General features: G+C 40.4%; 1 protein-coding gene and 1 long non-coding RNA gene across 2 annotated transcripts; both read right to left on the bottom strand.

The window, feature by feature from the left end:
* Positions 1-39,601: 39,601 nt before the first annotated feature.
* Positions 39,602-108,843, bottom strand: LOC125243593 (CUB domain-containing protein 1-like). The gene is made up of 9 exons (XM_048153364.1): positions 108,422-108,843; positions 82,592-82,804; positions 80,743-81,066; positions 80,303-80,668; positions 43,866-44,063; positions 42,511-42,885; positions 41,937-42,290; positions 41,748-41,829; positions 39,602-40,622 (listed from the first exon to the last, which is right to left on the bottom strand). The coding sequence occupies exons 1-9, from the start codon at positions 108,492-108,494 to the stop codon at positions 40,238-40,240; spliced, it is 2,370 nt and encodes a 789-aa protein (XP_048009321.1). The 5' UTR covers positions 108,495-108,843; the 3' UTR covers positions 39,602-40,237.
* A 4,752-nt stretch (positions 108,844-113,595) lies between these two features.
* Positions 113,596-115,710, bottom strand: LOC125244251. The gene is made up of 4 exons (XR_007179269.1): positions 115,325-115,710; positions 114,746-114,804; positions 114,523-114,618; positions 113,596-114,411 (listed from the first exon to the last, which is right to left on the bottom strand). It is a non-coding gene; the product is annotated as an uncharacterized LOC125244251 (long non-coding RNA).
* Between the last annotated feature and the right edge of the window lie 8,096 nt (positions 115,711-123,806).

Here is a 123,806-nt window from a genome sequence, read left to right as displayed (position 1 = left end):
TAAAAAACAAAAAAAAAAAAACTGTCCTGCTTTCATTCTTGCTTTTAAGGAAATGATGATATGGGTAAATCAAAGACGTTGTTAACCAATGTATTTTTATATAAGATAATATTCATTTCTGAAGTGGAAAAGCATCATAAAAATGAACAGAATACTGACCAAACCACACTGTAAAAACTAGACCACTTAAATGTGATCATCAGATCCTTTAAAACGGTGTAAACCTGTAGTCAGTGTGAGTTTATAAAAACAGTTTTATACATGAGATGAACACAAGTGTGAAGAGGTAAAGATTAACCCCAACTTAATGAGCATCACAATGGATAGACTACTGTGTGTCTGTAAGTGTTGAATGTTAGAGTGGGTTTGGCTGTAGATGTTACCTGTGAGCTCCGAGAATGACGACTGGAAAAACCCCAAAAGAAGCGAAAAGCATGTGAACCTCCAAATTGCCATGACTTTTTAATATCCAATAAACTCCTTACAGTGGACTAGAAATGTAAGAGAAATGTGCGCCACTGACTGGAGACATTAGTTTTCACTGTTCCTCAGAGACAATAAAGTGGCTTCCTGTTTTGCGACAGACTACCAGGTTAGTCATCCATGTGAATCCGCATCAACATGATGTAGAAACGACCGTGAGCCTCGGGGGCCACTTAAAAATAAAGGCTACTGTTAACTGTATGTGTGTGTGTGTGTGTTAGTCCCACCTGTTATCACCTCATTCATCAAAACAGGTAAGAACTGGTCCTCAAAAGACTCTTAATTTTCCAGAACAATGTGAATTTTTGTTATCTGCACTGGAAAAAGAGTGATGGGAACAGTTAAACTGACTTTTTTTTTAAATTATTTATTTATCTATTTTAGTATTATTTATATAGCCCTTTAAAACAGCATAAATGCTGACCAAAGTGCTGCACAACATACCAAACAAAACATCCTTGGCCATTTTAGAGTCATGTTTAATCTTCATTTGTTTAATCATTTTTAATATTAACCATTTTTATTACTGCGTTTCCAAAGATATAGACTCACATACACTCTTCAGTAATAAAGTCATTTGTACCCTATTGAAAAAAGGTTTTAAGAGGTTGTTTGAAAATGTTTTATTACAATTAAAAATGTTTTATTATTATATCCTGATGAATCCAGACAAAGTAGGGATTCAAAGTAAGTTCAGATCAATTCTGCGCATCGAAGCATATGTAACCAAGATTCTGTAAACCCTGTTGGTTACTATTTCACAGCTTCCAACTGTCAACCTCTCGGGCTGATAGAAGACTTTTAATTCTGATGTCTGGCTTTGGATACCAGGAAAACAGCTGAAAATGGATTTTTGACCCCTATTTGGGTGTGAGCAAAAACATGCCATTTTTGTATTTCTTTAAATGCAAATGAGCTGCTGCTCCTGGCCGCTTTCCAGAAGAGGGCGGAGCTTTAACAGCTCAACAACAACAAAGCTGGAGAATCTCACACAGCCAAAATGAGGATTGTCAGTAACGGTGTTCAGCCTTACATTGTTCAAACCGGAGTCGACACTGATGGAGAGACTCAGGAAGAAGTTACAACTTTCAAGCCTCGTACACACCAGGATGATTATCGTGCGTGGTTATCGCCAGCGTTTTTCATGGTCATACCCAAGAGATTTTCACTGGCGATGCGGCGAGTGATGTGCTTGTGGTTAGTGCAAATAAACATATTTATAAATTTGACATTAATAAAATTAAGCAAGATAAAACTACAGATATAAAATTACATATAGCATATGCGTGACATGAGGAGATGGTAATGTAGTCAGAAATGGTTGTAGCTGCCCCCTTGGCTTCCCAAACAAGACTCGGAGAGTTTCTGATAGGTGCATTCTCTTTATTCAGCTCATCATGAGTTTTGTCTCTTTAATTTAGTCATTTGAGCACCATGCACATTCGAGCATCTTCAAGCGCCATGAAACCATGTAAAGTGGACTGTAGTGTAAATGAACATATTTATGAAATAGACAGTCTCAATTATATTTCTTGAATGTAAAACAAAAGAAAAAAAACAATAAAAATACAGAAATGGCATATAATACACATCTATTGGTGTGGCCAAGAACTGGTAGTTTGTAGGGGTCTTCCTCTTTGTCGTCTTCTTCTTATCAATGTGTGCCGGGCAAGAACGTTTTGTGCTTGTGCGCCACCAAGTCGTATTTTACTGTAACTTCAGCATCTCCAAAAGTGGCAATCTCGTTGGTTGGCCAGTTTTTAACACGGCGCGTCAAACCAAAAAAAACGAACCTGAGGCGTTTTTAAAAAAAATTATGCTTTTACGCCTGCTGATTTACACGTCGGTGTGCACACTCACATTGGCAGCTTTTGTATAGTCACAAGGCGTTAAGCATCAGCAAAAAAACGCACACGATAATCGTCCCAGTGTGAACAAGCCTTTAGAAAGAAACTGGACATTTCTGAATGGTTAGTGGATAAATTTATGTAGTTGCTGTGGAGTTGATTCAACTCATCAACTAGCATGTCCCGTCATGTTAATCTTTTGTGCAAATCCATCGTGAAAGTCTGGAGTAAAATGACAGCATGACAACATCACTCTACTGCAACAACTCTTCAACATGGCCCTGCCTCCTTTCTTGTGTGTTCTTGGGGGCGTGGTTTAAGTAAATTTTAGGGTTTGTGATGTCACTAACCCAAGAAGAACTCGTGGTCCCGTTTGTTGTAGTCCTTAAAAAGTGACTTCTGTAAAAGAAAATATCTCCCTTTGCTTTAAAGTGCGTAAAGTGTCATAACTTTGCAGATGTTGTTCATGCTCAAACAGCAACATAACACACTAACTAAAGTTCAAAAAGTGAAATAATCAACCCCTTTTAATGTTAATACCAAATCAAAAGTTGTAAGTGAAAAGGTTTAATGACAATATCTGGTTATGGTTACACTTAAACTAGTTACAAAATAGATGAACGAGATGATAAAAACTTCTACCATTAATCATACCCAGCATATATGTAGAATGTTACCTAAAAGATAGAAAGAGAGAGAGAGAGAGAGAGAGAGAGAGAGAGAAAGAGGCTTTAGAAAAGAGAATAGAAAGAGCCAGTGTAGGAGGAGAGTCCCAAGATTAAAGCTAGAGAAAGAGAGCCCAGAAAAAAGAGCCAGAGCAATAGTTACAATCTTCTTTTACTATGTGACTGAAACACAAATGTGAGACATTCAAACTGACCAATCAACAGATTACAACTTCTCCCATCGTACTAAGGTGTGTCAATTAGCAGACCATTGATGTACACACCTTGGCCTACAGGTCTTGATCACTATCAGCACCTCTTTGTCTTTAAAAAACAAAAGTCTTTGTTGAATTTTATTCTTACAGTGGGGTTCAGTATTGAACCATAGGGTTCTTGACTCAGTTCTTAAGAACAACTTATGCTAAAAAGGTTATATATATTGAGAAATGTCCTAAATAGTGTGTGACAAATTTAATTCCCCTCCTGCCTCCATAAACTGCACTCCTCCTAAGCTGTTGGTCAGATTTGTGCAAAATTTGGGATGCATCATCTTGAGAAACTCATGACAAAAAAAACAAAATGTATGATTCGTGTATGATTCTGCCAATAGGGGGCGCAGGCCCGTTCACACCAAGAAGGATAACTATAAAGATAACTATAATGATAACTATATTAGCATCCACACCAACGCACAATATCATTCTGTTTATTCTGTTTAAGTGTGCACTGCAGTTTTGTCATCTGCCACTTTAAATGCTTGAGCTCTTTAAAGCAGGATGGATTCTGATTGGCTGTCAATCATTTTATTGTTCATCTGCTGAATGTGATTCCAACTATATAGATTCTAGAATTGTCTGAAGCTGTTTCTCTCTCGGAGCGTTGGATGAAGTGGACTAATTGCATCCTATTGTTCGCCAGCGATGAAGATCTTTATTGGTTGAACTGCGTATGCTGTTTGTGAACAATTCCACAGGTATCAATTTCATTTGATTTTAATTCATACAGCCAACCACTCCTTTTTGTTTAATCCCCATAAATCATAAGCAGTGTCTCAGAACAAGCCGTTTCCAGATCCCTGGCAGTGTGATGTCACGTTAGCCACAGGCCCCGCCCACAAATTTTGAAAGACACTGACGTTTGAAGATAGAACCACCCTGAGCGTGTTCACAGCGAGTTTATACAGTCCGCCATTGCTGCACTGATGAGAACGTCTCCTAAGCGTTTTAGGTGTCCTGTAGCTGGATGGATTAATCCACATAGCTCTCTCCATTTACTCCCAAAATCTGAGTCTCTGAAGACGAAGTGGATTAATTTTGTTTTCGAAGAAAATGCTCCCTCGACTCTACCGAAATTTGTTTATGTCTGCGCGAATCATTTCACACCGGACTGCTTTGTGAACGAATATCAATACAAAGGGACAATACAAAACAGAGACTGTGCTAAAAATGTGTTACTCAAGGATATACAAGTAAAAACTGTTCCTGATCCAGTTTACAGCCTCCAGAGTGATACTGGATACAGCAGTAATGAAGGTGAGAGCACTTTATTACAGTTCATCAGAGTTGATTTTTGTAATAAATAAAAATATCAGTTGTAGGAGCCATAGTTCCTAGTTAATTTTTTTTTTTTTTAATTTGTTCATTTAAATATAATTCTGTTGTTGTATTGTTAATTGTTTATTTCTTTGAGTGTGTGCCCTCTATAGGTGAGAGAAATGTTTAAAAGGATATGCCACCCCTGACAGGATGGGGTCCATTCCATTTCTGCTCTCGACAGGTAAGCAACAATAGAAACTGCATTATATTATGGATTTTTTTTTTAAGTTAATTTATGCAGCAAACATACTTTCATTCGATGATTGTGTTGTCATCACTTAATTCTGTACATTTAAGGTTTAGAGTTTTTTTAATGACGAGTTAGCTTTGTAAATCTTTTGCCATATAGTTTGAAACTTTACGTTTTACATATGCACTCATGAACAAAATCTTAAGACTGAATCAAACCCTTAAAAAAACCCACAATAGAACTAAAAGTGTCAAAAATTGACTTTTTGAGTAGTGAGTAGCCCCACCGTTCTTGTTGATCGCTTCAAACAATCGTTTCGGCATGCTTGATGCGACTGTTTCCAGGAGGCTGGTGGGAACTTTGTCTGTTTTTGTAAACTTCCCTGCAATCCATCCCCAAACATTCTCAATGGGATTTAGATCAGGGGAACAGGCAGGATGATCAAAAAGAGCGACGTTATTCCTTTGTGAGGATGCCGTTATGACCTGCAGAATTGTCCTGTTAAAAGACCCAGTCATTACCGCACAGACGAGGGCCATCAGTCAATAGGGATACCTGCTGCAACATATCCACATAGCCAGCCGCTATTTGACGCTCCTTCGCAACCTGAAGCTCCATTTTCCCATTGAAGGAAAAAGCACCCCAGATCATGATGGAGCCTCCTCCACTGTGCCACCTAGAAAACATCTCCAGTGGGATCTCCTTATGTCAGTAATGTTGGAAACCACCAGGACCGTCTAGGTTACCTTTTTTTTTTTCTTGTTCGAGAATAAAAATTTCCACCTTTCAGTGTCCCATGTTTGGTGCTCTTTTGCAAATTCCAAATGGGCAAGTCTGTGGCGTGGGAGGAGACGTGGCCTTTGAAGACGTTTTTTGTTCTTTAAGCCTTTCTGTCGCAGATGGCGTCTTATGGTTATTGGGCTGCAGTCAGCATCAGTAAGGGCCTTAATTTGGGTCGAGGATCGGCCTGTGTCTTCACGGACAGCCTGTAGGATCCTCCAGATCAGTGCAGGTGAACATATAGGGGTCTGCCACTTGACTGTTTTGTCCCATAACTCTCGGGATCTTTTAGGAAATGTAAAATGACTGTCTTGCATCCAACCTCAGCAGTGATGGCACATTGCGAGAGCCCTTGTTTGTGCAGCTCAACAATCCTGCCACATTCAATGACGGATGCCTTTGCCATCATAAGATCATGACAGTGTGACTGCCCGAAGGAGAATGACATGAAAGCCATATTTTTGTGCAGATTTTAACTTTTTAAGGCTATGGTCTTAAACTTTGATCAGCTGATGAACAGTCTGTTTAAGTTTAAATGCAATTTTCAATAAATTGCCTACTCTCTATTTTTTGTCTTGTGTTCCTGTTTGTTCTTTTGGCATTTTGAAGCAGTACTTACAACCTGGTTATGATCCAGCAGCGCAAAATGTGAATACTTGTAATGTTTCCCCCAGTCTTAAGATTTTGTTCAAGAGTGTATATAGCGTAAATGTAACGATGAGCAATTTGCAAAGTGATTTAATTTGTTAAATGTTTAATAATTTAATGGCCTTTAATACTTTACTAATTTATTCTTGTTGAATCCTCTGTTGAACTGTTATGATTAAATTTACAACACAATGAACTGTATTTTGAGTTTTACTTGAGTATAAAAATGCTACAGATAAAAGTTGATAAAAGAAAATGTTTTTGTTTCAAAAAAACAAAAAAATTATAATCATGAAGTGTAATTATGACCTTTACTTTTTCAATAATTTAACCACACTTTGAATATCAGGTATTGTTTAATTCAATTCAAATTTATTTCTATAGTGCTGCAAAGCAGCTTTACATATAGAAAGTAGTTACAAAAGTAAAGATATGTAATTATGACAAATAAAGAAAACAACATATAGTCATTGTGTTGTCAATTTAATCAATGACAAGCAAGACCTAGAAACCTTGCTTGCATGCTTAGCCGATGTTCGATCTTGGATGTCTCTGAATTTTTTGCATTTAAATGAGGTTAAGACTGAAGTGATTGTCTTTGGGCCCTCAGTGGGAAAAGGAAAACCAAATTTTAACTGTGGTCTTTTAAATTCCTATATCAAACCAACTGTGAAAAATTTGGGAGTTCTTTTTGATTCTTCCCTTAAGTTTGACCAACATATAAATTCAGTAGTTAAGTCATGTTTTTTTCATCTTAAACTTCTGTCAAAAGTTAAATCTTTTCTGTCTTATAAGGATCTTGAAAGAGTCACACATGCGTTTGTTTTATCTAGATTGGACTATTGTAACTCATTGTATGTTGGATTACCCCAATCCTCCATGTCACGACGACAGATGGTCCAAAATGCTGCAGCCAGGTTTTTAACTGGGGTTCGTAAATGAGAACACATTACTCCAATTTTAGTGTCTCTTAATTGGTTGCCAGCAGGGCTGGAGAGTAATGAAATACATGTAACGACGTTACGTATTTAAAATACAAAATTTGAGTAACTGTATTTCGTTACAGTTACATTTTAAATAGATGGTAATCAAATTACAGTTACAGTCAAAAAGTATTTTAGATTACCAAAGTGATTACTTTGAATTTTAATGTCATTTATTTCATTCAATAGGCTATTAACGTAAGCTGTTTGAGGATTTGTAACCAACGAGCCAATTGTTGATGATTCTCCGACTCTGTTTAAAAAAAAAAAAAAAAACGCGCGCAGCCTGTTAAGATATTAGTGCAGACATGAGATCGCACGCAAAAAAAATGGATGGGTAAACATGGCATAACGCATTTCTCTAGTGGAAATTCAAAGACAGGTTTTACTTACATAAACATGAAAAAGGACGTAACGTTACAGTAACATCATAGTGCAATGCAAGCTATGTCTACCTGCAACAAAACTTCTATCGGCTTCAAAGGATTCAACATCTGAAAAAGCATCTTGAGGTAGGCCTATAAGCTGTTCTTGGTCTTTGAAAATGTTATTTTCCTTATTTACTCCTTATTTTCCTATTTACTCACGCGTTGAGCTTTATATGGTTATCATTAGCCTGTGATTAATAACCTATTTATAAGAATTTATTAGGTCTTTGAAAAATAACACAAAATCCTCATAGAATTAACATCCACTTAATCATGCGTTAAATAATGTTTTATAAAGCCAATTTCTTGGTGTACTTTACAGACAAACTTTAAATCTTAATCATTCACTCCAAATGTTTAGGTATATGGCGCGTAACTTTACTTGAGTTCTTGATCAAAAATAGAGATGCAGTAGCCTAGTCCAAAAAGGTTAACATAAATTTTTAGTTTTTATTTTGGTCTGTCTTTATTCCGGGCTTGCAAACAAACTGCTTAATAATTTCCCAAAATTTCAGGAAATATTTACTAAGCCTGTCAACACTCAACAGGACGTTAACACAGGCACACGCTGAATACGGACACAAAGAGAACAGACGCGCCAGCAGAGGAAATACTGCACCATGCACAAGCTCACTGCTCGCGAAATATAGGAAGAATAATATAAATATTAAATTGGGGTTGATATGAATGTATCTCTGAAGGGAACTGTCTTCAGAAAAGTTTTTATGGCTCTTCCTCTTATCTCCAACGCAGCGCTGTTTTAGTGGTAACCATGGAAATGATATATCACTGCTGTTCCATAAGCACCACCTACTGTCAGAGAGTGAATTTGCATTTCATTCAGCCCGTCTGCTGATTTTGTTTAGTGCAGGTGTCTAATGTAGCATAATTTCACAAAGCTAAAGTCAGACCATGCTGTTTTTGCTGTTAATCTTGAACTTATACAATAATTTAAATGAAAAACAACTGATCATGCTCATGTTCATAACATCTTTGTTGGGACTGTGATAAAACTGCAGTGTTTGCCTATAATATTAAAGAGCTACACATATTTTTTGAACAAATAAACAACAAATAAATTTGCTTTAAAAAAAAATCTGCTACCAGTATCAGAATTGGCCAATTTACTTCTATTGGCCATGAAAAATCAAAATAGGTGGCATCACTTTTTTCCGCTGTTTGTTGTTTATATGGTTAATATTAATGCAGCTATCAGTGCACTAAGGTTAAATATTAGTATAAACATATTTATACTAGGGATAGTTCACACAAATCATGATCATATTTTTTTCCAAACCGATAAAATGTGGTGGTGGAGAGATGCAAAAAACTGTTGAGAAACCATAGGTGAGTCAGCTTTGAATATAGGCCTTCTCTTGAGATTATTGGGTAGATAATTTCATTTCATTTTCTTTATAAACATTCTAAATGTTACAAACAAACTTTGTTAATAAAACTGTAACGAATGGAGACTCAGGCGGGAGATCCAAGTGCAGCGTTTATTTACAAGTGAGAGTGGTCGTACAGGCAGGGTCAAAACAGGAACAAACAGGAACAGTGAGGAACAGGCAGAGTCGTAGTCAAGGGACAGGCAAAGATCAGGACAGGCAGCAACGGGTCAAAAACAAGAAACAGGCAGGAACGATAACAAGCTGGCAGACAGGATAGAAACGCTCAGAAATGACAATGGTAATCAGTGTGGTGTGCTAGGGTGGATGTGGCAACAGGTGATTGGTGGAGTGAGTGCATGTGATTGACAGGGGGGATGATGGGAAATGTAGTCCGGAGTGAACAGGAACATGACGGGAACAGATGGTGATCATGACAGAATGTCCCCCTCCCGGAAGGCGTGTCCTCGCGCCGTAGATGGCACAACTGGGGAGGGGGGGTGGGTGCCCTGGAGACCTACAGGCAGGAGATACTGGATGTGCAGGCGGGTATGGAGGTCTCCAGGGCAGGTCCAGGAACTCAAGCAGCCACGGTGGGTCAGGGGCCTCGGGAGGCCACGGCGGGTCAGGAGCCTCGGGCGGCCACGGCGGGTCAGGAGCCTCGGGCGGCCACGGCGGGTCAGGCGGCTCGGGCGGCCACGGCGGGTCAGGCGGCTCGGGCGGCCACGGCGGGTCAGGCGGCTCAGGCAGCCACGGCGGGTCAGGCGGCTCAGGCAGCCACGGCGGGTCAGGCGGCTCGGGCAGCCACGGCAGGTCAGGCGGCTCGGGCAGCCACGGCAGGTCAGGCGGCTCGGGCAGCCACGGCAGGTCAGGCGGCTCGGGCAGCCACGGCAGGTCAGGCGGCTTAGGCAGCCACGGCAGGGCAGAGTCCATGGGTGACCCCAGCGGGTCAGAGTCCATACATGGTCCTAGTGGCCTACAGTCCATGAATGGCCATGACCGCAGTGGCTGTGCAGGGTCCCCACCCCCAGCTCCCCACCCCTAGGTATACTGCCCCCCCCCAAAAAGTTCTTGGGGAACTCAGCGGGGCCCGTCGCAGGTTTGTGGGTAAGGAGTTCGGGTGGCGCCGGCAGGGCCAGGTGTATGGGTGAAGCCGGCAGGGCTGGAAGCGTGGGTGGCGCCGGCAGAGCTGGAAGCTTGGGTGGCGCCGGCAGGGCGAGGAGCTCAGGTGGCGCCGGCAGGGCGAGGAGCTCAGGTGGCGCCGGCAGGGCGAGGAGCTCAGGTGGAGCTGGCAGGGCAAGGAGCTCGGGCGGCGCTGGCAGGGCAAGACGCTTGGTGGGCGCTGGCAGGGCAAGGAATTCAGGTGGCGCCGGTAGGGCAAGGAGCCTGGGCGGCGCAAGCAGAGTCAGTAGTTTGGGCGGAGTAAGAGAGGCCTTTGGAGTGGTCTCCAGGTCCACAGCGCCCTCCTGAAGGACATCTGCGTCTTGAGGAGAGGAGGACGTCTTCTTCTTCCTCCTCCTCCTCCTCCTCTGAGAGTGAGGCGATGGTTCACCAGCTGGAGCGGTCTCTGGAGCGGATTCAGTGGCTGGAACGCCCCCTACAACCCTCAGCACCGCAGGGGCGGCCATCTTGCCCGTGGGCACTGGCAAAGCAGCCATTTTGTCCATCGCGTCCAGAGAGCTTGAGTCCATAGCAACCGGTGAACTTGAGAGCGTTGAAACAGACGAACTTGAGAGCGTTGAAACAGACGGACTTGAGAGCGTTGAAACTGACGGACTTGAGAGCGTTGAAACTGACGGACTTGAGAGCGTTGAAACTGACGGACTTGAGAGCGTTGAAACTGACGGACTTGAGAGCGTTGAAACAGACGACGTTGAGAGCGAAGCGTCCGACGGCCTTGAGTGCGAAGCGTCTGACGGGCTTGAGAGCGCAGCGGCCGGTTGGCTTGGGTGCGAAGCGTCCGGCTGGCTTGGGAGCGAAGCGTCCGGCTGGCTTGAGAGCGAAGCGTCCGGCGGGCTCGAGTGCGAAGCGGCCGGCTGGCTTGAGAGCGAAGCGGCCGGCTGATGCTTGGGAATACCAGCCGCTCGCGCTGAAATCAGCGGTGGATCAGCCACACTGGAACGCAATCCTAGCTGCTTTCTGACTGATCCAGAGACGTGACGTTGCTCTGGGCGATCAGCGGTGACGTGACATTGCTCTGGGCGATCAGCGGCGACGTGACGTTGCTCTGGGCGATCAGCGAAGGCGTGACGTTGCTCTGGGAGATCTGTGGTGACATGACTTGGTGTTGTTGTGACCGCCATCTTGTGAAAGTTCTTTGGCGTGGCGGCCATTACATGATTTGGCGAAGTGTCGCAATTCTCCGCGACCCCCACCGTAAACGAAGAGCCAACAGTCAGTAATGCATAATCCAAAAAACAAGTAAGTGAGGAACGTGGTCCCTCTTGTCTCAGTTTATTCTGGAGGGGTTGATTTATGCCATCGCAAAAAAAGTCTATAAGAGCACAGTCAGGCCAGTCTGCATAATGGGCAATATCCAGAAACCTCTGAATGTGGTCCTCCAGGGTACTATTACCTTGACGAAGGTGGATAAGACATATAGCTGGGTCCATGCTAATGCTGGATGTGACAGAAACACTCACGGTAGCTGCTGGATCTTGGTGTGGCGAAGTCTTCTGTAACGAATGGAGACTCAGGCGGGAGATCCAAGTGCAGCGTTTATTTACAAGTGAGAGTGGTCGTACAGGCAGGGTCAAAACAGGAACAAACAGGAACAGTGAGGAACAGGCAGAGTCGTAGTCAAGGGACAGGCAAAGATCAGGACAGGCAGCAACGGGTCAAAAACAAGAAACAGGCAGGAACGATAACAAGCTGGCAGACAGGATAGAAACGCTCAGAAATGACACAATGGTAATCAGTGTGGTGTGCTAGGGTGGATGTGGCAACAGGTGATTGGTGGAGTGAGTGCATGTGATTGACAGGGGGGATGATGGGAAATGTAGTCCGGAGTGAACAGGAACATGACGGGAACAGATGGTGATCATGACAAAAACAATATAAACCACTGTGTCAATTCGACACTATACACCTATAAAACAACCTATATTATTAACAATATTGTTATTTAATATTTTGTTATCCCTCTGATGCACATCTTTACAAATATAATTTAGGAAAGATATATCAATCGTAATTATATTTGGATGTGATGTTAAAAGAAACATATTTTCTTAATTTGTTTATCAAGATTTTGAAATTCTTTACCAACACATAGGTTATGTCTAATAAATTGCAGATATATATTTTGTAACTGATGTTAAAAATACAATTGAGTGGAAAACCAAATCATGATGGGTAGAGGTCATTTTTATTTACAGGTTATAAACTTAAAACAGAACACCAAGTTAATATGGTCCTTTGTGTTACGTATTTCAAAGTATTCCAAAGTATTTAGATTAAGTTACTAAACTTGAGTAATGTAACGAAATACGTTACTGATTACTTTTTAAAGCATGTATTTTGTAATCTGTAGTGAAATACATTCTAAAAGTAACCTTCCCAACCCTGGTTGCCAGTGCGTTATAGAGTTGAATTTAAGATTTTGCTGTTTGTTTTTAAGTCTTTAAATGGTCTGTCATCTTCTTATTTGTCAGACCTTTTAAACGTGAATTCGTCAGTTAGATGCTTGCGATCCTCAGACAGTATTACTCTGTCGTATCCAAGATCAAGATTGAAGCTGAGAGGTGACCGTGCATTTGCAGTGGCCGGTCCGAAGTTATGGAACAGTCTTCCTTTATCTGTAAGATCTGCTTCATCCTTATATGATTTTAAATCAAAGTTACAGTCTCATCTTCTTAGTCTTGCATTTTATTCATTCTAACTCTTGTTTTATTTTTAAATTTAGCAATGTCTTTTTACTACTACTGTCTTTTTTTTTTCTCTCTCTGTACAGCACAGTGGTCAACTTTTGTTGTTTATTTGTGCTTTATAAATAAATGAAATGAAATGAAATGAAATGAAATAGTCAGTTTGAAACGGTGAAAGAAATTTACATACTTGATAGGAATTTATTACTTTAGTGTATTCCTAATACACTCCAATGCACCTACAGTACTAATACACTTTTCTCATTAATGGTAGCCCAGCTAACAAAAATATTTTCTTAGAATGTTTTTCTAACATTCCCATTAAGTTATGAAAACATTATTTCTGGACATTCAAAACATCCATTTTTTTTTTTTGTTTATTATTATTAAATGTATTAATGTTTTGTTCTTGGTTTATGTGAATGTTAAAGAAAAATTCCATTCTATCATTTTAAAAATGTTATGAAAACATTATTTCTGAACATTCAAAACATCAATTTTTAATGTATTAAGGATGTTTTTTCTTGGTTTATTTGAATGTTAGAGGAACATAACATTCTATCAAATTGAAAATGTTATAAAAACATTTCTGAACATTCAAAACACCCTGAATGGATGGCCAAGTCCATCAGCAGGCTCACACACAGACACTTGAGTACCACTAATTTACTTCTGCTGCATGTTTTTGAATGGTGGTGGAAACTGGAGTACCTGGAGGAAACCCACACTGACACACGGAGAACCTGCTAACTCCTGGCTCAGCCGGAACTTCGAACCAGGGACCTTCTGGCTGTGAGGTGAAAGTGCTACCCACTGAGCCACTGTGCTGCGCTGTATATATTTATGTGTATATTCATTCAAGTGATACAAATAGATAATATGTAAGCAATTAATTTCTTACAGCCACATGTATGGATTTCAAAGTAACAGAATTTCTAAGATCCAAAAGTGTAAGACACATAAGGGAAAAAAAGAACACACTCAAACATACAACTAGACAGCACCAAGTCAAATCTAACAAGATGTGGGAAAACAACACTATAGAAAAAGAAAACACAAATTGTGTTCTGTGTATAAGAAGTGTTTCATATGGAGTTTCAAACTGATATTTTTAGTGTTTAAAAACTGGATATTTTTAATGTTTATCATATTGTCATATTGAAATAATGTTTTCATAACTTAACGGGAATGTTAGCAAAACATTCTGAAAACATATTTTTAGCTGAGATAAAGTCAGTGTATTATTCCTGCTTGCCTGTATATTTTATATACAGCTTGCATTCATTATTTGTTCCTTATGCATGTTTCTTGTGACTTCATGTTCTCTTCAATTCTCTTTAATGATCAAATGAGTAGTAACATTTAAAAAGATGAACTTCCAACTAAACCATTCCAAAAAACATTTAGCAATTAATAACATCATAAAGATGTTACGAGAATGTTGTTCTAAGAACGTTTTCTCTCAACATTACGAGAATGTATTTTAACTATGAATACATTATAATGAATACTGTTCCTGAAACATTATTTTCTACATGTATGTATTTCTACAATAGTACGTTTTTTTTGTAAGAAATTGCTCAAAAGACGGAAAATTCCTGTTTATTTTTACATGTCCGTCAGTCTGAGTCATTGTTGTGGGTTGCGTGCGTTTTGATTGGCAGGGCCTGCAACCTTTAGCCAAAACAGCGTAGCGGCTAATGCTAACTGGCGGTACGGGCGGTATGCTTTGCCGGTACGCATGGAGTTGTTTTGAACGGCAACACGATAGGCTGAGAGGTGCCGCACGTGATTAAGTTAGCCGTTAGGCTTTTTCCAGTGGTAAAAGATATAGACCCTCTCGTCTCCCTGTAATATTATGATCTCTGATAAGAGGGTCTGTATCTCTTACCATTAGAGAAAGCGTAACTGCTAATCCGAGTAGCACCTCTCAGCCTAAGTAATAGCAGTGACTGTTTGTTGCTGCCGCGCTGTTTAAGGTAGAGCTCCGTCGCGCTGATTCCTAATTGCTTGTTTTTGTCTCTTAAAATCAAACTTACATCACTCTTTCTTTTTCGGCGGGGGAACACATCCCCAACAATATTTTACACAAAAAACACTCGGATTACCTTGATATCACTAGTTTTATCCGACTTCCCGAACATTCGCTATTAGCTTTAGTCCGTTAGCAATAGCGGCGTGGTCACGCTAGCGTTTGTACTCTTCTCTCATTATATTATTGTTCATCTATTCTAATGGCGAGTGTATTGGATGTTTCTCTAACTTTGTGTGCAGGTGAGGACACGTTTGAGCTGCATGCGGTGCAGTTGGAACTGGAGGACGTGGAGCGACAGATTCGGACCCTTCTCGATAAGCAGGCCGAGCAGCAGACAGCGCTGGAAACTTCCCGTGCTGACGCTCACCGCTCCTTGGTAAGTTTGCAGTGTGATATTAACACTCCTGCTTCCTCTACGCCATGTGTTTCTCTGCACAGGGCCCGAGCACCCAGAACGCGTTCATCCCAGCCCTCGTTCACTCCGGCGCCGTCACACCAGGGACCTTGGGTTCTTCAGCAGCGGAAGGCGCGAGCCAGGACCCTCGGACCAGGACCTCTCCTCCTCCGCCGCCCCCGATCTTCGAGGTCTCGACGCGGAACCGCTTCTCCCCTCTTCGCAAGGCGGAACGCGGTTAATGTCTTGGTGTAATGAACAGAAGCTGCTCTTTATAAATAATTGGAATCTTTTCTGGGAGCGTCCTAGGCTCTTCCGTGCTGATGGCCTGCACCCCAGCAGCATCGGAGCTGATCTTCTGTCAGAGAACATCTCCAAGACGCTTCGCACCGTATGACTAGTAACTCAAACCTCAAATCACAGTCTGTGTTCTGCCCACTTAATTGATAGAAATGTGAGTGTAGTACAGTCTATAGAAACTGTCTATTCCCCGAATAGTGAGGTTTAACAATAAAAATAAAGGATCTAGAAATAATCTGATTGTGATCAAACCAGAAATTCGCAAAATTACTGAACAAAAACAATTTCTAAATCTAGGGCTACTAAACATTAGATCACTGACACCTAAGGCGGTTATTATAAATGAAATGATCACAGATAATAGTCTTGATGTAATTTGCCTTACTGAAACATGGCTTAAACCAAATGATTATTTCGGTCTTAATGAGTCTTGTCCACCTGGCTACTGTTATAAAAATAAATGCTGTCCGATTGGCTGTGGCGGTGGTGTAGCAACAATCTATAGAGATAATCTTAATGTTACTCAGAAAACAAACTATAGGTTTAATTCATTTGAAATTCTTATGCTAAATGTTACACTCTCAGATATAAGTAAAAAGTCGCTACTATCTCTTGCTTTAGCTATCGTTTATAGACCTCCAGGGCCTTATGCTGATTTCCTAAAAGAGTTTGCAGACTTTCTCTCAGATCTATAGGTCAATGTCAATAAAGCGCTGATTGTTGGAGATTTTAACATTCATGTAGACGATACAAATGATACGTTAGGGGCTGCGTTTACAGATTTACTAAACTCCTTTGGGGTCAAACAAAACGTCACTGGACCCACTCACCATTTTAATCATATACTAGATTTAATTATATCACATGGAATCAATCCAACCGATATAGAAATTCTACCGCAAAGTGATGACGTCTCTGATCACTACCTTGTAACATGCATGCTGATGATATTTGTCAAATTGAGCCGCGATATCGACTAGGCAGAACAATTCTCCCGACAACTATACATAAATTCACAAATAAACTGCCTGATCTGTCTCAACTGCTCATCGTACCTTAACACACACATGATCTCGAGAAAATGACTAGCAGTATGTGCACCATTTTCACTAGTACATTAGATACTGTTGCACCGATGAGATTTAAAAAGGTTAGAGAGAAAAATACTGTACCTTGGTACAACAGTATTACTCGCGCTATCAAAAGAGAAACTCGTAATCTGGAATGCAAATGGAGACAAACTCGTTTAGATGTCTTCAGAATCGCGTGGAAAGACAGCTTGTCCCGTTATAGAAAGACTCTAAAAGCAGCCAGGGCTGAGCATCTCTGCAAACTCATAGAAAATAACCAAACAATCCAAGGTTCTTGTTTAGTACAGCGGCTAGATTAACAAATAAACAGACATCACCAGAACAAAACATTTCATTACAGTTTAGTAGTGATGACTTTATGAATTTCTTTACTGAGAAGATCGAAAGTATCAGAAATACAATTGTAAATGTACAACCTTTAACAGAGTTTTATGATTCAGCCTCAATTATCACCCCTCAAGAACAGTTGCAGTGCTTTACAACTATAGGACAGGAAGAGCTAAATAAACTTATCATTGTGTCTAAACCAACAACATGTTTATTAGATCCAATACCCACTGAACTACTGAAAGAACTGTTACCTGTAGCAGAAGAGCTTCTTCTCAATATTATCAACTTGTCTTTGGCCATGTCCACACTAATACGTTTTCGTTTGAAAACGTATATTTTTCTTCCGTCCACACTGAGACAGCGTTTTAAGTCAACGAAAACATAGCTTTTGGAAAACGCTCTCCAAAGCGGATAAATTTGAAAACGCCGTCTTCGCGTCGTAGTGTGGACTGTGAAAACGGAGGCTTTTGAATACGATGACGCATTTTTAGTCATGTGATGCAGTCATATGACCAATTCAGCCAAGACAAGTCTCCCAGTCTACATTCTCGCTTGCTTTGCCCACTTTATACTCCTGTGTTACTCGCAGCAACAACTCCACCACACTGTCGGTCCATTTAAAAAACTCAGTGCCTTTCCTCGACATTGCCTCAAAGTTTCAAAGAGCCGGAAAGTAAATAAACGCCTAGCGGGAATGACGCAGGTCGAAGCTTTACTCATGCGCAGTAGGGGGATGTACGCGTTTTCATACGTTTCAGTGTGGATGAGCAACTTTTGGAAAACGTTTGAAAATGATAGTGTGGACGCAGAGCGTTTTTAGATGAAAACTCTGTTTTCAAATATATCCGGATTAGTGTAGACGTAGCCTTTATCTCTAGGTCACGTCCCAAGATCGTTCAAGCTAGCAGTTATTAAGCCTCTCATTAAGAAACCACAATTAGATCCAAACGTATTAGCAAATAACAGACCCATCTCAAATCTTCCATTTATGTCTAAAATACTAGAAAAAGTGGTGTCGGTCCAATTATGCTCCTTCTTGCAAAAAATTTCAGTCAGGATTCAGATCTCATCATAGCACAGAAACTGCGCTCGTTAAAATTACAAACGACTTACTTCTAGCTTCTGACCAAGGCTGTGTCTCAATACTAGTGTTACTTGATCTCAGTGCTGCGTTCGACACTATAGATCATAAAATACTCCTAGATCGACTACAAAATTACACTGGTATTCAGGGCCAGGCATTACGGTGGTTTAGGTCAGACCGTCACAATTTTGTTTAAATAAACGGGGAAAAATCTAAGATCACGATAGTAAACTATGGAGTGCCGCAAGGATCTGTGTTAGGCCCTCTGCTATTTTCAATATATATGCTGCCACTCTGCAATATTATAAGAAAACATGGAATTAGTTTCCACTGCTATGCCGATGATACTCAGTTATATATTTCAACACGACCAGATGAAATCTCTAAATTATCCATTCTGACAGAATGTATTAAAGAAGTAAAACATTGGATGACTAGTAATTTTCTTCTATTAAATTCAGATAAGACTGAAGTATTACTTATTGGGCCAAAAACCTGTACACAGAATCTCTCAGACTACAATCTGCATTTAGAAGGATGTACTGTTACTCCATCCTCAACAGTTAAAGACCTGGGTATTATATTAGACAGCAACTTATCCTTTGAAAATCATATTTCATATGTTACAAAAACAGCCTTCTTCCACCTCAGATACATTGCTAAGATACGGAATATGTTATCTATTTCTGATGCAGAAAAGTTAGTTCATGCTTTCATGACGTCTCGACTAGATTACTGTAATGCATTATTAGCTGGTTGTCCTGCTTCCTCAATAAACAAGCTACAATTAGTACAAAATGCAGCTGCTAGAGTTCTTACCAGGTCAAGAAAATATGATCATATATCACCAATTTTATCATCTCTACACTGGTTACCTATTAAGTTCCGTATCGATTATAAAGTATTGCTAATGACCTATAAGGCTCTAAATGGTTTAGCTCCCGTGTACTTAACTGATCTTCTATTGCCCTACAATCCTTCATGCTCTTTAAGATCACAAATCTCTGGACTTCTGGTTGTACCTAGGATATCTAAGTCCACTAAAGGAGGGAGAGCGTTTTCACATTTGGCTCCTAAACTCTGGAATAGCCTTCCTGATAATGCTCAGACTCACTCTCCCAGTTTAAATCTAGACTAAAGACGCATCTCTTTAGCCAAGCATTCACATAATGCATCTCATACCAGATCAATTGCACATGACTATCTTCGCTTAATGTTATGAACAGCAGCTACGCTAATTATTCTCCATTTGCTTTTCTGTTTTGCCTCGGGACACCTGTCCTGAGGTGACTAGAGAGGACATCAGCTTCAGTTTGGATCCAGCCTCTTAAGAAGACCTCAGATGACCAACACCTATGAAGAGACGGCGCCAACTCGTGCGAGGACTTCAGTAGACGCAATCATCTGGATCAACATGCACATTGCACAATTTCTATATCCTAATTATTGTTAATATGTAATTCATTTTTCCAGGAGCTCATTGCTTCTACGTTCAGTTAAACTGCTAACAGTGATTGTAAATTAATTGCAAAAATTATTACATTATTTGCTAACTGCATTCTTTAAATTGTGATGTTGACATGCATTCTCTGTAAAGCTGCTTTGAAATGGAATGAATTAGTCTGCCTTCTCTTAAAAAAATACAGTTTTATCAAGCTAAAATCTACATATTGTTCCCAACGAAAGTATTGTTTAATGTAAAACATGCTGAAGATTAGTGAACAGGCTGTCGATTAATTAAATGATTAGCTATTTTCCCACAAAAGCTGTTTAATCAGCATAGTGAAGCCTCTCATCCATTGACATCCATTCAAAAAACAGCCTCTGGTCCCCTTCCCAGCGTACCACCAGAGGTGGGGCACTAGCATTAGCCGTTACGCTTTTTTGTCTAAAGGTTGCAAGCTTGCCTTCCAGTGGCTTTGGTCTGTATGAAACCTAGGCTCTGGAGTGAGTGCCTTTATGGCCCAAATCAAAGCTAGTGTGTCCAAAATGGATGTTAACTGACTACGCCACACTGCACAAAACCATGCAGCACCAAAAGTCACATTAATGGTAAGTAGTGTTCAGTTCATTTAGTGTATATGTATATTAATACGTCGTTTACTATTTGATGAAACTATCAAAGTTAATGAAGCCCAAGTGCCACCTACAGGCCTATTATGTGAAGTGTAGGCTGAAAGGAATTTTATATTACCATATTACCATTTTTGATAATTATGCAGCATTATGAAAAAATCTCATCCTGCATTTATTTGATCAAAGACAGCAATAGTGTGAAATATTATTACAATTTAAAATAATGGTTTTCTATTTTAATATACATTAAAATATAATTTATTCCTATAATTTATGCTTTCTTTTTTTAATGTTTTATTCACCAAAGAATCCTGGAAAAAAAAATCATATATTGAGCAGCACAACTTGATAATAAATCAGCCTATTAGAATAATTTCTGAAGGATCATGTGACACTGAAGACTGGAGTAATGATGCTAAAGATTCAGTTTTGCTTCACAGAAATAAATTATATTTTTAAGTATATTAAAATAGAAAACCATTATTTTAACTGTAATAATATTTCACAATATTACTGTTTTTTTCTGTATTTTTTATCAAATAAACAAATAAATGCAGGCTTGATATGAGACTTCTTGCAAAAACATATAGCAATGAATCCAAATGTTTGACAGACATGCATATTATGTGTGTGTATATATATATATATATATATATATATATATATATATATATATATATATATATATATATATATATATATATACAGGTGCTGGTCATATAATTAGAATATCATCAAAAAAGTTGATTTATTTCACTAATTCCTTTCAAAAAGTGAAACTTGTATATTATATTCATTCATTACACACAGACTGATATATTTCAAATGTTTATTTCTTTTAATTTTGATGATTATAACTGACATCTAACGAAAATCCCAAATTCAGTATCTCAGAAAATTAGAATATTGTGAAAAGGTTCAATATTGAAGACACCTGGTGCCACACTCTAATCAGCTAATTAACTCAAAACACCTGCAAAGGCCTTTAACCCTCAGGGGTCTGAGGATTTTTGGGGCCCTGGAGAAGTTTTGACATGCCCTGACATTTGTGCTTTTTTCAGTTGTTCATAAACATATTAATGACAAAAGTGTCATTACACTGTATTCAGCACAAACTAGGCTACAATAATATGTGAGGAACATGTATGTACATGTTTGTGTTTTTGAAGGAATAACGTTTATGCGTGGTTATTGAAAAAACAAAAAACTTAAGTCACTGAAATAAGGCCAAAACAAAAATATTAAAACTGTTCACAAGGATTCTGGGTATTTGAGGTTGTAGACTAGAATTTTTGCTTCAGAATGAAGTAAAAATTATCCTTCCTACTCCTTCATATAAAACAATAGAGAGATTTAAATTTTCTAAGACACTTTTGGTCAAGAAACACAGTATGCATGGAGGCGTGAATCCTCATGTATAATGGGTGATTCTCACCTGAGAAGACAAAAGAATTGCATAATAATGACCTGAAATGACTTGTATATTAATGAGGCCTTTCAGTCAGGTAGGCTGTGAAAAAACCCTCTGTGATCATGCTGATAACAGGATTAAAGTCCACTCAGGACAAAAAAAAACATGATTTTTGTGATCTCATGCATGCACGTATTATTGCACATGATATGAAGAAAATTTTGTATAGGCCTATGTTAAATTACAGTACCAGTCAAAAGATTGAACACATTGCCATTATAATGTTTTTAAAAGAAGTCTCAAGTCTCTAACCAAATAATGGTTTTCTATTTTAATATACTTTAAAATATAATGTATTTCTGTGATGCAAAGTGTCTGAACATTCCTACCTCTAGGGCATTTCATATAGGCTACTATATTTGTTATATTATAGAGCCTAAATGTTGATGTGCAGTTGACAAACTATACATCATTAAAAAGATCTAAGACGCAAGCTTCACATTTTGACTCTTAAAATCTTATATTGACCATAATTTCTTAATATGCTTAAAAGCATACACATTTGGAGAAATATTGATGGATTCTCATATGTTTATATCAATTTTCTATACAGAGGAGTAATATTTATTATTCTATATTTATTGTCATCATTATGAGCGCTGGATGCTGTGTTTTTAATTCATACTTGAGCCGGAGGGCGCTCTGCCCCTTTTGTCCACAAATGCCTCAGTAAAAGAAGAGGCATATCATGTGACAATCAAGGAACTAACAGAGGCAAGAGATCGCTAAATATGGCTATTCAAAACACTTTTGAAGACAATAAATACACGATTGAGATGACAAATGCATGTATTGACTGAATTTGCGTCTGAATAGCGCTGACTCCGTGGGCGTGGCCGCATTAGCGGATAATGAGCTGAATCACAGACTTCTGACATGGCTCTCTTTTCATACAGATTACATAAACACAGAAGGTTTGTTTTCGATTTGACTTATATGTTTTAAAACCTGACATCTTAACGTTTTTTTAGACATAAGTGTAATTTTTTGTCATTAGTATTCACTAAGTTACAGTTCATTTTCTGAGAACTATCAGATTGGACTTCGTTCAGAGGGAGACGAGAGATCACGCATCATGTTAGTTTTCTTTATTTTACAAAAAGCACAACATTTTGTTTTTACTCTGAGTGTACACAAATGAAAGAAGATATTCCACAGATTAAAATGGTGTATAACTCTTAATTGTATGTGCAACATTGACGGAGTATTTTGAGTCTCTTTCACACTGATAAGAAAAAACCACGGTGGTATCGCCGGCGATACCCTCAGACCTCAGAGTGTTAAATGGTCTCTCAGTCTAGTTCTGTAGTCCACACAATCATGGGGAAGACTGCTGACTTGACATTTGTCCAAGAGACGACCATTGACACCTTGCACAAGGAGGGCAAGACACAAAAGGTCAATGCAAATGAGGCTGGCTGTTCACAGAGCTCTGTGTCCAAGCACATTAATAGAGAGGCGAAGGGAAGGAAAAGATGTGGTAGAAAAAAGTGTACAAGCAATAGGGATAACCGCACCCTGGAGAGGATTGTGAAACAAAACCCATTCAAAAATGTGGGGGAGATTCACAAAGAGTGGACTGCAGCTGGAGTCAGTGCTTCAAGAACCACTACGCACAGACGTATGCAGGACATGGGTTTCAGCTGTCGCATTCCTTGTGTCAAGCCACTCTTGAACAACAGACAGCGTCAGAAGCGTCTCACCTGGGCTAAAGACAAAAAGGACTGGACTGCTGCTGAGTGGTCCAAAGTTATGTTCTCTGATGAAAGTAAATTTCGCATTTCCTTTGGAAATCAGGGTCCCAGAGTCTGGAGGAAGAGAGGAGAGGCACACAATCCATGTTGCTTGAGGTCCAGTGTAAAGTTTCCACAGTCAGTGATGGTTTGGGGTGCCATGTCATCTGCTGCTGTTGTTCCACTGTGTTCTCTGAGGTCCAAGGTCAATGCAGCTGTATACCAGGAAGTTTTAGAGCACTTCATGCTTCCTGCTGCTGATCAACTTTATGGAGACGCAGATTTCATTTTCCAACAGGACTTGGCACCTGCACACAGTGCCAAAGCTACCAGTACCTGGTTTAAGGACCATGGTATCCCTGTTCTTAATTGGCCAGCAAACTTGCCTGACATAGAAAATCTATGCGGTATTGTGAAGAGCAAGATGCAATATGCCAGACCCAACAACGCAGAAGAGCTGAAGCAAACACCTGAGCAGTGCCACAGACTGATCGACCCCATGCCACGCCGCATTGCTGCAGTAATTCAGGCAAAAGGAGCCCCAACTAAGTATTGAGTGCTGTACATGCTCATACTTTTCATGTTCATACTTTTCAGTTGGCCAAGATTTCTAAAAATCCTTTCTTTGTATTGGTCTTAAGTAATATTCTAATTTTCTGAGATACTGAATTTGGGATTTTCCTTAATTGTCGGTTATAATCATCAAAATTAAAAGAAATAAACATTTGAAATATATCAGTCTGTGTGTAATGAATGAATATAATATACAAGTTTCACTTTTTTAATTGAATTATTGAAATAAATCAACTTTTTGATGATATTCTAATTATATGACCAGCACCTGTATATATATATATATATATATATATATATATATATATATATATATACACATACATGGACAAAATTGTTGGCACCCTTGATAAATATGATCATAGATGACTGTAAAAAATAAATCTGCATTGTTTATCCTTTTGATCTTTAATTTATAAAATTAGCAAAAATCTAACCTTCCATTGAAGGAAAATAATTGAAAGTGGGGGGGGGGGATAACATTATAAAATTAAAGCTGCAAGCAGCGATGAAAGGGCCCTCGCACCTGGGCTCACCGCCACCCGTTGGCCTCAGGAAAACAGCGAACAGTGGGCGACATGCATGTAAGCGAGTAAATATAGGAGAATTATGGCAAAATCATGTAAAAGTGCCACACTTCCTGCTGTCAACAGGTGGCGTTATAGCTAACTGAATATTGTCATATAGATGTCTTTAGGCCAGGACTCTTATCACACATGTGAAGTTTGGGGCAGATCAGACATAGTATGCCTGAGTTACAACAGCTTCCTCTTTCATGGCGAAACATCAGACTTTGTCAGTCCACCACGGACACGCCCTTCAACGAAAACTCAAGATCTTTGATATTTATCATCGCTAAGGTCTTAAGATTAGACTGACAACATATGATGTTGATCTGGTTAAATCTCTATGAGGAGTTAATCACAGTGTAAAACATGTAATTTCCTGTTGCCCCCAGGTGGCGCTATGTCTTTAACTGAATATTGTCATGAAGATGTCTTCAGGTCAGGACTCTAATAAAACATGTGAAGTTTGGGGCAGATCAGACATTGTTTGTCTGAGTTACAACAACTTCCTTTTTCATGGCAAAACATCAGACTTTGTCATGCCGCCACGGACACGCCCTTCAGTGAAAACTCTAGATCTTCGCAATTTAATGTCACAAAGGCCTTTAGATTAGGCTGACCAAAAATGACAGTGATCTGATTAAATCTCTAGGAGGAGTTAATCACAGTGTAAAACATGTCATTTCCTGTTGCCTACAGGTGGCGCTATGACTGTAACTGAGTATTGTTATGAAGATGTCTTCAGGCCAGGTCTCTAATAAAACATGTGAAGTTTGGGGCAGATCGGACATTGTTTGTCTGAATTACAACAACTTCCTGTTTCATGGCGAAAACATCAAACTTTGTCAGGGCGCCACGGACACACCCTTTGGTGAAAACTCTAGATCTTCGCAATTTAACATCACAAAAGCCTTTAGATTAGACTGACCAAATATGACATTGATCTGATAAAAGCTCTAGGAGGAGTTCGTTAAAGTACAACATCTGGAAAATGCAAAAAACGGTGAATTAATTAAAAATATCTGACTTCCTGTTCAGTTTCGGATTTCGCTCCAAGAGACTTTTTTGTAGGTATTGGGCTTATAAATGTGTGTACCGAATTTCAAAACCCTAGTGAAATGTAGCGAGAGGGGCTGTACGTTAGATGGCGCTATCGAGCCATTTTGCCACGCCCAATTCCGAAACCCATAACAGACGTAAATTTTCACCACTTCTGACGCGTGTGCAAAGTTTCGTGAGTTTTTGAGCACGTTTAGCCCCTCTAAAATGCGATTTACTTTGGAGAAGAAGAAGAAGAAGAAGAAGAAGAAGAAGAAGAAGAAGAAGAAGCGGAATAATAATAAGAAACGGAGCAATTCCAATAGGGTCCTCACACCATCGGTGCTCGGGCCCTAATAAATGTTTGTCTCCAAAACACGTTGGTCACAATTATTGGCACCCTTTTATTCAATTCTTTTTGCAACCTCCTTTTGCCAAGAGAACAGCTCTGAGTCTTCTTCTATAATGCCTGATGAGTTTGAAGAACACCTGACAAGAGATCAGAGACCATTCTTTCATGCAGAATCTCTCCAGATCCTTCAGATTCCCAGCTCCATGTTGGTGCTTCTTCTCTTCAGTCCACTCCAATCATTTTCTTTAGGGTTCAGGTCAGGGGACTGGGATGGTCATGGCAGAAGCTTCATTTTGTGCTCAGTGACACATTTTTGTGTTGGTTTTGATGTTTGTTTTGGATCATTGTCCCGATGGATGATCTAACCACAGCCCATTATAAGATTTCTAGCAGAAGCGGTCAGGTTTTGATTTTTTTCTGTTGGTATTCCAATACCAATACCATTTATTAGCTCAATTAATTGTAAAGAGGGGTAATTAAGTTACAGGGAATAAGAATCGAATCAGCTGTAACTGATTCACTGTAAATGATTCAGAATTAATATTTAACACTTCATCAATTATTCGTCCAGCAAAAAATTGAGGTTAAAGTATTTTACCAATTCTGGATAAAATATTATTCTGTGGCCACCAGTAATAATATTTTATTATGATTATTATTATATTAATATAAGCAAGAGGTAGCTTGATCTTTTAAGTTTAAGACAGTAATCTGATACACAGCACAAGAAACTCGTATATGTGAAAATCAAAACAAGCTTTATTGACTACTTCAAATGATTACAAGAAACTAAGGCTAAACACACACACACACACACATACATGCACACACATTTGCGGAGTTGATATGAGCTATGAAAAGTCCCAAGTTTAGTGCTAACTGAAATCGTAACCTGAGAAAAATCACAAAAGCAGAGCTTTGGCTTGATTCTTTAGGTTTAAAGGAGTTTCACCAGTTTCCAGCAAGAGAGAGAGAGAAGTTTTGCTTGTACCTGCGTTCACTCTGACAGCTGAGGTAGGTGGGTGTTTCGTGGCTCTGGTTGAGCGGAATCCCAACTTGGATTGGCTGTTTTGCGGTGACGTCTCTCAGGGAAGCCCGGCATTGGGTAGCGCGGAAGCTTTGAAGTTGTTGCCGGCTGGTGAAACGCGCTGTTCTGAGAGTCTGGCTTGAGCGGTTCTCTTCTTTGGAGACTTTGGTCAGATAGTTCACGGAGTGTTTCGGAGTTCTGGATGTGACGGCTGTTGGGTGAGAAGTATCAGCTGCGCGGCTCGTGGATGAAGATAGTCAGTGACTGTTAGATGGAAAATCAGCCATGGGACACAGCAGCTGTGGCGCTTTAGATGTAAAGTTCAGCCATGGTCAAAGTATCGGTTCTTCAACTACTTCTTTTCAGCATAACCCAAACAACTTTTCAGCTGTGGTCAAAGTTTCGGTGCTTCAACGACTAGCTTGTTTGAGACAGCATAGTTTTAAAGGAGAAAGTTCGCTCCGTCCTCAGATGCGATCCTCCAATGAGACGTTGCTAGGGAGCCCGTCTATTGTCCATTGATTACATCGCGTTATATCCGCGGAACATTCTCCTGTTTTATTAACAACTTTATAACGTTTCCTAATATCTTCCTGATGCAGAATTTCAATGTTTCATGCACACAGAATTAAAGATAATTATAAATCCTGTATTTAGAACTCAAACATGACACACTTCTTACACATATATTACTAGACTGACCTAATTAAAACAATGATTACAAGAGAAAGAAAATGCATACAGGAATACAAACATATAATGCATCGAATCCAACATGTTAGTAATCACATCATAGCATGTGTTATTCTGGATATAGTTAATACTTTAAATGATCGACAATTGTCCTTTTGAGATTAAAGATTGAGTCCTTAAGCAGAGTTTAAACAGTGACCGGAGTCACAAGTGACCGGGTCAAAAGGGATTCCTAATCAGGGGATGTCTGTGTGGATCCGTTGTGCTTTTAGGTCCGTTAATTAATGTTTCCTGTTCCATCCGATAATACAAGAGGGTTTTGTGAGAGAATCAATAGATTTAACATGATCAGACCCCACGTGATTTTGATTAGTTTACTTCTGATGAGCTCAAGACAGGGTTCTTTGTTAAAAGAAGTCACGTCATCATTCCTGTTAAGGCTGGGGGTCTTGAGGTCAGGAAATGGACCTGTTGGTCAAATGAAGCTTTGTTTGGTCACGTTCCTGGTTGATAGAGTCATTTGGCAAGTTCTGTTGACCATAGAAGCCGGTCCCGTTTGAAGTTCCAGTCTTGTCTGACAACTGAATATGCTGGAGATTGTTTCTGGATGTGTCACAGACATGCCAGGCTCTTCACTCACCCAATCACAACGCACTCCCTCTCCTGAGTACTAAGCAGCCACACCTGACACGCATCAACACTCATCACCACAGCAGTATAAAGACACCCAAGAACATTCAGTCACTGTCCGGTCTTGTTAACGCATAATTACTTGTTATGCTTACCTCAAGGACTCTGCTAACTTCTACTTACCTGTATCCAGCGTTCCATGTGACTCCTCATGTCTCCTCGTCTCTTGTGAGTGTCATCGTGTCTCATCGGCTCCACGCATGCCTGCTTCCACGATCTCTGGGAAAGACAAAGACAAGTATCAGTTCCAGTATCATCTTCACAAACTTAACCTGCTTCAACTCACCTGCACTCAATTCACGATCTCTGGTTGTTCAATAAACTGTATCTTAACCTTACCTGTGTCTCCGTCCCCTTCCGTACGTAACAGAAGACCGGACCAACACCGTCTGAACAACCATGAGTCATCCAGATCCATTTTAAGACCTCGTTGATGCGCTTCGCCGCACACTCACAAGCACTTCCACGCCAGCACTTCCACGCCAGCACCTCCAGCGACCACTTCCGCATCCACCGCTGCATCTCCTTAGCCATCGGCGATCGGCAGTCCCATGGCCAAACCGGCGCCCTTCACTGGCCTGGCGGAGGATTGCAACGGATTCATAATAATAATAATAATATAATAATAATAAGTTTTATTTATATAGCGCCTTTCCAGAGCTCAAGGACACTTTGCAGTGAACAATTAACAGGGAAGAGATAATACAAGTAGACAATGATGAGAAACAATAATGGAAGTATACAAAATTACAAAACAGGACTTAAGAGACATAACATTCAGAGAAATAATAGTAATAATGCAGAGTAATCAATTAATCAAATCAGGGGTATAACATTCAGAAAATAGGTGAGTTTTGAGTAATGATTTAAATTCAGAGATATTATTGACACAACAGAGTGAGCGTGGGAGAGAATTCCAGAGTTTGAGTGCAATAACACTGAATGATCTGCCCCCCATTAAAGAGAGGCGATGTCGAGGGACAACGAGAAGGCCAGAGTCAGAGGAACGTAGTGAGCGAGTTGGAGTGTAGGGGATGAGCATATTACAGAGATAAGGGGGAGCCAAACCATGCAAAGATTTAAAAGTGAGCAGAAGAATTTTGAATTTAATACGGTAGGCAACTGGAAGCCAGTGGAGATCATACAAAATTGGGGTGATGTGAGCAGAACGCTTGGTATGGGTGAGTATTCTAGCAGCAGAGTTTTGAATGTATTGTAATCTGGAAATGGAGCTGGCAGGTAGACCAATGAAGAGGGCATTACAGTAATCAAGGCGTGATGAGACAAATGCATGGATGACAGTTTCGGCGTCTTTGGTACTGATGAAGGGACGGAGTTGGGCAATGCGACGTAGGTGATAGAATGCAGATTTGGTTATAGAGGAAATATGAGACTGAAAGGAAAGGGTGGAGTCAATGATTACACCTTTACACTGACGTTGTAAAATCTGACCAAGTGGTATGATGTAAATTATGAATAATAACGGCCCGAGAACGGATCCCTGGGGAACACCTCTCTTCAGGGGGACAGTCGGTGATCGAAAATCCTTAACTGAGATGTAAAATTGTCTGTCAGAGAGATAGGAAGAAAACCAAGAAAGAGCAGAACCAGAAATACCCAAATCAGAGAGACGAGAAACAAGTAATTCATGGGAGACGGTGTCAAATGCAGAGCTAAGATCAAGTAGCAGAAGTATAGACAGAAAACCAGAATCAGCAGAAAGCAGTATATCATTCACAACCTTTACAAGTGTAGTTTCGGTACTATGGAGGGGGCGAAAACCAGATTGAAAGAGATCAAAGAGATTATTTTCAACTAGAAAAGACTTTAATTTTAATTTTGCTATGAAGGGTAAATTTGAAATAGGACAGTAATTAGATAGAACAGAGGGGTCGAGGCTGGGTTTCTTGAGAACAGGGGTAACTGCAGCAGTTTTGAGTGGCAGAGGAAATGAAGCAGAGGTAAGAGATGTATTGATGAAGTGAGAGATAGGTGCAGATATGGAAGAATGGCAAAGTTTCAGGAGAGAAGTAGGAGCAGGATCAAGTTGACAGGAAGAAGAGTTGGATTTCAAGATTAACTTAGAGACAGAAGATGGGGTTGTCAAAGAAAAACAAGACAGAGTTTGACTGGATAGATTTAGTGGATAGTTGAGCTTTGTATCAGTAGAGAAGCATTGGTGGATGGCATCTGTCTTTTCAAGCAAACAGTCCAGAAAAGAACAGCAAAGCTCATTAGAAGCTAGGGAATCTTGAGGTGGAGGTTTAGTGAGCTTATTTATTGTACTGAATAATGCTTTTGCCCTGTTACTTGATTTATTAATTGTGGCAGAGACAAAACTAGAGCGAGCTGAGATAAGAGCAGATTTGTATATTTTGAGATGATCGAGAAAGGCTAAATAATGTACAGTAAGACCGGTTTTTCTATAGAGACGCTCAAGCCGTCTACCAGTAGCTTTGAGAATACGGAGCTCAGGGGTATACCAAGGAGAAGAGTGTGTGGAAGGGACACTTCTGGTCTTAATAGGAGCATGCTGCTGTAAGATTTCAGAAATTATGGAGTGATAGTTAGATAATATCATGGAGGGAGAAGAAATATCAAAGACATCTGAGAGGTTTGAAGAAACAATAGAGGTACAGAATGATGCAATATCAATAGCTTTCAGATTGCGGTATGAAATAACAGTTTTAAGGCATTTCTTAAGCATAGGCAGACTTAAGCTAAAATCAAGAAGTTTGTGATCAGAGATACCAGTATCAGAAGAAGAGATGGAACAGATATCAACCCTTGATGTACATATCAGATCAAGGATATGACCACGAGTATGGGTAGGAAAATGAACATGCTGAGTCAGATTAAAACATTCAAAAACAGACATTAATTGATTAGTGTTAGAGCAAACAGTATCGACATGAATATTGAAGTCACCAAGCAGGAGAATGGGAAATGACAATGAACAGGCAAGGGTTAACAGTACACTGAGTTCAGAAAAAAAGTTGGACAGGGCTTTAGGAGGACGATACAGCAGGATAATTATAAGAGAGTCAGCTTTTAATACCATATATTCAAATGAATTGGTATCATGAAAATGAAGTTGCGTGAGACAGAGATTGTCCCGGTAAATGACAGCGAGACCACCCCCTTTACTATGCAGACAAGGTCTGGACAGATATTTATATCCTTCAGGTGCGAGAAGATTCAGCTGCAGAAAAAGATCCAGAACTTGCCAAGTTTCAGTGAGAAGAAAAATGTCAAGCTTATTGTCAGTGATAATTTCATTGAGATAAGGGGCTTTGTCCGATATTGATCGACAGTCCAGAAGCGCAAAATGACGATGCAGGGAATTCAAGTTAGCGGTACGTTGTTGGGCATCAGTGAGATAAATTAAAGAGCGATGTGTAGTATTGCCAGCGGGTACTTGTCTGGGCATGGACGACGATCAATGATTAGTCCAAATGCACGGAGGGGTATCAGGCTTAGAGCAATAGGTACTCCTGAAGACACGCCGCGAGCGGTGTATGTATCGAGGGCGCCGGAGAATCCCTAGACTCCGGCAGCATTCATACGTCACAGAATCAAGACGCGGGTGGCAATTCAAGGCCCTTAGCTGCGATGGTAAATATCCAATATCCATTTTGGAAGTGAAAAAATGAGACAGATAAGAGAAGAAAAAAGAAAAAGAAAAAGTTTTGCCCGAGGCATGTTAGTACCAGGCACGTTAGCCAGACCCTGAACGCCACTTCACCACTTCATCCGCAGTGTTCGCTGGTCCTGGAGATGCAACCACACTTGTATCCCGATGACAACCCTAAGGTAGCTTTTATCATCTCTCAACTGGAAGGAAGAGCTCTCCGCTGGGCTGAACCACTGTGGACACAGAAAAATACGGTCGTTCAGTCGCTATCAAGTTTCATTTCCCACTTCAAGGAGGTTTTTGGAAAACCAGCCTGGGATTCATCTATCAGTGAGAGATTATGCAAACTGAAACAAGGTCTCAAGTCTGTGTCTGATTATGCCATTCAGTTCTGCACCTTGGCTGCAGCAAGTGGTTGGAATGAACAAGCCCTTATCACCACCTATCGGCAAGGTCTCGATCCACGTGTGCGGTTGCATCTCGCTGCATACGAGGATTGCATCGGGATCGAGAAGTTCATCCAGCTATCAATCAGATTCCCACTCGTATGCAGCTGTGTCTCAATGAGCACCAGGGCCAGCCACTATTCCCATCCATCCTCTGTCAGCCAGAATTCATCAGCCACCCAGAACCAGCCACCGAACCCATGATAATAGAACACTCACGTCTTTCATCTGCTGAGCGACAGAGGAGGCTGACCCAGCATCTCTGCCTTTACTGTGGCCGTGCTGGGCATTACATCTCTGAATGCCCCACTCGTCCAGTGCGACCCATGGTGAGTGTTATCATGCCTACGTTGAATAAGATGAAACCACTCACTATTGTTGTAAACCTTACTGCTGCTGATTTCTGTCTTCCAGTCTATGCCTTCCTCGATTCTGGGTCAGCCGGAAACTTCATCTCCGGTGCCCTCTGTCACCAGCTCCAGCTCAAAACTACTGCTAGGCCGAAAGTGTACCAGATCCACTGGAAAACCTCTCCGCCAAGTTCGTCACTGTGTAGGACTTCTTCACCTCCAAATCGGCATCCTCCACACCGAGGAGATCCATCTGCTGGTTCTGGATTCTAGGGCTCCCCTGGCTAGAGCAGCATGAACCCATCATCTCCTGGAGGACAGAAGAGATCCTGAAGTGGGGTAACCAATGCTTTCCTGACCGTTTCCCTGAGTTTTCTATTCCAAGTCGTCCAAGTTTCAAAGAAATCCAAGTCTCTGCTCCTGAGTTTCCTGTTCCAAGTTGTCCAAGTTCCAGGAAGTCCCGAGTTTCTGTTCCTGAGTTTCCTGCCCCAAGTTATCCAATTCCAAGGAAACCCAAGTCTCTGCTTCTGAGTTCCTAGTGTCAAGTCTTCTAAACTCTGAGAAGATCCAAGTCTACGCTACCTCTGTGGAAAGCCCTCTCGAGAAACGCTCCACGGATATCCCTGCATGTTACTCCCACCTTCCATTTCAGCAACGTCTTCTGTCCAAAAGAAGCCTCCAAGCTGCCTCCCCACCGGCCATGGGACTGCGCAATCGACCTCATCCCCGGTGAGCCAGTGCCCAGAGGGAAAATCTATTCCCTTTCCCTCCTGGAGGAGAAGGCCATGGAGGAGTACATAAATGAAGCTCTGTCACAAGGCTACATACGCCCGTCTACTTCCCCTGCTGCTTCAAGCTTTTTCTTCATGGCGAAAAAGGATGGAGGCTTGCAGCACTGCATCGAATACAGAGCTTTAAACAAAATCACCATCAAGTTCCATTACCCACTTCCTCTCGTCCCATCTGCGCTGGAACATCTACGTGGCGCCACTGTGTTCACCAAGTTGGACCTCCGCAGTGCGTATAACCTCATCCAGATACGTGAGGGGGACGAATGGAAGACAGCCTTCGTGACCCCTACCGGCCACTATGAGTACTTGGTGATGCCGTATAGACTTGTCAACACCCCCTCCGTATTCCAGGATTTCATGCATGAGGTGCTCCGGGAGTTTTTGCACAAATCAGTCCTGGTCTACATAGACGATATTTTGATTTACTCCCGGAACATGGCCGACCATCGCCGCCACGTTGCGGAGGTCCTCCAAAGCCTGAGTGACTTCCAACTCTACCTCAAGACTGAAAAATGCAGTTTCCATCAGCCCTCAGTGCAGTTTCTGGGTTATAACATCGACCACAGTGGCGTCCGTATGGACGAGAGGAAGGTCACCGCAGTTCAAGACTGGTCCATTCCCACATCAGTAAAGGAGTTACAAAGGTTCCTGGGCTTTGCAAATATCTACTGCAGATTCATCCAAGGTTACAGCTCCATCACCAGCCCACATACAAGCCTTCTCAGAAACAAGCCCAAGTCTCTGTCCTGGACTCCAGCCACCACACAAGCTTTTAATGCCCTGAAAACCACGTTTACAACCGCTCCCCTCCTGGCCCATCCAGACCCAGAGCTCCCTTTCGTCGTTGAGGTCAACACGTCAACCACAGGAGTGGGAGCGGTATTATCCCAGCAACAGGGGAATCCCCGTAAACTCCACTCATGTGCCTTCTTCTCCCGCAAACTCAACCCGGCGGAGGTAAACTATGACCAGGAACCGGGAGCTGTTGGCCTTCAAGCTCGCCCTGGAAGAGTGGAGGCATTGGCTCGAGGGAGCCAAACACCCATTCACAGTGTTGACAGATCATAAAAATCTGGAGTATTTACGGGACGCGAAACGACTGAATCCACACCAAGCTAGATGGGCTCTGTTCTTCACCAGATTTCACTTCACCATCTCCTATCGTCCTGGGTCAAAGAACGTAAAGGCCGATTCTCTGTCCCGCATTCATAGTCCGGCTATGCCCCTAAGCACCGAAGATCCAGAGCCCATCATCCCTGAGAAACTGTTTGTCAGTCCCATTACCTGGTCCTCTGAAACGCTCCCCGAGTCCAGTGCCTCCGCCAACACCCCGCCGGGTTGCCCCCAAGGTTTGCAGTATGTTCCACGGACACGGCGCACTCCATTAATCCATTCCTCACACTCTTCACTGGGAACTGGCCACCCAGGGGTCAATAAGACCCTCTCGCTGTTGAAACAGTGCTTCTGGTGGCCCAACATGGCATCCAACGTCAGGAGGTACGTACGGGGGTGCCAGGAATGTGCCGTCTCCAAGAGCCCACGCCATCTTCCCTCCGGGAAACTCCAACCTCTGCCCATTCCAGGCCGCCCCTGGTCACACCTAGGAGTGGATTTCATAATGGATCTCCCAGTCTCCAACGGTTGTACCTGTGTTCTGGTGATAGTGGATCGATTCTCCAATTCCTGTCGACTAATTCTCTTACCTGGATTGCCTTCCCTATTAAAACCTCACCATCCCTTCTGTTCTTCCCTCCACAGAGCCTGGCGAAGCCGAAGAACCCCCCCCCCCCCCCCTACACTAATTGTGGAAGACGAAGCGGCCTACATCGTTAAAGACATCTTGGACTCCCGGCGCCGTGGTGGTCACCTGGAGTACCTAGTCGACTGGGAGGGATACGGCCCCGAAGAGCGGTCATGGGTTCCTAGGAATGATGTTCTCGATCCAAGTCTCCTCGATGATTTCCATGCCAGACATCCTAACCGACCATCTCCATGTGGCAGGGGTTGACCACCACGCATCGGGGTCCATGGTCCTCAGGAGCGGACCGTGGAGGGGGGGGGGGGTAATGTCACAGACACGCCAGGCTCTTCACTCACCCAATCACAATGCACTCCCTCTCCTGAGTACTAAGCAGCCACACCTGACACGCATCAACACTCATCACCACAGCAGTATAAAGACACCCAAGAACAGGATGAGAGAAGAACGATTTTTCTTGAAACCCTCCCGAACAACTTGTGGGGATGTAGGTGCTTTTGATCATTTTTTTTAGGCTTTCTGAGAGTCAAGACTCAACTAATCTCTGCAATTCTCCAGCTGTGATCCTTGGAGAGTCTTTGGCCACTCAAACTTTCCTCCTCACTGTGCATTAGGATGATTTAGACACACATCCTCTTCCAGGCAGATTTGTAACATCTTTAGTTGATTGGACCTTCTTATTTATTGTCCTGATAGTGGAAATGCTTTAGGTATTTTCTTACAGCCGCTTTCTATTTTGTGAAGTTCAACAATCTTTTGCTGCACATCAGACCTATATTCATTGGTTTTTCTAATTGTGATGAATGATTAAGAGAATTTGTTTCCTCATGTTTATACTCCTGTGGAACAGGAAGTCATGGCTGGACAATTTCATGTTCATGATCACCCTGGTGAGCTAAAAAAAATTAAATATGAATGGGAATATACTTCAGAGATATTTTACTCAGAAAATATTCTAGGGGTGCCAATAATTGTGGACAACGTGTTTTGGAGAAAAACATTTATTTCATAATGTTATTTTCCCCCCACTTTAAATTCTTTTCCTTCAATGAAAGGTTAGATTTTTGCTTATTTTATGAATTAAAGATCAAAAGGATAAACAATGCAGTTTTATTTTTAGAGTCATCTTTGTTCATATATATATATATATATATATATATATATATATATATATATATATATATATATATATATATTATATTATATTATATGCCCTGAGGAATGCCCCTGAGGAACTCTGCACATCCCTGTTCTTCCACCAATGAATTGAACTGTCTGTTTTAGTGTGTGCACAAGAATAAAACTAATGTTATGCCAGTTTATGCAATTCCTTTCAATGACAGAATATATAAGGTAAAAGTGAAGCAAAACATTCTGCATATTTAAAATTATGCCCCCACCCATCCCGGTGGCACCTATTTGGCGTTAGATGGCGCAGTTAGACTCACCTTTGGTTGCAAAAGTAGCCCGCACATCTTTAAATTCTTTATGTGAAGCATTGTGTTGGATCTTATCCAATAATTGTAAACTGCTGTTTGTGTTCCAGCTGCTGGACGATTTCCTAGTGATTGATTACCCACATTATCAGCCAGATCACTCCATACTCGCACTTATAGAAACATTTGTTAAACTCTGAGAACCTCTGTCAGAAGAGAAACCCTTTAGGTCCTTTACACAAATTAGATTTTATTAGGTATTACACTGGATTCTGTCAATATTCAAGCCTCTTTACCTTTGGATAAATTGAACTGCATCAGAGAATTCCTCCAGTCTTTCTTGCTAGCTCCATCAGTCACCAAATGAGAGCTGCTCTCTCTGTTAGGGCACTTAAATGTACTATGAAGATCATTCCATAGGGTCACTCTTTTAAATCTAGACTTTTAGACATTTCCAAATCAGTCAGTAATCTCCATGATTTAGTGTTTTTAGATGAAGGATGTGGGTCAGATTTACAGTTTTGAGTTAAATTATGCAAGTCTTGAAACAGCATTTCTTTTTTCTACCATGATCGTTATGAAATTTCCCCAGACCTATGTTTTTTTCACTGATGCAGCTCCCTCTATAGGTTTCAGAGGCATATTTCAGGACCAAGTGGTTTGCTGATTCCTGGCCAACTGAAATTAATTTGCCTTCTGATCTCCAATCTACTGCACTATTAGAATTATATTCTATGCTATAGTAGTTTCAGCTGTTCTTTGGAGAAAAATCTTACCCGGTCATGCATACTGCAATCTCCACAAATCCTCACTGAATTATGTGGTGTGCCGCCCACTCTGAAAATTTGACAGGATCCAAAATTTTGTCATTGAGTAACCGCTCTAATTTCACTTCCACTTTTTTTCTCCCTCAATGCATAAGGTACCCGCCTGAGCTTATAGTACCTTGGCACCGCATCCTTGTCAAAATTTTCGCTGGGGGACCTGTCCATGTCCCTAATCTCTCTTCAAACACAGCTTAATGTCTGGTCAACACCTCATTTTTGCGTTCACTTAATTCACCACACTCATATGTCTAACTCTTTAATCTATCCCTGTCCCAGCAGATTTGGTTCTTTGGAGGACACCACCACCACAGGAAGATCTCTCACCTGATTTCAGTGTCGAACGATCAAATCTGTGGCTACCAGTATCTTTACTGACTCACCGGTATAAGTTTTCAGGAGAACAATCTTTCAAATCCAGGCCTTGGCCCACACTCCATAACTTGGCATATTCTGTATTTGATATAATAAGGACACTTCAAAATTTACCTCAGTGTCATTCACTTTTAAAAGCATTGTGATTGAAGAAACTCTTGGAATTTGAGTTTCTACCACACTGTACATAGTGAAGACTTATTGCCTGTCATTGGCAGTGGTTTCCGCATCGACTGTTTAGCGTGCATGTCCGCAGACACCTTGTTTTGATATTGTAAATCCAGCACATCTTTATTTGCGGTGTAAGGCCCACCCAATCAGCCCAACAGCGGTTTCCCACAGGACGGGGAAGGTTTCTTGCACATTCGGTCTTTTGAGTGTGGCAAAATACTTTTATCTAGATAAATACTAGTTTATCTGACTCCATTTTATTATGACATCGTATTTACGTTAGAATGCCAAATGATTATTGATAATTTATATGATAATTTATCTAGACATTTGATTATTCTATTTAACTCTTTACTCTTATTGTACTCGTTCATTCGGTTCTCAGAGTCACAAAGGGTCCTCGCACCAGATGTTATGCGGGCCCACAATCACAAACTTGCCAGTCTGATCAATAACCAGAGGTTATGGCTAAAGCAATTTAACAATGCTGCCCATGCTTGCTATTGTTAAAAGGTACCCATGTAGCCCCATACAATCGCCTATATAACAACTTAGTTAAAGCTCCGACAATAATCGGGGGTTATGACCAGTACTATGAGGTAATGTTGCCCCTCGATAGTAATTTATCTGGCCCCATATAGTTAATAATATAACTATATAACAACTTAATTAAAGCAGATGCAATGACCAGAGGTTATGACCAGTACACCTTTGTCTAGCCCCACATAGTGAATGCAATTGCATAACAACTTAGTTAAAGACAAGCAGTTAGTCAGAAACCTAGTATCTCGCCAGATGTGCCCCATGCTTCATACAATCTGAGATCTAGTATGTACTTAACCCTGGTCATAGATTTGCGGTAACAACGGATACATCGTAATCTACTGAAGTCAATAGTTTCTGACATATGTCAGAAGGACACTCAGCAATGTGGGCTGATCTGATTACACGATCGCGCCCTGAGCCTTCTGCAACATCTCTTTTAAATACCCAGACCAAGTCAGAAACTTCTTTCAATTGGAAACACGAGTTCACAATTGGAATTTGCATTAATCAGCGTCCTAGACTGAGTACTTTACACCATTTGAGGACAGAAGGCCATTTGCCTTGCGCCATAGAGATAATGTCCCTCCTTTTTGGATTTCTTCTCAGAACTATTATGACTGAATTACTTGTCAATCTTTTTGTAATTGTTGTATTTCTTCTGCATATGTGTATAGCTATAAGAAATATTTGGTTATTGTCAGGCTGGGGATTTATGCCTTAAGGACGTATCTGTCTAGTATGACAGCTGAGCCCCCTGAAGCCAAAGCCTTTTGCCAAATACAAGAATTGGCAATAAATGTATTATTCTCAAAAGTGGTCCTGACTGAAATATATTTTATGTGGACTATTTACTGTACATTATATGATTGTTGAGTATGCCTGTTACAGACAGATGGTGAGAGACACAGATAGCGAGTTGATGGTACTTTATTGAGAACACAGCAGAGGATGAACAAATAGAGGAGGTAAGTAGATGGTGAATATAATGGAGATGAATGATGTAACCAACTGATAGTCTTTATACTTGCAAGTGTGGATAATGAAAGTGGAGTGGATGTCTGGAGATGACAGCAGGTGAACACACTCACACACACGGATGCTGGAGACACTTAGACTGGGAAACACGCTGGAGTAGAAACAGGTAGGTAATTCTAGAGGATGAGGAGAACGACTAGAAGAGTCCTTCACATGAACGAGATCGGACAACAGGCAGAAGGTGAGTGCTGGTTTTATGGTCCGTGGTGATGAGGTGCAGATGGGGATCAGGTGTGTGGGATCAGTAATCGGGTGAGGGAGTGCGCAGTGATTGGCTGACGGGAGAGCCTGGCGTGTCTGTGACAATACCACTTTTGAGCTGCATTAAACAGTAGATGTAAATAAACATCAATACAGCTTCTGTTCCACCTTTGCAGAGTAAAGATGCTTTTGTTGATGTTGATAAAATTTTATTGGTAATATAGCAATAGCATACAAAACATACAATCTTTAAAACATACAACCTGTTCAAACATAAAATCACTACATATACAAACGTTGTAGACACCTAAAAAAATATTTTACAGTAGAAAATTAAATTCCATCAAGGACTCTCTTCTCTCTCACACAGTCTGGTTTCACAGGCCTCATCCTCAGAGGTTTTGATGGGAGACTTTGGTGAGCCAGATGTAGTTGACTGTCCCTGAAAGTAACCATAGAGCTCATTGTCAACCATCCCACTGCCTTTAGTGACTAGGCTTTCACCTTTGCCGACTGGTCTGTCAGGTAAAGGTGGGCCACTCTCATCTTTACATTGTTCATTTTCAGCTTCTTTATCAAGCAGATGGGAATATACTAGTGTGTCATCTATGTACACATAGGAGTGAGGATCTTCCTCCTCCTGTGTTTTGGGGATACCATGGAGGCCTGGAAGAAAAGCATTGGGATTGTAGTTGGACACTGGGGGAGTCTTATTCTTCTTCTTTTTCCTGTGCAATAATAAGATACTTTGTTAACAATCGAATATAACAGCACAATACTTCTTAGGGTTTCAAAAGCAAAGCTCAGATCCTAAACAGAACAAAACCAGTGCAGAAAAATTAGCTGGAGACCTAATATCAATAATTAACCTAAAAAAAAAATCTTGCCAAATATTTGAAGAGGGCATGGCCACGTTCACTTAAATAGCTATAACTCTTGAATGGAATGAGATAATTTCACCAAACTTGACGCACATGTGTATGGGTTCATTTACATGTAACATGGACATAATTGGAGCATTTGTAAAAATGGCTATAATTATGTTGGTCCAGCAGTTGGTCCAACTATCTTGAAAATTGGCAAAGGTACTGTTCCATCATTGTCTATTGATTTTAAAAAAATATGGCTACTATCAGCCAATCAACAGTCAGAAGCTATTAGACAATGTTATCAGAGGCTAATCAAAATTAAAATTAGCCCCTTTTGACTCAGGGCCTCAAAAGACCATGAGTCAAGGAAATACATTTTTTTATTTTTTTTGGAAAGAAATTGCCATTAGATGTTTGCTATTAGGTTTTGCATGTGTGAGACTTGTATACTGATTATATATTATGAGATATTTCACACATACACATGTTATTGAAATCATATGTTCAATCTCATCATTTTGAACAACTTCACCTCAAGAAAAAAATACTTTTGCGAACTAGTCCAAGGTTTTTTGCTCAATCTCAACAAAACCAGTGTTGTACAAATCTCAGGACTCCCTAGATTAATAATTATCAAAACTGTAGTATTTGGATGGCTATAGCACAGCCATTTCAAAATGGCCTTGAGTCGTGACCCATACAGTTTACCCAGAAGTTTTTCCAAAACAAAACCTCAAATCTTCATGAAATTAGAAAGAGACATGCAACATATGATTCTAAACAAGCATGTAAACATTTATGGAGATCAGGCAATAGATGGTGCTATAAATCCTAAAATTTATTTTTTCTGATTTATGTGGTTACAGGCTTGTTAAATAAGATGTAATATATTTTTACACATGTGCCTAAAGGCCTTAAAGTGCTTGAGCCCCTGAAATTGATGCTTTCAGCTGTATTTTAAATATGTTTTTGAAAAACTCTCACCTGAGAAAAATCCAGATCACCACTGCTGTTATGATCATTAACACAATGCCCACAATACTCAGGATGATGCCCAGATGGTTCTCTGAAAACATGGTGATACATTTCACTTTATCTTTCCCCTACTGAAATATTTTTAAATGGAAATTCTAGTGTGAATCTAGAGGATAGAAGAAATTAAGGTTCTCTCACTTGTGTTGTTCTGCAGTGTGATCTCCATCATTGCCCTGAAGCTTCCTGTCGGGGACTTACAGTTAGTCATGTTAAGGTAAAAACTTTCTGGGACCAGGACATCATTAATATTCTCTTCCGTTTTAGCACTGTAGACTATCATTTGAGGCAGAATGGTCTGCGCCACAATGTTTGTTTGCACCTCCATACACTCGGGTTGGCTGACATTCATGAACTTCAGATTGCTCTTAAGCTGTGGCTCCATGTTAATGATCCAAGACACATTGCTGGAGGGTTTCATCCCAGACGGCCAGGCTGGGGTCGCCAACACGGTAGGATTATCCAATTTTGGTGCAACAGTAAATATATAGTCCTCTGTATGAGAAAGGCAGAAGAGCATGACTCAATAACTGTTTTGATTTTTTATATCAAGTCACTGAATATAATTAAGCAGGTACATTACTATTGAATGGTTTGAGGTCGGTTAGATTTTTTTTAATGTTTTTGAATTTGCACTTGCTATATAGTTTCCTCAAGATAAAAAGCAGTTTCCATTTGCAGTAATGTATAATGAATGTATAATGAAACACTTTACCTGATATATCTTGTGTAAATGAATAAGTTAAAAAAAGTTCAGTTGCCAAATTCTGGTCATTGAAACTTGTAACGGAGGCAGTTACTGCAATCTTGGATTCACGGATCTGGATTTTCTCAATGGTTCCACTTGGACAAAACTGCCCAACAGTGATGTCAGGGTTATCATGGGACACATTAAGGAGGAGGTTGCTATTGCATTCATCCTCAGGCAGACAGTAACGCAGACCTGTAGGGGACTGTAGCTCCACTGAACTGTTCTGTGGGCCATGAAGGTGCCATGTGATCATCTTCAGAACTCCTGGGATACAGTTCTGCTCGTAATTGAAGGTTATAGGGAATGTTAAGTATGCACAGTTTCTCCATTCTTTACATTCTGTTGATAAAGAAACAATGTAAGGGATGAATAGAATTGAAAGAGCGTAAAGGCCCATTCACACCAAGAATGATAACTTTAAAGTTATCTATAATAATAATTATATTAGCATCCACACCAATGGATGATAACATTATGTGTACTGAATAATAAGCACAAGCTGCAGTTATGTTGTCTGCCGCTTTAAATACTTGAGCTCTTTTAATCTTTTTATTGGCTGGAAAAATTCTGAAAGTCATTCCAAAGATATCATTCCCTCGTTATTGATATAGTTGTGGTGTGGACTTAGAATAAGAATGATTATTGAAACTTTATAGTTATCTTTATCTTCCCTGATATGAACAGGCCTTAACCCTATTGTTTTTATTGGTGTTTTTTTCTTCTTCTTCTTCTTGTGCCACTGCTGTTTGAAGGAAAGTTGTGACATTTGGCACAGTGATTGAGGAAGGTCTAAAAAGTACCTACATTTAAGTAAAAGAGTTAAACTCTATAGCACACCATCTGCTCAAAATTCATTTTTGTTTATCAATATTATTCTTAGGCCTTTGGGTCTTGGAACATATTTATATATCCCTCTGGTTCTTAGAATTAACCGTAGAATTAACCCATTAGTTTGTATCCTCCCCATTATTTTGGTTGCCATCTTGGATTTCTACCAAAAAACACCAACACCACCAAAATTTGGCTTAGATAATCTCGGCAATAAGCCACAAAAAACTAACCAAACAGACTGAAATGAAACACCACCATTTTCTGAAGGTACCTGAAAAATTTTAGGGAATTCCTACTAACAATATTTTCACCCAAAGTCACGTACCTACCTGACCTGCTTAAAAAATAGAAGTTATGGTAAATATAGATTTAACTTGTCAACTTTCTGTTCTAATAGTGACCAGAACATTTTACACAGTGAAAGAAAGCTCAAAACATTTAGGATATTGTCTTATTTACGGGGTGGATCATACCACACAGTTGAGTACCTCTGGTCTGGTTGACAGTAAACTCTAGTTCATCCTTGTTACAGTCAAAGAATTCAATGTCATAATAGTCCCCCGAAGCTATGGTGACTGTGTCCATTACATCTGAATCAAGTTTTAACACACAGAGGGACTTGGGATCCTTTTTCATCACACGTATTTGTAGCATTTCATTCTCAGGCAGTTTCCTTTTGCATTGCCCTGCAACAGTGACAAGAATAAGAAAAAAATAGATATCAAATAAACATATTAAATACATAAGGCATAATGAACAATGAGCCAGTCATTGCCATTGGCAGTCATGCAAAATAAAAGTTCATCATCAGAGTGATCAAAAGACTTTATTATGAGAAAAGAGACGGTGGAGTGACAAGGAACACTGAACTCATCCAGTCCTGTTCAACCTGTCTGTGTGTTATCCCAATTATTACACATCCACTTAATAAATAGATAAATAATTACACATGAATTATATGTAAAAACATGAATTATTGTTTTAAGTTAAAATTACTTGTGGTTGACCATCAAGATTTTTCAAAGGTAAATATAGATATCTAGAAGACCGTGTGGCTGCAGGGCTGTCACGGTTCATGGGTTCACTTACTCGCCCTCGTGTGGTTGTGGTGTGTGTTGCACTGAGTGAGTGATTGTGTGGGCGTCACCCACCTGTCTGATTGTGATGTGCTGCCAGCCGTGTCTTGTTCAGTGTTTGCTATTTAATGTGTGTGTCTACATGGTGTCTTTGTCAGTTCGTTGCAGGCTGTCCCGCTGTCGTGTTTCTGTGTTTCACCTCCTGTTATCCTGGGGTTCTGGATCTCCGTCTTGTGCCCGCATCTGGGTTGGATTATTCCTTGGCTTCTGATACCCATTGTAGCCCTGCGCCACCCGAATCATCTGTTTCAACACATCACGGCGTCAGCTCGTCTTTGTGACTGCAACGACTGTCCTGTTTGGAGTGAAGTTATTGTACAGCGTATTCTGTCAATAAATCCTGTTTTACTTGCACTTGGATCCTCTCTCTGTGTTCATTTCCTGACAGAACGAACTGACCAAGATGGATCCAGCAAGGTCGTCGGATCTTCAGGAGTATTTGAGCAGGAGTGCTCAACGGATGGATCAGCAGGACGAGCAGGTGATTGCCACTGCTCGCGCCGTGCAAACGTTGGTGGCGCAGGTGGCCGAGCTCTGGACCCAGGTACAACATCTTTCATCTCCCACTGCGCCAGCCCCACCGCCCGTTCCCCACTCATCGACCAGCACGCCACAAGAGCCTCGTATTCCTGCACCAGAGAGGTATGGTGGAGAACCTGATGCTTGTAGAGCTTTTCTGTCTAAATGCTCTATTTATTTCTCTCTGCAACCTAACACGTTCTCTTCTGAGGAGTCTAAAGTCGCATTAGTGATGACGTTATTGACGGGACGAGCGGCATTATGGGGAACGGCAGTGTGGGAGAACGATCATCCTTGCTGCTCCTCGTTCCAGTCCCTGTCGCAGGAGATGAGGCGAGTGTTCGACCGTTCGGTGGCGGGACGGGAGGCTGCTCGCAAGCTCGCGGACCTGCGGCAGAGAGTTCGACCTGTTTCCGACTACGCCATTGAGTTCCACACCCTGGCAGCGGAGTGTAAGTGGAACGAGGAGGCGCAGTGGGATGTGTTCCTGCATGGGCTGGCCGACCGTGTGCAGCAGGAGATCTATTCACTGGATTTACCTCCCACTCTTAACGGACTGATTGAGCTTGCGCTGCGAGTGGATGGCCGTTTGCACGAACGCGCTGAACGCAGGAAGCCTGTGGCGCGTCTCGAAGAACTGGATGCTGCAGGGGTCAGCGGTGAGCACACGGTCGGTCCCCCGTTCGATCACGAGCCCATGCAGGTGGGGAGAGCTCGGCTCTCCCGGGAGGAGAGGACACACCGGAAGGAGAAAGGACTCTGTCTGTACTGTGGTGGAGCTGGACACTTTCTTAAGGACTGCCCGGTAAAAGGCAAAAGTCCGGCAGTAGGACCGAGGTTACTGTCGGGCGGTCTAGCCTTGGATAAATCCTCGTCTGCGACGCTCCTCCCGGTGAGACTGCAATGGGTATCCATGGACTTTGAGCTGGCCACTCGGTTGCACATTCCCATTCGCCCGTTGGATCACGCCATATCTGTTGTTGCCCTCAACGGACAGAAACTACCCACCAACACACACGCCACGGAACCCCTCACTGCCATAATTTCCGGTAACCACACTGAACTATTGTCATTTTACCTCTCCAGATCCGTTCACCATCCTATCGTCCTGGGACATCCGTGGCTGGTGAAGCACAAGCCCAGGATTGAGTGGGGCCAGGGATCCGTGGTGGAGTGGAGCCAACACTGTCATGCGTCTTGTTTGTTGTCTGCTTGTTCGTCTGTGTCTCGTTCTGTGTTGCAGGAGGAGTCGGTGAACCTGTCAAACGTGCCCCAGGAGTACCATGACCTGAAGGAAGTGTTCAGTAAGTCCCGGGTTGCTTCTCTTCCTCCGCATCGTCCCTATGACTGTGCTATAGATTTAGTTCCAGGGTCTTCTCCGCCCAAAGGCAAGTTATATTCACTTTCTAATCCGGAAAGGGAGGTCATGGAGAAATATATTTCTGATTCTCTGGCAGCTGGGATCATCCGCCCTTCTTCATCTCCCGCGGGGGCAGGTTTTTTTTTCGTGGGTAAGAAGGATGGCTCTCTGCGGCCGTGCATTGATTACAGAGGACTGAACAACATCACGGTAAAGAATACTTATCCTTTGCCGTTGATGTCTTCTGCCTTTGAGCGGCTGCAGGGCGCGTCTCTGTTCACGAAATTGGACCTGCGCAACGCTTATCATTTGGTCCGCATCAGGGAGGGGGATGAATGGAAGACGGCTTTTAACACCCCTAGAGGGCACTTTGAATACTTGGTTATGCCGTTCGGCCTTTCCAACTCGCCCGCCGTCTTCCAAGCACTCGTCAATGACGTGTTGAGAGATATGGTCGATCAGTTCATATATGTCTACCTGGATGACATATTGATTTTTTCTTCTTCTCTCCAGGAACACGTGCAACACGTCAGGCGAGTGCTCCAAAGGCTGTTAGAGAATGGGCTTTTTGTCAAGGCGGAGAAGTGCGTTTTTCATGCACAGTCTGTTCCATTTTTGGGGTACATCGTATCGTCCGAGGGGGTGCGCATGGATCCTGACAAGGTTAAGGCTGTGGTGGATTGGCCAATTCCAGATTCCCGCAAGGTCCTGCAGAGGTTTCTGGGCTTTGCCAATTTTTACCGGCGTTTTATTCGCAATTTCAGCCAATTAGCCGCTCCTCTGACTGCCTTAAAGGTCCCATTCTTCGTGATCCCATGTTTCCAACTTTAGTTAGTGTGTAATGTTGTTGTTAGAGTATAAATAAAATCTGTAAAATTTTAAAGCTCAAAGTTCAATGCCAAGCGAGATATTTTATTTAACAGAAATAGCCTACAATGAACGGCCTGTTTGGACTACATCCCTCTACTTCCTTCTTTAATGACGTCACTAAAACTGTGTTTTGACTAACCTCCGCCCACAGGAATACACAAAAAAGGGGGCGTGGTCTTGTTGCGCTCCCACGGAGAAGAGCAAGAGTTGCGTTTGTAAAGTGTGTTTGTCGCCATGTCGTCGAAACGCTGTTATTTTCATCCCGCAGTCCAATCACCTTTGTTTGGCCTTCCCAGGGACGCTGTACTTAGAAATCAGTGGTTACAATTTGTTTAACTCGGTTCCCGAAAATTATAATCCACATGTTAAACTATGTGCAGCACATTTTACTGAGGACAGCTTCCTCAATCTCAGTCAGTTTAATGCCGGATTCGCACAAAGATTATTTTTGAAAGATGGAGCAGTTCCCTCTTTGTCTGGAGAAGGCGTTGTTTGTGGACCACAACCGGTAAGTGCATTTTATTATTTACGTTGGTGCGTTTAACAGTTTCTGTAACTTATCACACAAAGGGCAACGCTGTTTAGCTTTGTTAACTAGATGGCAATTGAAACTTATCCGACCAAAACTTTTAAAAAGTGTAGTAATTCAACCGGACACCATCGATTGTTGGTGTTTGTTATGATCAGTTTAAATTATTTGTTGATTATATCTGTTGTTTACTGTTTAACCACATGCTGGTTTAGCTGCAGCCACGCGAATCATTGTTCTATGTTTAGGCCTATGTAACGTTACCTACTGTAAATAAACAGCTTACCATTGTGACACATCCTGTAAAAGACGTGTTTGCACAGGTTCTACTCGATCCTCTTCATCTATGTTCTCCGGGTCTGATTCCGGCTCAAATTGATAGGGTAAAATTAAAGACATGTTTACAATAACACTGAGCGCGTGCATCTCCCCGTTATGGTAAGAGGCGTGACCTTTCCGGGCAAGGAGCGCTAAGCTGCTGTCGAATCACAACACAGGAACCGCTGGCACAATCAGAACTCGTTACGTATTTCTGAAGGAGGGACTTCATAGAACAAGGAAGTCATCAGCCCGTTTTTATGACAGTGGAAACAGCGGTATACAGATAAGTAAATTATGTGAAAAATACTGTGTTTTTTTACACGCGAAACATGAACACATGTTATATTGCACACTATAAACACAATCAAAGCTTCAAAAAAACACGAAGAACGGGACCTTTAACCTCCCCCGCAACGGCGTTCAGGTGGTCGGATGCAGCTGAGGCTGCATTCTCCAACCTCAAAAGCCACTTCGTTCCGGCTCCCATTCTTGTCGCCCCTGATCCTTCACGTCAGTTTGTGGTGGAGGTTGATGCGTCAGAGGTGGGGGTAGGTGCAGTTCTATCTCAGCGCTCCGCAGCGGACGATAAGGTGCATCCTTGCGCGTTCTTTTCACATCGTTTAACTGCTGCCGAACGTAATTACGACATTGGTAACGGGAGCTGCTGGCGGTCAAATTAGCTTTGGAAGAGTGGCGTCACTGGTTGGAGGGTTCGGGGGTACCTTTCATCGTCTGGACTGATCATAAGAACCTTGAGTATATTAGATCCACTAAACGACTTAACTCTAGGCAGGCTCGGTGGGCTCTTTTTTTCGGTCGTTTTGATTTTTCCCTATCTTACCGTCCCGGGTCCAAAAACATCAAGCCCGATGCACTTCCTCGCGTTTTTGATCGCTCCGAGCGCCCGTCCACTCCCGAGTGTATTCTTCCTGAGAGACTCATTGTCTCTTCACTCACATGGGAGGTCGAGTCGAAGGTCCGCACGGCCTTAGAAGGGGTAACGCCTCCGCCTGGGTGCCCACCGAGTCGGTTATTTGTGCCAGAGGGGTTGCGTTCAGACGTTATCCGATGGGCCATGATTCCAATCTGGCTTGTCATCCAGGGGTTAGTCGCACCAACTTTTTGGTCAAACAATGATTTTGGTGGCCCTGCATGGCTCGCGATGTTCACAATTTTGTTTTGGCTTGCTCTGTCTGCGCTCGTGGTAAGACTTCTAATCGTCCCCCTGAGGGACTCCTTCAGCCGCTGTCTGTCCCTTCGAGACCCTGGTCCCACATAGCGCTAGATTTCGTCACAGGCCTCCCTCCTTCACAGGGCAATACAGTGATTTTGACCGTAGTGGACCGGTTCTCGAAGGCGGCGCATTTCATCCCCTTGCCCAAATTACCCACTGCCAAGGAGACAGCGGTTACTGTCATTAATCACGTCTTCCGTATCCATGGCCACCCGGTAGACGTGGTTTCTGACAGGGGATCCCAATTTACCTCCAAATTCTGGAAGGAGTTTTGTCGTTTACTGGGGGCGACGGTTAGTTTGTCATCTGGGTTCCATCCCCAGACGAACGGGCAAGCTGAGAGAGCCAACCAGGATTTGGAGAGAATGTTGCGATGTCGGGTTGCTCCGAATCCTTCCTCCTGGAGTCAGCAGCTTCCTTGGGTGGAGTACACGCACAATTCGTTACCAGTGTCGGCTACGGGCCTGTCGCCTTTTCAGTGTAGTCTAGGTTACCAGCCACCTGCCTTTCCCAGTCTGGAATCCGAAGTCGCGGTCCCCTCCGCTCACGCCTTCGTCCAGAGGTGTCGTCACACGTGGAGAAGAGCCCGAGAGACTCTCCTTCAGGTGGGGGCGCACACCAAGGCCCAGGCCGATATATCCCGTATACGTCGTTGGTCAAAAAGTGTGGCTTTATTCCAAGAACATTCTGCTCCACTCCGTGAGTAACAAATTAGCACCCAAATTCATTGGCCCGTTCACGGTCACCAAGATTCTTAGCCCGGTGACTGTCCGCCTCAAATTACCACCAGCGTACAGCAGAATTCATTCCGTCTTTCACGTTTCCAAGATTAAACCCGTTTTTCATTCTAACATTAATCCGCCAGCCCCGGTTCCTCCCCCGCCGCGACTCGTAGATGGGGAACCTGCTTATTCGGTCCGTCGCATTTTGGACGCTAGGCGAAGGGGACGCGGATTCCAGTACTTGGTGGACTGGGAAGGTTACGGTCCGGAGGAGAGGAGTTGGGTTCCTGCCAGGGACATCCTGGATCACTCTCTTATTGATGAATATCGTCAACAGGTAGGCTCTCCTGGGAGCGCCAGGAGGCGCTCGTAGGAGAGGGGGTACTGTCACGGTTCATGGGTTCACTTACTCGCCCTCGTGTGGTTGTGGTGTGTGTTGCACTGAGTGAGTGATTGTGTGGGCGTCACCCACCTGTCTGATTGTGATGTGCTGCCAGCCGTGTCTTGTTCAGTGTTTGCTATTTAATGTGTGTGTCTACATGGTGTCTTTGTCAGTTCGTTGCAGGCTGTCCCGCTGTCGTGTTTCTGTGTTTCACCTCCTGTTATCCTGGGGTTCTGGATCTTCATCTTGTGCCCGCGTCTGGGTTGGATTATTCCTTGGCTTCTGATACCCATTGTAGCCCTGCGCCACCCGATTCATCTGTTTCAACACATCACGGCGTCAGCTCGTCTTTGTGACTGCAACGACTGTCCTGTTTGGAGTGAAGTTATTGTACAGCGTATTCTGTCAATAAATCCTGTTTTACTTGCACTTGGATCCTCTCTCTGTGTTCATTTCCTGATAAGGGCAATTTATTGGTGATACAGTATAACAAAATTCACTGATAGCAAACAAGGTACAAAAAAACCTGCTGAAAAGAGAACTTGTTTTACAAAGAATTTTTCAGAATTACCCAAAATAAGAAAAAGATGGTCTACTATCCAATGAGAAAGCTTAGGACAATTAGGATCTGACAAACTAGGTAGGGTAAACATTCCTGTTATTTAATTTAATAAGCAATAAGCTGGTGTGTGGTGGGAGTTTTGGTGCAATATGGCTGCCCCCCCTACCCCCCCTACCCTAGATATTGTCTTTTAAAGTTATGGCAGTTTAATGCCTATAAAAATGACCAGTTTGGACTACAACAAGCTTCTTCCCAGGTTGGTGACATCATAAACCCTGCAAAACACGTCCCCGGGAACACGCAACAAAGTGGGCGAGGCCATGTCGCATGACATAATGGAAGCTGAATTGTGTACACTAGATGTGAGAAAAGATAATATAACTCATTATAATCGATGCTATTTTCTACACTGGATGCAGCGCTGAAGACAGCTTCCACAATCTACACGAGTTCAATGCTGGATTTGCACAAAGGCTTTTACTGAAAGAAGCAGTTCCCACTTTAAAAGCAGAAGCTGCTGTTTATCGGCCCCAAACTGTAAGTACGTTTTATTGTTTGTACATGTCTTTGAAATGTATTATGTTGCTATTTTTTGGTTTCATCAAGGACATAAACAAAGACCAATGCATTTTTGCTTCGCTAGCCAGTTAGCTAAATTCTATTGCATACTTCAACAAACGCCAACAAACATCAACAAACTTCTATGTTCACAGTTGTTCATGCTATAAATTAAACGCTACTTTTACAAAAATGCTACTACTGAGTCATGTATTCGGCTACAGTAAAGCTTTAATCAGGATAATACAGTATATTGAAAGCTAACAAAAAGCAATATCTAAACACTTTGACACAAATAAAAAATGAAATACCATTCATAAACATCCTTTAAAAGCCGCGATTGGAGAGGTTCTGCTTGACCCTCTTCATCTGGGTTTGATTTGGGCTCAATTTGATACAGCAATATAGACGCCATTATTTACATTTCCATATTTACAAGCATATGTAACAACTAATGGTAAGGGGCGTGACGTTTCCGGATGCTTCAGCGAATCACAATACACTGGGCCAGCTAACCAATCTGAGCACATTGTGTATTTTTGAGGGAGTGGTTTCATAGAACCAGGAAATCAAACGAGCCGTTCAAATGACAATGGACACAGAGGTGTAGAATAAAGGTAAATATATGAAAAATGCGGCTTTTTTAAAAAAACGAATCATTAAGACATGTTAAACTGCGCCTCAAAAACACAATCAAGCCTAAAAAAAAACAACTGAACCACCCCATTAAGCGAAAACCACTTTGGTGGGTAAAGAATATACCATTTATATCAGTACTGAATGAATGAGGCGTTTTACTTGTGTGAAGTAAGGTCATACAAAACTGGTATGTTCAATGAACGATGAGGCTAGTACTAATGTGACTGAAATTAATCCTACTATGGAACAATTGCATATGCATTATTTGCATCAGTAAATAATGAAGGTGGAAAAAAAATCACAGTGATGGGATTGATCAGAAAACTGAAATGCCTTCTCTCTCTAAAGATGGTGAGAGTGCCAGTGAGCCTGCAATGAACAAATAATTTGATGATGTAGTACATACTTTCGTGAATACCATTGTAAGTATGAATGATAGTACAGTGCGTGATGAAGTAGAGAGCGCTGATGCTGATCCTGGTGAAATCAGTGAATTGGAGTGACCTGTAGAGAGTGCCGAGCTTGTGAAGCCTGGTAGTGAGTCAATAGATTCACAGGCATCAGAACTCAAGTCTGTCACAGGGTGATGCTGGTATGCTGATAGAAGGGATCAAAGTTCAGTCTATGGATTCTGACACTGACACTTCTGATATAGCAGAAAATCTTACTAATGCAAATTCTCAGTGAGGTTCTGCAGAGAATTGTCAATCTTAAATTAAAGCATCTCTATTATACAGTTTGCCAAATAAATGATTTTCTTGATAGTAGTGAAGACTAAGACTCGAAAAATACTTCCCAGATTTACAGCTTTCTATTGATTCATGTACTTTGGCTATGAGAAAAGCAACACTAGAGGAGCTTGATAAACCTAAATGCTACAGGCTCAAAAAACACATGAGTACTGTTAAAAAAAACATTAAAAGCTTGTTTTAAGGAATATCTATGGGGTCATACTTGTCAGTATATTTTTCTGGGATTTTTGATACCCTAGCATTATTTTTTTCCATGACATTTATAAATATTGGATCTTTTAACATCAATGGATGTCGGGTAATAACAAAGAGACTTGCTGTTTAATTATTTACAATTAAAGAAAGCAGACATTATTTTGCTTCAAGAGACTCATTCTAACTTACAAAATCAGACACAGTGGATTTGTAATTGGAAAGAGAAGTATTTTAATGAGCCACAGGACTAATCTTAGTGCTGGTGTTGCTATACTTTTTTTTTCTGCATGTATCTCTAATCAACCAATGTCTCATGTTTGAGACAATACCTGGTCGACTTTTAAGAGCAGATGTTATGGTTGAACAAATAAGGTTATCTTTTTTTAATGTATATGCTTGCTCCAAGTGTTGGACAAGAACGTAAGATTTTTTTTTTTTTTTTTTTTTTTTTCATGCATTTTTTTCAAAGTCTCATGCTTTGTTACAGTGCCCACAGGATAATGTTGTTGATGCTTTGTTACAGTGCCCACAGGATAATGTTGTGGTAGAAGGATGTGATTTTAACTGCACTGTAAACCCTGATCTAGATGTTCTGATCTTGTTTTCACATGTGTCTCGTTCTGTGCTGTGTATTTAAGCTGTGCTCTTTCCCTGTATCTTTGCTTGGTTATTGTGGTTTCCTAAGCCAGTTGCTGCCGTAAGTTTGCTCTTGTTCTAAAGATGTTTTCTCCTGTGCCTTTTGGAGTATTTTCCTGAGTTTGTTTTTTTATTTTTTTCCAGAGTTTTTGTTTGGAGATCATTGATTCTCATTTTAGACTTTTTGCTTCCTTTTGGACTAGATACTCTTCTGTTTTTGTGACTGCATTGAAGTAAGGGATTATTGTACCCTGTTTCTATTTTTTAATAAACTCTTTGGAAGCAACCTAAAAGAGCATCTGACTATTGGGTTCATCTCCTGCCTGTGGCTCAGTGGTGGATAATTAGACTTTCACACCAGAGACCCAAGTTCAAGTCCTGGTCCTGACAGAATAACCAAGCCACATAATGAACCCAGAGATGCCTAATTCTCAAGAACTTCTTGTCACAGTGGCTCAGCATGAATCCACAGTTCAATGCCACGAGACAGCTCTAGCTCAGCAGGAGACTTTGATGGCTAAACACTCACAGGTGTTGAATGATCTCATGACTTCTATCCGTCAGTTTTTTTTTAACGGCTGCCTTCCACTTCAGCTACTGCTTCTACTGCTGCCTCTGTACCTCTCCCAGATTCTCAAATGCCCTCTCCTTTGGCTGAACCTCACCTACCTCCCCCGCAATGTTTCTCGGGTGATCCCAGAGAATGCTATGGGTTCCTGACTCAATGCTCTCTCACGTTTGAACTGCAACCATCTTCCTTCCCCTCAGATCAGGGCCAAGATTTCATATGTTATTACCCTCCTTTCCAGTAAGGCCCTCTCCTGGGCAACAGCTGTCTGGAAGGCGCAGGCGCCCTTCTGTTCAAGTTACACTATGTTTGTAGAGGAGTTCAAACGAGTCTTTGACCACCTTCTCAGCGGCTGGCAAGCCTCTAAGAAACTTCTCACCCTCCAACAAAATAATGGCAGTGCCACTGAATATGCCATACAGTTTCAGACAATGGCAGCGGGTAGTGGCTGGAATGACGAGTCCCTCATGGTTTGTTTCCTGAACGGCCTATCTGAGGCGATCAAGGATGATCTGGCTACCAGAGAACCTGCCCGTGATCTTGTGACTATTATCGATCAAGCAATCCAGCTGGATAATCACTTGAGAGACAGAAACCTGAACCGTCCTTCTGTTTCCACCCTGTTTGCCAGCCCTATTCCTGTTCAAATGCTACCAGTGCCCTGAGAATGATTGTTGATTGTATGGTTATTTTCGTTCCACCTGTCCAGAGCTCTCGGGAAATGCCCAATCCCACACAGTCAAGGAAGGACTGTGACAGGAGTCACACACACTACTTCACCTTCCAACTCTGGATTGTTCCTTCCCATCACACTCACTTGGGAAGACCAAAACCACATACTCCATGCCTTGAATGATTCTGGTGCGGCCGGGAACTTCATGGATATTTCCCTTGCCAAAAGTCTCCAGATCCCCATTAATTCCCTTCCTGCTCCCATAACTGTGACAGCCTTGGATGGAAGACCGTTAGCTCCTGGGAAAATAACCCACCTCACTATCTAATACAGTCTCCAGAGTTTCCTGTTATCCTTGGTTACCCCTGGCTCCTCCAGCATTACCCGCACTTTGACTGGTCCACTGGCGCAGTCCTCAGTTGGGGTTCCACTTGTCAGACTACATGCTTGGTCCAGAACTCCCCTGATCCTGATCTCGAGTCTCAGGAACCCCTAGATCTGTCTCAAGTCCCTACTCAGTACCACCACTTCAAGGAAGTGTTCAGCAAAAGGAAGGCCACTTCCTTACCTCCTCATCGCCCCTACGACTGCACCATTGAGCTACTCCCTGGAACCTGTCCCCCCAGAGGTTGTATATTCTCACTGTCCTCCCCTGAACGCACTGCTATGGACAAATACATCAATGAATCCCTTGCGGCAGGGATCATCTGCCTATCCACTTCCCCTGCTGGAGCTGGGTTATTCTTTGCTGGTAAGAAGGATGGCAGACCTCGGCCATGTATTGACTACAGGGGACTCAATAAGATTGCTCTTCCTTGCCACTAATGGCCACTGCCTTTGAAATCCTTCAAGAAGCTTCCATCTTCACTAAGCTTGATTTACGCAATGCCTACCATCTTGTGCGCATCAGACAAGGAGACGAATGGAAGACCACCTTCAACACGCCCACTGGACATTACGAATACTTAGTCATGCCTTTCGGTCTCACTAATGCTCCTGCAGTGTTTTACGCTCTCATTAATGGCGTTCTCAGAGACATGCTCAACCACTTTGTGTTTGTCTACTTAGATGATATCCTCATCTTCTCAAGTTCCCTCCAAGATCATGTGAAACACGTCAGCAAGGTTCTTGGATGCCTTCTTGACAACCATTTCTATGTCAAACCTGAGAAATGCGAGTTTCATGTGACTCAGGTCCAGTTTCTGGGGTTCATCATCAAGCCTGGCCAGATACAAATGGACCCTCAAAAAGTTCAAGCAGTTGTGGATTGGCCCTCCCCCTCATTGGTAAAGGAAGTACAGTTTCCTCGGCTTTGCAAATTTTTATCTTAAGTTCATCCTGAACTTCAGTTCTGTAGCAGCTCTTTTATCTGCTCTCACCAAGGGGAACACAGCTGGCTTTTATTGAAGACCTGAAGCAGAGTTGGCCTTTAACAAACTCAAATGCAGTTTTACCTCTGCACCTATTCTTATTCTCCCGAACCCCGAGATTCCCTTTGTCGTGGAGGTTGATGCTTCAGATGTAGGAGTTGGAGCTGTGCTGTCCCAAAGGGGTGAGGACAACAAGCTGCACCCTTGGGCATTCCCTTCCCACCGCCTTACACCGACTGAGAGGAACTATCATGTGGAGGATCGAGAGTTACTGGCAGTTAAGATAGCGCTTGAAGAGTAGAGGCATTGGCTTGAAGGGGCCAAACACCCATTCCAAGTGTTTATGGACCACAAGAACCTTTAGTACATTCAGCAAGCTAAGCAACTTAACCCCCGCCAGGCACATTGGTCCTTATTCGGTTGAAGAATAAGGACCAATGTGGCTGGCGGGGGTTGAGGATGTCACAACATTTGTAAATGCCTGTCCCACGTGCAACCAAAGTAAAGCCTCTCACCGTTCACCCCAGGGGCTCTCACCCCACCCTCTCTCAATACCACATAGACCTTGGTCTCATCTTTCCATGGATTTTATCACTGAATTTTTTGACTGGATACTCTTCTGTTTTTGTGACTGCATTGAAGTAAGGGATTATTGCACCCTGCTTCTATTTTTTAATAAACTCTTTGGAAGCAACCTAAAAGAGCGTCTGACTATTGGGTTAATCTCCTGACTGTGGCTCAGTGGTGGATAATTAGACTTTCACACCAGAGACCTTTGGAAGCCTCTTCTTTGTCAGCAGTGTTGGTGTGACTGCACTTTAAAGCAGCAGCTGCAAGCTTATACAGAGCTCTCAACTGCTGTTTTCACAGCAAGTCTATTGTTTATCTGGACAAGGTTTGCGATCTGGGCTGGGTTTCTCTATGTGTGCTGATTGTAGGTTACCAGTGTGAACCTACAATCGCACCGTGGCTGTTCCTGTGGCTGTTCCGTGGCTGTTCCTGTTCCACTTTACAAAGAGTGAGTCTTTCTAAAAGAGCTTACAGACAGACACTGCATCTTTTTCAATATGTCATTCCGTCCATGCATTACTGTATGCAGTCATTCCCTGGCCCCTGCTAACAGTCACAATGGTCACTCGGACCTGGTTACCAGAACTGATGCTCCTCATGACAGCACCTCCTTGACCCATTCCTCTGAGGAAGGACCTTCTGACTCAGAGACGGGGCAGCCTATTTCACCTGCTTCCGGACCTCTGGAAACTTCATGTCTGGTCCCTGGATGGGATGCGGAGGTTCTAGGTGATCTACCCCAGTCGGTTGTAGACACCATCACTTCTGAAAGAGCTCCTTCTACGAGGAATCTCTATGCTCTGAAGTGGAAGCTGTTCATTGAGTGGTGTACCCCTCACGTGAGGACCCCCGATCATGTTCGATCAGGTCAGTGCTTTCCTTCCTGCAAGAAGGGTTGGAGCGAAGGCTGCCTTCCTCCACCCTTTAAGTGTATGTTGCCGCCATTGCTGCACATCATGATACAGTTGATGGTAAGTCTCTAGGGAAGCATGACCTGATCTCAGGTTCCTGAGGGGGGCGAGGAGACTGAATCCGCCTCGCCCTCCCTCTATACCCTCTTGGGTATGCCCTCTTGGACTTGTCCCTGGTACTTACAGCTCTCTGGGGACCTCCCTTTGAGCCTTTGCAGTCAGTTGAGTTAAAAGCGCTGCCCTTAAAACAGTACTCCTGGTTGCATTGGGAGTAGGGGACCTGCACGCATTTTTGGTTGACAAATCAGACCCAGATATGTGCCCAAGGTTCCTACCACTCCCTTTAGAGACCAGGCAGTGAACCTGCAAGTGCTGCCCTCGGAGGAGGCAGACCCAGCCCTAGCTTTGCTCTGTCACATCCACGCTTTGCGCCTGTACATGGACAGAACGCAAAGCTTCAGGACCTCAGACCAGCTCTTCATCTGTCACGGAGTCCAGCAGAAGGTAAAAGGCTGTCTCCAAGCAGAGGATGGCCCACTGGATAGTGGACACAATCGCCTTGGCTTATCAATCCCAAGGCATGCCTTACTTGCTCGGGTTGAGAGCTCACTCCACTAGAGGAGTTGCTTCTTCCTGGGCGCTGGCGCACAGCGCCTCGCTGACAGATATATGTAGAGCTGCTGGCTGGGTGCCCCCCAACACATTTGTTAGATTCTATAGCCTTCATGTAGAACCGGTTGCTTCCCAGGTACTCGCCCTCAGTGGCCAGTAGGGTGAAGACACATTCTATGTGTTGGCTTGCAACGCCACTCCCGCCCCCTGGGCTGGATACGTGCATCCATTGCTACAGCGAGTTTCCCATCTGGCAAACCCTGTTGAGTTCCCCTGCCACCCCCAGCAGCTTGGACATTGTGGAGTGTCTGATGCTAGGCCAAGCACTCGTTAACTCGCCTGTGCTTGGCTGGGTGCCATATGTTGTGACCCCTACAGCAGTCCCATATGTGTATTTGTCCATGGTAACTTCCCTATGGTGAGCCCGTGTCTTTCCCTTGGCAGAGTCCACTCTGCCGTCCCTGCCAGTTGTGCCTCCCCTAGTGCGGCTGAAGCCATCTCAGGGACTTCCAAATGCGCACTGCCCATGGCCAGTCCATATGTGTATTAGGGATACATGGTATACCGGTACTGGAAAAATACCGGTATATATTTTATTTCAAATGGTACAATATTATGATTTTGCTCATTTTGGTATATGCTGCTGTTCTGAAGTTCACTGCTAGGTGGCAGTGTGCTACCCAAACTGACGCGAAACTGGCAAATGTGACAACATAGAGGAATAAAATGGATAAAGCAGTTGAATCTCACTCAACACGCCTAAAACAAATTAATTATATGAGCAGTAGACACATAATTTGAAATTACTTTGCTTGTAAAAATGATGAAAAACCATTAAACTTTGCCAAGCATCTGTCACTTGCTCATCCTGACTTACAAGATGAGATTGACAGGTCAGTGCGTCATTCAAATGATCTAATTTAGACATTAAATCAACGCACGTCAATTACATAAGATCATATTGTTAAGATAATGTAGCGCCCCCGTATCAGTGAACTTATGGGGGAAGCCTAACCTGAGTTCTTTTAAGATCTAATATTCACTTAAATGTTAATTATTAGAATAAGGGCAAAGGATTAAACAGGTTGCTGGTATTTCTGAATAAACCCACAGTAGTAAATGGAAATGAAATAATAATTGCAACAACAATTAAACAAAATAAGATAATAAACACAAGAATATGATTTGGTAAACAATCAAAAGATGATTGGCAGTGGCAGTTAACTCCTACTTAAACTAGCAGCCAGCAAAAATCCAATAGTCAAATAATTAACCCTCTGGAGTCTGAGGCTGATTTGGGGCTTAAAGAAGTTTTGACATGCCCTGACATTTGTGCTTTTTTCAGTTGTTCATAAACATATAAATGACAAAAGTGTCATTACACTGTATTCAGCACAAACTAGGCTACCATAATATGTGAGGAACATGTATGTACATGTTTGTATTTTTGAAGGAATAACGTTTATGCGTGGTTATTGAAAAAACAAAAAAATTAAGCCACTGAAATAAGGCCAAAAATATATATTAAATCTGTGTTTACAAGACTTCTGGGTATTGGAGGTTGTAGGCTAGAGTTTTTGCTTCAAAATTATGTAAAAATTATAATGCCTACTTGTTCATATAACACAATATATTGATTTAGTTTTTCTAAGACACTTTTTGTCAAGAAACACAGTATGCGTGGAGGCGTGAATCATCATGAATAATGGATCATTTACACCTGAGAAGACAAAAGAATCGCATAAAGAACCTCTAATGGTGCTGCATAATAATGAGGCCTTTCAGTCAGGTAGGCTGTGAAAAAAAACCTCTGTAATCATGTCTCAGCTCAATTTAAAATAATGGTATTCTATTATATTCTTTAAAATATAATGTATTTCTGTGATGCAAAGAGTCTGACTATAGGTTTTTAGTTTAAAAGCATGCACATTTGGAGAAATATTGATGGATTCTCATATGTTTATGTCAATTTTCTATACAGATTTTATTCTATACAGAGTTTATTCTATATTCATTGTTATCACTATGAGCGCTGGTGTTTTTAATTCATACTTGCAGCCGGAGGGCGCTCTGTACACCTTTAGTCCACAAATTATTTTAAAGAAGAAGAGGACATTTCAGGAATGGTGTTTTCAATTCATACTTGCAACCGGAGGGCGCTCTCTGTGCACGTTTAGTCTACAAATTATTCTAAAGAAGAAGAGGACATATCAGGAACTAACGGCATGTCTTCCAAAGGTTGTTAACCATGGCTTTTACATACAGATAAACACTTTTCAAGACAATAAATACACGATTGAGACGATGAATGCCTGTATTGACTCATAATTTGCCTCTGAATAGCGCTGGCTCCGTGGGCGTGGCCGCATTAGCGGATAATGAGCTGAAACACGGACTTCTGACGTGTGTCTCTTTTCATACAGATTACATAAACACAGAATTTTTGTTTTCGATTTGACTTGCAGGATTTAAAACCTGACATTTTAACGTTTCTTTTGACAAAAGTCTAATTTTTTTGTCATTAGTATTCACTAAGTTACAGTTCATTTTCAAAGAACTATCAGATTGGACTTTGTTCAGAGGGAGACGAGAGATCATGCATCATTTTAGTTTTCTTTATTTTGCAAAAAGCACAACATAAAACATGCTATAAACATACAAGTCAAGTGTTTTAAATAATCTTCTGTGATGTGATGTGGCTTCGGATCAAAAATCAGACAGAAATTGTGCTATTCTGCACAATGAGAAAAGCTATCTCGATTAGCATTGCATTATAAATATAATCTACTTTTATGAATACCTGACATGGCATGAAGAATGTCAGAGTTCTGTCACTTCTGTTGTAGTGCATTCTTGGTTTTGTGACAGAGCTCTGACACTCCCGTATTCTCTTGTCTTTGTTCTTGTGTTTATGTTTGGTGTGAGCACATGGCTTGTCTTGTGTTTCCTTGTGCCATGTGCTCACCTGTCTATTGTCTGGACCCCGCCCATCTTGTTATCTGTTCTTTGGTTAATTTGCCCCACCTGTTCCACATCATTACCTGCCTTGTTTGTTCCCTACTTATTCTCCTTGTGTTTGCAGTCCTGTGTTGGTTTGTTGTTGTACTTTGGATGTTCTCGTGTGCGTGTTCACTCGGTCAAGTCAAGTCAAGTCAAGTCTTGCCGTTTTTTATGTGTTCCCCTTGGGGTAGTTTTGGTTTGTGTTTTGTTTTTTCTTAATAAAAGCCCATCATCTGCACCTTTTGAGTCCTCACTCTTTCCCACCAACCACAGACTGTGACAAAGAACACAGATAAACCACATATCGTCACAATCGTGTATTTATTACTTTCAAAAGTGTTGATTTGCATGTAATATTCATGATTATAGCATAGGATTATATAGCATAGCATAGAGATGTCTGGAAGACTGTTAGTTCCTGGAAGGTCACATGATCCCTCTCCTTCATCATGTGTCATTTGTGGACTAAGTGTGCACAGAGCGCCCTGTGACTGCAGGTATGAGTTGAAAACACAGTAGATCAGTGTATACAGCGTTAATATGATGACAATGGGGCATTTTGGGTAAACATTGAATAAATATTACTCCTCTGTATAGAAAATTTACATAAATGTATGAGAATCCATCAATATTTCTCCAAATGTGCATGCTTTTAATCTAAAAGCCCTGGGGGATGTTATTTTGTCGAGTTTTTTCATGACGATCAGAAGTTTTTTCTCAGTGGCTGAGGCTGATGCTCATATTTCAATGAAAAGGTAACGACTCAGTTTTTCATATTCATAACTCCCGACGTATATTAACAAATGACAGTCACTATACGATGTTGAGAGTAAAATAAAGATTAAAAATTGAAGCTCGAGTCTTAGATCTTTTTATGATGTATAGTTTGTCAAGGTAATTACGTTACATTTAACAGTAAATTTGATCTAATTTAAACAAAGAAGCTTAGGTGCGTTGGCGTACCGGTGACGGTTAACAGGTTAAACAGTATACCTGGTTAAAAACTAACTCAAATTCTTTGAGTTGACCGATATTACGTTGGTAAGAGTAATAGTGGTAGGTTTTATAACAGCTTAATAGTACCATCTTTTCTATCTGACCACCACTATATCTCTGTGGCTGTTTTTCTCCTGTCTTCTAAAATCTATAAATCACACTGGCACTTTAACAATACATTACAACAGGATCACTCTTTTATTCACTCTTTTAACCTTTTCTGGCAATCTTGAAGAGAGGAGAGATGTAGTTTTGCTTTATTAAAGGGGACCTATTATGCCCATTTTTACAAGATGTAATTTAAGTGTCAGGTGTCCCCAGAATGTGTCTGTGAAGTTTCAGTGTAAAATACCTCACAGATCATTTATAATTCCATGTTGTAAATACCTATTTCTGACTACAGTCAAGAACAGGCTGTATTTGTGCATGTGCCTTTAAATGCAAATGAGCTGTTGTGCCCCGCCCCTTCTCTATGATCACAGTTTCTGCCTCAATCGGATTCTCTGCCAAATATTAGCAAGACATCTACTTAGTTTTGATTATCGCAATCACTCTCACAGATAGCATAGTTCTTCTTTCATCATTAAAGTTTATTATTTCCATGCATTTTAAATCTATATCAGTTTAAACATCTAATGGATCGTTTTCTGAGCGCACTTATCTGATATGCACACACACAGACAGCTGGCAAGAGTAACTTATCTTTAACATTTTTTGTTTTGTTTAAACTGTCAAATATACACAAGGTTCTGTCAAAAACACACACAGTTCACATAAACACAGTCAGTTATGTCTGAACGTAAATAGCAGGCAACGTTACAAAAATCGTATGTGTATATTAGATCTGTGGTGCATTCTCTTCAAAAATAAAACTAATCTACTGCGTTCAGCGGCTCAGATGACAGTAAATGAAGACTGTTATGTTCACTCTTACATCCAACAACAAAACCTCTCAATTACTTACCAGACATTATTGTTGCTACAGCTGCTAATGCACAGAGAAAATGAGGGTACAAATTATGATAATGCAAGACTGTCAGTCAGCGGTCGTGGGCGGGGCCTGTGGCAAATGTGACGTCACATTAGTACCATGGCTGAAAACAGGGCGTTGGGAGACACTGCTTATGATTTATGGGGATTAAATAAAAAGGAGTAATTGGATTTTTATAACTATAGGGTGGTTACGTACACACACTGCCAACACACATTTATTTCTAAACACCATGCAAAAGTGAATTTTGCATAATAAGTCAGTGGTGGGACAGGGACAAAGTGCATATTAAGTTGTTTTGCAAACAATATACTGCCCATAACACCAGAACTCTCAAAGAAAAAATGTCAGTAGAAGAAGACATTCTGAGACAAAGTAGCCATGGTGACTCTGCTGATTCAATTGACAGAAAAAAAAATCCTTCCAAAGACATTTTTGGAGAAGCAAGGAAAACAGCCCTTTTAAGGACCACATATTCTAAGCTAAATGAAATGGATGCTTCCTCTGCTTTCTTCTTTGGTCTTAAAAAAAAACAAAAAAAATCATGAGATCCAAAGTACTTTCATAAACTGAATTACCACAAGGTGGTGTGACAAGTGACCAGCAGGAAATCGTCTTGGTTACACGTGTAACCCCCGTTCTCTGAAGGGGCAAACGGAGAAGTCTCATCGAAGAGAACTGAAGAATTGGGATCTTGCTAGAGACATCAATCTACTTCAAGTGTAACTAAAACGAGCCAATGCACATTGGCATGCAATAATTGCATCAGCTGCGCTGTCCCGTACTGCAGGTTATAAATGAGCAGCAGGTGCAAGCGCATATCAGAAAGCAGATCCTTCCTCAGAGGAATCGGCCAAGGAGGGGCTGTCGCGAGGAGCATCAGTTCTGGGAACCAGGTCCGGTTGGGCTAATAGGGTGCAACTAGCAAGACCTGCTCCTTTTCCTCCCTGACCTTGCACAGTGTCTGTGTGAGAAGACTCACTGGGGGAAACACATATTTGCAGTTCCCCCCGTGAGGTGGAGTTAGGGGAATGTTGCATAGCAATTGCCCGCTCCACGGGGGAGATATGCGTGTAACCTCTGTCCCACCATCAAGGGTGGTGAGAATGAAGGAAACTCTCAGTCCGTTTCTGGCAGTAAAAGGTGCCATCCAAGACCTAGTGAGCTCCTCATGCACCTCCGGAAAGAAAGGAACCACGGTGTGGTGCTGAGAACCAGCACAGGCTCCCCTGTGAAACCAATCGTCCACCCACGAGGGTTTGAGACACGGTGGAGGGTTCCAGCTCTCAGTGGCCCGGGAAAGCATAGCCATCATCTCTGGGTCTGACTCGGGCAATGATACCACACCCGAAGTGGGCAGCACAGCCGAATCCTCATCCCCAGAGAGAGGACTCACCCTCCGATGCAGCGATCAACATCTGATCATCTGGCAGAGCACCAAAGGATACAGCTGGTGCAGACCCAAAAAGGTGGCCAAGACCATTCCTGAGGCAACTCTACTGGCGGTGGAGCGGAGGAGTGAGGGGGCCTAGGGGGTTGGTTGGCCTTCAGTGTAACCCTCAGGTCAACCAAGCTACTGCCCAAAGTAGCACCTCTTGGAGGATTAGATCGAGGGAGAGACAAGGAGACTCCGATACTTTTGAGGTATTGGAGTCTGGATCGCAACTCCTCAATGGTCATCTTCCCACAGTGGGTGGATAACTCATCCACAAAAGCTGACATCTCGTGCCTCATGCCCATACACATGATGAAGCCAGGAAACGACCGCATCCAGAAACGCACTGGCAGAATGTCATATTCAAAAAGACACAAACTCACACCTGTGTTGCTCTTTTAGAGAACTTCCTCTCTTTCTTAGTGCTGAAGTACACAGGGAGATGGCTGCTGCCACACAGACAGGGAAAAAGTGCAATCTTGCCGTGTGCTCTCACTCTCTTTGAAGTGGTCTTACCAGCTGTGAAAACAGCTTTTAATTTCAGCTCTCTGTTCAAAAATGAAAGTAGAAAAAAAGAGGCTCAACCACACTGCGTTCTGTCTCCAACACAAACAGAAAGAAGCTTCTTATCGTGAAAAAAACTCAAAAAAAAAAAAAAAAAAAACACCATATAGAGATAAATACTCAAAACGAACAACAGGCTCAGCTCCGAAGCGAAAAGCTGAAATGCGCTTGCACCTGCTGCTCATACCTGTGCTGTGGGACAGCGCAGCTGATGCAGTTAATGCATACCATTGTGCATTGGCTTGTTTTAGTTACACTCGAAGTAGACTGTTCTCTCTAGCAAGATCCCAATTCATCAGTTCTCTTTAACAAGACTTCGAGAGTGACCAACTGAAAGGGAACGGTACTCGTGCTCTTTCCTTTTATGATGACCGATATTTGCATATGCCAGCTCATGTTCAAGGCATTAGACAAGCCAGTATTAACGTCTGAATCTGTGCACAGCTGAATCATCAGACTAGGTAAGCAAGCAAGAACAATAGCGAAAAATGGCAGATGGAACAATAATAACTGACATGTGTAACACTCCAAATAGAGCGTACACTAAATTGAGGGAACCGCTCGTTCCTCAGGACAAAATATGAAAAAAGACAGACAAAAAATTGTTTCAATCACCCAAGTGTATATTACACAATTTAGAAAAATTCTTGACCCACAATACAACCAGAAAATTTTAAAAAAAAAAGCGAAAGTGTATGAGAAAGTGAAAGTCCAATTGTAGTATATATGAAATTGAATCTCATCGGAAAAAGTCCATGAATGAATGAATGAATGTCCGAGAGCAGATCCAACGTGATAACCGAAACTGTTAAAAAATCCTCACTGGTAAGTAGTGCAAAGTCCAAAAAATAAAAAAAACACCCAGACAAAACTCCACAAGTGAGGCGGCAGTAAACTCCAACAAAAACAGTTCAGTAGGTATTCTACAACGGGACAACAGAAGGGAGCGAACACAAAACGCTACCAGACGCTGGTAAGATGACTACCTTTAAAGTTCCGTGTTATGGTCACGTGATCCGTAGGCCGTACGGGACGTGCGAAATCTCGCGAGAGCTCGTTCACATGGGGTCTCACACACACACACCGGAGCAACGAAACAGGGGACAAGGTGACAATTAAAACAATGATCAACCACACATTCTTGTTAATCATACACGAGTATAAATATCACCCCTTATGTGGCAATGCTACACATGATCCATGATATCATGATATTTTTAGTGATATATGTAAATTGTCTTTCTAAATGTTTCGTTAGCATGTTGCTAATGTACTGTTAAATGTGGTTAAAGTTACCATCGTTTCTTACTGTATTCACGGAGACAAGAGAGCCGTCGCTATTTTCATTTTTAAACACTTGCAGTCTGTATAATGCATAAACACAACTTCATTCTTTATAAATCTCTCCAACAGTGTGTAATGTTAGCTTTAGCCATGGAGCATACTATCAAACTCATTCAGAATCAAATGTAAACATCCAAATAAATACCATACTTACGCGATTAGACATGCTGCATGATGAACACTTTGTAAAGATCCATTTTGAGGGTTATATTAGCTGTGTGAACTTTGTTTATGCTGTTTAACTCCCTGAGGTCCGAAAACACGCCGGCACATTTTGCAGGATTTTTTTTTCACATTGCAGCAAAACAGACTTAAAATACTCCATTTCTTGTCATAGAGACATAAGTAATATATCAATTGAAACTATAGAATGTCTTCTTTTATTTGTGTACACTCAGAGTAAAAACACAATGTTGTGCTTTTTTGTAAAATAAAGAAAACTAACATGATGCGTGATCTCTCATCTCCCTCTGAACGAAGTCCAATCTGATAGTTCTCAGAAAATTAACTGTAACTTATGAATACTAATGACAAAAAAGGACACTTATGTCTAAAGAAACGTTGAAATGTCAGGTTTTAAATTGTGCAAGTCAAACAAATATTTTCTGTTTATGTAACCTGTATGAAAAGAGAGTCATGTCAGAAGTCCGTGATTCAGCTCATTATCTGCTAATGCGGCCACGCCCACGGAGCAAATAAGTGTTTATTTGGATGTTAAAGCCATGGTTAGCAATCTCTAGAAGACATGCCGTTAGTTCCTGGTTCCTTTTCTTCTTTATATGAATTTGTGGCCTAAAGGTGTACAGAGTGCCCTCCGGCTGCAAGTATGAATTGAAAACACAGTATCCAGCACTCATAGTGATGATAATAAATATTGAATAAATATTACTCCTCAGTATAGAAAATTGACATAAATATATAAGAATCCATCAATAGTTCTCCAAATGTGCATGCTTTTAAGCTAAAAGCCTATATGAAATGCCATAGAGGTAATATAATTGTTCAGACACTTTGCATCACAGAAATACATTATATTTTAAAGAATGTAATAGAATACCATTATTTTAAATTGTAATAATATTTCAGAGTATTGCTGTTTATGATGAGCTGAGACATTATTACAGAGGGGTTTTTTCACAGCCTACCTGACTGAAAGGCCTCATTAATATGCAGGTCATTTCAGGTCATTATTATGCGATTCTTTTGTATTCTCAGGTGTAAATGACCCATTATTCATGATGATTCACGCCTCCACGCATACTGTATTTCTTGACAAAAAGTGTCTTACAAAAACTAAATCAATATATTGTTTTATATGAAGGAGTAGGCAGCATAATTTTTACATAATTCTGAAGCAAAAACTCTAGTCTACAACCTCCAGTACCCAGAAGTCTTGTGAACACAGATTTAATATACTTTTTTTGGCCTTATTTCAGTGACTTAAGTTTTTTGTTTTTTCAATAACCACGCATAAACATTATTCCTTCAAAAATACAAACATGTACATACATGTTCCTCACATATTATGGTAGCCTAGTTTGTGCTGAATACAGTGTAATGACACTTTTGTCATTTATATGTTTATGAACAACTGAAAAAATCACAAATGTCAGGGCATGTCAAAACTTCTCCAAGCCCCAAATCAGCCTCAGACTCCAGAGGGTTAAGGCAAGCGCGAGATTCGGGGGCGGGCAGTGCGAGAATTTAAAGGGGCCGCAGCCTGAATCGCCGCATATTTAAAGGTGCCGAAGAACATGTTTTTAAAAGATGTAATATAAGTCTAAGGTGTCCCCTGAATGTGTCTGTGAAGTTTCAGCTCAAAATACCCCATAGATTTTTTTTTTTATAAATTTTTTTAACTGCCTATTTTGGGGCATCATTATAAATGCGCCGATTCAGGGTGTGCGGCCCCTTTAATTCTCGTGCTCCACGCCCCAAGAGCTCGCGCTTGCCTTAAACAACATAAAAAAAGTTCACACAGCTAATATAACCCTCAAAATGGATCTTTACAAAGTGTTCGTCATGCAACATGTCTAATCGCGTAAGTATGGTGTTTATTTGGATGTTTACATGTGATTCTGTATGAGTTTGATTGTGCTTCGTGGCTAAAGCTAACATTACACACTGTTGGAGAGATTTATAAAGAATGAAGTTGTGTTTATGAATTATACAGACTGCAAGTGTTTAAAAAATGAAAATAACGACAGTCTTGTCTCCGTGAATACAGTAGAAACGATGGTAACTTTAACCACATTTAACAGTACATTAGCAACATGCTAATGAAACATTTAGAAAGACAATTTACAAACACCACTAAAAATATCATGATATCATGGATCATGTCAGTTATTATTGCTCCATCTGCCATTTTACGCTGTTGTTCTCGCTTGCTTACCTAGTTTGATGATTCAGCTGTGCACAGATCCAGACATTAATCCTGGCTGCCCTTGTGTAATGCTTTGAACATGAGCTGGCATAGGCTATGCAAATATTGGGGGCGTACACCCCAACTGTTACGTAACAGTCGGTGTTATGTTGAGATTCGCCTGTTTTTCTGAGGTCTTTTAAACAAATGAGATTTATATAAGAAGGAGGAAACAATGGAGTTTGAAACTCACTGTATGTCATTTCCATGTACTGAAGTCTTGTTATTCAACTATGCCGAGGTAAATTCAATTTTTGAATCTAGGGCACCTTTAATGATGCCCCAAAATAGGCAGTTAAAAAAATGAATAAAAAAAAAATCTATGGGGTATTTTGAGCTGAAACTTCACAGACACATTCAGGGGACACCTTAGACTTATATTACATCTTTTGAAAACACGTTCTATGGAACCTTTAAAATGTTATCTAAAGCAATAACTAATAGACTTTTAAAAAAATACATGACAAATGTAATCCATGAAGATCAGTCATTTTGTGTCATTTTGTGTTTGGAAGCGTTTGGTTTTGCTACACATTTTATTTCTCTCGTCAAGCTACTGTACAATGACACTTACAGAATGGTACGGATTAATGGGTCTTTAACTAGACACTTCCCTGTGACCAGGTGAATAAGGCAAGGATGTCCTCTGTCTGGTCTTCTGTACTCTATTTCTATTGAAGCTCTGCTAGTAATGCTGAGGAAACAGCTGTGTGGTATTGGTGTCCCAGGTTTCCCAGAAGAAGCCGCAGTAGAACTTACAGTTTACACAGTGTGGTGTTCATTAAATAAACCCTCTGAAAAAGTAATTAATTAACTGGCATGTAGCCTCTTTATTTCTTCAGCACCGAACTTTCACATGTACTTAGCTCTCTATTACTTTCTTATTCTAGCTCTATGCTCTTGGGTAGCTGCCAATTGTATGTTTGGTACTACTGCCATCTAGAGGATAATAATAAGAAAAACAATTAATAATCAATACATCCCCTTTCCTTTAGAAAGTATAAACTAAAGTGCATAAAACAACAGAGGCAATATAACACACAATTATCCATTTAACACTAAACAGAAATTTCAAAACAATGCCTTTGTTAAGTACATTTCAAATGTAACTGGGCAGAGTCATTTACAAATTAAGTCGATCAGGTTCCTTTATGATACGTGATGATCTTCTCAGTATAGGAAGGTCATTTGTTTCTGCAAAATGATCATTGTCCATGGAAGTGGAAGAAGACGAAGAGGACTGAACTACTTCTTTCTTGTCAGTCAGTGTTTGGCTTGTTTCTTGCATCTTAGGGTGTGCTCACACTAGGCGCTCTGAACGTGCCCGAGTGTGTCTGACCCTCAAAGCCCGGTTAGTTTAGCCGGCCCTGGCCTGCTTGGAAGAAGTGGGCCAGAGCACGGTTCAGTTGGGCTCGAGCGCGGTTCGCATGCAGTGTGAGTGCAAACCGTGCCTGAGCACGGCACAGCTACTACTTTTGTGTGCGCTACTGTCAACAATAGGATTGCAAACATCTTTATTACTACTCTGATAGTACACTTATCAATTCATGTAATTAATTTGAGTGTATTTGGGTTTATAACGGGTCTGATTCTCACCTTATTAATGAACAGAAATTGTAGTTTGTGAGTAAAGCTGCAAATTCCTCCATTAACATCAGCTGCTGTAATAATCCTCTGATACGTGCAAGTGAAAATTGCTGCATGGCATAAATGATAAATATATTAGGCAGTATGTGTCATCTCTTCCTGTTTTCTTCAATTCAAAAAGTTGCATCGTATATGACGTAAGCGTGCTTCAGCCTGGAATGTTAAGAGCAGTGTGAGTGCAGGCCATCAGTTATAATACAGATTACAAAGCGCTCACTAAAACCATGTTTTGTATTGATTTACCATCTAACGAAGTTATCATAGTTGGTTAAATGAAGTCGGTGTGCCAACTACAGGCCTTCTGGGTGAAATGTAGGTTGGTAAAGAACTTGCAGAATAGCCATAACTACATTACCCTTTTTGATAGAATAATCATGATTAATAATCGTGATTATAATTTTGAGCAAAAATAATCGTGATTATCAGTTTAACCAACCGTGCCTAGTGTGAGTACACCCTTAAGGAGACGATTTCTCCTAAGAATCTGACCACTCTCTGTTCTGACGACATATGATCTTGGACTCACTTCTTCCAAAACAACAGCTTTCTTGTCCCAACAGTTGGTATCTGCCACTCTCACAATGTCATTCCTTAATAACACTTTCAGCATTTTGGTTTGTCATCATTTGTCTTTTGTCTGTTTTGGAGAGCTTTCTGTTTCTGCCTAATTGTCGCAGTGATCAGGTCTTGTTTCGTGCCAGTCCTGTAGGGAAGCGTTGTTCTTATTTTGCGATTCATTAGGAGCTCTGCAGGAGATGCACCATGCTCCAGAGGTGTTGCTCGATAGCTCAAAATAGCTAGATATGGATCTGACTTGCCTTCTGATGCTTTCTTGAGCAACTGCTTCACAATATGCACTCCTTTCTCTGCCTTCCTGTTAGACTGAGCATGATGGGGACTCGAATCATGTATTTGAAATCATAATGAGCAGCAAAGTCATGAAATTCCTTTGAATTGTAGCATGGACCGTTGTAACTCACTACTAAAAGAGGAATGCCATGCCTGGCAAAAATCAATTTTATCTGCTGTATCACAATCGTATACTGGAGCTAATGTGTTGCTCCGAGGTGTGGAACTCGGCTGTATTAAGGTTCCCTTACATACTGTGTGTTTAAAATCTGAACTTGTTTCAGGATGTGTGCAGGTGGGTGTACGATCTCAGCTTCCAGTGGAGGGGGTGGACCTCATACTGGGCAACGATTTAGCTGGAGGTAAGGTTTTATCGCAGCCTGTTGTTGTGGACACTCCCGATGTGTTGAGTGAATTAACAGAAAAAGCTGAGCAGTCTCCTAGTACGTTCCCAGTCTGTGCGGTAACGCGCGCCCAAGCTCGTAAGCTCCAGGATGTTGTTGATCTGTCAGATTCATTTTTTGTATCTGATGGTGAAAGAGTGGAAGCTAAAGTTATCGTTCAGCCTGAAATGTTACCTGTAACTGAAAGTGTTCACAAAAAACATAAGTCACTCCAGATCGGAAGAAAGCAGTTGGCCATGTTGCAAAAATCTGATCCTTCACTAGGTGCTTGTGGTGCAGCTGCAATTGACAAGGATAGTCTTCCCGATTCTGGAGTTGCATTTTATTGGGATAACGAAGTGCTTATGCGTAGATGGAAAAAGGATGACACCTTTTGTCAAGTTGTAGTTCCCTTGGCGTATCGTGCACAAATACTTAACCCTCTGGAGTCTGAGGCTGATTTGGGGCTTGGAGAAGTTTTGACATGCCCTGACATTTGTGCTTTTTTCAGTTGTTCATAAACATATAAATGACAAAAGTGTCATTACACTGTATTCAGCACAAACTAGGCTACAATAATATGTGAGGAACATATACGTACATTTTTGTATTTTTGCGTGGTTATTGAAAAAACAAAAAACTTAAGTCACTGAAATAAGGCCAAAAAAAGTATATTAAATCTGTGTTCATAAGACTTCTGGGTATTGGAGGTTGTAGACTAGAGTTTTTGCTTCAGAATTATGTAAAAATTATGCTGCCTACTCCTTCATATAAAACAATAGAGAGATTTAAATTTTCTAAGACACTTTTGGTCAAGAAACACAGTATGCATGGAGGCGTGAATCCTCATGTATAATGGGTGATTCTCACCTGATAAGACAAAAGAATTGAATAATAATGACCTGAAATGACTTGCATATTAATGAGGCCTTTCAGTCAGGTAGGCTGTGAAAAAACCCTCTGTGATCATGCTGATAACAGGATTAAAGTCCACTCAGGACAAAAAAAAAAAAACATGATTTTTGTGATCTCATGCATGCACGTATTATTGCACATGATGAAGAAAATTTTGTATAGGCCTATGTTAAATTACACTACCAGTCAAAAGATTGAACACATTGCCATTATAATGTTTTTAAAAGAAGTCTCAAGTCTCTAACCTAATAATGGTTTTCTATTTTAATATACTTTAAAATATAATGTATTTCTGTGATGCAACGCGTCTGAACATTCCTACCTCTAGGGCATTTCATATAGGCTACTATATTTGTTATATTATAGAGCCTAAATGTTGATGTGCAGTTGACAAACTATACATCATTAAAAAGATCTAAGACTCAAGCTTCACATTTTGACTCTTAAAATCTTATATTGACCATAATTTCTTAATATGCTTAAAAGCATACACATTTGGAGAAATATTGATGGATTCTCATATATTCATATCAATTTTCTATACAGAGGAGTAATATTTATTATTCTATATTTATTTTCATCATTATGAGCGCTGGATGCTGTGTTTTTAATTCATACTTGAGCCAGAGGGCGCTCTGCCCCTTTTGTCCACAAATGCCTCAGTAAAAGAAGAGGCATATCATGTGACAATCAAGGAACTAACAGAGGCAAGAGATCGCTAAATATGGCTATTCAAAACACTTTTGAAGACAATAAATACACGATTGAGATGACAAATGCATGTATTGACTGAATTTGCGTCTGAATAGCGCTGGCTCCGTGGGCGTGGCCGCATTAGCGGATAATGAGCTGAATCACAGACTTCTGACATGGCTCTCTTTTCATACAGATTACATAAACACAGAAGGTTTGTTTTCGATTTGACTTATATGTTTTAAAACCTGACATCTTAACGTTTTTTTAGACATAAGTGTAATTTTTTTGTCATTAGTATTCACTAAGTTACAGTTCATTTTCTAAGAATTATCAGATTGGAGTTCGTTCAGAGGGAGACGAGAGATCACGCATCATGTTAGTTTTCTTTATTTTACAAAAAGCACAACATTTTGTTTTTACTCTGAGTGTACACAAATGAAAGAAGATATTCCACAGATTAAAATGGTGTATAACTCTTAATTGTATGTGCAACATTGACGGAGTATTTTGAGTCTCTTTCACACTGATAAGAAAAAAACCACGGTGGTATTGCCGGCGATACCCTCAGACCTCAGAGTGTTAAACTGGCTCATGATCATGTACTGTCTGGTCATTTAGGTATTAGGAAAACATACGAGCGAGTGCTCCGCTACTTCTTTTGGCTGGGGTTGAAGTCCGATGTCACCGCTTACTGCCGTTCGTGTCATGTATGCCAACTGACCGGTAAGCCCAATCAGACCATACCACCTGCTCCCTTACATCCAATACCTGTAGTGGGAGAACCTTTTGAGCGTATTATTTTAGATTGTGTTGGCCCACTCCCAAAATCAAAAGCCGGGCATCAATACATCCTCACCATGATGTGCGCGGCAACTCATTATCCGGAGGCGATTCCGTTGCGCACAATCAAAGCGAAAAGGGTGGTACAGGGTGGAATTGATTAAATTCTGCTCGGTGTTTGGGCTGCCAAAAGTGATCCAAACTGATCAAGGATCGAATTTTACATCGAAAATATTCGCCCAAGTTACTCGCGAATTAAACGTGCCACATGTACTATCTAGTGCCTATCACCCAGAGACTCAGGGAGCGTTAGAACGTTTCCATCAAACCCTGAAAACTCTACTGCGTAAGTTCTGTGTGGAAACAGGAAAAGAATGGGATGAGGGACTACCGATGTTGATGTTTGCGGTCCGTGAAACCACACAAGAATCCTTGGGATTTGCACCTGCTGATTTGGTGTTCGGGCATACTGTTCGCGGTCCATTGAGAATGTTACGCGAACAGTTACTTGACGAATCTGTTTCCCCTATGCCTGTTCTAGATTATGTGAGCAAATTCCGTGACCGGTTGCATCGAGCGTGTGCCATGGCAAAAGAGAATTTAGTCACGGCACAGAACAAAATGAAAGCTCACTTTGATAAAAGAAGTGTCAAACGAAACTTTCAGCCTGGAGACTCGGTGTTGGTCTTTCTTCCAGTCCAAGGTTCGACATTGCAGGCGAAATTTGGTGGTCCATATGAAATTGAAAGTCAGCTTAGTGAAACTGACTATGTTGTGCGTACTCCAGATCGCCGACGAAAAACACGAGTCTGTCATGTGAATATGCTGAAGCCTTACTATATAAGAGCTAGTGCTGCTGAGGATGTCCCGTGTGTCGACCTGTCGGCCGCGTTGAAAGTGATGCAGTTAACAGTTAGGCTAACGAACTGCTAGGCTGAAAAATTCAGAAATGCTGTTAAATATTGAACAAATGTTGTCTTACCTTCCTGACCGGCAGCGTCAAGATATTATGGGGTTAATTAAAGAATATCCTTCTTTATTTGCAGATACTCCCTCTCAGACTACTGCAATAGTGCACAATATTGAGATTGAGGGATCAGCTCCCATACGTCAACATCCCTATCGCGTTAATCCTGTAAAACGGGAAATAATGAAAGAGGAGGTGAAGTATTTGCTTGATCAAGGACTTGCTGTTCCCAGCTCCAGTCCGTGGAGCTCGCCTTGTATTCTTGTGCCTAAGCCTGACGGAACATATAGATTTTGTACAGACTACCGCAAGGTTAACAGTGTCACAAAACCCGATTCTTTCCCTATGCCCCGTATGGAAGACTGCATAGATCGAGTAGGAGCGGCCCGCTTAGTAACGAAACTCGATCTTCTAAAAGGGTGCTGGCAGGTGCCGCTGACTGCCCGTGCGTCTGAAATATCGGCCTTTGTGACGCCAGATAACTTTCTAAATTACACCGTAATGGCATTCGGGATGAGAAACGCTCCCGCTACCTTTCAAAGGTTAATGCAGAAAGTGTTGTCTGGAGTTAAAAGTTGCGAAGCCTATTTGGATGACGTTGTTGTATATTCCAATAGCTGGGAAGAGCACATTAAAACCTTACGGGAGATCTTTACCCGGCTGAGTGACGCTTCATTAACCATCAACCTAGCTAAATGTGAATTTTGCAAGGCTGTGGTAACATACCTCGGAAAGCAAGTAGGACATGGTCAAATTCGTCCGGTAGATGCGAAGGTTGCCGCCATCCTTCAGTATCCTGCACCTAAGACCAAACGAGAGTTGCGCCATTTTCTCGGGATGGTGGGCTATTACAGAGCATTTTGCAAAAATTTTGCTTCTGTTGTGGCTCCGCTTACTGACTTGTTGAGCTCCTCTAGAAACTTTATCTGGTCTCCATCATGTGAAAACGCTTTTAAAGCGGCAAAAGATTTGTTGTGTTTTTCTCCAATTCTCGCTGCCCCTGAATTCACTCGCCCTTTTAAACTTGAGGTAGATGCTAGTGCTGTGGGAGCCGGAGCCTTTTACAGGAGGATGACCGTGGAGTTGACCACCCCCTGTGTTACTTCTCGAGGAAGTTTTTAAAGTCTCAACAGAATTACAGTACTATTGAAAAATAAACTCTTGCATTAATTTTAGCACTTCAACATTTTGAAGTCTATTTGGGCAGTAGTTCTCTCCCAATTGAAGTCTTCACAGATCACAATCCCCTGACTTTTCTGTCGTGCATGTCAAATCATAACCAGCTTCTGATGAGATGGTCATTAATTGTGCAAGAATTTAATTTAAAAATAAGGCACAAGAAAGGAACTGACAATGTTATCGCTGATGCTCTCTCCAGGTCAGTTGGTACATAATTTTTCATTGTTGGATATTACATTTTATTTTATTAATACTAGACTTTGTTTCTTATTGGTGGTAGTGTTACGTCATCAGACATATGTAATATTCTACTGTGATTAGTGTTTGGGTTTTTTTTTTCTTTCGAGTTTCTTTATCATCTCTGCTCCAGGTTCCGGCTCCTAATTGTATGGGAAAGTGGATTGGCTCCTCGCTGGTTATCGCATCCTTTAAAAGTGCGCTTCTGTGCAATGAAAAAGAGGCGCGGCTCTGTGTGTGTGTTCTGCCGGGAGAACGCGTTGTTGTCAGCGTTCCTCCGGCCTGTTGTAAAGTGATCTTTAATACTCCAGCTTGTTGTATGCCTTACGATATTGACCCACTGTTTTACCCACCATATATTTCTTGGTTATTTTCTTATGTCGGTATTAAAAGGTAATCTGTAAATGTCACCACTCAGTAGGAGTTTATCTTTATTTGGTTAAAATGTGTCGGTATTAAAAGGTAATCTGTAAACGTCACCATCCAGTAGGAGCTCATTTTATTTGACTAAAATGTGTCGGTATTAAAAGGTAATCTGTAAATAGAGTTACGCCATATTTGTTGGGAGTGGGCATCTATTTTTGTTTAGAATTTTCTCCTGGTTTTGAGCAGATAGGGAGACAGGGAAGTTTGATGTATTTTGGTTAATTTTTTTCTTTGTTAGGTTAAAGTAGATTATTAAAAATAGTTAGTTTTTGGTTTTTTTTTGTTGTTTTGGTTTATGCCCATTCCTGAACCCAATAGTGGATGGAAAACAAAAAAAACTGCCAAGCTCCTACAATAAACACAAATCTTTCCATACGTGACGTCCTTTTATGTTACTCCACTCCTAGACTGGGACGTAACAACAAGAACAAAGCATTGACGACAGATTTGGGAGAATGAAAATGGGTTAAGACAGAGCAGTTTCATTCAAACCATCTAACTACTCTCGTCTCACTTACTTTTCTTTCTGTTACTTTAGGCGCTTACACACTGAATGCAATAAAATGGAGACAATGATTGTCGTGATGACGCTCTTGAATCAAAACAAAATATCCCTATGTTCTACAGTGCTATTAACGCTGAACGCAAACAATCGAAGCGCGACAAAGTGAGAATTTTTTTTTTTTTTTTTTCACATATCATGTAAATATATGTAGCTTCTAAAGGCCAGAATGAAAACAAAATAAAGCCCCATTCAGATGGGATAATTATTATAATTTTCTTTCTTAGTCTTACTTATTTAAATGTGCTTCCTATTCATGTCATATATGTATGTATGCAAGTACTTAGAGCTCCTGAAAAACCACAACAAATTCCTTGTGTTTGTGCATGGATTCTGATTCTTTTGACTATTTTTCTAAACAATGTTTGAATTCTTATCTCATTGTCTGTGATTTCATGTACCATTTAAATGTGGGTGTTACAGAAGGTCATCTGATGTGCATCACATGTGACGTACATGTCTTTTAATTTACTATTTGTTGATATAATTTTAATTTACCATAAAAACCCAGATGAAGTCAGCAAAAATAGGACAAATATGCTTTTTGGTGTAGTGTGCTTAAAAAAAAAAAAATAGTGATAATGGCAGGTGGTCTCAAAATATTCTAATAACAGTACTTAATTTGAATATCAACATTAAATGTGGGTGTGGTTACTAATGAGCTGTAATGTCTATGAAAGCATGTTAAAAATTTTCCTGATAATTTACTCACCCTCATGTCATCCAAGATGTTCATGTCTTTCTTTCGTCAGTTGAAAAGAAACTAAGGTTATTGATGAAAACATTCCAGGATTTCCCTATTCTATTTATAGAAAAAAAAATGGAAGTGGTGCTGCGTTCGTTACATAAGTAGAATAGGGAAGAAAATGACGATTGTTTCATTAGATAAGACCCTTATTCCTCGTCTGGTATCGTTTAAAGCCCTTTGAAGCTGCACTGAAACTGTCATTTTGACCTTCAACTATTTGGAGGCCATTGAAGTCCACTATAAAGAGAATAATCCTGGAATGTTTTCATCAAAAACCTTAATTTCTTTTCAACTGAAGAAAGAAAGACATGGACATCTTGGGTGGCATGGGGGTGAGTAAATTATCAGGAAGATTTTATTTGAAAGTGAACTAATCCTAAATTGTTAAGGTTGTAAATTCTAAATTGTAAATTCTAATACAAACAGTATTTCAATATACAATATAAATTTTTATTGTATCTGTTCGTGTGATAATTCAATTTTATGCAATGATGTGCTAGTATCTTCATTTTATTTTTCTTCAAAATCAAATTTAGTTACTGTCCTATTTGCCTTAATGTTAGATAAAATGGTACAGTAGTACTCGGTGGTACATCATATTAAATAAATTATAATGCATTGCTTAATGTGAGAACAAATCTTGTTTTAAAGGAACAAAGCTATATGCAGAAAGTAAAAAAAAAAAAAGGGAAAACATGTCAGGCTAACAGAAGAGAAAGGTATAATCAGTGGAGTGAAGAAAAAATGAAAGGATCATCAATGAGTACAGGGGAAGAGTTGAGACGGGACAGGGCATGTTTTTTTGCCCAGGGCATGGAATGTTCCAAAATCCATCCTTGAATAAAAGAGTGAAAGGAGCTGTTAAATGACAAAAATGTTTCTCTGCTTATCAGTTTTATAAATGTTATTTTGTTTCACCAGATAGCCTACCATCCATATTGAAATTAAAGCATACCAAAGATTAGTATGCAAACTGTGGCTCAGGTAGGTCAAAAACACACAAGGAGAAGCATTAAAAGCTCTGAACGCATCCGGCTCTGGCTTGGCGCCAGCCAAAGCGTTCAAGCACATTTGAATTTGGCAGGTGATCACGTGTTGCGCTGAATGTTCTAATCACACCGGTGTGCTCCAGGGACCAGCCAAGACTGATCACACCAGTGTGATGTGTATGTGTGCATGCCCACGTAAAACTAGATAGACATATAAAGTTTCTACCTCAATAATAAAGCTGTGAATTTTTTGTTTGAGTGCATACATGCACGTCTGCTTCATAATACAACATTAAAGCTACCTTTTAGTAAACAAATGTCTCGCCCTCACCTTGTGGTGGCTTGGAATTTCAATGGGAATTAGATATGCATGTTTAGACATAGGTTGCATGTCCAGAGATTGGATATGCATCTGATTTAAAACCACATTTGGAAGTGGAAGATCGGATGTGAAAAAATCGGATCTCGTGCGGATTTTTGTGTTTACAAGTGTGCAATAAATTCTGATCTGTGTCAGATGTGAGCATTTTTTGTGCCTGTGTAAACATCTGTTATGTAAACCAGTTTATTCAGGACAGACTACTCACTACATGAAAATAGCATGCCATTTTTATGATCCCTTTTATTTTGTTAATATTATTTATTAACATCTTGCATAAAAAATGTCACATACCCGTTTTTCTCTTGATGGAAGAGATTTGAAAGTGCACCATTAGGCCTTCCGATGGAGGATCTGTCTTGGACATGTTGCAGTTCTTTATAATGAGGGCAATGTCTCCAGTCTCTGCCAATGGCTGGGTGACATCCAGCGGTTTTACCAGATCTTTCTTGCTGTACCGAATGTACTTAATTTTTGGGATGTTTTCAGGTTGGATGCATGTTGGAACAGTGTAGTTCATAATGTGGACATCTATGTAGTACGCATGGGGCACTTTGAAACGCCATGTTAACACAGCATTTTCAGGAAAAGTGTTTGGGGTAAAGAAATCCTGAGTTGAACTCATCTCTGGGAGAACAACTTTGATAGCAGCCAGTGATCCTGTAAAATAAAGTTCAACAATTCACATATGACCAATTTGTGCTTAAATATGTAAGCCTTACCATTGCACTTACCGTAAATGACAAATCCCAGTGATACACTGATATCTTTCAGGTCCAGAGGTTGACCTCCAGACACTTCCAATGACAGTTTTCCAACATTACGCACTTGGATTTCTGTAATGGTTCCATTCTGACAAAACCTCCCAACACTGACATCCTTCGATGTGATCATGTAAACGTGTTTGTCTGGGCAGCTGTCTGTAGGATGAATCTGCCGTAAACCAGTCCTACTGAAATTAAAATAGGTTGTCTTTGTAGGAGAGTTCAGATTCCAGGTGAAGGTCCGACTGAACTTTTGAAAGACATGGTATTCTTTGGGTTCAATGATTGATTTCACTGTTGAACGAATGTGTTATGTCAGTTAATGACTCAGTAGATTTATTAAGTTAACAAGTGCACAGTGTTAATTTGTGCACACTCATACTCCTCCTGGACTGAGGCTACGTCCACACGAAGCCGGAGCTTACCCTAAACCGATATTTTTTTTTTCCTCGTCTCAAAAAATATCTGCGTCCACACGAAACCACTGAAACGACTCAAAACGATGTAGTATACATGCCAGACCATTATGTGGCGCTGTAATTCTGCCGCAGAAATGCACTTAAAGCAGCGAAGAAGACATGCGCATAAACCTTGCGCGCTGAATACAAACTTTAGCAAAGCTTAGAAATAACACTTTATTTTGGTTCAGTAGCTTCTGCAGCATGAACGCAAGCATGTAGAGTCTGCTATTGCTGTTGTTGGTGCTGTTTTGTGGTGTTAGCGCGTCTGACTATGGGTCAACACGTGGGGTGATGACATCATCGTTTCAGAAAATATACGGATTGCCCCGTCCACACGACAACACCAAGCCGGCATTTTCAAATTTTTCCACTCTGGGACCCGGTTTCAAAAAATACCGGTTTCACCTTTCGAAAACGCCGGATCCGTGTGGACGAAACGCCTATCTGATAAAAAAATTTGTGCGGTTTCACTAAAACGCGTCTCCGTGTGGACGGGGCCTGAATCATTCTAAATTATTTTTTATTAAAGTTTGGGAGGAACACATTTAAATGATCTAACTAATCACATCACTCCAACAAGCAGTCAGAAATCAGAAATCAACATGTCTATTACAGTGAATGTATACTGGGTGATTAATGATACTGTTATCTTCCATGTAAACTACAAAAAGGTGAATGTGTGAAAACGGTGTTCAGTCTATAGGTGTGTGGCATCAAAAAAAAAAAAAAAAAAAAAAAAAAAAACGCAAAGGAAAAACTTTTTGGTTTGTAGTACATCATTATTGTGTAAACGTGCTGCATCCGAAATCAAATACTTCCCTACTATATCATATGCAAAAAGAGTAAAATAGTAGTATGTCTGAATGCATAGTAGGCGAAAAGTACCCAGATGACCAACTACTTCCTGTAAGATTCTAAAGTGCGCATTCGCTGGACACTTTACTATCCCATGAGGCCCCGGGATTGGATTTATGAATGGGATTGAAGTGACAACTGATGCTGGTAGGTCATGTGACAGTAACAGCGAATTTCATTCAGACTACCCATTTTCATACTATATAGAACATACTTTTTTTTAAAGGTCACAAAGTAAATTCAAATGTAGTACCAGTATGCGATTTCAGACTGTTAAACAAAGAAAGTAAACTGTATACTAAAAAGTATTATAGCGTTTGCTTTTATATTATTAATTGTAATTAATAATAGAATGGCAAACATTATAATACTTTCTCATTTACGGTCAACATTCAGCAAATATGCATTTATATAATTTAAACAAATCTTTGAATACATTTTTGTCTTAATAACCTATGAAATATGATTGTCTAAATGAAAAATGTAAGGAGTAAAAGGATTACTTTTAAATGGCAGTTCAATATCTGTGATGATCTGCACGGTGAACACATTCTCTGGCTCTGAACAGCTGAAATTCAAACTCGTATCATTTCTGAGGATCACAGAAGACTGGCACACCTGACTTATACAAACTTCACACTGTGTGTTTATGCCAGCACTTGTATTAATGTGGATGCTTGTGCCCTCTTCAACAGCAACGTTGAGCTCTGCATCACCTAAAATGATAAAAAGACAAACTTTTCTTAATCAAACATTAAGATTTTAGATATAGTGAGTGTGACACAATTATTTATAAAAACATAAAAAAATAGGCAGTTTTTTAATTTATATCAAGTTATAAATAATGTAACATACATGAAATAACACCCATAGCAGATCTTTACAGGTGGAGCAGGGGAAATTGGAGGGTTTCTGAAAGCATGTTGCACTGCTAACATCAACACTACCAGTATTTGTTTGAATGTTGAGCCGCAGCTCATTGGCTGCTGGCACAACAACAACCAATCAGCTGTGCTATGTAGATAATGATGTGATCAATACCAAATGAGTTAAAGACCTATCAGCTTGCACCATCTAGAGTTTCATGCCAGAACTAGGTAATTGTTTACAGTCTTAAAATTTAAGGTTCTAAATTGGTATTTATGGTATGAATGAAGAACTTTTAACATTCATGGAACCTTTCTATTGTACAAAAGTTTCTATATAGTGTAAAAGCTTTTTAGATTATTAGAATGTTCTTCACACAAGAAAAAATGGTTCTTTCAAGAACTATTCACTGAGGTTGTTTAGGGAAGCCAACATGGTTCTTCTATGTCATCGCTGCAAAAAAAAAAATAAATAAATACTTTTTGAATCTTTATTTTAAAGAGTGTATGGGCTATTGTTTTAGATGTGCACCCCAAAACAACACAGTTAAAATGTATCTGTAGAATCTGAAGGGAACAGCAGTGCTAAAGGTGCAATGGGGTAAATGGTGCCTTTTATTTTATTTTCCTCTAAACCACTAAATGACACAAAACTGGATATCATGGATATTTGTCTTATCCTTGATGAGATCACGTACAGCAGTGCAAAGTTGATTCTGCACTAATTTGATCTAATATTTGATGTTTTTTTTTTAAAATAAAGTATATTTAAGTTAAAGGGGTCATGAACTGCATTGTTTTATTGTTTTATAATGTTTCCTGTGTGCACTTATGTTAGTATACTTTTCACATCAAAAATTGTCATAATTTAGAAATAAAAAGGCATTTTTCCTACCCTGATTTTTGCCCTCTGATTTGAAAGCTCTGTTTTAAGGGGTGTGTGAGACTTCAGTGTAAACGCCCACTGCTGTGATTGGCTAACATCTTTGCATATGAAATAGCTAAGTATTACTCTCTCTTTTAGCAAGTTTTTACTATTACAGCTCTCAAGGTTAACTAATCGTGAAGGTTGCAGTTGTCATGGAATCAGTTCCCACCACCAACAGACATCGTCACCGGATCTCCATGCTCCGCCCACTCATTCCCAATCACCCGAATACTGATCAGCAGCACCTGCACCTCATCACACTAGCACTATAAGGACACTCACTTCCCGCACTTCAGTGTCTAGTCTCGTTTGTACTTACATGTAGGGCTGCAACAAACGATTATTTTGATAATCGATTAATCTGTCGATTATTAGAACGATTAATCGACTAATCATCTATTATTGCACTGATTAATCAGTAGGCTTTGTTCGATTATTCTACTTTAGCAATTAGTTAAAATATTGAGTTATACTGTACTTTAACTAGTAAATAAAACAAGGAAATCACTTCAGCTTTTAAAAGTGTATTTTTAATCATTTTTAAGCCAACTGAATAGACCAATATACTATAAATATATAAATATAATGTAATGTAACATACATACATACACATATATATGTATGTATGTTACATATATATATATATGTGTGTGTGTGTGTGTGTGTGTATATATATATATATATATAATATACACACACACACACACACACAAACTATCGAGTTTATGGTCATTGAATGGCTTTCCTGAGGTAAATGTTACATTTTGTGTGATATATTTGTTTGCAAGTTTTATTGACTTCTTTCTGCGGTTAAAACTCCGATTAAGTGATTACAATAGAGATGGATTCATTTCAGTAAGTTAAGTAAGTACTTTTTGATGTTCATTCATGTTTATTTCGCGCTGTAATAGAGAGGAATAGGTTCACATGCCGCTTGAACCGAGGTGTTACAGCGATCTGCCACACAACGTTAAACAGAGTCACCACCACAAGTATTGTTTGAATCCCGTAGTAATATTGACTGAATTTAAAAGCTTAGACTTAGTTTTATATCAAAAGTAACCTGATCTGTCGGTGCGTTGCCGTTGTCTGTGTCCTCTTTGCTCTGCGATGCATCTTTCACTGTGTGAGAAAATGAACGTGTGGCGTGAGAACAGTGAGTTTGAATGAGAGTTGGTGGCCCTGCATGACAGTATTCTGTAGTTATGCTAAACGTTATGTTTGTTATGTTTATGCTATGTTAATCTCCCACATTTCACGGGTTCGACTTCGTTTGCACTATGCTCTCCAAAGCGCTGACTTCTTTTATTGGATTGGATCCCGGAGGGCTGCATTACAGTATTGCGCTACAGCGCCCCACTGGTTACACCGCGTTATTGCAGGCCCTTCAAATAGGTCGTATGAGATCAAGAGACTATTCGACAACAAAAATATTTGTCGACAATTTTTTATTGTCGACGTTGTCGATAATGTCGACTAATCGTTTCAGCCCTACTTACATGGACTCCTTACCTCCTCCGATGTCTCCGTGTCTCCACTCCTTTGTCAAGTCTTGTCTTCCCTCGTCGCAAAAGAGAAAGGACTCTATTACTGTTCAGCTAAGTGACTATAATCAATGTGCTCATATCTGCAAACTACTTACCAGTGTTATTCCTGTGTTCATGCCTCTGTCTCGAAATAAACAACCTGTTTTACATTTACCCTCTTGTGCCTGTCTGTGTCTAACAGAAGACCAGACCATATGCAGAGCTCCACGAACACAGGTGAGGATCGTGCCCCGGATCCGTTTGCCTCTCTGGTGAATGCGGTATGGTGAGGATCCTCCCTCACTGCACCGTCCACAAGCACATCACCTGCAGTCACTCCCGATCTCGTGCACGCAGTTCGCCAAACACTCATTCACCCAGCACCCACTGCAACAACTTCTTCATCTGCCTCTGTCAGTCCCATGGCCCGACCAGCGACATTCACAGGCATGGCAGAGGACTGCAGCGGGTTTCTACTCCAATGCTCGCTATACCTAGAAGCACAATCTCATCTCTTCACCATGGAACATGCCCGGGTGGCATTTATCATCTTTCTGCTGTCAGGACGAGCTTTACAATGGCCGCAACCCCTTTGGGAATCTAACGCTTCAGTAACAGCCACTATTAATGACTTCTTCCGCCATTTCAGAGAGGTTTTTGGACAAAGCACAGCTGACCTGTCTGTACACGACCAACTGTTCAATCTACGACAAGGCGAAGAGACCGTGAGTATGTATGCACTCCGTTTCTGCATTTTGGCGGCTGCCAGTGGATGGAATGGCACTCATTACAGCTTTCCGTCAAGGACTCACTCCTAAAGTGAAACAATTAATGGTCGTGTACGATGATTCAGTGGGTCTTGAAAACCTAATTTAAAAAACGATATGAGTGGCTCAACGCTTCTCCGCATGTGCTGTGCTTTCACCCGCTGCCAGTTCTCTGCCTGCCTCACCATCTGTCGCTCCTCCAACACCAGAACAAATACAGGTAGATTCCTCCCGCCTCACCCAAGCGGAGCATCAGAGAAGAATTCAACAACGTCTGTGTCTCTACTGTGGGGGAGAAGGACATGTCATCGCTGTGTGTCCCATCTGACCACCCCACCCAGCGGTGAGTACTATTCAAGTTCCAGCTCGTATTGCACCTCTTACAAGAACTAAAGTCCAACTGTTAAACTCTCACATCTGTGTTTCAGCGCAAGCCCTCCTAGACTCTGGATCAGCGGGAAGTTTCATCAGCACCCAAGTTCTTCAGAAACTGCTGGGCCGTGGTTGCATCACACACTTCTCTCCCACACTGACGCTCCGCATCGACTGCCTGCATTCAGAGGAGATCACGTTCATGGTGTTGTAGGGATCCACGGCTGACACTGGGATGCCCCTGGTTAACACAACATCAACCTCGAATACAATGGAACACCAGGGAGATCCTGAAATGGGGTGACAACTGTTTCCAATCCTGCTTATCTCCGATCCCGCAGCCACCTGTGAAGTTCCAATCTAACTCCTTCCATTCCAAGTGTGTTCCTCTTCTCTCCACTTCCATAGAAAGTCCAGAAACGGATCAGAAAGCGGAGATTCCTCCTGAATACCGGGCATTCCAGGATGTCTTCAGTAAGCGATTGGCAACTCAACTTCCACCTCACCGGCCATGGGACTGTGCATTCGACCTGCTTGCTGGGGCTACTCTACCCAAGGGTAGAGTTTACCCATTGTCCATCCCGGAGCAAAAGGCCATGGAGGAGTATGTAAAAGAAGCCCTTAATCAGCGATTCATCTGTTCATCGACTTCCCCTGCCACTTCAAGCTTCTTCTTCGTGGCCAAGAAGGACGGAGGCTTGAGGCCATGCATTGACTACCATCATCTGAACTCCCAGACTGTTAAATTCAGTTATCCCCTTCCTCTGGTCCCAGAGGCTCTGGAACAGCTCAGAGGAGCTTGCATCTTCTCCAAGCTGGACCTGAGGAGTGCGTATAACCTCATTCGTATCCGCCGGGGGGATGAGTGGAAGACTGCCTTCGTTACACCATCTGGCCACTATGAGTACTGGGTTATGCCATACGGCCTGTCCAACTCTCCCTTCGTGTTCCAGAACTATATGAATGAGGTGTTCCGGGAGTTCCTCCACCAGTTCGTCACAGTGTACATCGATGACATCCTCATCTACTCCCGGAACCAGGCCGAATATCGCCAACACGTCTCCCAGTTCCTAGAGAAGCTACGTGAGCACCACCTATACCTCAAGCTGGAGAAGTGTGAGTTCCATACCACCTCCGTTCACTTCCTTGGTTACATCATCGACCAACACGGCATACAGATGGACCAGAGGAAGGTGGACACCATTCGCAACTGGTCCCATCCATCTACCATCAAGGAGTTACAATGCTTCCTAGGATTTGCAAACTTCTATAGACGCTTCATTCACAACTACAGTCTTCTCAGTGCACCCCTCACATCTCTCCTCAAGGGCCGGCCCAAGTCTCTGTCCTGGAACCCATCTGCCAGAGAAGCCTTCCATCAGCTCCAAGAAGCTTTCCTCACTGCTCTGATCCTGGTCCACCCGAATCCTGAACTCCCTTTCGTCGTGGAGGTGGACGCCTCATCCACCGGGGTCGGAGCGGTGTTGTCCCAGCAGCAGGATGATCCATCACGACTTCATCTATGTGCCTTTTTCTCAAAGAAGCTATCCCCGGCGGAGCAGAATTATGACATTGGAAACAGGGAACTGCTTGCCATAAAGTTAGCCTTGGAGGAATGGAGACACTGGCTGGAGGGAGCACTTCACCTGTTTGAGGTCATTGCCGACCACGGCAACCTTGAGTACCTCAGAGAGGCGAAACGACTCAATCATCGCCAAGCCTGCTGGGCTTTATTCTTCACAAGGTTCAACTTCACAGTTACCTACCATCCAGGAAGCAAGAATGGTAAAGCTGGTGCTCTCTCTCATCTGTTCCAGCCTGAATCTGAGAATAAGGACCCTGAACGCATCCTCCCTCCAGTCATGATCGTAAGCTCCATCCAATGGACCATCAACCAGCAAATCTCTGAGGCTAACTCTGCCAAACCTGCACCGCCGGGAGGTCCTGAGGGGCATCTCTACATTCCCCCAGCACATCGTCAGCCCCTCATGGACTTAGCTCACTCCTCTCCGGGCTCTGGACACCCAGGTAGTTCATGTACCCTCTCGCTTCTGCAACAACAGTACTGTGGCCATCCATGCCCCAGGATGTCTCCCGACACATCAAAGGATGCTCAGTCTGTGCCGTTGCCGACACTCCTAGGAAGCTCCCTGAGGGTAAACTCCTTCCGCTACCCATACCACAGAGACCCTGGACTCACATTGGAGTGGATTTCATGACGGACCTCCAATTTCACATCTTCATGATTGTGGTTCGATTCTCCAAGTCATGCAATCTTATTCCCCTCAAAGGTTTGCCCACAGCATTGGAAGCCGCAGAGGCTCTGTTCAATAATATGTTTCGCCATTTTGGAATCCCTGAAGATATTGTCTCAGATCGTGGTCCTCAGTTCATATCTCATGTATGGCAGGCATTCTTCAAGTTCCTAGGAGTGTCCGTCAGCTTGTCTTCTGGATACCACACTCAGACCAATGGCCAGACTAAGCGGAAGATCCAGGAGATTAGGAGATACCTGCGGGTATATTGCCACCGGAACCAGGACAGCTGGAGCCAGTTCCTGCCCTGGGTGGAGTATGCTCAGAATTCCCTCTGGTAAAACACCACAGGGCTCACCCCGTTTCAGTGTGTCCTGGGTTTCCATTCCTGGGTCAACCGTCACAACATTCTCAATCCCTCTCTTCTGACACAGTTCTGTTGTGAACACCAGTCAAGATGGCATTCCAGGGACCAGTTTACGACAGGGCCCCTCTGTAACTGCTGGTGTGTAGGAAGATGTGCCACACCGTGATTGGATCTTTGGTGAATGAACATAAATAAATGTTCAGCAACATCAGATAAGATGTTGGGACAACTACCAGACACCTCTTCCAGAGCAGGAAGGGGGACCTTCTGCACCCACCAAAACCAAGGAGAGGACTTCTCATTGGACGACACATTGACTCAAACCACCAAACTCATTCCTAAGGTTTAGGCAAGGACTGCCATAAAAATTCCTTCAGGACCTCCTGGATGGAGCAGCAGGGACTGAAATAAAGAGAGGTCACAGAGATCTATCTAAATCCATTCATACCTATGTTTGGAGGCCTTAATTTGAGCTAAACTGCATCACATCCACTCCATCTTCTTGCAAAGCACAGTTTATGTTAATGGTTACTGACTGCTAAAACAACAGGTCATGGGACAGACCTGTTAACAGATAAACAAATGCATGGATGATGATTTAACCATTTCATATCGTGTTTGGTGTCTATCTGTTCCCTACGATGCCTTTAATAATTTGAAAGAGGTTTGGTAAAGAAATAATGCATGGGTAAAATGTTAAAGACACTATTTTAACACTGTACTTTATGCTATGCAAATGAGTTCCACACTAGGGTGGGCAACACCGGGGCTGCTTCAGATAACAGTAGCCAATCACACTCCAGGATCGGCAAAGCGCCACATTTCAATCTCCTCCTCATCAGAAAGGGATAAATATGTCCCCCGGGTAGACACACCCTTGTTCTGCGTTTCCAGCTCGATGGGGAAGGAGACATTAACAGACACTCCACGTCCTGAGTTTCTGACCTGACGAGGAAAGAGACTACAAGACGGTTAATGTGAAGCTTTCGCGAGCAAAACCTTTCACATTGCTTTCAGCTGCACTCTAGCTGCAAAAAGGGCCCCAGCATTGAGGGACTTCATCTGACCCTTACGGCTCCTACAGCAGCACAGCCCAGTCCGCAAAGGACCTCTGCATCGGCAGACATTGCCTGTACCACACGGCTCCTCAGCGACGCAGCCAGCCTGCAAAGGAACCTGTGAAGATTCATCTGACCCAGCTGCCCAGTCCATCCTAAAGGACCCTCTTGGCGCAACCGAAGTTCAGCATCCTCCAGCCCAGCGTGGCACGACTACTGGATCGCAACTCTGCGCCCTCCCACTGCACGCAGCCTGCATTATCAGTGGAAGACGTCTCCACTACCGGACTGATCACCCGACTGTGTGGAACGTAAATATAAACTTACCAAACCTCTTTTCTAGAGACCTTGGCATTAGTTTATACATGCAGCATATGTTTTTCTAACCTGTTTAGATAACAGTTATTTGAGGTCAGTTTGTTACATATAATAGGGATATTATTTGTTGAATGATAAATAAGCAATTATTTATCACCATTTTACCAGAGCCATTAGGTGGCTCCCATAAGCATTCCCATACGATTCTCTTCCATCCTACATTCAGTTCAACAGCATTGCATTTATCCATTCTGTGTTCACTTCATTTATTTGTTTCTTTGATTTAATTCAGTATTCTCCTTTGATTATTATTTTACTATCTTTTAGAAGTGCATATTCATTATTTCATTATTAATCGTTGTGGTATTTACTCTTGCATGTTTATTGTTAATAAATTTCATTGATTTTATTATAACTGTGTCTGCCTTGTGTTGATGATCAAAGATTCTACTAGTTGACCAGACTCACAAATCCTTCAGATAAATCAGTTGACCGACTCCCTCCATTTTATATTAATTCTGAATTATTGAACAGCTCTTTTGGAGTGTTCTTAAATTGTTAAGATAGTATTCTTAACTGGTGCCCCGTATTACAAAAAGGGGGAGGGGTCATCTGATACACTCATAACCACACCTTAAGTGACACATGATCAAAAATCACTACGTCACAGGTGAATGGAGTAAAAATCACTACAGTTCCATCAGGACCATCCAGACCGTCCTGCTGCTCGGGATCGAGGTAGACCCCATCGTCACCGCCTGTGGAGGAGGGGGTATTGTCACAGAGTCAGTTCCCACCACCAACACACAACACACTGGATCTCCACGCTCTGCCCACTCGTTCCCAATCACCTGAATACTGATCAGCAGCACCTGCACCTCATCACACCAGAGCACTCACTTCCCGCACTTCAGTGTCTGGTCTCGTTTGTACTTACCTGGACTCCTTACCTCCACCGATGTCTCCGTGTCTCCACTCCTTTGTCAAGTCTTGTCTTCCCTCGTCAAACTATCTGCAAAAGAGAAAGGACTCTATTACTGTTCAGCTAAGTGACTATAATCAACGTGCTCATATCTGCAAACTACTTACCCATGTTATTCCTGTGTTCCTGCCTCTGTCTCGAAATAAACAACCTGTTTTACATTTACCCTCGTGCCTGTCTGTGTCTGACAGCAGTGATGAACACTGTGTAGCCAATCACAGACATGTTGTTTAACGTATGAAAGCAGTGATCTCGTCAACAACAAATGCTTTCATTGCAACAGTGCAAGCACGACATAACTAAGATTTGTTGAATAAAACGTGAGTTTTGGCATGAGTCCAGAACTCAGTCACTGATGTAAAACTCCAACAACTGCAAAGGGAGCGTTCTTTGATAGTTTTCTTTATATAATTTAATCACCATTTAAATAACAGATTACTTTCATCCAACTAAGAGAAACAGTGAGAATTTTTTACCAAGATTTAACAAAGAATCCACAGGAGTTGTACCGAATAGAAATAAATAATGCTTAACTGAGACATTAACATTGTTGAAAATAAATAACCATATTCATAGCACAGGGATGGGCAACTGGCAGCCTGGAATGTCTTTATATACAGCCTGCTGGATCACTCGGATGATCAATTTTAAAACATTTGAAAAGCAAGTGATGTAAAGATTGCGTTCAGATTATAATGTTAATACTAAATCCAGGAGAGGTCGCTATTTCCAGCCGATCCCCGTATTAATAACAGCGTATGATGTGCACACTAATATGAAAGTTTACTAAAATTAGCAAAAAATTAATGAAAAATTGACAATAAAAATCATGTTTTCACCATCCAATCAGGATGGTTAACACATTATCTTTTTACCAAGTTCAAGGGGTCACCATATGTTTGGTTTGTTTGGAAACGAAATCTGTAATTAAAGATCTGTAAATTGCCATTACACCACTGCACTACCTATGGGGTTAGATTTCTGCCTAAAGTATTGCGATATATATTGCACAAACTGAAACAAATAATGCAAAATGATCAGAATAGCAAAGAATGTGGTCATGGATCAAAATATAAGTGTGAATAGAAAAATTAAAAGCGCATTTAAAAAAAAATAACAAGCATGAATAAAAACTTTAAACACAGTAAAAATGATATTGCACAAATCTTAAACTTGTGTTTGTGTTCTTAAAAGTTGTTTTCCTTGCTTTTATGACTTTGTACTTTGTGCTCTCTTACATTTTCTGCTCATATTTTACTCTTTTGTATGCATGTGTTGTTTTTCTCTTTGCTCTTCTTTCCATGTTCTGCTCTTGCTTTTCCAAATGTTGCAGTTTGAGTTTCATGTAAATTAGGCTGGGATTAAGCATCACCATTGGTCCACTAGTTCTAGATTGACAGCTCCTCCTCTAGCCAATCAATCGAAGAGAGGGAGATGACATCACTTCAATGCAACTCAAGGCTACTGATGCTCACTCATACAGGGGAATATAACAGTTTAAAACTCTGGAGTCGGTGGTATCACCGGCGATACCACCTCGGTTTTTTTCTTACCAGTGTGAAAGAGACTAAAAATACTCTGTCAATTTTGCATATACAATTAAGAGTTATACACCATTTTAATCTGTGGAATATCTTCTTTTATTTGTGTACACTCAGAGTAAAAACAATGTTGTGCTTTTTTGGAAAATAAAAAAAAACTAACATGATGCGTGATCTCTCGTCTCCCTCTGAACGAAGTCCAATCTGATAGTTCTCAGAAAATGAAGTGTAACTTAGTGAAATCGTGTAAGTCAAATCGAAAACAAAAATTCTCTGTTTATGTAATATGTATGAAAAGAGAGCCATGTCAGACGCCCGTGATTCAGCTTATTATCCGCTAATGTGGCCACGCCCACGGAGCGAGCGCTATTCAGACGCAAATTCTGAGCCAATACATGTATACATCGTCGCAATCGTGTATTTATTATCTTCAAAAGTGTCTATCTGCATGTTATAGCCATGATTATAGCGATCTCTGGAAGTCTCTGTTAGTTCTTGGAATGTCACATGGTATGCCTGTTCTTCACTGAGACATTTGTGGACTAAATGTGCACAGAGCGCCCTTCGGCTGCAAGTATGAATTGAAAACACAGTATCCAGCGCTCACAATGATGACAATAAATACTGAATAAATATTACTCCTCTGTATAGAAAATTGACAAACATATAATAATCCATCAATATTTCTCCAAAATATGCATGCTTTTAAGCATATTAAGAAATTACGGTCAGTATAAGATTTTAAGAGTAAAACAGAGGTCAAAATGTGAAGCTTGAGTCTTAGATCTTTTTAATGATGTATAGTTTGTCAACTGCACATTAACATTTAGTCTATATAATATAACAAATATAGTAGCCTATATGAAATGCCATAGAGGTAGGAATGTTCAGATGCTTTGCATCACAGAAATACATTATATTTTAAAGTATATTAAAATAGAAAACCATTATTTGGTTAGAGACTTGAGACTTCTTTTAAAAACATTGGTAACGCAGTCAATCTTTTGACTGGTACTGTAATTTAACATAGGCCTATACAAAATTTTCTTCACGTGATGTGCAATAATACGATAAAAATCATGTTTTTTTGTCAAGAGTGGACATTAATCCTGTTATCAGCATGATCACAGAGGGTTTTTTCACATAAACTACCTGACTGAAAGGGCTCATTATGTGGGTCATTATGCAGGTCATTATGCGGGTCTTTGTCTTCTCAGGTGTGAATCACAGCATTATTCATGAAGATTCATGCTTCCACGCATACTGTGTTTCTTGACAAAAAGTGTCTTACAAAATCTAAATCAATATATTGTTTTATATGAACGAGTAGGCAGGATAATTCTTACATAATTTTGAAGCAAAAACTCTAGTCTACAACCTCCAATACCCAGTACAATAAGTCAACCCACAATAAGTCTTGTGAACACATATTACTATAATATTAGTTTTGTGGCCTTATTTCAGTGACTTAAGTTTTTTGTTTTTTCAATAACCATGCATAAACGTTATTCCTTAAAAAATAAAAACATGTACATACATGTTCCTCACATATTATAGTAGCCTAGTTTGTGCTGAATACAGTGTAATGACACTTTTTCCATTAATATATTTATGAACAACTGAAAAAAGCACAAATGTCAGGTCATGTCAAAACTTCTCAGGGCCTCAAAAATCCTCAGACCCCAGAGGGTTAATTTAAAACTTTAGGACTTTCAAGCTATCTGAACTATGGACAAATAATTCCTCTTTTTGAGATACATTAGATACTCTTAATGTGCACTCTTGTTAAGATTGTTAATCTATATGTTCATAATCCTGAAGACACTGATTAGCTAGTTAAGATTTGATTAGGTTGAAGCTAAACTCTGCACTTGCCCATCCATGTTATAGAAATATGAATTTAAGTGAAGTTCACAACATAATTTCGGGAGGAGTGAACCCATCTAATATTAAGAGGAGGGAACCCTAATCTTTCAGTTATGTCCAGAGCATATAAGCAGCTACTCACCCTGCTCTGGCATCAGTTGTTTCTATATCCCTCCACCTCCCCAACTCCACCACATAATTTAGGCATCTCATCTATCGTACTCCTCTTCCAGGCACTAGTAGTCCCTGGGGGTATATCCAAGCTTGAGTTAAAGCTGCTTCCTCGAGCCCCTCCACAGCGGACAGTAAGCCAAATACGCTTAACCTTATTAGCTTAAAGATTTTATGAGGAAACGAACTCGTGAAATGGCCAGTAGGTGGCAGAAAGTTACTGTCTTTATAAGCGAGTCATTCATTGAAACGTCTCTTTCAAATCATTATTCATTAACGAAACACTGCTGTGTTGCTCAGAGACGAGCGATGCTGTTCTGCTGTGGCTTTGTTTGATCCTCTTTACATCAAAATACTGCAAAAACACATTCAAAATGAACTTATTGCTATATTTATTTATACAACAGCTCAATAAACATTTGCAATCGCTCTCATATTAGGGAAAATGCTCTTGTTCATGTGATAGGCTATTGCTTAACTTTATAATTTTATAATCTCTATGCTAAAATGTGATAAAATTCATAAACCAACACCTTTGTAAATGACATACTGTACATGGAAGACACAATCTATAAATCTGTTTACAGGAAAGCAATACATGACAAAATATGCAGGCAGTTTACAATTACAAGCAATAATCAATGATCTAAACAATTGCAATGGCATATCTTACTTTAACTGTAATTCACGAGCAAATATATTAGTAAGGTAGGCTTCATATGTTATATGCTCTTGTGCAAAAGACAGTGTCATGATCACCAGTTGGAGTGCTCTAATTAGCCACCAGAGGGCCCTCCACCCCAGACTATTGCCTCACCACTTCGGACTTCATTTCCCATAACCCACTTCCCAGACTCATTATCACTTCATTGCACCCACCTGTCTTGTATTATGTTACTAGTGTCTGTCTATTTATACTGAGTTTGTTTCTGCCATTGTTGTCGAGTATTAATTTATGGTCACTGGCTTCACTGTTTTGTTTTCTTGTTTTGTGTGGACTGTTCTGTGGATTGTGACTCTTGCCTGGATGTACTATGGTTTTGGATTGCCCTATTAAAGCTGCCCTTGGATCTTAACTTCTAGTCTTTGTGTCTTATGTGACAGACAGGAATTGAAGAGACAATAAGCAAGCATATGTTATTATTGTAATATTATTGAATACTAAAAATATCTAACAGTAATATACATGGGTTAAAGTGAGAATTCTTCTGACTGAATTTTTTTTCAGGCCAAGCCATATTCCTTTTAACCAACAGTCTATTTAAATAGACCTATAGCATTTAAAGGTGCAATATGTAAGAATTTTGCAGTAAAATATCCAAAAACCACTAGGCCAGTGTTATATATTTTGTTCACTTGAGTACTTACAATATCCCAAATGTTTCCAACTATTTGTAAATTGTGAGAAAATTGCGATTTTAACCAAGGCTCCGGGACGTGTGAGTCGCCGCCTGTCAATGGCGTCATACCCGCGTTACCCCTCGGTTTCCAGTTTTATTTTGTAGAAACCATGGAAACACCAAAGACACTTTAATATGTTTTAATAGACAAGGGAACAACTGTTTTGATATATTTATAGACAAAACTAATTGTTGTTATATAGCTCAACACATTTAGTTTTATTGTTTAAATCTAATTTTCTTGATTTTTTTGTGAGTACCATGCTTTATCATGCCTCAGAGAAAAACACTATTTTGTGAAGTAGCTAACATAGCATAATCAGATGCAGCTTTATTTTTAATAACAGTAATACAGCATTTTCTCCATCATACAATACGTTTTAAAATTAATTGCATGCCATTTATCAACACAAGCCATCCAGCATTTATTGATACTGCAGTGTGTAACAGTGTCTCACAGCAGCCGCCGGGCGACTGCACAGAGTAACGTTATAACATAATTTTCAACACTCTCAAATGTATCTAATATGATAAACGGAGCTGCGTTACCTCATACTCATGACCAGAAAAGCGGAAGCGGTGCCGGCGACTGTGTCATAATAAAAGTCCTGCTGTTCGTGAGGCGTGTGTTGCTCAATCGCTCCAGCGGCCTCTATTAGCTCCCACAACACTCAGTCCTGCTCTGCTTCATACTACAGTAACGTTAATAATCACATCCATGAACATGATTTCTTCCCAAGTTCTATCCCAATTCTTTTTCACCGTCCGATGAGGTGGAGACCACATGTCCCAAGATTCCGCGCTCAAACTTGGCGTCATCAAGCTACGCCTTTGTTTTGAATAGGTCTCTAGCGACCTCTAGCGGACAGAATTCTTACATACTGCATACCTTTAAAAGGGGAGAAGTTTTAAACTTTGATTTTTGCCATTAATGCCATATTGAAGTCTCTTGTGCAAAGACATATGGAAGCCCATTTCTGCCACAGTTGGGTAAAAAATATAATTCTGTAAGTCATAATAATGAGAAACTTTATCATAATTAGAAAGTCTTAGTATCTCATAATAATGAGAAACTATAATTAATATGTTAATATTTATCATATTCGGGGAAAAAAATCTCATAATAATGACTTGGTTTCTCATAATAACGAGAAACCTCATAATAATGAGAAACTTCTACGCATGCACAAAGCAAGGGAGCAGAAGGGCGTGACGCGCTAGTGACATCAGCTGGTCAAATTCGTAGACATGAAGAAATTACACAACGAATAAATGTCATATTCATGCAACAGTTTCCACCGTTGAGTCAGTCGTTATCACGGTAACCGCTCTGCTTCTGCTTTCCACCTTCTTGTGCGCATGGAAAAGTATGGAAGATATACTGATAATTTATAATTGATGTTATTTAATGATACTATAGACTACTGTGATGAGTCTCTCCTTCCTGCTGTGGCCGGCCAGTGGGTGTGGCTGGGAGACTCATCAACGGAACTATTTCCACCTGTTCTTCCCCTATAAAGTTTGGGCTTTGTTTGGTGTGCTGTAGCTTGAGTTTGCTCCTGGCTGCATTTTTCCTGACTTTGGTTTGTTTATTTTGACGTCGTTATTAATTTGAAATTAGTTCTGTCTGACACCTTGATCATGTGTCTGACAGAAGTTGTTGGTTTTGTTGATTTCTTGTTTTATATATTTTCCTATTTATGTTAAATAAATCTTTAGTTGCAACCAAACCATCTGATTATGTCCTCCATTTTCATTTGTCACGGCTGTAAGCCGGTCATGACACTACACTTTGTAGATTACACTGACTTTAACAAAAACAACTGTTTTGCAGAACGTGCCATGTTTGCCGTGTCCTCGCATTTACATGGCTTTGACCAGCGGATGTCGCTAGAGTGCCATGCCCTTTTGCTCCGCTGCTTTGTGAGAAAGTTTCTCATTATTATGATGTACAGACTTATATTTTTTACTCAACTGTTGCAGAAACGGGCTTCAAGCCCGTTAAACTAAAAGCCTTTTCATTCTCATCCATTTAGCAAAGCCAAGTCCATCTCCATTTATTTTTTACACTTTTATCACTTTCCAATACATCGGAGCCTTCCTGCAACTCTGTCCATGCTAGCTGAAATAAAGTTCTTGCACAGAACATAGCCTGAGCCTGAGGCCGCTGGAGCGATTGAGCAACGCACGCCTCACGAGCAGCAGAACTTTATTATGACACAGTCGTCGGCGCTGCTTCTGCTTTTCCGGTCATGAGTATGAGGTAACGCAGCTCTGTTTATCATATTAAATACATTTGAGTGTGTTGAAAATGTTATAACGTTACTCTGTGCATTCACGTGGCGGCTGCTGTGAGACACTTGTTTAAGACACACTGCAGTAAGATAGATCCAATTTTAGAATATCATATTAATAAATGCTGGATGGCTTGTGTTGATGAATGGCATGCAATTAATTTTAAAATGTATTGTATGATGAAGAAAATGCTGCATTACAGTTAATAAAAATAAAGCTGCATCTGATTATGCTATGTTAGCTACTTCACAAAATAGTGTTTTTCTCTGAGGCACGGTAAAGCATGATACTCGCAAAAAATCAAGAAAATTAGATTTAAACAATAAGACTAAACGTGTTGAGTTATATAACAATAGTTTTCTGTCTATAAATATATCACAACAGTTGTTCCCTTGTCTATTAAAACATGTAATATATTAAAGCGTCTTTGGTGTTTCCATGGTTACTACAAAATAAGTCAAGTCAAGTCACCTTTATTTATATAACGCTTTTTACAATGTAGATTGTGTCAAAGCAGCTTTACAGTGATAACTGGTACATTATTTTGGCTGCACAGCAGCTCTTAAAGAATAGTGTCAATGCAGGCAGATCAAAGCACTGTTGAATAAATGTCAAGAATACTGTTGAATATCAAATGTCAAGTCAAATGTCAAGTGTCCCCAACTAAGCAAGCCAAAGGCGACAGCGGCAAGGAACCCAAACTCCAACAGGTGACATCAGGTGGCAAACAAGTGGCAAATGGAGAAAAAAAACCTTGGGAGAAACCAGGCTTAGTCGGGGAGCCAGTTCTCCTCTGGCGAACAGTGCTTTGTTACGACTCAGGTTGCTAAGTCCGATAGGATCGCAACATTCAAAGTATTTATTTAGTATTAGTATTAGAAATGATAAAATTAGTATTTATCACGTGTGCATACATCTTTCCACGCTCATGGGCAAAGGAGCTTCTTTGAAAGGCTGAGCGGAATGCGGGAAATGAAGTATGCTCGGGCCTTAACCGCCTTACATTGTAATGGACTGGAGCTCACGGTTCACATCGGGAGAAATGGGAACACGGGGGCACCGCGATGCGACCACAAAGGGCACTTTCACTTTCGCGATCAAAGTGCATGCCACTGATAAGCATTATGCAGTATTACAGTAGCCCATACACATACATATTAAACGCTCCTCTCGTGCGTCCTCCCCACTGCGTTGCTGGTCAAGGCAATAATCACTTTTATTTCGCTTTCAGAGATCTCTTTTATAGATGCCATCAATGCGTTTAACTTTCTAGATGTAATTACCGAAATCAAAACAGTCCATAAACTATAAATCCTCACGAAAACTTCAGTCAATCCAGCTCGCGCGTCAACCTGAGAGATCAGCCTCCTGTCAAATTTCTCGGTTTCTGAATGGACAGTTTGGCTTTGATTGACAAACGCTAACATTCGGGCATGATTTATATACCATCGACCTGTCCTAAAACGTTAGCATGCTCTGATCGATTGCTTGGAGATCACGTGTTTCTCCGTTTGAGAGTGCATTTCCTGTTCACATTCGTGACAAAACAGTTGATTATTTACGAACGAAAGCTCACAGAAACGTGAAAATGGTCTCATTTGAAAGAAAATATCCTTAGCTAAAAGATGATATAGTTTGACTGATTGAAGCCCTTATCAAAAGTGCGGGGGTCGATTTCTCTCTTTTCAAAACTGCGGGGGTCTTGACCCCCCTGTCAACGGCGCCCCTGATTGTAAGTACTCAAGTGAACAAAATATATAACACTGGCCTAGTGGTGTTTGTATCTACAGCAAAATTCTAACATATTGCACCTTTAAAGGTGAATATAACAGTAATGGATCGTCAGACAGGCATAACTGCGACAGGTTGTCGTTAGGAGGGTGAATTTAACAATGAAAGATTGTCCAGGTAGACGTATATAGTGGTGACAGGTCGAGTTGCAGGTACATATAGATATACAGTATAACGGTGTCCTGCCAAAGAAAGAAGATTTTACCCCAGCTTGGAAATTGCCAGCTGTGACATTTATCTTCCCCTGCATCAATGAGTGTAGAACCCAAGAGGTGACACTGATACTTTTTGGGTAACAGCAACTAGATGGCGCTCCGGTAGCGCAGACACCATTATGGGGTTAAAATACTAACTGGACCATAGAATCCTTCACATTTTACGCGACTAAAATCGGTGAATTTCACAACCAAATCAGAAGTGCAATAGAACATTTTTTAAATTAAGTCGCCAGTACATTGTATGGCTCCTACAGTAAATGTTGTATTGTCTTATACATGTTTTATTTTACCAGTTGTGGAATCCAACCATTCATCCATCTGAGGTAACGTAGTTAGCCTACTTTATTGAGTATTTCCATTTTATGCAACTTTACACATTTATTAACAGTAAATTAATTAATAAATTTAAGATCATCATGTTTGCAGCAAACAATATATTTCAGACCTAGTGGAGGAAGAGTAATAATAGTATCACTCCACTAGGTCTGAATTGAAGTATATATATATTGTACGTTTAATGGATCACGCTACAAACATAACGATCTTATAATACATGATGCATTGCTGTGTCCGTTATTACATAATTCACACTTTTGGATACTTTTGCTTTAACGGACATTAGACAACACTGCAAAATCAAGCTGTTATATTCATTATTGTCCAGCATTCCCAATTTTTCTGATGCATGTCCTTAATTTAATTTCATATGTTGGTATTAATTCAGTGTTTATAAGCCTAATGCTAATACTAGATCTTTTAAAGAATTTTAACCCAAAATGACTGGGATTCTAGAAAGCAAAGTTTTGTGAAAAAAGTGGAAGACTTAAACACAAAGTCTGTAAAATAAACTGTTAAAAGGATGTAACGATCAGCCAGATTGGTTGAGTCACAAGATTTAAAATGGGGTCAGATTTTACTGTGTGAGTTTGCTAGTGGTTAAAAGAATGAGACATAAAACAGTGATAAGTTTAAATAAGAATTGTGTATTTACAATATTCACAGGAACTTTAAAACAACACAATAAAACCAGGAAAACTCAGTCTGTTAAAAGCATACAGTCCCAAGTACCATACCCTAAAACAGTCCAAGAATCCTAGTGTGCTGATAAAGTCCCAATGTGAGTGTCCACCGGTGTATATACAAATGTCCACAGTAGTGATAATCCAAAAGTTGTGACTGGAGAGGTAAGTCCGCAAAATGGAAACTCTGCAATCCAGGTGTGTTGTTGACTGTTAAGTGAGTCTTTGTTTATTTGCCATGCTGCTCTCTTTATACAGATGTTTTACCTGCTTCCTGTCATGTGATTGGTCACATGACAGGCCAACCATTCATCTCTTAAAGACATACACACTTAAAATGTTAAGAGGAATAAAATGGACTAAAACACATGTAAACCAATTAAAACTCTATTATACATAAAATAATTGTAATAAATAGAGCGGTAAAACATGCATTTTGTGTGACAGTGTCACCTGAAACGCTGGTATGGTCGCTCTCCTCCGATGCCGACGGCTGGGGGGGAATGCCACATAAGGGGTGATATTTATAGTTATGTATGATTAACACGAATGCATGGTTGATCATTTATTTTAATTGTCACCCTGTGCTCTGTTCCGTTGCTCCGGTGTGTGTGTGTGTGTGTGTGTGTGTGTGAGATCCCATATGAACAAACTCTCGCGAGATTTCGAGGCGTGATCACATCACGTGATCATAACACGGAACTTTAAAAGGTAGCCGGCTTACCGGCGTCTGCAGCGTTTTGTGCTCGCTCCCGACTGTCAACTGATTGTGGAATACTTAACGAACTGTTTATTTTTGGAGTTTACTGCCGCCTCGCTAGTGGAGTTTTGTCTGTGTCTTTTTTTGGGACTTTGGACTACTTACCAGTGAGGATTTTAACAGTTTGGTGATCACATTGGTTCTGCTCTCGGACATTCATTCATTCATTCATGGACATTTTCCGGTGAGACTGATTCAATATCATACATACTACAGTTGGACTTTCACTTTCACATACACTTTTTTTTAAACATTTTTTCTGGATGTATTGTGGGTCATGAATTTTTCTAACTTGTATAATACACTTGGGTGATTGAAACAAGTTTTTGTCTGTCTTTTTTTCATATTTTTTTTCTGAGGAACTAGCAGTTCCCTCAATTTAGTCTACACTCTAGTCGGAGTGTTACAAGGATTTGATGATCACTAGTGATAGTATTTTATTCTGTGTTGTCATCATTCAAGTTTGATTTCAGCTTTAATGTATGTTTTTTTTTTTTAAACAAAGCAGCTGATATTGCCATAAAAACTAGTGGACTGCGACTCGCTTTCACCACAAAATGGCAGAAACGCAGGGCCGCTACTGGGTGCCGGTGTTGCAATGCAACGTTCTATTGAGTGTCGCTTCTTGTTAGTGTATATTCTTTGGCTGCATGAGTGAGCATCAGTAGCCATTAGTCGCACTGAAGTGATGTCATTTCCCTCTCTTCGATTGATTGGCTAGGAGCTGTCAATCGAGAACTAGAGGACCAATGGTGACGCTTAAGCCCGCCCTAATTTACATGAAACTCGAACGGCAACATTTGAAAAAGCAAGAGCAGAATGTAGAACAAACAGCACAAGCATACAAAAAAGTAAAATATGTGCAGAAAATGTAAGAGCACAAAGTACAAAAAAAAAAAAAAAAACTTTTAAGAACACAAACACAAGTTCAATATAATGTTTAATGTGTTTAAAGTTTCCCTAGTGAAAAAAAAGTATACTTTATTGTATTTTAAATATATTCCCTTTTTCTATAGTACACTGCAAATATACTAACAAAAAAATGTACTATCATTAAATATATAAAAAGTATATTAGTATCATATTTTCACAATGCAACTTTTAACACACTTTAAAATAATTGTACTTTAGTATATTTTCTAAAAAAATATATTTTAGAAAAATATACTTGAAGTGTGAGTTCAGTTTATTTTTTAAGTGTATTTATTTGCACTTTATAAAAATATATTTGAGGTATATTTTAACTGTGTGCTGAAAATGATCATTGTAACAATGCACTGAAAGTATATTTAAAAAATACATTATTTAATATCCTGAAGTTGTAGTGTATCTAATGTTAAATTTGAGTATATTTTTTAAGTTTACTTCTTCATCCTTGGAATTCATTATATTACTTGTGCTATTTATTTCAGTATGAATGCATTACAAGACCATTTAGTATATGCAGTGTAGTCTATACAATTTCCAAATATGTGTAAATGATTATTAAGTTTACACTGGCAGAATCATTTTACAATCGTACACACAAATCTATATTAAACAACACACAGCAGAACAAGTAACATTACATGCGAAAAAATATGTCGAGTGGTTAAACTTATCGGAATTCAAATGTCTCTTCAACTTGGTCTGTGACCAATCAGATTTTGTTGCTCACTGCCTTCAGCCAATCAGAGTTGCTGACGTCACGGTCGTCGTCTGAATCCTCTCGCTCAGTCACTCAGGTGAAGTATAATGTCGCAATGTATAATTTATTTAATAAAACACTGAAAGCGCAATACATCGCTCAATCTCGGGGATTCTGACCAGTTCAATCAAGTGACATCGCAGACTGACCGTGATGGCGACGACAACCGGCTAATCTAATGGCCTACGCGATCCTGAAAGAACCGGAGAAAAGTGCTGCTATTGGGAGGTGAGTTGTAGTCTACCAGTTAACAAACTTTATTTTATTTTCTTTAACAAACGGAGAGCGATATTTCGGCTTGATATCTCCTTTTTGAGTTTGTGTGTGGTGTTTTATGGCACATGTTTGTATGCAGCTCCAAAACATTCATATGATTGGTCAAATCGGCCCGTATTCTGTACGATATTAATTCATAAAGTGTTTTATGCTTGACTATGTACCGAAAATATCGACATGCCAAACTGATACAGTTCCCTGCTGCTAATCCTCATTTACTGTTCAAAAATAGTATTGATTCAATGTAGGATTCAGACAGACTATTGTAAACGTGAATAAAGAGTTGAACATGCTGTCTTATATCTTTGGTATATTCTGTCAACAGATGCTGTTCTTCACGAGTCTCTGCGGTCATCATTGTGCCATCAGACACAATGAGAAGCTCATCAGAAAATGGAATATAATGTGTAATTTGTATTTGTGTATAGAGGGTCACCATGGTCCAATAAAAACATGGTAAGTTTTGCTGAATCTAAGTTTAAATAAAAACTATTGGATTTGTCAATGAAATATGTCTCTTCATTAGTGATGTTGTTACATTTTATTTATTTTAATGGCCTTGAAAACAAATGCATTCAACTTTGGGAAAATGTGTTAAACTGTATTTAAATAGTAGCACAACTGTATTGTGTGATTATGTAATTCAAAGTACAGTAGTCAACATTTGAAGTGGATCAAAAAAGTTAGGACAACTTTGATTAAAGGTTTTGATCCGCTTCAAATGTTGACTATATTATACAAAGTATAAGTAATAACAAAGTGTATTGTTATTGACTGCAAAGTGTGTAATGTTTAATATTTGGAATAAGCCAAAGGTACTAAGCATAGTATATACTATTACCTGTAAAATAATATATTCAGTGTATATTGCTTGTGTTTTCTGAAGACACTCGTAATTATTTTGTAATGTACTTAAATCACAAATAAAGTGTACTTATAACACAAATAAAAGTATACTTATAACAGAAATAAAGTATACTTATAATACAACGTATATTATAACAAAAAAAATATACTTTTAACACAAATAAAGTATACTTATAACCCAACTTAAGTACACTTTAATATCACTAATCAAGCATGTAATTAGTCCCTACACAGACATATACTTAAAGTGTACTAAGTATACTTGAAGTTGTTCCAATTTAGCACACATAAGTATACTAAATATACTTAAAGTTGTATTTTAATACTACTTAATTTCAACTTAAATATACTTAGTACAAAATTAGTTGTTTCAAAATAGCACACTTTAAATGAACTAATCATTAACACACTTGAAATATACTAATAATTAGTCTTGCTGCAAGTATACTTAGTATACTTTTTTTTCACTAGGGTTATTTTGATCCGTGAACACATTCTTTGCTATTCTGATCATTTTGCATTATTTGTTTCAGTTTGTGCATTATACTTTTACATGTGTTTTTAAATATTTGATTCATGCTTTTTTTTTTTTTTTTTTTTGATCCGTGACCGCAATACTTTAGGCGGAAATCTAACCCCATACACTAGGCCTACTCACAAAATCCGCTTTCCACCGTCGAGGCGAACGGAATGGTAAGGAACAGTTCCAGTTGTATTTCCACTTGAGCCTGGTAACGTTACGCACAGTGCATCCTTTCTTACGTCAACTTGAATAGAGTGCACGGTGCATCCAATAGTTGTAGGCTACATATATGCCACAAATGTGGTGAGAGGATGACTGTAGTCGCATTATTTCGTGTGAATTCAAGGCGAGGTGTTTGGCAGATCTCAAACGAACTTACATAACAGTTTTTCAATAATGGAAGAATGTGTACAAAAGTATCGTATTTGGGGTAAAAAGCGCCCCTGCTGTTGGGGCGAAAGGCAAAATAATTAACATAATAAACAGCTGGCAGACTTTTCCATTTGTTGATGTGACATACTTAGATTCAGATGGTGATTATAGTAGGCCTAAGTTGTGTATCCATCTTAGAGATCACCATTTTTATAATCAAAACATATTTAAAAAAAATTATATTAATCATATTATAGAATTAAATATCATTTGTTGTAGGCCTAACTACTGTAGCCTAAATCTATATTAAAGCAGAACTAAGTAACTTTTTTTACCTTCATAAATAGTTTTCTAAGTCCTTACGATGGTTAATTGACTTGTAGTGGTGTGTTTGAGGCGAGCACTAACCCCTTCTGGCACGTCTACGCCAGAATACAGCACTTGCAACTTGAGCTGCACCGACCCGAAACAATCTCGCCTCATGTTCACGTTCACGCGAGAGTGACAAAATGCTTTACGGTAATTCAAAAACAATGGCTGTTTCTCAATATGCGTTCTTCAGCGATCTTGCGTCCTTGTGTTCTTGCTCTACGTCATCATCAACAAGTTCGTTCCAATGCTCAAGAACGCAAGAACGGAGGACGCATGAAAGTACCCGGATGTGTTCTTGATATTGAGGATGCATCGAATGCAAACTTGAGGGAATCGAACCGTTAAAAATCCCAGAAGACGCTGCGGCGGTCGACGTACGGAAGCCTGTAAGCTTTAAAGTTCTCGTGAGATTCCAGCTACAAGCTCGCAAATACGTGACGGCTCGTGAAAGTAAACCGTTTTTTTTGCTTAATTTTAATAAAATGATAACCTGAAGAAAGCCTGCAGTATTTTTATTGGCATATAAAAAATAATCTTAACATTGACAAAGCATAACAGCCAAAGGCTACTCATTTTCATAAATACACGCAGTGAAATAAAAAGATATAAAATTATATGAAAACAATGTCTATAATAATATGAAAGAATTTTAGGTTATGACAACTGTTTGTGATGTTATGTTGTATTTATTGTGCATTAGCCACTTATAATATGCTGTAACGGTCAGTTGAGCAACAAGATCGCAGCACATCTCAATTCTCAAATGATGCGTTCTCTGTCCTCGCGTCCTTCTGAGTTCGTTCTTTCAAGGTCGCCTGGCAAGACCGGACTCCACGAGAACGCAAGTCCGTTCTCTGCGTTCTTGGAATTGAGAAACAGCCAATGTATATATTATGTCTTTATAAGACAATTTCGAAAATTACCCACCTCCATCGAGTGTACTGTATTTGCAAATTACCCACCTCCTCTTTCTTGTACTGTATTTGCAAAACTACTGCACTGGCGAGTGTTGTAGTCGTTGTAGTCCAGAGCTGCGCTTGGAGTATTTATGACAGTGTCATTCACTGAAGGAAACTGTAGGGGGAGCTTCGCGAATCTTGCTTAGTTCTGCTTTAAATTATTACAGGATCTCCTTCAATGCTTTCAGATTTTTTTCTTTTAAAAATAATTTTATTTCTGTATTTTTAAATTATATTTCTATAATTAACATATTTTAATGATAGTATATTTATTGAACAAACAGAAAATAATGCAAACTTTTTAGTACAAACAGTATTTATATGAGTGCTTGTGTGACTTTTGTCCCATGTGGCTGTAGGGTAAATGGCCCACCTTGCCAACTCATACGATTTTTAAACCAAATAACTGTTTTTTTTTTTTTTTTTTTTTTTCTGCAATTATACAATCATACACTATGGGAGTAGTGAAAAACACATTTTATTCATTTCTTAAGTAAAAAATATTTTTTTTCTTTTTTTTTTTTTTTTAAAGAAAGAAAGGGAAAAAAAGGAAAAAACCCTGACCAAACCACACTGTAAAAAACTAGACCCACTTAAATGCGATCATCAGACTCTTTAAAACGGTGTAAACCTGTAGTCAGGGTGAGTTTATAAAATATTAGAGATATGAACAAGTGTGAAGAAGAACATTATCACCGACTCTATGGGCATCAAAATGGATACCTGTGTAGGTAAGTGTTGAATGCTAGAGAGTGCGGGTTTGGGTGGTGTTGTTACCTGTGATCTCCGAGAATGATGACTGGAAAAACCCCAAAAGAAGCGAAAAGCACGTGAACCTCCAGATTCCCATGACTTTTTAATATCCAATAAATTCCTAGTGGACTAGAAATGTAAGAGTGCGCCACTGACTGCAGACATTATTTTCACTGTTCCTCAGGGAAAAAAAAAAAAAAAAAAAAAGAAAGAAAAGCGGCATCCTGGTTTGCGACAGACTTCCAGGTTAGTCATCCATATGAATCCCTGCAGTACAGTAACATATCTGCCACTAAAACCGGACGTCGGTTGCCGTTTACAACCAGAGGTAGGGAGAGGGTGCTCGCTGCAGAGCCAAATGGGAGGAGCTAGAGCTCTAGTCCCACCTCGCTGGATCTAGTGGGCGGGGCTTGAAGCGCTAGTAGTCGCATAGTTCATTCAAGTCCTCCTGAGAAGTTCGTATTTTACGAGGTGGAAGTCGTGTTTACGACGGCAGGTGCGTTCAAGTCACTTTCGTCGGAGAAAGATGGTGGTGTGCCTTCTCTTAATTAATTACTCAAAAATACAGCACTTTTACTTATAGAAAATGAAGAACAAAGAATGTACATCAGGTGTGCTTTGCTATTTTATGTTTTAAGTTAATTTATGAAGTCACTAAACTTTATCACTACATATTATAATGTTATATTATAATGCTACCATATTTTGTGCAGGCAATTAGCTTACTTCGTTGTAAATATAAAAGCTGGACAATTGGCTGTCGCATTTCAAAGGCTGCGTCCTCCGGAGGTCGCATCTGAAGGCTGCATACGTCATTGAGGCCTTCTCATTTAAGAAAAATAGCTGTTAGATTGCAAAGAAAGAAAGAAATTACAGTATTTTACACCTCACGAGGAATAACAGTCAATTTTATCATGGTTACTTTTCTTAAATACGACATGATGACATTTGCAGCCATCAAATGCGATCTCCGGAGGACGCAGCCTCCGAAATGAGACGCAGCTAATGTCACTGACTGTGTCTGAAATCGCCCCCTATACCCTTAAATAGGGCACTATTTGAGGGGACAGCCATTTGTAGTGGTGTCCGAAACCATAGTGGACGATGTTGGGTGCACTCATTCAATCCTAAAATGCACCACAATAACGAGTGTACAACCGATGCACGCTCAACCATAGATACATAATAAAGGCTAGATGTCTCGTCCGCGCTGCTGGCCAATGAAGGTCGACATCCGCACCTGGCGGCCATCTTGTCACAGTCAGCTCGCTCACTTGTAACATTGTGTTTTAATGGTGCATGTACTTTTAAATAGCCATAACTTGCTCAATTTTCTACCGATTTTCAAACTGTTTGGTTTGTTATAATCATCAGAGATGTATTTATGACACTGCATACTTATGAATAATTATAAACATGGCCTTCCATATGAAAATAACATTCAACAGAACAGAGGTGCAATGAATATACTCACGCACAAGGTATTTGTTAAATCAATATATAGGCTACTAAAACTCAGTGTACTGAATGGCAACATGAGATACACTTTTATAATATGAATATTACTATTATAATAAAATAATTTGAATTATTACATGTTTATTTTAACTTCTTCTCCTTACATCAGGTACCACGGAGCCCACCAAAAAGCTTGCCTATGACAAGATGGCCGCCGGTGATTACGTTAGAGACTCCGTCGTAAGACATCTAGCCTTTATTATGTATATCTATGTGCTCAACAGCTAGAGAATACCCATAATGCATACCCATAATGTCAGAGTCGTGCGCTGAATGAATTCCCGCGTCTCGCCAGGAGATGGTGCCTGCATCTGAATCAATCATGCATTCATTTTCCAAACTGGGCTAGTCCAGCATAATGTCATACAGGTATAAATTCCTTTTGAATTGATCATTAAATCATTTAATTAAGGTTTGTACATGCTAGTTTCCATGGCAGAGTTCAACATAAATATTCATTACTACTGGAGCTGTCAGTTAGCTACTTTTCAAAAGATTTTTAAACAAACAGCAGCACAAACTATACGAAATCGGCAGCCCTTACGGTACACTCATTGTCTAAATTCACTCACTCATTTAATTCACTCCTTCAAGTGGACTATATTAGTAATGTAGGGAAAGAGGGTATTCAGTTGTTAAGTCTGACATCACGTGGCAGTGCTTCTGGGTCCAAACGCTCTATCTCATACCACAAGAAAACAACAAATTGTGCTAATATAGGCCTATGCACATGATATGGTGTAATACTATCAAAAAATTATAATCATAACCTTTATCTCCATACCAAAATCCCAGATGGCCAGACAGTGATTCATCTTTTATAAATTGTTAATATATTAATGTCTGTGACGCTGTGAGCACGGAGACTGTTGTGTAGACTGTAAGTATTTTAAATGTTTAACTTTAAAATGTTAAATGTTTAATATGAATAAATAGCGCTCATAAACGGCCATCGAGATGGCATTCTCAAGTGAAACGAGCTGGGGCTAGAACAAAAAACAAGATGAGCATTTATAGTTAAAATGTATAAAATTTAAAAAAAAAAAACTTTTTAGAAAATGAGTGATGGTTTCTCTAGATAAGACCCTTATTCCTCGTCTGGGATCGTGTAGAACGCTTTAAGGCTGCAATGAAACTGTAATTTTGGCCACTATAAGGAGAATAATCCTGGAATGTTTTCATCAAAAACATTAATTTCTTTTTGACTGACAAAAGAAAGACATGAACATCTTGGATGACATGGGGGTGAGTAAATTATCAGGAAATTTTAATTTGAAAGTGAACTAATCCTTTACGTCATGACTTAACAAGCGGATAGGGGCTGGTGTTGTGCCGAATTTCGACCCCGTGCCAGATTATTACCCCCCTAGCATTGTTAGGTTTAGGGGTAGGGGTTAGGATTAGGGGTGGGGGTTGAAATTCAGCACAACACCTGAACACGCTCCCTCAGTTGGATTTATTGGTAAAAGAACCTGCTGCATGACTGGATTTAATAGGGGAAACTGCGAAAAGCTGAGTAAAATAAACAATTGCACTAAAGGATGGACTTGAAAGTGTTCCTTATAACATGTCAAAGAAACCTAATCCATGGATATTGACAAGGAATTGTTTTTCTAGACATTTATATGTGCCTGATTTTGACACTGGGGAAAATACATCAAGCAAAATTTAATGTGAATGCATATATAACTACAATATAGGTAGGTCTAAATCGGAGTGATCATTTATATCAATCAATTATATGTCGTCATATTGTCCAGCCCTAAAACAGTTTTTGTCAGTGTTTATTTAAAAACACCCAATTATGCAGAATATAGGATGGTAAATATTTAATTGATGAGTTGTTGACACAATATATAACAATACAATAAACAGGGTATGATTTTACCCCAAAATCCAACATTTTGACACAAAATGATAACTGCAAATCCATGTTTCTTGTTTCTGTGAATTGCACTGATCTATTTGCTTCTTTTTTTTCTGTAGCTTTTGGTTGTCAAATATACAGCAGATTGTGTCAAATCTATTTGTACAGTCAGTCGCAAAACACTTTTCCGATTTGGATGTGTTTTTGTGCGTTTTTCGTGGCATTCATGCTGAAAACCAAAGCTTTCCTTTTGCCACTCAGTGGGCATAACCACAGCCATATAACAGCCGCTGGTGATGTCACGTGCATACCCTCTATTCCTCCATTCATAAATCACATGAGTGAACCAGCTTTCCATATCTATAGTCTTTGCTTTAGTGCGAGTTCAACCGTAATGGAAGGAAATGTTTGTTTCAATGTGCAAGAGACTGGCATAGATAACATTGCCTTATTTTTCTCTCCTATTTGTCATGACTATTATGATTGATTCTTTTCAGCATGGTCAGTATCATTTCTATAACAAACAGTGTTACTTAAACACTTCTGCTCACACTGTGTTTCTAAAAACTGTTGAAACTTTGTATCAGCTTGTCATATTATTTTCTCCTTATAATGAATGATTTCGTTTTTTCCTCACTTTGGATAAAAGGGTCAGCTATATGAATATGTAAATTACTAGACTTAGTAGGTGTTGCATAAAATTTATCATATACCAGTTTCAGAAAGGAAGTTAAAGTACACATGAAATCAAAATTGATCTTATTTATTTTGTTAGCTCAGGGGCCGTATTCACAAAACATTTTATCTTACCACTAAGAGTTCTCCTAAATATCAGTAAAAGTTCTTAGCTAAGAGTTTTCTCTTAAAACCTATTCACAAAGCTGCTGAGACAAACTTTTACTAAGGAATCAACTGAAGTCTTAAGCTAAGAGTAAGGGCGGGGTTGACCTCGTTGCTATGGAGTATACACGGTGGCTGCGTCCGAAACCGCCTACTCAATGAGTAGGTACTTAATTTCAATAAGTACTTACTTAACGAGCGCTAAAAGAGTAGGTACTTAACAGCCAAATCTCGTTGAGTATGAATGAGATCCGAGAATAATCCGCCATGTTGACGTTATCATGTGACCTACGACGTTATCGCAAGCGCAACAACTGAAAAGATATGAGTGACTAATGTGATTTATTTTTTGTTACAAAAACCCAAATTCGCGTGAATATATTGTTAATTTCTTTATTTTATATGCAAAAATGTCCATCCACAAGCAAAGGTGGCATAAATCTCATTTGTTTTCCACTTTTTCTTGTTGAATTAGCTTAGTTTAATCCCTCAGGCATATAAATTAAAAATAACTTTTATGCATTATGATGTATTCAAAATATTTAATCTTGTCATCATGCTTTATGTCTGTGTATATAATCGCAAACTATGATGTATACAAACCCATATTTGTTTTGTTTTTGTCATTATTATTGTTCATTGTTAAAGATACACTATGGTATTTTCCATGATCTTGTATGTAAATTGTAGATCCTGCAATAAAAATAAAGATATGAGCAACAGGTGCACCAACACCTCACAGCACCAGTAACTGAACCCAACCTAGTGCGGTTTTCCTCAGTGTTAGCGATGTCTGAAGCCAAAGACATCAGGCAGCTGCTCGAAGATCTCGTCTTTGGAGAAGACTGATTTTATACTCAAAGTAGTAAAAAGTACTTAAAATTAAGATTACACCAGAATGAACTGCTTTTCTAACACACCCCAACACTTACACACAATAATGATGATAAATGCTGACCAAAACTTAATTATATTACTTTTCATTTTACTTCTTTAATAAAACAAGCAAAATGTAATGTTTAGTTGTGACAGCTGTGCATGAACACACACTAGACAAATACAGCTGATGTGAATACATCTCCATTTACAGTCAATTCATGCATTAATTCATTGCTTATTAAAATATATACATTTACTGATAATAGCATAATTAATAAGTAAAGAATTAATAAAAGTAATAATGACAAATAAATGCATATACAAGTCAACAACACACAAAACAAAGCTTTATTCAAATGTAACAATTTAACAATCAGGTATTTACAGTCCTGCTGTCATCTCAACACAGCTGTGCCAATTCTGCAGCTTTATTCTGATCAAGCAGCTGATGAACACCTTCATCATCATGTTCCTCACTGCTGAAGATGATGATGATGATGATGATGATGATGATGGACCCCTGAACCCCTCAACCTTGGAGCAGGAGTGGGAGAAGATGTGCGGGACAATCTGCTGCTGCAAACATTCATGTGCTCTCCATCAGCAGATTAAAACATTTTACAATTAATTCATGTCAGCATTCTGTTTCTTGCATATTTCATTTCATATTTTTCAATTGCTAATTCTTGTCATGGCTTCATTAGTTTTGTGGTGTGGTGGTCTAAACCACTGAGCTGGTCAGCAGAAGGTTGCTGGTTCGATCTCTGCAGCGTCTCCTCCAGTGTGTCCTTGATTGAGTCACTTGGAAGGAGGAGTGATGGAGGATCTCGTCCATGACACTGAACCATTCCCAGGATCTGCTGTGGCTCTCCATCCTCAGTGCTCTCACCAGTCTGAGGACATTCACATCCTACAATAATGCACAAATATAATACAAAAGCAGTCATTTTAACAGCACAGTGTCATTTGATTTCTGTATTAGAAATAACAAAATGATCTTACTTTATATTTTGTTACTTACTTTATATATATATTTTTATTTTGTTTCAGGCTTTCCTCTTTATTTCTAACAAATCCTGTCGTCAGCTTTTCTTGCAGGTCCTGCTCCACCAAAGCTCTGCAGCAAATGCACAGACATCAAGAATCAGAAAAGTGCTGTAATACGTCTGTTTAAATTCCAATAATTAAAATAAACTAGACTTTAGATTTAAATAGATTTGTATTCATTTCTGTAGTATCCTCACTCAAAGCCTTTGATGGCATCATTCCTCTACCGGATAAACACACGTGTGATCATCTGTCCCTGTAACATCAGACAAGATTCAAGTTTCCTCTGAGATTTATGTGCTCAAATCTACATTCACATGTTGATGTGTTAACTCACTTCTTATCCAATACAAATGTTCCTTAATTTATTAACAGTACCAATGGACAAATAAAATAGATTAAACTTATGTGTAGTTACTGTAGATTTGTTTATTTACATTATTTTCATTCATGTAATGTAAACAGTGTTGACAACAGTGAATAATAGCACACACACATCACTCATAATACATAATCCATCACTCATAAGTCATAATATTTGAAGAAGATGTTCGTGTCAGATGTTAAATAAACATTTAGTAAGCATCTTTAAGATGTATATGGTTTAGAATATGTAAATCCACTTTGGAGAATTAAGGTGTGTTTATCCCGTTATCTATACATAATAAATCGTGTTTTTACTGCAAAATCACAACAATAGTGTCTAGCGTCTTTACACATTCAGCAGTTTACTCTACAGTAGTTCAGCAAATGTGTTTTTGGTTTTCAATACTCACATTTGACAGCATCCGCGCCGCTTTTCTCCTCCGTGTTCGATTATGACGTATCCTCTCCCGTGGCCTGCTGGAATAGAAAAGTATCCAGCAAGGAATACTTCAGAATCTGGGCGGAAGCAGTAGGCCATCCGGGAACTCCTCGACTACTATTTTATGATTACTGAGGTTTCTGACATACTTAATTGCTCGCCTACTGCTTTCCCCTATTATATAGTAGGTAAGTAGGCGGTTTCGGACGCACTTTAAGTAGGCGCACGTCCGAATCTCGCGAGAATTAGTACGTCACGCAGGTAATTTTCGCCTACTCTTTTTGCTTCAGACATACTTATTCGCTCGCCTACTGCTTTTCCCCTACTAAATAGTAGAGAAGTAGGCGGTTTCGGACGCAGCCACAGTGATTGGCTGATGGGGGAGGAGTCAGCGATTTAATCATAGAAATATTGTAGAATGAGGTGTCATGTTTCCAAATTAAAATAAAGGTTTTAAAATACAAATGTTGCCCTATTCAAATAAATATTTTTTTTTAATAAAAATGTTGCCATAGTCAAAATAAAATAGGCTAAGTGTCACTAATTAAACTAGTATATACAGTTAATTGTCCACCTCTTGGATGTCTGCATCTCAAGAGAATGCAGAATTCAAGCAACAAATTATGTTTTTATAAACAAAGTTTGGGAGAAACATTCAAACGGTCTTTCTAATCAGCTCGAGAGGAGGAATATATACACAGACGAGAGCCGACTCGCCTATAGTTACTTTGACAGTTTTCTGCATCCCTCCGCCACCCCGCTCCTCACTCTCGGCTGGGGATACGGGGAGAACTTTGGGTTTGGGCTAAAATTCCAAGCTCAGAGCCCTCGATCCCCTTGGACAGCACACCAAATTTATATATATATATATATATATATATATATATATATATATATATATATATATATTTATATATATATATATATATATATATATATATATATATATATATATATATATATATATATATATATATATATATATATATATATATATTTTTTTTTTTTTTTTTTTTTACTCATTTGTAAGTGTGAACTCATAAAAAAACCACTGCCACAGGTAATCAGACAATATTTATTTATTTATTTATTTATTTATTTATTTGGCGTCTCATCGTAGATTCAAATTTATAAATCAAAATGTATTGCATTTATGAAGAAAAGGTTCAGCACCCAAGGCTCTATCACTATTGCCTCAATGGTGTACAGTGTCTTTGGGTGGATTAGGACTGTTTGTGATTTGGTCTTAGTGACTTAGGAGTCCTCTTGACTACTCCTAACGTTTCACAGATTTAGGAGCTACTTTTAGCGCTAAAATGCTTTGGGAAATACTCTTAGAGCAAAAATTTAGGACTCCTAAAATTAGGACTGACACGCCCATTATTTTTAAGAGTTTCTCCTAAATTGGCAAGTTAGGAGCTACTTTTAGCCTTAAGATGTTTTGTGAATACGGCCCCAGATTGCTAGTTTTGAGGTGAACAATTAATCCGTGCAAGTTTGGCTTCATAATATTTAATCAAAGTCTGAAAATGCTCATCCCCTCTGCAACAGCGCCCCTTCTCTGATGACTTCAGTTTGACGGCTTGGGTTGAAATCGCTTAAACCACTCCCCTCCGACTGTTAGTCTGCTATGAGCGAGAGATGGAGGATGAGCGCTAAAGTAAAACTCTGCCCTCTATTCAATATTCTGTTTCACTTGGAAATACGTCAAAGCACTGGAGAAAAGTCGTTTGCAACTTCCGGTTCTCTCTGACTTTAAAGGATTAGTTCACTTTCAAATTAAAATTCTGATAATTTACTCACCCTCATGTCACCCAAGATGTCCATGTCCTTCTTTCTGCAGTTGAAAATAAATTAAGGTTTTTGATGAAAACATTCCAGGATTTTTCTCCATATAGTGGACTTCAATGGAGCCCAAACGGTTGAAGGTCAAAATTACAGTTTTATTGCAGCTTCAAAGCATTCTACAGGATCCCAGACGAGGAATAAGTGTCTTATCTAGAGAAACTAGCGCCCATTTTCTAAAAAAAAAAAAAAAAAAAAAAAAATGTTTTAACCATTAATGCTCATCTTGAACTAGCTCTCTTCTTCTTCATTAGAATTCCGGCAGTGTAGACACTGCTAAGTGTATTACTGCCCTCCACAAGTCAAAGTTTGAACTAATTGTTATATACTTGCACTAGCATATTGTATATGACAATTTAGTTCAAACATTGACCTGAGGATGTGTTCCTGTGTTCCATGTGTTCTGTATTCCTGTGGGTTCAGTGGTGGCGCATGGATACACCACTGAAGTGGCTACTAGTGTGGAGAAAGACAGCTCACCAAGAGGATCACCTATAGATCCATGCTTGTTTAATTTTGGAGATTCACCAATTCCAAAATATTGGAAGGATAGGTTATCCCAAAAACTGAGAGGCCGATTGTCTTTTCACTTCATGAATGGGATGTGGGATCTGCTAAATGAGTGGAACACCATATTCGCCATTTGACAACACACCGTTTCGAGAGAAATCCCGTAGACTTGTATCTGCTGACAGTGATGATATACGCCGCAATCTTCATGAATTCTTGGCTACTGGAACCATCAAAGAGTCCAGGAGTCCATATGCTTCCTCCATTGTTGTGTCTAGGAAGAAGAACGTAACGGTGCTTATGTGTATCTATAGAACCCTAGATTCAAGAACTATCCCTGATCAGTATACAGTGCCACAGATTGACGAGGCTTTTCTGTCTTACAGGCAGCAGGTAGTTCTCTGTTTTAGACCTATGGAGCGGTTATTATCAGATCAAGATGGCTGATGAAGACAAGAACAAGAGCGCTTTCATATGCCCGCTTGGGATCTATCAGTTTGAGAGGATGCCGCAAGGAATCTCTGGAGCCCCTGCTACGTTCCAGAGAGTAATGGAGAAGGCAGAAGGGGACATGAATCTGCTTGAAGTACTTGTGTACTTGGACGATCTCATAGTGTTCAGGTCCATGAAGTGGAAAGGGGCATGAAGACTGAGGCAGAGCATGCAGTGAGGGTGGAACTAAAAGCCAACACAACTGATCAGGCAAAACTGAAACACAAGGTACAGAGAGGTTAGTGCTGGCCACAAGGGCCATGTTAAAACAGTCAGGTGGTTTGAGGATGTCCATCATGGACATAACTGGGCCAGCAGAGTGTTTCTGATTAACAGGAAGTTGATGTATGATCTCTGCGGTCACGTCGAGACAGGCAGAAAGTTTTGGGGTGACCTCCTCGGTCGAATCACAGAAGATAGGAAATTCAGGGCCACCTCTGTGATTGTATCAAGGCAGTCAGGAAGTTTGTAGGTTACGAGGCTGGGTTCTAAGACTGGAGCGAACTCATGGGCTGGAGCGGGATCTGGAGCGGACTCATGGGCTGGAGCGGTCTCTGGAGAGGACAGAGGGAGTACAGTTGTCAGTGGGACCACCTCTGCAACTCCCAGACTTGCTACCACAGTAGAGATCACAGCTGCTTTCACAGATAACAACAGTGTGTCTTCAAGACTTGAAGCCAGTCTTAAACACCTTAGAGAAGCCTTACTCTCTTCAAATTCAGCGCTCATGACGTCTGGGAACACACATGTGGCGTCCATGATGGCTGAAGACTCTGAAAAGGCACACATGAAGCCTAGAGACTCTGGCATAGTGTTCGTTATGACAGGAGGCTCAGGTGTGGCAGCCATCTTGACTGAGGGCTCAGGCTCAGATGTGGAAGCCACGTTGTGAACTGGCTCAGGTGTTGGAACTATAGGGCAGGAAGATGCATAAAGCCCAAGGCTAGCAATCCTTAAAACAGGACGCGCAGGTGACCAAGATGGGCCAAGCTCCATATCATAAATAAATTAATTAGAAGACATCTCAGGTTGTGCATGCAACCATGGTTCCCTGCGTCTCATTCCCAATTCAAAACTGAGTCTAAACACGACTATGAACTTGACATTGGCAGGCGGCCACCTATGACGTCACTTCTGGTGTGACCGCGAGTATAAAAGGGCACCTGTGAAATACGTAATGTACTTATTTTCTGAAGGAGATGTGTGCAGGAATACTGGAAGCATGGCAAAAAGGATGCAGCGTCTTGTTTCGTATTCTCTGGAGCCATGGTTACATGTGTACCCTGAGATGTTCCCTTTCGAAAAGGAACTTGTGCTGCGTCCCCTAGGGATGGGGAATGGAATGCCCATGCTGCCATGCTGAAGGGGTGACTATTGGCTGAGCTAAGTCAAAGGACTTAAAGTGTACGCCCTGAACCGTGCCCGAGCGCGTTTGACCCTCAAAGCCCGGTTCATTTGACAAGTGTGATCGCTCCGTTCCGTGCCCGGGCGCAGTTCGTTTAGCCGTCCCTGGCCAGCTTGGAAGAGGTGGGCCAGAGCACGGTTTGGTTGGGCTCGAGCGCAGTTCGCATGCAATTTGAGCGCTGGAGCACGAAACAGCTACTACTTTGTGTGCGATACTACATCATTATGACAGCAAACATCTTTATTACTACTTAGATAGTACACTTTTCAATACATGTACTTAATTTGAGTGTATTTGGGTTTATAACGGATCTGGTTCTTACCTTATTGATGAACAGGATTTGTAGTTTGCAAGTAAAGCTCCAAAATTCCTCCATTAACATCAGCTGCCTTCGTAGTTCGTAATAATCATCTGATACATGCAAGTGAAAATCGCTGCGTGGCATAAATGATAAATCTATTAGGCAATATGTTAGCGAAAGTGCATTTCTTCCGGTTTTCTTCCATACAAAAAGTTACATTGTATATGACGTAAGCATGCTCCGGTACGGAACGTTAAGGGTAATGTGAGTGCAGGCCAACTGGGGAGTGGGGAGGAGGGACAATCACGCTCTGGCTCGGTTCAAGGCAACCGTGCCTAGTGTGAGTACACCCTTAAACGGGTCCTCATCCCTAAGGTGCACAAGCAACAATTATAGACTGGAGCTTCTCAAGAACGAAGGCCTCAACTGGATGACTCTAAAGAGAGGAAGCCTTTCTATGTTCATATTTAGGCCATCGTCCAAGGAGGCTTACAGGGAGCCTAACACTCAGAACTTCTGTTCAGGCAGCCCTGAAGAGTGGAGGCCTCAAACAAGAGGCCTAGGCAACACTCTTACCCAAGGGCAGTACCGAGAAAGTCTCAGAAAGAGCTAAGCTTAGTCTAACTGCCCCACGAAGCTTCGCAAAGTGGAGGCCTTAATACAATCACTCTCATAATGACACCTACACTGAGGTCAGAAGCCAAGGAGGCTTCAAGAAAGCCTAACGATTTAGCATACTACCTAACTGCCCAGTCGGGCTCTAGGAGCCTTAGTATGACGACTCTCTAAAACGAGAGGAAGCCAAACAATGCAGCAAACCTATGCAATAGCTAAGGGGGACTCAGAGGCCCAAAAAAAGAGGCTCGATGGAGCATAACTGTATGCAGGTGAAGCTCAAAATCGTGGAGGCTAAAATACCCATGGTGCTTCGTAAAGGCAGTAGCAGAGGAGGCTCAAAAGCCTGACAACTTAGCACCACTAGGTGGTGGCGCTCTGTGGGACGGAGGCCTCAACATGACATCTCTCTAAATCGAGAGGAGGTCTAGTAACATCCTAAGCAAAAATGGCACTCATAGCGAGATGGCATAACATGCTCCACAGAAAGCAACATCAAAGGCGGCTCGCTGAGAGCCTACAACTTCGTAAACTATGTGGCGTCAGACAACGCATTCACAACCACCTTCCTTCTGAAAGCAGTGGCCAAGAAGGCTTGCAAAGAGCCCATACTCAGCACTACTGCCTGCCAAGCTCTGGGGATAGAGGCCGGAATATGGCTGTCGGCGTGCTACGCTCGGAGCAGCTTACCAAGGAGGCTTTGCAAAGCCTAACTCAAAGCCACTATTCAGGCAGAGCTCTAGGGAGCTGAGGCCTGAAAGCGTGATTCTCTGTAATGAGAGGAGGCCTAACAATGCTCCTCTACTGTAAAAGCAGTAGTCAAGGAGGCTCACAGAGAGTATAACAACTTAGCATCCTCCCAACTGATCTCGGAGGACAGCATGATGACACTCTCTAGCAAGAGGCAGCCTAACAACGTCCTATGCTCAGAACAGCTTACGAAGGGGGCTTACAACACATAATTGGTGTCTTAGCGGAGCTCCTGGGAGTGGAAGGCTCAGAAGAATGACTTCAGTAATGCCAGTATTGTACAAGCAGTAGCCAAGGAGGCTTACAGAGAGCCTGTCAACATAAATTTAAGTTTATTTATTTTTTAAAGCCCCTTTAAAACTGCCACAAGACTGACCAAAGTGCTGTACACAAGTAAAGTAAACAAATACAATTCTAAATTAAACTGAAAGCCAAAGGCGTGGCATGATCATATTTACAACTATTCTTAAGAAATTTGGCTGTAGCATTTTGTTCCAGTTGAAGTCGAGCTACCTGGGACTTTGAGATACCATACAACAGAATTGCAGTAATCCAAACGCAAGGTTATAAAAGCGTGGATAGCTATCTCAAGAGACTTTTCAGATAGAAAGTAAGCAAAGCTGAAAAAAGCTAAAAGCAATGACAATGGATACATGTTTTTCTAATGTTAACCATCTGTCTAAAAAACACCAAGATTCTGTACACAATTAGAATTAAAAGCAGACAAATTACTCAGGGTGGTGTTATTAAACTCAAATTTCTCAGATGGACCAAAAACAATAATCTCAGTCTTGGAGTCATTTAGAGTGAAAAAGTAATTAGTATGTAAGGAGAATAGAGTAAAGCAGAAGGGTCATTTCTTTTTATTGGCAGGAAGATCTGAGTACCATCCGCATAAAAGTGGAATGATAGTGCGAGAGGCAGCCTAAAATGTCCATTGCTCAGGACAGCTTATCAAGGAGGCTTACAGAAAGCCTAACGACTTGATACTGCTATCCAGGCAGAGCTCTGTTATTCACAGGAGCAGGGCAATTATGTCCAGATAAAAAAATGTTTTACATAAAGTCGGTCTTATGCCGAAAACCAGATCTGTCATTGGCGCAGGCATAACTTTCCAAAACTCCTAATTATTATTAATAATAACAACAAAAACTACTATGCTCTTCTCTTAATTCCTAGGATTAGAAACATACATAATCAAAATAGTGATATTTGAGCCACCAAGAGGAGCCAAAAAAGGAAACTTCCTATTTGATTCATCCCCATTCTGCCCACAACCCCTGCACTGAATCCCTTCTCACCGTAATGGAGGCCGCGGGACCTGAACCGTGGAGTGCAGGCGCTCAGCTCTCATCCCTCAAGAGAGAGTCAAGCCCAGGTGGAACAATTACTGTGATTGCATTGCGAAAAGCCCCCTCAAGGGTCAAGCACACTAGTTCATGGGTCAGATTCTATCACTTTGAAAATAATCATACGAACAGGACAGACACAAATGTATCGCTATGAGTGCCTTAAACTCCCTCGAGAGCCGAACACTCTTGTGCAAACACTAACTGTTATTCCTCATGTGAGAGTAGAAAGGAAGAAAGCTCCTTACCTGTCTCTTGTAGTCAGCTTTTTCTAATACAACATCGTTTTCAACTAAAAACTGAAAACTTTTTATGTGTTTTGACCGTTCATTTACATGTCAACATCATTTTGGTAGTCTGTAAACACAAACTTTTGAAAACGGGTTTCAAAGTGGAAGTTTTTGAAAACGGTCTTCGTGTAAACAACAAAAACGCAAAAAGATGACGTCATGCACATGCGCATTACATGTTTAGTCTATAGTGTTTCATCGCCATCTAATGGCCTGGCAGCAGAATACAGCATTTTCAGTCATTTTCAAGGACAAAAAACAGTGATACGTTTAAATTGAATTGTGTATTCACAATATTCACATGAAACTTTAAAACAACACAATAAAACCAGGAAAACTCAGTCTGTTAAAAGCATACAGTCCCAAGTACCATACCCTAAAACAGTCCAAGAATCCTAGTGTGCTGATAAAGTCCCAATGTGAGTGTCCACCGGTGTATATACAAATGTCCATGTAGTGATAGTCCAAAAGTTGTGACTGGAGAGGTAAGTCCGCAAATGGTAACTCCACAATCCAGTTGACTGTTAGCAAGTCTCTTGTTTGTTTGCCATGCTGCTCTCTTTATACAGATGTTTTACCTGCTTCCTGTCATGTGACTGGTCACATGACAGGCCAACCATTCATTTCTTAAAGACATGCACACTTAAAATGTTAAGAGATATAAAATGGACTAAAACATGTAAACCAATTAAAACTCTATTATACATAAAATCATTGTAATAAATAAAGCAGTAAAACATGCATTTTGTGTGACAGTGTCACATAGTATTTTAGGATGTATTTTAGAGAGGCTGTGGATTTTAAATTTGAAAAAATGGGCGAAACAGCTGGAACAGACAAAGGATCCAGAAACCGCCATCTCCCCTCCCACTGCGACGACCAGCCCAGTGCCTCCC

This window comes from Megalobrama amblycephala, linkage group LG13, assembly GCF_018812025.1.
Source record: "Megalobrama amblycephala isolate DHTTF-2021 linkage group LG13, ASM1881202v1, whole genome shotgun sequence".
NCBI lineage: Eukaryota > Metazoa > Chordata > Actinopteri > Cypriniformes > Xenocyprididae > Megalobrama > Megalobrama amblycephala.
Note: the sequence above shows the minus strand (reverse complement) of the source record. Positions and strands in the feature narration are given on the sequence as shown.

What these genes read in the sequence shown, in the direction of transcription:
- LOC125243593 (XM_048153364.1), bottom strand. Translation starts at nt 108,494, where the DNA reads ATGGGAATCTGGAGGTTCACGTGCTTTTCGCTTCTTTTGGGGTTTTTC. An exon ending in TTCCATCAAGAGAAAAACGG is followed by an intron (nt 44,064 to 80,302) that starts GTATGTGACATT and finishes TCACTGTTGCAG; the next exon opens with GGCAATGCAAAAGGAAACTG. An exon ending in ATTTACACAAGATATATCAG is followed by an intron (nt 42,291 to 42,510) that starts GTAAAGTGTTTC and finishes TTTCTCATACAG; the next exon opens with AGGACTATATATTTACTGTT.